General features: G+C 38.5%; 5 protein-coding genes and 1 pseudogene across 7 annotated transcripts; 2 read left to right on the forward strand and 4 right to left on the reverse strand.

The window, feature by feature from the left end:
• Nucleotides 1-10,340: 10,340 nt before the first annotated feature.
• On the reverse strand, nt 10,341-18,446 carry LOC127640059 (annexin A1-like). Its single transcript, XM_052122436.1, has 13 exons — nt 18,345-18,446; nt 17,834-17,932; nt 17,491-17,575; nt 17,291-17,385; nt 17,085-17,198; nt 15,392-15,482; nt 15,208-15,287; nt 14,896-14,952; nt 14,723-14,816; nt 14,512-14,607; nt 14,209-14,267; nt 13,928-14,050; nt 10,341-13,690 (listed from the first exon to the last, which is right to left on the reverse strand). The coding sequence occupies exons 2-13, from the start codon at nt 17,900-17,902 to the stop codon at nt 13,637-13,639; spliced, it is 1,017 nt and encodes a 338-aa protein (XP_051978396.1). The 5' UTR covers nt 17,903-17,932; nt 18,345-18,446; the 3' UTR covers nt 10,341-13,636.
• A 27,130-nt stretch (nt 18,447-45,576) lies between these two features.
• LOC127637319 (uncharacterized) lies at nt 45,577-54,964 on the forward strand (annotated as a pseudogene).
• Nucleotides 54,965-63,992: 9,028 nt separating this feature from the next.
• On the reverse strand, nt 63,993-73,769 carry LOC127641024 (cytochrome P450 1A1-like). Its single transcript, XM_052123765.1, has 7 exons — nt 73,664-73,769; nt 71,656-72,494; nt 69,952-70,075; nt 69,195-69,284; nt 65,359-65,482; nt 65,169-65,255; nt 63,993-65,020 (listed from the first exon to the last, which is right to left on the reverse strand). The coding sequence occupies exons 2-7, from the start codon at nt 72,484-72,486 to the stop codon at nt 64,738-64,740; spliced, it is 1,539 nt and encodes a 512-aa protein (XP_051979725.1). The 5' UTR covers nt 72,487-72,494; nt 73,664-73,769; the 3' UTR covers nt 63,993-64,737.
• A 3,003-nt stretch (nt 73,770-76,772) lies between these two features.
• LOC127643067 (transmembrane channel-like protein 2-B) lies at nt 76,773-93,091 on the reverse strand. The gene is made up of 20 exons (XM_052125619.1): nt 93,049-93,091; nt 92,347-92,388; nt 91,481-91,895; nt 90,457-90,606; nt 87,594-87,684; nt 87,423-87,504; nt 87,225-87,331; nt 86,156-86,254; nt 85,887-86,029; nt 85,191-85,338; nt 84,476-84,670; nt 83,885-84,064; nt 83,588-83,749; nt 79,406-79,534; nt 78,864-78,931; nt 78,404-78,643; nt 78,115-78,240; nt 77,725-77,803; nt 77,508-77,628; nt 76,773-77,272 (listed from the first exon to the last, which is right to left on the reverse strand). The coding sequence occupies exons 1-20, from the start codon at nt 93,089-93,091 to the stop codon at nt 77,028-77,030; spliced, it is 2,865 nt and encodes a 954-aa protein (XP_051981579.1). The 3' UTR covers nt 76,773-77,027.
• Nucleotides 93,092-108,113: 15,022 nt separating this feature from the next.
• LOC127643175 (AN1-type zinc finger protein 5-like) lies at nt 108,114-120,001 on the forward strand. Of its 3 annotated transcripts, none has more exons than XM_052125771.1 (6): nt 108,114-108,284; nt 110,730-110,888; nt 111,319-111,418; nt 112,466-112,569; nt 116,879-117,010; nt 117,101-120,001. In XM_052125771.1, exons 2-6 carry the CDS (start codon nt 110,732-110,734, stop codon nt 117,247-117,249), a joined length of 642 nt encoding a protein of 213 aa, XP_051981731.1. In that variant the 5' UTR covers nt 108,114-108,284; nt 110,730-110,731; the 3' UTR covers nt 117,250-120,001. The 3 variants fall into 3 exon arrangements, with proteins under 3 accessions (XP_051981731.1, XP_051981733.1, XP_051981732.1); XM_052125773.1 differs by having other exon boundaries at nt 112,469-112,569; XM_052125772.1 differs by lacking the exon at nt 108,114-108,284 and adding an exon at nt 108,309-108,455.
• Nucleotides 120,002-126,894: 6,893 nt separating this feature from the next.
• On the reverse strand, nt 126,895-138,877 carry LOC127643245 (guanine deaminase-like). The gene is made up of 14 exons (XM_052125906.1): nt 138,639-138,877; nt 138,354-138,442; nt 137,727-137,898; nt 137,507-137,594; nt 137,068-137,173; nt 135,776-135,803; nt 135,240-135,347; nt 134,284-134,391; nt 130,159-130,256; nt 129,970-130,037; nt 129,702-129,848; nt 129,453-129,571; nt 127,694-127,721; nt 126,895-127,568 (listed from the first exon to the last, which is right to left on the reverse strand). Exons 1-14 carry the CDS (start codon nt 138,762-138,764, stop codon nt 127,501-127,503), a joined length of 1,353 nt encoding a protein of 450 aa, XP_051981866.1. The 5' UTR covers nt 138,765-138,877; the 3' UTR covers nt 126,895-127,500.
• Between the last annotated feature and the right edge of the window lie 5,302 nt (nt 138,878-144,179).

The raw sequence follows: 144,179 nt of genomic DNA on the forward strand, positions 1-144,179 counted from the left end.
TGTGGGAGACTTTCGATAAGCAATTATAACAACAAAAAATACATAAAACGAAATCTGAGAAGAAAAGAAAGAAGAAAAAAAAAAGGTTTAGCACTGCAAAAGACCTTAATGTATTTACAGGTAGGCCTAACGGTCTCCCACGTTTTAAAAAGTGTACATGCTTGTACAATTCGAATAGCTTTTTGTATCTTCGAGGGCAATACCCACTGATCTATATATATGTGTCGGCCATACCTGTCAACATTTGGTTTTCAAAATCCGGGAGATTTTTTTTTTGGGGGGGGGGGGGGGTTGTTATGAGCCTACCTCTTCATGCTGTAAGAGTTAGGCTCATGCTGTTAAGCGTACTGCACGTGTTAAGTGTATTATTTACATTGCAATACCCATAAATGAAAACATAACTTAATTTATTAATATTTCTTAATTTTTTTATTTGTCATTTTATTACAACAAAACATCACAGTTTTTAACACTGGTACAAACACATAACACTGTGGTACAAACTAATTTAACACATTTATTTACAGTTCATTCCTTGAGCATCAATAACTGTCTCTCTTTTGTAAACATAAGTACAGTATGTTTTGTAAACATGAATATTGTGCTCACTTTTTTTTTGAAGTGTTGTAATTGTATGTGGCAGATTTTGCTGCTCTCAGTGCCCTCTTGGACGGAGTGTATTTTGAAACCAAACCGGTGTGGTTTATTTTGCAGGATAGGAGAGAGCAAAGAGTGCTGTTATTCATGCTCATGCGATTTTCTGTAACTCTCTGTCTGTCCTTTCGTGATGAAGGATGAGATCGCCTGTGTGCCCTTACTTGCCTCTTCTGCGCGATGGTGCCGCTGTGTTTTAATGTGCTGGCTAATGTCATTTTTCCGCCGTGGCCTACATTAAAATCAATGCGACATACCTTACAAAAAGCGTGGAGGTTGTCTATATGACTGGGTAAGATGCACGTACATTGTTGCGTCCAACATTGTTGAAATTTACAATTGTACTTCAGTTTCTTTGCGGGGACACCGCCTTCACCTGCCATCATGTCTATCGGCTCGCTTTCGGGTTAAACTTTCCGCGACTGCGCAACTGGGTTATACTAGGTTGCCAGGTTGAGGTGACAAATGGGTTGAAATTGTAAATGGTGTGTGTGGATTGTGTGACTATAATGCATTTAATACAATCTGGCAACTGATCAACATTAGACAAACATATTGGTCCGATTAATAATAATAATCGGCGATTATTCATAAAGGAGTTTGGGCCATGCAAATTACGGGAGTTTCCCGGGAGAAATAACAAACCGGGAGGGGTCCGGGAGATAGGGCTAAAAAACGGGAGAAACCCGGGAAAAACGGGAGTGTTGACAGGTATGGGACTCGGCCGCGATAATCTAAAACGAGCCGCCGCGTTAGCGAACACTCTCCCCCAACAACTTTTTGACAGTTATGTCAAATCCCGGGCCGATTTCTCTTTCCAGTCCAGCCCTGAAAAGGTGCACATGGATATTGTTGAAGTTAAACAAGGTAAATTTGCCGTTTGGATTTCAATAAACATCGCACTGAATGCTAGATAAAACTGGAATTGGTTTGCAACAGGAGGAAAAGCTGTATGAGGAGTCAGCCTGGCTTCACTGAAGAGCTGTTTTAACAGAGTAAAAAATATTATACTGTCTGTTTTTATTTGCAATGAAGATACTTTTGCAACATGCAGTATAAGTCTCATAAAATTACTGTGTTTCAGATAGTTATAACATTTAATATTAATAGAAAAGTTGACCCAAATATGTAAATTCTGTCATCATATACTCAACCTCATGTCCTTCCAAATCCATGTGACTCTTTTGCAGAACCCCCAAAAATGTATTTTGTATTCCATATAATGAAAGTAAATGGTGAGCAAAATAGCTTGTTTTAGTCACCAATGGCTTTCATTATATGGACAAAAACATTTTTTTAAATGTCATCTTTTGTGTTCCACAGAAAAAGTCATACAGGTTTGGAAGGACATGAGGTTGAGTAAATAGCTGTGCGTAAGGTCTTAAGTTGGGGTATAAAGTTCAAGGCTTCAGTAACTACTAGTTAGTTTGCAACTAAGTTGGTGCTTAATTTGGTTGCTCCACCTGTTCTTTAAGTCAATTTTTTTATGTACTTGGAAGCTTTTGTTATTGAACAAATAAATATGTATGATTTCCTTGAGTGTGCATATGTCAATAAACCTATTTCTGATTATGATTTAAAATATCAGGGATTGTTGAAATAATTAAATGCTCACAAGCTGGTATGTACATGTTCCAGAAATGAATGCAAATGGATAATTCCATTAAGTAAAGGTAAATTAATGTGTGTGTGTGTGTGTGTGTGTGTATATATATATATATATATATATATATATATATATATATATATACACACACACACACATACTACATATGAACTTGTGTGTGTATACTATGCTACATTTTTATTTGGTTCTGGATTTATTCTAAGAGGTACTGTCTAGTTACAATATCAACACAAAGCTAGTCGTTTTTATTAACTTTAAAATTTGTTGATGTGCATGCACCCCCTAAATTAGTTCACATTTACTATATAATCTAGTCAAAAATGGTTAATAATGTTGGCAAATTATGCAGATGTATAATTTGTCAACATTATGAACTAATGAGCATCAACAGATTTAAACTATGAAGGCAGAGAAACATTGCATCCTGTAACAATCTGCAGATGGATAACTTTGCTTTAAAAGGGGTATTAATACACTTTGGTGTTGTATTTTTACTGTTGATTATTAAAGATTATGATCGTTATGGACACTCTACATGGGGATAACGACTAATGTGTGCTTAATATGTACATAGTCATAAATTACAACCTGTGGGCACTTTAGCCGCATCCTTAAGTGAGTGTTGTTTCGCGGTTAAACGCTGCACATGCCGCGATGCCCTCTGTCGGTAGGGAATAGTAAGATGGCCGCCAGAGCACTTCCGGTAGCTTCACCTACTGCTGGCAGTTTAGAATTCTATGAGCTATCCAGTTATATATATGGAAGCCGGTTTCCGCCACAGTTAAATAAAAAAAGGTGATTTTGTAAGTCAATAATGAGATACTAAGTCATTATTATGAGAAACTTTCTCATAATAATGACTTAGTATTTCGTAATAATGACTTAGTATCTCGTAATAATGACTTATTAGTATCTCGTAATAATGAGAAACTTTCTCATAATAATGACTTAGTATCTCATAATAATGACTTAGTATCTCGTAATAATGACTTAGTATCTCATAATAATGACTTAGTATCTCATAATAATGACTTAGTATCTCGTAATAATGACTTAGTATCTCATAATAATGACTTAGTATCTCGTAATAATGACTTAGTATCTCGTAATAATGAGAAACTTTCTCATAATAATGACTTAGTATCTCATAATAATGACTTAGTATCTCGTAATAATGACTTAGTATCTCATAATAATGACTTAGTATCTCGTAATAATGAGAAACTTTCTCATAATAATGACTTAGTATCTCATAATAATGAGAAACTTTCTCATAATAATGACTTAGTATCTCATAATAATGACTTAGTATCTCGTAATAATGACTTAGTATCTCATAATAATGACTTAGTATCTCGTAATAATGAGACACTTTCTCATAATAATGACTTACTGTGCGCATGCGCAATGTGCTCAATCAGACGAATTGTGCGTTTTAGATTGAGACGGATCACACAAATGACAACAGCACAACTCTTTTGAAATTAAGTATAGTTTTATAGCAAGAGGTTTGCAAATAACAACAATTTAGCGCGACGTAAGTGCAGGGCAAGTGTGTTGACTCATGAATCGGTTTCACACCACAAGCGAGGTGTGCATTATTAAAATACATATATAATAATCTCGTTTATAATACCACAGTTGTTACACCTCAAGATATTTTCAGGTTTTAATTCCTAAAACGCTCTTGTGAGTATAACTACGTTGTTACGCCAGGGATTCAGGGGTGAACCTCACTGTTTTTAGTTCTTCACCTAGGGTCTTGCGTACAAATTCTCCGTTACGGATTCGAAAGCGTCACTTTAGACCTACTAACGGAGGTTTATTGGAGTAACGTGTGTGTGCGTGCGTATGAGCGCTGGAAAGAAAGTGTTCAGACCTGCGTGTACCTGTGGGTTCGAGCTGTTATGAATCAACTGGGGATCATTTTAACTGTGGATGTGCGCTTGCACACTGTGGTAAAGTTAGTTTTACGTATACTGTTACAATTTGATATGTAAATAAATAATAAAACAATGTGACAAGCAATACATCTTGGAAAAATGAACCTAACATTTATATACTTGCACTGTTTTAAAAAGATGCCCATCCAAAAACGTAGGTTTACATTCCATGTTTAAAAAAAGTTACTCTGGGTGCTATTGGATGTTATTTAAATAAAATACTTGATTTTAAATTTGTTATTTAGGTGATGGCTTAAATTTCATAACTGACATATGTTTGTCTACAGGATGGAAGATCTAAAGGGATTCTTGAGACAGAGGAATGTCCCTGAGGAAACAATAGAGACACTGGAACATGAAACTGTGAAACAGATACAGATTAACACAGATAATGTTCATAAAAGTTTAAAAGTATTTTGTTAGAGATTAACATTTTAGCTCCAAACTCAAATATAAGCCGCCAAATCCATTCTTGCACTGACATTGGTAGTATTACAACATGTTGCACAAGTAATTGATTAATCGAGTACTCGTTCAGCTTTAAACATTCGACTAGAAAAACTTGATTTTCATTTGTGCCAGCTGTGGGCAACAATGAAACTGCTTTTCTCACTAAAATCTTGCAGTTACAACTAAATGTATTGGCTGGCATTGTACACTCCTGAGCACAAAAAAAACGGGTCAAGCCCAAAATGTCAAAACATTAAGTGAGGAATATTAGCAAGAATTAAACAAATGCTCTCCTGAGACCTTCTGTGCCACCATTTGCTCATTAACTGTTTGGGGGGAAAAGATGGAAATGGGGAAATTCACTTATATAGTCTTACTATAGGCAAATGTAAAACCTTGATAACATTTTCCAAAAATGTCACTTAGCCTTCACAGTGGTGCGTAATATTTGGGCACTACTCAAGAACAGCATCTCAGATGTAGATGCTCAATAGTTCGGTTCACATTCATGCATTTAGAACGGCACCAGAGGTGAATTTTAACAGAATTTGAATGATAAGATGCAAATTAAACTACTGTGAACTTGCCTACTGTGAGGGACAGAGGGTCAGAAACAAAGAACACAAGCTCTTAACTGAAAAGATTGGTCTTTATTTGAACCCAAATAAAAAAGGACTTACAAACTCATAAATTTCTTATAACATAACAAAATCCACAAACAAAAAGAAAATAAGATAACACAACATTCAATAGAAAACAACTAACAAACTAAAGCTGTCCCCTGTAATGAACAAAGCAACAGCTTATAAAGGAAAGGATGGGCCCATTACATCACAAGAAGGGAAAACAAAGTAACTTTACATTTAACAATTAACTCTACTTAAATCATGATCAAATCAACAAATACATTTATGAAATCAAAATTGAAGAAAAGCAAATTTTATAAAGATACCATAAATATAGAACTAAAGAAGTCAATTAATAAAGATATCAGTTTTTCCTCCTCCCCATGCAATCTGAGCAAAATGGTATGTAAACCAATGGTAAAAAATGGTAAACGGAACCAATAATGCTTAAATTCCTCATCCTGCCCGGACTCTAATTTTCATCACCACAATATGCTGCTTCTGCCATCCTTGTCTGAAGACCATCGCCACTCATCACCGGTAAACTTAAACTCAAATTGAAACAAATATAAATAACAGACACAACGAAACTAACTTGTGTGCACTCCAAATCAGTAACGATGTAAATAAAGTAGGGCTGTCAATTGATTAAAAATTTTTAATCTAATTAATTACATGGTGTCCCGATTAATTAATCGCATTTACAAATATTTGCTGAGAAAGCCCTCATATAACAATAATTCAATATATAATGATGAAATAATGATACATAGTTATCTTTAAATATAAAAAAATATATAAATATATATATATATATATATATATATATATATATATATATATATATATATATATATATAAAATAAACAAATATTCAGATAATTAAAATGCATTACATTCCTGTAGCAGAAGAGTTAATCATAGATAAGACCATACAAAATTTTCAATTTACACCTACATCAGATGTCTCGGGTGTGTTGCATCATAAACATAAAATGTTTAGGTCACTGTGTCAAGTTAAATATAGTTTAATACTCAATCTTTAAACACATCTTGAGATCCCTTAGATTGCATTTGCGCTCCAAGTGTTTTGAGCACTAAGAACTTAGCGATGTTGTTCTGCCTACTAAAGTGTTTTCTTCACTGTATAAACTGTGCGTTGCTCATACAGCTGAAATTTCACTTACTAGGTGGTACTACAAGCTTGCATTTCTCAGGAATCTTCCTTATTATGGTCCGTGGGCATGCGATTAATTGCATTAATTCAGTGCGATTAATTGTACAAAAATTACTTAAATTAATTGCAATTAAATGAGCATGTAAATTGAGACATTCAAAATAGTTTTTTTTATATTTCTTGTTGCAGTTAGGTAAATGCTTCAAAAAATCCCAAACTAACATTTGGGCTTTCTTTAAGATTTTCTTTTCTTTATTTCTGTATTTCATTAAATTTTTCAGGTTACATTTTTGTGAAATAAATATTGTGACGTATCTCCAGCAGGCTCTCTCGAAAGGCTATGAAATTCCTCATCCCCTTCCCTCCTCTTACTTATGTGAGTGCGGGTTTTCAGCTTTGACCCTGCTTAAAAGCAAATACAGATCAAGGCTGCAGGTGGAGGACGATTTACCTTTATTCCTTTCTACCGTTTATTTTTTTGCTTAATGTAAGCTTATACTGTGACAAAACAGCACTGTCCATCTTGCTGATGTTGTTTGATGTCTGATGTTGATGTTTTCAAAGTTGAATTGGCTTAAGTCAGTGCTTCCCAACCACTGTGCCACGTGCTGTGAAAGATTGTCAGGTGTGCCGTGGAAAATTATCAAATTCCACAAAATAAATAAATGCATGAAAATAATAATAATTTCAGGGATCTAAACTGCTCACCTTTCAGAGAAATTAGCCATTATGAAACCACAATCTGTCACTTTTGTGATTGTGAAGAACAATGATTAATGTGCAAAAGTGAGTGATATTTATACACATTAAGAATCTTTCACATGACTCGCATCAGCACTGCAGAATACATTGAAGTCTATGAAGTGACTTGACAACAAAGTGTTTTTCACACATATGTTTTTTCTTCACGATAATATTTTTGAGATACTAAGCAACAAGAAATATAATTTTTTTCCCCAAATTTGGTAAAAAAACAAGTGCATTTCCCGTTTCCAGCTTTTTCCCCAAACAGTTAATGAGCAAATGGTGGCACAGAAGGCCTCAGGAGAGCATTTGTTTAATTCTTGCTAATATTCCTCACTTAATGTTTTGACATTTTGGGCTTGACCTGTTTTTTTTGTGCTCAGGAGTGTACAATGCCAGCCAATACATTTAGTTGTAACTGCAAGATTTTAGTGAGAAAAGCAGTTTCATTGTTGCCCACAGCTGGCACAAATGAAAATCAAGTTTTTCTAGTCGAATGTTTAAAGCTGAACGAGTACTCGATTAATCAATTACTTGTGCAACATGTTGTAATACTACCAATGTCAGTGCAAGAATGGATTTGGCGGCTTATATTTGAGTTTGGAGCTAAAATGTTAATCTCTAACAAAATACTTTTAAACTTTTATGAACATTATCTGTGTTAATCTGTATCTGTTTCACCGTTTCATGTTCCAGTGTCTCTATTGTTTCCTCAGGGACATTCCTCTGTCTCAAGAATCCCTTTAGATCTTCCATCCTGTAGACAAACATATGTCAGTTATGAAATTTAAGCCATCACCTAAATAACAAATTTAAAATCAAGTATTTTATTTAAATAACATCCAATAGCACCCAGAGTAACTTTTTTTAAACATGGAATGTAAACCTACGTTTTTGGATGGGCATCTTTTTAAAACAGTGCAAGTATATAAATGTTAGGTTCATTTTTCCAAGATGTATTGCTTGTCACATTGTTTTATTATTTATTTACATATCACATTGTAACAGTATACGTAAAACTAACTTTACCACAGTGTGCAAGCGCACATCCACAGTTAAAAGCGATCCCCAGTTGATTCATAACAGCTCGAACCCACAGGTACACGCAGGTCTGAACACTTTCTTTCCAGCGCTCATACGCATGCGCACACACGCGTTACTCCAATAAACCTCCGTTAGTAGGTCTAAAGTGACGCTTTCGAATCCGTAGCGGAGACTTTGTACGCATAAGACCCTAGGTGAAGAACTAAAAACAGTGAGGTTCACCCCTGAATCCCTGGCGTAACAACGTAGTTATACTCACAAGAGCGTTTTAGGAATTAAAACCTGAAAATGTCTTGAGGTGTAACAACTGTGGTATTATAAACGAGATTATTATATATGTATTTTAATAATGCACACCTAAGCTTGCGGTGTGAAACCGATTCATGAGTCAACACACTTGCCCTGCACTTACATCACGCTAAATTGTTATTATTTGCAAACCTCTTGCTATAAAACTATACTTACTTTCAAAAGAGTTGTGCTGTTGTCATTTGTGTGATCCGTCTCAATCTGAAACGCACAATTCGTCTGACTGAGCACATTAGCATCGCTACAGTAAGTCATTATTATGAGAAAGTTTCTCATTATTACGAGATACTAAGTCATTATTATGAGAAAGTTTCTCATTATTACGAGATACTAAGTCATTATTATGAGATACTAAGTCATTATTATGAGAAAGTTTCTCATTATTATGAGATACTAAGTCATTATTACGAGATACTAAGTCATTATTATGAGATACTAAGTCATTATTACGAGATACTAAGTCATTATTACGAGATACTAAGTCATTATTACGAGATACTAAGTCATTATTATGAGATACTAAGTCATTATTATGAGAAAGTTTCTCATTATTACGAGATACTAAGTCATTATTATGAGATACTAAGTCATTATTATGAGAAAGTTTCTCATTATTACGAGATACTAAGTCATTATTATGAGATACTAAGTCATTATTATGAGAAAGTTTCTCATTATTATGAGATACTAAGTCATTATTACGAGATACTAAGTCATTATTATGAGATACTAAGTCATTATTACGAGATACTAAGTCATTATTACGAGATACTAAGTCATTATTATGAGATACTAAGTCATTATTATGAGAAAGTTTCTCATAATAATGACTTAGTATCTCATTATATTGACTTACAAAATCACCTTTTTTTATTTAACTGTGGCGGAAACCGGCTTCCATATATATATATATATAGATCAGTGGCAATACCCCTATTTTCAAATCTCAGCACTTCCGCGGGAGCTGGTTACGTAACACACCCACTCAACCAATCAGTGTCCAACTCTCTGACGGCCGCTCGTGGATTCTGAAACGCAGGATGGCATCGTTCATATTTATGAGTAAAGCGTTACTTGATTGCTAGGGTGTAGTTAGCGGTAGGGTTAGTGATGGACCGGCCAATCAGATATCACTGTACTCATGAATAAGCTAAGAAATCAACAGCGCCACCCGTCATTACAATGGTACTGCAGTGCAGACTTGGGCAGAGGCCCTATAATGAGCCAAAATGTCTTTCTTATAGGGTTGGGAGGGTTAATTATGAAATGTATTCCACTATAGATTACAGAATACACGCTGTAAAATGTAATTTGTAACGTATTTCGTTAGATTACTCAAGGTCAGTAATGTATTCTAAATTCTTTTGATTACTTCAGCACTGGGTTTTTTTCTCCATGTTTTGACTATAAAATCTCTGCCAATACAGTAAGACAAAACACACATGTTAAAAATACATTCTCTGAAAAACCTGGTTTATTTTTATTTCTTCTGCTACAAACTTACTTCAAACTTACTTCTCTGTCTGCTCGTATGAATGTAACACATCATAAGAAAGTGTTTCACTGCTGTTCAAATGCACTTTGGATTGCATCATTTATATGTTTTCCATCTAAATGGACTAAATATTAAATGAAACAGTAATCTCTTCAGTAATCAGACAATACTTTCTGAATGTAACTGTATTCTAAATGCCAATTATTTAAATTGTAACTGTAGTGGAATACAGTTACTTATATTTTGAATCATAATCCCATTACACCAGATGTTTATAATAATAACTTTTATTTTATAACAACTTTTGGCGAATTAGCATAAAGTACTTCACAAAGAATTCAATTGAAACACACACAGTAAAACACAACACATTCACATAGTAGTAAAAGCAATTCTATACAAATTACATTTTAAGCGAGACTTTAAAACAGACACAGATTCAGCAGATCTAATATCCCAGGGCATGCTGTTCCATAATCATGGGGTCTTCACAACAAAAGCGCTATCACCTTTAGTTTTGTTTCTGGAATGGATCTTGGACCAACCAAAAGTTCATGACAAGAAGATCTCTAAGATGTCTAACTATTTTGTAACCAGGGGTGTAAAGTAACAAATTACAAATACTCACGTTACTGTAAGTTTCCCCCAGGAATTTTACTTTAAGTAGTTTAAAAATTGTAAACTTTTACTCGAGTACATTTTAAGTGCTGTAACTGTACTTTTAATGCACTATTTTCACACCAGTGTGTTCGCTACTTCCCTGTCCTGATTTTATTTTTAACAATCAACATGACTGGCTCAGGAGAGTGTGACTCCCATCAAATCAATTCACACGTAATTAAAACTCAACACTAAGGAATGTAGAGATGATAAAATATTTTATAATTATGCTTAGCCTTTATCAAGTTTTTTTCTAATGCCTGATAGAAAAGTGTCAATCTTTGTAAAGTAATACTTCAGGCAGAACATTCCACCAGTCATAAACTTCAGAAAAGTATGCATTAGCACACAACTATTTCTGGGCTTAAGATACAAGAACTACATCAATGTGGAACATTGTATCTCAAAAGGAGGACAATGTGGCCCCCCATGTGCTACTTAAAGAAATAGTTCACTCAAAAATGTAAATTCTCTCATCATGTATTTACCCTCATGACATCCCAGATGTGTATGACTCTCTTCTGCAGAACACAAATTATGTTTTTTAGAAGAATATTTCAGCTCTGTTGGTCTATACAACACAAGTGAATGGATGCCAAAATTGACGCTCCATAAAAAGCACATAAATGCAGCACAAAAGTAATCCATATGACTCCAGTGGTTAAATCCATGACTTCAGAAGTTATATGATAGATGTGTGTGAGAAACAGATACATGTGTGATTTTTGGAGCTTCAAAATTTTGACACCTATTTACTTGCATTGTATGGACCAAAAGTGCTGAATTATTATTATAAAAACCTTAATTATTGATTATTCCTTTAAAGCCCAATGTGGCCCCTGTACCAAACAACTGCTGTACCGCCTCTATTGTGCTGGACATAAAGCACCAAGTGACAAAGCATTTTCTTTCTTTTCTTTTTTTTTTTTTTTTTGCATTCCTTGCATCGTTTAAAAATGTTTTAAGCGCAACAATAACTCTCTCAGTCGGCATTAAGGAAAATTTAGACCCTACACAAACTGATTTGAATGTAATTGTTTCATACATTATAATATTGAAAATAACTTTTTCATCTTTTCATTTCTGTAATCATGTCGCCCTTTTATTTATTTATTTTTTTTTTTATCAGATTCATGTAGTGTTTACAGTATCATAGTGATGTATTTTAAAAGTTGTCAATCACAAACACCTATAAAATACCTGTATTTTTTATTCAGCCATAAAAGGGAATGTAAATGATGGTATATGTGCTACATTTTTAAATTGCAGCAGAGCGTTTTTATTATAAAGGGGCATAGCTTTCGCAACTCAGTACTTCATACTCACTACTTATGAGTACTTTTAAATGAGCTACTCTTTTACGCTTCCTTGAGTAGTTTTTAGGACAAGTACATTTACTCTATTCAAACTACATTTTTAAAGAAGTAACAGTACTTTTAGTTGAGTATTATTTTTCAGTACTCTTTCCACCTGTTTGTAAGGCATTAAAAGTTCTTGGTTTTCAGGGGCCTGGGTAGCTCAGTGAGTATTGACACTGACTACCACCCCTGGAGTCACAAGTTCGAATCCAGGGAGTGCTGACTGATTCCAGCCAGGTCTTCTAAACAACCAAATTGGCCCAGTTGCTAGGATGGGTAGAGTCACGTTGGGTTAACGTCCTCATGGTCGCTATAATGTGGTTCACGCTGTTGGTGGGGCGCATGGTGAGTTGTTCGTGGATGCCGCGGAGAATAGCGTGGGCCTCCACATGCGCTACGTCTCCACAGTAACGTGCTCAACAAGCCAAGTGATAAGATGCATGGATTAACTGTTTCAGATGCATGTCAACTGCTAAATAAATAAATATCTTGTCAGGATGTATTTATTCTGAGATTTTATCTGTGGATGGCATCTATCCGGCCTAGCTCCACAGTTGGAACAGGGTGACCCTGGCAACATCCACTTCAAATGTATTACCATCCTTAAAAGTAAACATTGTTAAAGGTTTAAACTATTTTCATTACATTTATCCGTGTTCCAGGGAATCACAAACTTGATCAGCTGACAGCACATGAACTGAGAAGGCAATTACATTCAATACAATCTACAGTCAAGTGCATGACAATTTGTTTCTTGTGATTTATATTTAGATATCATACAGATGATCAGAATCGATACAAAATGTCTTTAGTATGTGCAATGGATGATTATATCATTGCACATATACAGTATATTGCATCCACTTAGATGCCTACTTTATACTACAGAAATTAAGGGTGACAGAATAAACCACATCAGGTTAGGTTACAAAATTTTGATTTGACCACAAATACATTTGTGCAGGTTTATTTCAGTTGTTGCCAATTGTTTTTGTTCCTTAAAAAAAAGACCCAGTTTTAAAGTCTCACAATGTACAATTAAGAGCACGATGAAGAATAACAACTAGCTGTAGAATAAAATGTAACATTTTTTTTTAATGTTTGCTCTGCTGATTGATAACGTAACATGCTAAGCCAATGCCTATAGTCATTAATTCAAAATAATACAAAAATGCATATTACGAACTATGAAGTGTTGCAAAAATGGGAACAATTGAGTTTAAGCTTAAATTTGTTCTACGGTGAAACTTATTTATATTTTCAAAATAATCCATTAGAAGTGCTGAGGTTTAGGAGCTTGGACTAACATTTTCAGTTTCACACGCATGTTGAGGAAACGTATTAATTTTCATATATACTCTGCACACCAGCATAATCAGGAAGCAAACTATAACATTTGACTTTGACATTTTATAGTTAAAGTAAATTAATCTTTGCCATTAAACAGAGAAGAGTTTTTATTTATCAAAATTCATTCCAATCTGTTACAGCTGTTTGGTGTATACAATTAATATACAGATAGCTGGAGAGTTCGACTTATTATTAGGAATTAATTGCCACACAAGGCTAGCAGGATCTTCTCATAGTCTCCTTTTGTGTCATCCTAAAAACAAATGAAACACACAATCTATAACATTAGGATCTTTTTCCATGTAAAGAACAACAAAATAAGAATATTATGCAGTTAAGTATTGAAAGAGTTCTGTGATGAAAGCAAAACATAAAGACCCAACATTTAAATTTGCTTTAACTGCAGTAATTTTAAATCACTTTTAATTACTTGTTTCTTTTCCTTTCCTTTTTTTAATCTGTGTTTCTTAGCTTACTGCAATTTATTTACCTGGATGTCCTGGTAGAGGCTCTTGCTGAACTTCTTCTGATACTCTTGCTTGATTTTGTCCAGGTCTACCTCAGAGCGGCTCACCAATATTCTGGTCAAGATCTTACCTTTGTAACCAGAGCCCTGTAAAAACACAAGGCATTACACAATGTGGTCCTTGCTAAAGTCAGATTCATTGGGAAAAGTTATTAGAAACTTGTAATTATAAAAAAACTTTGACATCAGTGATATAAATGGATCAACTATATGGTAATGTTTTGTGATTAAAAAGTTACACTTGCCTTCATTGCAAGATTTATTTTTTCAGCAAAGAATGCAGGTTTGCTTCCAGCACATTTCACTGTTTGAAAAAAGGTTAAATAAAATCAGTGTTATGAAAACAAATAAATTATAATATTTCATTTGGAAATTGAATGCATGAGTTTGGGACAAAACTATCCATTTGTCTGACCAATGGAAGATGAGGGGTGTGTTCAGGAAACCTTTATTTTTGCAGTTCAGTTTGGTGATGCTAGTAGCTCAGAAATGACACACTGGGGGGTTAAATTGTAGTAGTGCTATGACAACCACTTCTATAGACTTACCAACAGCAATCAAGCAGTTCTCAACATCACCTTTCATCTCCAGATCAATGGCTTTTGCAACATCCACTTTACTGTACTTTGAGTAAAGCTGGAAAACTAAATAAAAAAAAACCAAAAACAAGATACATTATGATGTATTATTGGCATAGTAGATCTGAAGAGAACTGCAGACCTATCCTGAAAATAGGGAGGCATAACAGGTAAACCAGACCTTTCCTCAGGTGAGGAGCACTCCTTGTAGTGAGAATGTCGATAAAAACAGAGCTGTCTGTGCCTTTTCTTTTCTCTCCTGCCTCATACAAGGCCTACAGAAAGATTAAGAGGTTAAGAGACATGTACATGCATGACAAACCACAAACTCACTTACTATACACACTTAATTACCCTGGCATCTTTGTCAGCCAGGTCATCTTGCACAATACGATCTTCACTCCTGGCAGCCTGTGAATAAAAGTTTAAATGCATCATTCATCAACAGTGTTTCTCAATCAGTCCTTCCTTCCATCCCGCCCTACCATCACACACTTTATTTGTCTCACAAATTCGGCACACCCAATTCATGTCATGCATGCACTCTACTAGTGAGCTAATGTGTATAATTAAGCATGTTAATATGCAGTGTTGGGCAATAAGAGTACTGTGGAGCAGGGTTGAGAAACGCTGTGAAGTTGGATCATCTATATGAGCAAAGCCAACCTTGCAGAGAGAAAGAAGGACATTGCTGAAGTCTCCACTTGTCTCAGATTTGATGTCATTCTCTAGATCATTTTTGTAGTCTATAAATTTAAAATCACACATGAAATTTCATATAATAATTATACCGAACTTGAATGCCAATACACATAAAGGATAAGTGGCAGATAATGAGCATTGAAGTTACCTTGTTTGTAAGTCTCTTTAATCTGTCTGATCTCTTTATTGGTCCTGGAAGCCAAAATCTCAGTAAGTGTATCCTCATCTGTGCCTAAACCCTGGAGAGAAAATGACAGTGTAACTGACAATTGTTTCCACACTCCAAATGATCTCAGACCCCTTTAAACCAAAATGAGACCTTCTTGGGAGGTAGTCGGTGTACAGTTTGCTTTAAGCCTGCCATTCGATTCACTAATAATGTGCATTGTAAACACAAATTGATTCAGGCTCACTTGATTTTCCTTTACATGTAAACATGTTTGGCCATGACAGGTTAACATAAACCGGTAATGATAATATGCAGAGTAGAGACACAAAAAGAGATGTGAATATATACAGTGTACAGAGTTGGGGAGTAACGAAATACATGTAGCAGGATTACGTATTTAAAATACAAAATATAAGTACCTGTATTCCACTACAGTTACAATTTAAATCATTGGCAATTAGAATTCAGTTACATTCAAAAAGTATTTTGATTAATGAAGAGATTACTTTGCATTTTATTGTCATTTGTTTTATTAAATATTTAGTCCTTTCAGATGGAAAACATTTATACATATAAATGATGCGGTCCAAAGTGCATTTGAACAGCGGTGAAACACTTTCTTATGATGTTTTAGATTCATACGAGCAGACAGAGAAGTTGAGCAGAAGAAATCAAAATAAACATTGTGTAAATTGTCAACATTACGCTAAGCTAAAATGCTATTTCTAGCCATTTTATATGCACGTTACCAGACACGATCATATTTTTTTTATCAAGAAAATTCATGTTGGATCAGAATTATTTTTTTCTAGGAAGACCTTTGATATTAGGGCAAAAATGGTATTCTTGATAATAATTTTTGTATTGTTTTCCTATAAAAAAAAAAATCAATTAGATTTATATACACACACACACACAACAGTGCATAAGATATTTAGGTTTTTCAGAGAATGTATTTTTAATGTGTATTTTGTCTTACTGTACTTGCAGAGTTTTTAGTCAAAACAAGTGAAAAAAAAAAAAAATCTACCAGTTCTGAATAAGTATTTTCAAAGTATTTAGAATACATTACTGACCTGGAGTAATCTATTGGAATACATTACAAATTACATTTTACAGCATGTATTCTGTAAGCCGTAGTGGAATACGTTTCAAAAGTAACCCTCCAAACCCTGACTGTGTGTATGTATGTATATATATATGAATGAGAGAGAGAGAATATTTTAACACACATGACAGACAGACGTTTCAATGATGCCAAAGAGCAATAACGATGTTTTATTGAACACGGACACATGCCTACTCTGTTTTTAAAGGCATTAAACATGTTTAGTACATTTCATAAGGTAATATGTAGAGCTGATTGTTCTCTTAGCATTAAATATAGCCCTAATAATAATAATAATAGTAATCAACAATATTCTAATTTAAAAAAATGGACTGGGTTCGAAAAAAACAACACTGTGTGAATGTAACACAGACCAAAAAGAGATCTGAGCTGACATTGAAGTCCACAGACAGTGTTTATAAAAATATATAACTGGATTCTTTTTCAATCTATTCAAAAGACATCACATGAACTGCCTTCTGTACAGACAGGATTTGTGCAAGATGGGTTTTTCTTTCCAAAATATCCACACTTATGGTCAGACCTTTAAAGTCTTAAAGTTACCTTCATGGCATGTTTGAGCTGAAAGGCATCATATTGAGCTGGAGGCATCAGTAGGCTCAGAACCACATCTTCCAGTTCACCTTTAAGGGCAGCTTTTATGGCTACATCCAGAGGCTACACAGAAGGCAAGAGATTGTTTAAGTGAGTGAAGATCCAGTAAGAAAAATGTTTCAAATTCAGGTCCAAAGAATGTGTGTGACTCATACCTTGCCACTGGCTTTCTGGTAGGCAGCCTTAATTTGCTGGCGCTGGGCATTACTCCTGCGGACCAGCGTTTCAATGATTGTGGCCTCATCCACACCTGAGAAAATAAAAATAGAAAACGCCGTCAACGGAGTTAAACGGATGCAAAAGTGAGGATGTGCATGTGTGCTGTCTATATCTTTGTAAACGTCTCTACATTAACCTTTTGCCTTGATAGCTTTTTCCAGGACAGCTACATCTGCAGCTGCATTGAATTGCGCAAAGGGCCTTACTGTCCCCTGTCCCTCCTAGAGACACAAGAGGCACTTATTACAATGATTTTATAAGACTAATGTAAGAGACTTATTGTTATATTCAATAACAAAAAATAATAAAAAAAAATCAAGAAGAGAATTTTAAGAAGTAAATGCAGAAACATTGATGCTCTTTCCCTTTAACAGACTGAATGAGTCAAGAAAGGGGAGTGGAATACATTCCTGTTGCTGACTCATTTTCTGGTGCTGCTTAAATTGTCCAGAAAGTTAAAAGAAACAAAGCAAACTTACTGTGACATCTTGCACATCTTGCATGCCCTGATAGGCAAGCTGCTCGAGAAAAGAACTGACGAAGGACATGTTGACACCTTGGCAACACAACAGCTAAACCTACGTGATGGCATATGTTGAGATACATATATTAAAAGGCTGAATACATAAAATATTTTAACTAGCAATTATAACTGCTCTTATAAGAAATAAATAACAAATAGAACAAAACAAAACATCAAAGATTGACATTTCAAAGACTGACAAGCGTTAGTCGACTACGCTGTTCAGGAAAACAGTTTGAGGAAGTTTAGAGCTCTGACTGTCAAGTTACAACTAGTTTTACAACATAAATGCTCTGCAAAGTTTCTAATCTCCTTGAGGAACAGAACTGCATTACTTGGAATCTTATTTTTCAAGAAAAACAATCCCGTCCAAAAATATGCAAAAGTAGGCTATATAAAAAGCTGACATTAATGTCTGGCGTGTAAAACAACGAGTAAAAAGTAGTTAAAATCTGTTCCCCACTTACCAAGACCGAACGCACACAGCAAGCGAGTAGGAGGAAAGCTTTAGTGGTATTTATACCCACAGAACCACACCTAGCAACATCAGTTGAACTGTTGCGCTGCAGTTGTGTTGATGACTGTGAGTTGAGTGGGCAGGACTGCTTGCCTCCTTCCCATCAATCACAGGCTGAAGTATAGGCGCCCGAGCAACCCAGATCAATGGAACGTTTTTTGTTTCTTTTTTATTTATTTTTACAAATTTAAAGGAATATTCCGGGTTCAATACAATTTAAGATCAATCGACATAGTTTGTGGCATAATGTGGATTAGGCCTACCACAAAAATACATTTTCACTTGCCCCTCCTTTTCTTTAAAAAAAGCTTTAGCGCATCAAAATAAAGCTGATGGAAAGGCAAATTATCGCTAAAATTTCACAAGTGTCGACATACTATTTTTCCGTTTAACACTAGCGCATAGTGCATAATTAACACTAGTTTTTTTTTTTTTTTTTTTGGGTGAGAAAATTGGATTTAACTCTAAAATGTAGACAGACATGACAGAGTTTACTCCAATCGTTAGAGGACGGTATACATCCTTGAAAGCCAATATATTGTAAGTGTTTATAGATTGATTTTAACGGCATAAAGATCCATCCGATGCTGCAAAAATGACACTTCCAGGAGTGCCAACACAAATATATTATAACATGCACATCGACAAGTGCAAGGAGAACAAATGAATGGCCAATGTTTGCGATTAATTTGATCGCGGTAGCCATCCGTTTGTTTCTTAAAGCTTTTCCTCTCCATTCAGAATAATTTACAGCAGTCATGGAATTAGCCCACAATACAAAAAACATAGAATTTCTGTGAGCAAAGAGGTTTTTAAAAAATAAATACACTTTACTAGGAAAAATGCCGGCAAAATTCCCTTTAAGTTAAATAAATTACCAAATGAAAAAAATACATGTATTTTTAGACCTATATATGCTTTTTCTTTACACAAACTTAATTTAGCCTTACCCTGTTCTGTAGACAAAAAGTCGGCCGAATGATTCTCAGAATGTTCTACAATTTTTTTTAAGGCTAAACTATCAGAACTACTTGTCCAATGCGGAGTTCACTTTCAGAAAAATAACTTTTGAACATTTTAAAACGTTTAAATATTTTAAATCTAACCGTCTTTACCTCTGATCGCATTTAGAATCACCACACACACACACTGTCAATAACTTTGGGGGGTTTCTCATTTAGAATCACATAAAGAACAAGGAATATTCTTTTAAGATTTCCTGCTCCTATAGTCATAGGCCTACTTTCCATAAAAAATAGGCCTACCTTTAATTTTCAGGTCATACTTTAAATAATTACTTTACATTATTTTTATCAGCATCATAGGCTATACATAATTTGTATTATTAGGCTCTACGTCATGATATTTAAGCAACTCAACTGCAAATGCAGTCTTCACAGTCCAGCCCTGCAGCAAACATGAATAATAAACAATAGCCTGTATGTCTTAGCAAATGCAGCAGAATCCCGTGTTTGCATCATATCATTTCCGTTCACCACCCACAATGTCAGAGCCAGCCTCAAAAGTTTTGGAAATCCAGTGAGTGCCTTTCACTTAGGAACATTTATTTTCACCATCATCATAGAGGGAGTGGTAGTATCCTGAATTAAATGTGAATTTGGATGTAATTTAAAAACCAGTCTGCATTGCGGGAACAGGCAGGACCGTCTAACAAAATAACTTTTGTTTTTCGAGGTATACAGGCAAAGGATTAACTTTTTCTCTCTTTTATCACAAACAATTGTGCAATTGTACAATTGTGCAATTTTTTAGAATCACTGTTCAGTAAACATGAATACATTTTTTGGTTGCATCAGATTAAGCCACAGATAAATTAACTGCATTCGTGAGAAAATGGCATTCCAGACCGAACAGAAACACAAAAGTAATGTTACTGCATCGAGTATCTGGTTTTCCAGCATTCCTCTATGCAAAACACAGCAAAAACGAATTGATGGCAACGAGACAGCATAGCAATTCACATTCTTAGGACAACAGATTGACACACTTTGCAGTCCATACACGTCAACTTTTTGCAGTTTTGTAAAGGCAGACCCAAACCTGTTAGCACACGCCTATGAACAGCACTGACTGCCCGAACAAATCATGTCATGTTCTCTGTGTTTTACATTGTTTTCATTATTTTCTAACACCTTCTGCTTTACCACAAACATCTCTAGCATTGTAAACTGACATTTAGTACAAATAGCTACAGTACTATATTTGTGGCGTTCATATTCAAAAATGTTTCTACCTAAAAGCAGCTAACACAACTGTGTGTGAAGTAATTTACTCGCTCAGAGTGATGTAACAATAAAACTGTTCCTCCATATTTATTGTTAGATGATTCATTTGAATGGTATCTGACATTCTGAGTTTCCCACTATTAAAGGAATAGTTTACCAGATTTAAAAATCTGTAAATGCAGTTGAACCAACTTGTGCACTATAGTCCAAGTTTTCTGAAGCCATACAATCATACAATCACTTGTAAATTTTTCATAACTCTCAAATCTTTCAAGAACAATTTTTTTTTTATCAACTCCTGTTTCCAGGGTCCTCTTGATCTTGGAAAGTCTTGCAAGAGTCGCCACGTTCACATGAAGCGACAAAGCAACATGATCTCATTCATTTTCAACTTGAGCATGTCCAGCGACATGAGCAACAGTGACAGTTGGCAAAAAGATATGGCCATGTCCAGTGACTTCAGAAAGTTGAGAAAAGTTTAACTTTATGCAAATGAGGAGCGACTTTCTATAGCGACTACAGTGTAAAGACGTGTTAGTGGACCTCACGTTATCCGTCTCCTGTGAGATTATGTCGTTAACAAGACAGAGGAGAAATTAACATTTCTGTGAGTGATTTCACTGCTCTGTATGAATTGTCTGTAACCACATACATGGTTATAATAAGAAAAATAACCATGCATGGAAAAAAAAATATTTTGCAGTCTGAGTGAATTAGATTTTGACATTGATAGATTGTTCATTTGTTAATGATATGATGCAATGAGCACTGCTGCAGTTCATATAAAAACTCAGAATGTTAATTTATAGCCACAAGAAAAATAATTCCCTGTCAAATTAGAAAGATATTTTAGTTTCATCAGCAATATGTCTCATCTGTTGTCAAGTTTAAAAAAAGAAATGACAAGATGTGCATTCCATCAGTAACGGTACAATGACAGCAGTAGGAACATCCACTAGCAACATATAGTACAGGGACTAGTGACATCAAGTGATAATGTCGCTGCATGTGAGAACCGGGCTTAAGTTTAAGGTTAGGTTTAGGGCTCTATTTTTATGACCTTGCTAAGCACAGCACAATCCGCAATGACCATGCACACCATCTTATCTAATTTTTGTAAGAGAGCTAATTTTAAGCGCAAAGCTTAAATGGGTGTGGGTGGAAGTGTTTGCGCTGTCTGTGGGTGTATGCACTGTATGTAAATGAAATAGTGCAAAGAGCAATTTTCTAATTTTTTGAGAAATTGGTTATTGCCCTGAGACGTTTCAGAACTTCATTTGTTTTCCTAACCTGAAAGGCTGATACAATCACTGTTAATACTATAGCCATGATTTGTGAATCACTTGATCAATTTGATTAATAATACCTACATTCTCTAAAATTCAACAGAGCCTACATTCCAATACTGACGAGAACAAAATTTAACATGCTTATAAAAGGAGTGTGTCACTGTCATATAAATATCCCTGGCATTCATCAATGATGCAGTTAATGGATAAAAGAAGTCCATATATCTATTACTTTAATTTATTGCAAACAGCCCATTTAGACTACCAACTTCTTATGCATGTGCTGTCTTTGTTTATATTGCTGGTGCTTGAGAGGGAATAGACTATAATAGAACTGAAGGTGCAATAACCAGAGAAGAATCTCACAATTAAATTGCACTTGACCTGGCGTGTTAGCACTTTGCATGCACATTTTCACGAAACCACTTGTGCCTTGAATTAGCGCATGCTAGCAAAACTTCACAGTCATGTCCATTGTATTTTCGCATATTAATTATCACAATGCGCTGTGCTAAGTGCTAGTGTGATGCTCACGTTCTACCTACTCTGTACGGGACTCATCTCCAGCACAGGAGGTGGGTGCGCTAACAAGGAGGCTAAGGGCTACAGCCTCTAATGTCAGTCGCTAGTGCACCTCTTGAAGTCAGGAGAGTGAGGTTTATACACATTGCACAGCTATCTATCAGCTGGCTCCCATTACACTGGCACTCTTAAAATAGGGCCCTTAAATGTACTGAAGTATCGGTGTGAATCTGATTTGGGTGCTGTGAATGAGAGTTGATCAATAATTTAATTTGAGAGTGATTAACAACTTAAACATCAGTCTGTACATCAAAATAGAAATTTGTCCTCAGAGGACTTAGAATATACTGCATAAGATGGTGTGACTGCTTTTACTGTTTTCTTTTTTTTGTTTTTTATTTGGGAGCTTGACAGCCCAGAGTCACAATTTTCCTTTCTCATATCACACAAACTGTGAAGATGCTTAAAATTTCTCCTTTTGTGATCCAGAGAAGAAAAAAATCATACAGGTTTGTAGAAAAATTAGAATGAATGAATAAATAGTTTTAATTTCCATGAACTATTCCTTAAAAGCAGATGAACCAGTTTTGATTACTTTTAACCCTTTCCTTGTCTTCATATAGTGCTGATGGCTGAATATTAGGCTCACACATACATGGTACAGAAAGTAAGCCGATCATGAGCATAAGATGTCTGTTTATGTCATTATTTTCAATTCATGAAAAACATGCAATCCTTTTTAGGCAGTAATTCACAAATCCAACGATGATCACAGTACAGGTTGCTATTAGCATTGTCCTAGAGGGATAGACCTACAGTATATGGATGTAGTTACAATCTCTATCTTACACATTGGAAACCTGATGACAGTCTGCAGCTTGTGTTGGCCAATCCGGAAAACTAATCCCACTGAAACCTCATCCACAGATGTTAATATTTAACAAGTGTTGAGAGTTTGGCACCTCACAAAAACAAGAATCTTTCTAGTTTTTTCTCTATTATGTTTGCCAGCCAGGTATTCATAAAGCTGCCTGCAGTCAAGTGTCTTTGAATAAAGGTAATCCATCGGAATTACAGATCATTCATTTTCTTTCAACTCTTTCATAAAGCAAATGTTTATAGTTTCACTGATGATGTTAACATTCATCTCTCTAATTCAATAAAAACACTCTATATATCGTCACCTTCCTAAAATAATGTCCTAAGTAATTTTTTCAGGTTTTTCAGAAATTCTACCAGAGGTGGCAAGCATCATGAGGAGATGATTTAGGCAAAAAAAAAAAAATTTTGGTGAAGAAACGACTTGGGACATTATTTTAGGAAGGTGACGATATGTGTTTTATGTAGCCAGATTTATATATGTTAATATATATATTTATATGTTATAGCATTTAATTAGGTTGTTTAGACTGCTTAGTGATAACACTGAAATAACGTTAACCTGTGGCCGTGCATTTAATCAGGCACCAGTCCAACCAGTGGTGGTAAAGCAGCATACTGTAAGTTTATAATTCTCAACATCTTATTATTGTACATTAGGTGGGGTGATTCAAGTTTTTCTTCTTTTTTTTTTTTTAATTGGACAGGGAGGGAATAGAATGTATTTGTAATAATATTTTTTGAGAAGCTAACATAGAAGTTGGCTTAAACTTGTATTTACCTAGGCTTTTACCGCATAGCTCAGTTTATATATTTGTGTGGTTAAAATATGGGTAAATACTGTGGAGGAATCTTGGTCTTATTATGTATGTACAGTACGTCAGTGTATCACTGTGACACATGTGCCTTATTTCTTGCCCATTCTCAAACAAAAACAGAGATACAGACACTCTGACATCATGTATGTTAATTCTGGAGCAGAAAATGTGTCAATGTATTTGAACTTCATGGACAGGAAGTTACGTAACCATACCGTTGCCCCAGCATCAAAACAACGTACGTAAATATCACACCTCTATCTACCTCACATCTTAATGCGTCACTTTAGGCATATCTGATCTTGTGTCATCACACAAAGAGTTTTTAGATGTTGAGCAATAAAGGTTTTCCAAGACTGTGTTCGGTAGGAAGTCGTATGTGTTCATCAGGATGTTCTGTTTTTCCCAGTAATTAAATGTATTTTGTTGAAAACTGGTTATTACATTTTACTGCAACAGAACTTTCATCTCCAAAACCACATCCTGTCGGCTATCAGCACACCTAACCAGTCTTTAAAATATATTTTAAAAGACAACCTATTATTGAAAATAATATCACCTTTTAGAAACACTTACTCTTAGATGTAATTCTCTGTGAACAGTCTAAAAACATTGTTTTCTTTCCTGGACCGACTCGATGTTGAGATCTGAGCTCTGTGGGGGCTACCTGTTGAAGGGCTCCATGTTCTCCTTCAATTACAGGTGAAACTCGAAAAATTAGAATATCGTGCAAAAGTTCATTCATTTCAGTAATTCAACTTAAAAGGTGAAACTAATATATTATATAGACTCATTACAAGCAAAGTAAGATATTTCAAGCCTTTATTTGATATAATTTTGATGATTATGGCTTACAGCTTATGAAAACCACAAATTCAGAATCTCAGAAAATTAGAATATTGTGAAAAGGTTCAGTATTGTAGGCTCAAAGTGTCACACTCTAATCAGCTAAACACCTGCAAAGGGTTCCTGAGCCTTTAAATGGTCTCTCAGTCTGGTTCAGTTGAATTCACAATCATGGGGAAGACTGCTGACCTGACCGTTGTGCAGAAAACCATCATTGACACCCTCCACAAGGAGGGAAAGCCTCAAAAGGTAATTGCAAAAGAAGTTGGATGTTCTCAAAGTGCTGTATCAAAGCACATTAATAGAAAGTTAAGTGGAAGGGAAAAGTGTGGAAGAAAAAGGTGCACAAGCAGCAGGGATGACCGTAGCCTGGAGAGGATTGTCAGGAAAAGGCCATTCAAATGTGTGGGGAGCTTCACAAGGAGTGGACTGAGGCTGGAGTTACTGCATCAAGAGCCACCACACACAGACGGGTCCTGGACATGGGCTTCAAATGTCAAACGTCTTACCTGGGCTAAAGAAAAAAAGAACTGGTCTGTTGCTCAGTGGTCCAAAGTCCTCTTTTCTGATGAGAGCAAATTTTGCATCTCATTTGGAAACCAAGGTCCCAGAGTCTGTAGGAAGAATGGAGAGGCACACAATCCAAGATGCTTGAAGTCCAGTGTGAAGTTTCCACAGTCTATGTTGGTTTGGGGAGCCATGTCATCGGCTGGTGTTGGTCCACTGTGCTTTATTAAGTCCAGAGTCAACGCAGCCGTCTACCGGGACATTTTAGAGCACTACATGCTTCCTTCAGCAGACAAGCTTTATGGAGATGCTGACTTCATTTTCCAGCAGGACTTGGCACCTGCCCACACTGCCAAAAGTACCAAAACCTGGTTCAATGACCATGGTATTACTGTGCTTGATTGGCCAGCAAACTCGCCTGACCTGAACCCCATAGAGAATCTATGGGGCATTGCCAAGAGAAAGATGAGAGACATGAGACCAAACAATGCAGAAGAGCAGAAGGCCGCTATTGAAGCATCTTGGTCTTCCATAACACCTCAGCAGTGCCACAGGCTGATAGCATCCATGCCACGCTGCATTGAGGCAGTAATTAATGCAAAAGGGGCCCAAAACAAGTACTGAGTACATATGCATGATTATACTTTTCAGAGGGCCGACATTTCTGTATTTAAAATCCTTTTTTTTAATTGATTTCATGTAATATTCTAATTTTCTGAGATTCTGAATTTGGGGTTTTCATAAGCTGTAAGCCATAATCATCAAAATTATATCAAATAAAGGCTTGAAATATCTTACTTTGCTTGTAATGAGTCTATATAATATATTAGTTTCACCTTTTAAGTTGAATTACTGAAATTAATGAACTTTTGCACGATATTCTAATTTTTCGAGTTTCACCTGTATATTTGCAAAGGGAATGATGAAATCTAAAATGTTTATTTCCTACTGATACACTAAAGCAGAATAAAAAACTTTTTATGAAAAATATAATGAACCGAACACTTTTACAGACATATATATATATATATTTGAAGCCAGAAGTTTATACACACTTAAGTTAATTTTTAACCACTCCACAGATTTAATTTTAGCAAACTATAGTTTTGGCATGTCAATTAGGACATCTACTTTGTGCATTACACAAGTAATATTTCCAACAATTGTTTCCAACAGTTCACCTTTTTGAACGGTTGCCTTCTGGCCAATGCTTCAGAGCTCTGAGCACCAGTATATATATATATATATATATATATATATATATATATATATATATATATATATATATATATTAGGTAAAGGACTTGATGTAGAGTGGGAAAGGAGGACACAGCAACTGGGTTCTTCAACTCAAAAGTATGTTTTTTAATAAAAACTCAAAAAGGCCTTTTCAGGAGTACACACTTCCCATTTAAACACAACAGTCTTTTTCACACAGGTCTCTCTCACTCTGCCTTTGGCGTGGTTGATCTTTATCGCTCTCCCAATGCTTACAGCAATTAGAAACAGGTGTTAGTCATCATTGGGCTCAGGTGTATGCACCCTTACTTCTTTCTTTCTCTCCGGACAAACGCTCGACCACGCGCCCACCACCACATATCCCCACCACCCGACTCAGGCTGGGGAGACATCCGGTCTGTCTACCACTCTACCCTACATTTCTGGAAAGGAAGTCCACGACAGCCATCTGCGCTCCCGGTCTGTGACCACCTCGAACTTAAACGGCTGAAGAGCCAGATCCCACAGGGTGATCCGCGTGTTGGTATCTTTCATGCAGTGGAGCAATTGGTGTGGGGCGTGATCCGAACAGAGGGTGAAATCCCGCCCCAGCAGGTAGTAGCAGAGAGTGAGGACTGCCCACTTGATGGCAAGTCACTCCTTCTCAATGGTGCTGTACTTAATCTCCCTCAGCAAGAGGTTGCGTCTAATGTAAAGCACCTTTCTTAAAAGGAAATATAATCCATCAATAATAGACAGTATATCCCGGATCTAGAGGGGGGATAGAACAGGCGCACACTAATCTAGGGACAGTACTCATCAAGGCTGTGTAAAATGCTCTAGACTTGATCAGAGCTTGATAAGAGAAGTGTCAAATTAACTGCATATTCATATTTGAAGTTGCAGCTAAAGGTGAGGACTCTTGGCTGAGGAAAGGTAGACTCAGATGGAACACATTCAAACACTGGATTGGCGCAGACCGGCATCATGATTCAAAATCCACTGGCAAAGATAGGCTCTGGCAAAGGTGGTTGTGTATAATTAAAGTGCAGATAGAAGTTCATTCTAAAAAAGATTTGCAATTACATTCATAGCCTCCAGTATGTCTTCTGTGAGTGCAAGAGTAAGAGAATGTGAGGTTAAGGCTCCAGTGGATGTCAAGATGTTTATCCCATATGATTCTGCCAAGCTATGCATAATCCAAATATGTAGATACCACTCCTGATGCATTCTTATAGGGACTCTTCTCGACTCTACATTGTGTAATGTGCCACATTTAAGAATAGAGCTTAATCCAGTGGACCTAAGAGCACTGTCTTATGGACAAGAACACAAAGTTGTTTGTTAGGAATGCAATTTAGCAGTAGTCACATGTCTGTCACTCCCTCTGTTGCCAGATAAAGATCTCCATTCACTTGCAGTTTAAGGACCTACTGAGCAAAGATATTTTTCTATTTTTCTTCAAATGTGTTCTAGTGAAGAAAGAAAGTCATACACACCTGGGATGTCATGAGGGTGAGTAAATCACGTGTTAACCACGGAGGTGCTAAGAAGAGACAATGCAATGCTCAGTCTATCAGTGCAAAAGAAGGAAAGAAATGTCCACACAGCTGTTGCCATCACAAGTGGCCAAAAGGCTAAACCAGAGACAGTCACATACTACAACAGAACCAAGTTCGGAGTAGATGGGCAAGATCAAATGGCAAGGAAATACTCTGTGAAAGCACCCACATGTAGATGGCCAGTGGCTGTGTTTTATAATATCCTTGACCTGGCTGTGATAAATGCTTCCATCATGTTCAAGAAATGCACAAACGAGAGAATGTCACAGAGGAACTTCATAATCCGACTGGCAAATGAACTTCGATACGGCCATATGAGAGTAAAAGCCACACAGCTGACGGTGCGAGGACCCAGGCAGGAGCAGCTGCAGATGGAGAGAGGAATGCAGCGTCAAGTGCGGATAAACTGGAAGAAAAACGTATCGGTTACCTAACGTAACCTCGGTTCTCTCTAGATGAGGGAACGAGTATTGCATAAGCTAGCTTACGCTACGGGAAAGATTAATCTTTTCTGAGATATTGAAGCCAAAAAATTATCCTTAATTTTTGTATCCATTGTCAACGCAGTGCGGCAGCTGCAGACCTTGAGCGGGCTAGCTAGCGAGCTCATAGGTTGCTCTGCGGCAACTGCTGCAGCCTATAGACGAGCTTGGGCGAACTCGCATCCAATGAGAGGCGTCCGCGCGCTCACTGCAACAAAGCCCGCCAAAATGGGCGTGACTAGAGTGCATATAAGTGTAGTTCGTAGGCCGGAACCCTGGTTTTCATTGACTGAAGCGAAAAGTCGCTCGTGGCGCGAGCACGGCCGGCTACGCAATACTCGTTCCCTCATCTAGAGAGAACCGAGGTTACGTTAGGTAACCGATACGGTGCCGGTCTGTGTGGAATGTGTCCCATCAGTGCAGCTCACCAGGGGAGCTGTAGCGTATTAAACCGCTAGTAGTTTTGCCTGCAGAGCGGGCACTTCCATATTGTAAAATCTGAAAAAGGTGGAGGGGGAAGTCCATCCCGCTGTCACACATATGTCGTGAATGGAAATCCCGCTGGACCATGCCCACGAGGATGCCATGCCTCTAGTGGAGTGAGCCCTAATGCCCAACGGGCATGGCAGGTCTTTGACGCCGTATGCAGCAGCAATAGCGTCCACTATCCATCTAGATAGTGTCTGTTTCGAGGCGGCGAGACCTTTGGTGCGCCCTCGAGCGAAACGAAAAGCTGCTCAGAGCGTCTGAAAGCGGCGGAGCACGCAGTATACAATCTCAGTGCTCTGACCGGGCAAAGGAGATTGGCGTCGCGTTCACTAACGGATGCTGGCAGCGCCGATAGGGAAATGACCTGTGCTCTGAAAGGAGTACCGATCACCTTGGGAACATAGCCGTGTCTAGGCTTTAAAATGACCTTGGAGTCACTTGGTCCAAACTCAAGACACGCAGCGCTGACAGACAGCGCGTGAAGGTCTCCCACACGTTTGACTGATGACAGGGCAGTCAGAAAAACGGTTTTGAGTGAAAGGTATTTCAAATCCACGGATTGAAGTGGTTCGAAAGGGGGCTTTCATAGTTTCGAGAACTATAGAAAGATCCCAGATAGGAACCGATGGGGGCGCGGGGGTTCATCCTTCTAGCTCCCTGAGGAAGCGGATGACCAGCTCGCTTTTACCCCATGACTGGCCGTGCAGGGGTGCAGCTGAACGCCGCAACGGCCGCCACATACACTTTGAGCGTGGATGGGGATCTGCCCTTATCCAGCAGCTCTTGTAGAAATACGAGCAGCGACGACACCCCACATGTCCGCGGGTCCAGGTCTCGGTCGGTGCACCATTTTGAGAACACAGACCATTTTGACGCATAGAGTCTTCTCGTGGAAGGGGCTCTAGCGTGTATGATGGTGTTTATTACTCCTTCTGGCAGAGCGACGGGTAGTCGTTGATCACCCACGCATGCAGCTCCCAGCGCTCTGGGTGGGGATGCCAAATTGTGCCGCGAGCTTGAGAGAGGAAATCTGCTCTCACTGGGATGGGCCACGGCGCTGTCAGTGACAGCTGCGTAAGCTCCGGGAACCATGTCTGATTCTCCCAACGCGGGCTATGAGAAGCACCGAGTGACGCTGCTTCCCTGATCCTCTGCATTACCTGTGGCAATAGCGAGACGGGAGGGAAGGCGTAAGCGGGCATCTGGGCCAGTCCTGGGCCAGCTGCGTCCTCGCTTCGAGAAAAATATTGGGCAGTGAGAGTTCTCTTTGGATGCAAAGAGGTCTATCTCCGCTCTGCCGAATAGGTGCCATAACGCCTGGACTGTTTGAGCGTGCAGGGACCATTCCCCTGGGGGAATATTGTCTCTGGACAGTCTGTCCGGGCCGTCGTTCAGGTGGCCTGGCACGTGCGTCGCCCTCAGCGGAGCGCAGGTGGCACTGGGACCAACTCAGTATGCGTTTCGTCAGATGGAAGAGGTTCCTGGATCTGACACCGCCCTGACGGTTTAGGTAGGATACCACAGATCTGTTGTCCGAACGGACCAGGACGTGGTGACCCTGAATGACCGGGAGAAAGCGCACGAGCGCGTACTCGACCGCTATCATTTCCAGACAATTTATGTGAAGGAGCTTTTCCTGAACTGACCATAGGCCGAAAACCGGAGAGCCCTCGCGAGACCGCGCCCCAACCCGTGTTGGACGCGTCTGTCGAGATGACTTTTCGGCGAGATACAGCTCCCATTGTCACTCCCCGCTGATACCATTCGGCCACTGTCCAGGGCTGCAGAGCTGAAATACAGGTCTGAGTCACCATGATGGGCTGGCGGCCTGTGGCCCAAGCCCGGCGAGACGCCGGGTGTTTAGCCAATGCTGAAGCGGGCGCATGTGCAGTAAACCCAGCTGAAGTACTGCTGCGGCTGAGGCCATGTAGCCTAGCACTCTCTGAAATTTCTTCAGAGGTGTGAGGCTGTTCATCTGAAATGACGCGGCTAGTCGCTGCACACGGCGCCGCTGTGTAGATAAGCGAGCCGTCATTGCCACTGAGTCTAGTTCTATTCCAAGGAAGGAAATTGCCTGACTGGGCTGTAGTGAGCTCTTGGTCCAATTGACTGCAAGGCCCAAACTGTTCAGATGACTGAGGAGAACTGTCCTGTGAGACAGAAGCTCCGTATGTGATTGTGCCAAAATCAGCCAATCGTCCAAATAGTTCAGAATTCGCAAACCCTGACTCCGCGAGGGGTGCGAGCGCCGCGATCCATGCACTTCGTGAAAGTACGGGTGCTAAGGACAGGCTGAACGGAAGGACGGTGTATTGATAAACCTGGCCGTCGGCGAATCTCAAGAATGGCCTGTGACGGGATTTATCTGAATCTGAAAGTATGCATTTTTCAGATCGAGAGAAATAAACCAGTCCCCTGGCGCATCATGCGCGAGGAGTTTGCTGGTTGTAAGCATTTTGAACGGTCTTTTGCAAGCGCTTTGTTCAAAACCCTGAGATCTAATATTGGTCTGAGGCCGCCGTCTTTCTTGGGGACAAGAAAATAACGGCTGTAAAACCCCGACTCGCTCAGGGAGGCGGCACTCTCTCTATGGCCCTTTTGCACAGAAGGTTTGCTATTTCTGAACGAAGCACGCACGCTGCTTCTGTGTTCAAAGTAGTTTCGAGCCGCACTCTGAAGCAAGGAGGACGGCGATCGAACTGTAGCAAATAGCCCTGTTTTATTGTGCTTAACACCCATTCGGATATCCCTGGAATATCTTCCCACGCTTTGAAGCGTAATGTTAGAGGGTGAATGGCCAAATCGCTCTGATTGCCGCACACAGCAGCTGAACAGAATGTGTGAGCGCGCTTACTGTGCTTATGCTGGACTGCTCGCAGACAGCATGGACAGGCTGTTCTGTGAGTGACTTCCCGATTGAGGTGAATGGGGAAAGAGTCACGTCTGTTAAAGGTGGGGTATGTGATTTTCTTTTTTGACCATTTTTTCAAAATAACTTGAAATCCTATTCCTAACCCACTTACTGGCTGTAAATTAGAAGCACTGAAATGAAAATTAAGCAATTTAATCATCTGTGGAACGGGCAGGACTCGAAAAACTCCAGCCAATCATTTTCAAGACCATCTAGAATCATTGGACAGAAAATGTGTCAATCAAACGGTCGTACCATGCCCCCTCCCCCACCACCCTGGCTGCGTGTCCCGTTCAGTGCGCATACTCAAAGCTCGTGACCCAGTAACAGGAAGCGATTGTATTTATGTATGGAGAATAGAGCTTTTATAGTGCTAGTGGGGTTGTTCCACATTTCTATGAATCCTGTTTTGAATAGAAGACCGCTGTACAGACGCCTAGGGCTGGCTATGTTCTTTTTTTTTACAGTTATGAGAAAATCAACTCTACACCTTTCAAGAGTGGTATGCGAACCCCTCCTCCTGCTGTGTCAACAATTTGCTCTGAAAAATTGTCTGACAGGTGAATGCACTGTTTGACTAGTGAGTCTAGAACACTGCTAGAACACTGCGCATCTGAGTTTTCGCTCGTGCATGATTGCGCGTCCATGTTTTTCGAATGGGTGGAGTCAGGGCCAGCGTTGGAGGAGAGAAGGTAGGACCTTAGAGTTGTGTATTTTCAAAATCTGCCGGCCGTTTTGCAAATCACATACCCCACCTTTAAGTGATGCGCAAGCATAGCCACGGGCACGGGACTTACATACAGAGAAGTGTTTGCTGGCCGTGTGACAGAGCGGGCAGAGAATGGGCGCGCGCACGTATTCGTGAGCGCATTTATTGACTCTAACACTCGAAGTGGTTCAGTAACCGCTTTTGAGTGTGCTCTGATGGGGACACGGAACGTGTAATGCTTGTGTGTAGAGCTGAACACTAGATTGTGGGCACATTTTCTACACATAAGGCTGGTCGTGTGACAGAGCGGCCAGAGAATGGGCGCGCGCACGGATTCGTGGGCGCGTTTATTAACCCTAACACTCGAGCGGGTCGTAACCGCTTTATGTGAGTGTGCTCTGATAGGGACACGGGACGTGTAATGCTTGTGTGTAGGGGTGAGCACTGAATCGTGGGCACATTTTCTACACATAAGGCTTTATTTTGGGTCGCCGTGGAAACGGCGTTTGAGTGCAGGCAAGCGGGTAATATCACCGGCTTGTTGGCTGCTGAATCCACCACTGCAGTAGCCTGAGAGAAGGGGACTGACAGGGGGCGTACGGGACTTACATACAGCTGGCCGTGTGACAGAGCGGGCAGAGGAGGGGCGCGCGCACGGGCTCGTGGGTGCGTTTATTAACTCTAACACTCGAGCGGGTCGTAACCGCTTGTGTGAGTGTGCTCTGATAGGGACACGGGATGTGTAATGCTTGTGTGTAGGGGTGAGCACTGGATTGTGGGCACAATTTCTACACATAAGGCATGTTTACTCTTTACAAGATTTCTTTGGGTCGCCGTGAAAACGGCGTTTGAGTGCAGGCAAACGGGTAGTATCACCGGCTTGTTGGCTGCTGAATCCACCACTGCAGTAGCCTGAGAGAAGGGGACTGACAGGGGCGAAGCTTTGACGGTGGTCCGGCCGTGGCGGGACTGAGCCGTCGTTTTCTCAACAACGCTAGGAGGACTTCGGTTGCTCAGGTTTCAGTACAATCTTAGGCCGAGGCCCGCAGGGGGGCGGCGGTCTGCGGCGGCTGTCTGAGCGCGATCGAGGGCGGCCGCCCTGTCGACGCTGAGAAGTCTGGCTTGTTGAGCTGGGCGCTGTGAAGAGGCTCGTGCAGGAGGCTGGTCACGTGGGCGGCCTGCAGAGGAGCTAGCGCGACGAGGTAGAAAGAGATTCATGGCTTGGGCTTCGAGAAACGGTCAACAATGCCACTCACCGTGGAACCGAAGAGACCGGACAGAGAGAGCGGCGCGTAGTGCGTTCAGCTTCTCCCAAGTCGGCTAGTCAGATCTGAAACAGCCTCTGTCTGTAAGACGGCCATGGAATGCAGAGCAGATGCGGCTTGGCCGGCGGCGGTATAGGCGCGGCCAACACAGGCGGAAGTAGTTCTGCAGGCCTTAGACGGGAGCACCAGCTTAGACCGCCATCTCGCGGAGGGCGGGCAAAGGTGCGGCGTGGAGTCTGTTGGGAGCCTGTTCAGGGGGCGGTGACCACTCGAGCCCGAGGCGGTCGACAACCTGTGTGAGGAGGCGCGTTAGTTCCCCTTCGACTCCGGCGCGGGTCCTGCTGGATTCCTGGGCCGAGAAGGAGGCGTGTGAGCCTGACCACTCCTCGCTGTCCGAAGCCATGATGGAACAGCCCTTATCCTCCGCTTCTTCGTCCGAGATGGCAGCAGAGCAGCCGCTCGGCGGCAACTGCGCGTCCCGAGTGGGCGGGGAGGGTGAAGGCGATGCTCGAGGGAGGGGCTCCGGCGAGGCAATCGCTTCTACCACTGGTTCCGGCAACCTTTGAGAGCAGCGCTTTTACTGCGCGGCTGAATGGAAGGCGGCGCGGCGGCTCGGTCCTGAGCGCTTCGAGTCGAGCCCGCAGGGTCGACATCGGAAGCTCCTCGCAGAGATCGCATCCGCCTTCAGCGAGGGGGAGCTCTGCATGCCCCAGTCCCAGGCAGAGAGCGCAGATGAGGTGGCGGTCTCCGGTGCTGAGAGGGGCGCGGCATGAGGCGCAAGTGGAGCGAGGCATCTTTAAAAAGACGCTCGTACTCTTTTGTGAAGTTCATAAGAACTAGCTTGCTTTAAAAAGGATACGTCGCCGGATGGCGTAGCTCGCAGGACGGCTGAAGGTGGCGAAGACGGCCGGCTTCTTCGAGCGCTGTCCATGCTTGCTTGATGCCCCTCGAACGGCGACGCGGCTTCCAGTTCAGAGATGCGAAGAGCTTCGCTGAAGAGATGAAAATCAGGGTTCCAGCCTACGAACTACGCTTATATGCACTCTAGTCACGCCCATTTTGGCGGGCTTTGTTGCAGTCATTGGATGCGAGTTCGCCCAAGCTCGTCTATAGGCTGCAGCAGTTGCCGCAGAGCAACCTATGAGCTCGCTAGCTAGCCCGCTCAAGGTCTGCAGCTGCCGCACTGCGTTGACAATGGATACAAAAATTAAGGATAATTTTTTGGCTTCAATATCTCAGAAAAGATGAATCTTTCCCGTAGCGTAAGCTAGCTTACGCAATACGAGAGAACCTCTCGTAAGAGAACTAAACTAAGGACACTTGTGACAAATGTCAAAAGGTAGTGTGTGGGAGCTGCAGATGGAAGGAGAGTAGGCCTACCTATGTTTACTGTGAGTAATCGATCCACAAGCGTCAGTGAATGATGTGCGGTGTTTGCCCCAAAACAACCAGATGCCTTGTTCAAGTGAGCCCACTTTTAGGAGAATTCGTTCATAATGATTTTACCGCATAATACTTTCATTATAGTTTTGCAGCATGATATTTTTGCTCACTGTAAAACAAATATTGCTTTCTAAATCAGTTCGTTTTCCACAGTTTAGCGAAAGTTCATATTCTTTATTAACTGTTTTGGCCATTTTGGGTTAGGCCTATATGTGTTTCATACATGTCCAAGGTTTTTACTATGCATTGAAATACACATTGGTGATGTTTTTATAAGCTATTGTATCCTAAGAATTGTCTTTATTTTACAAAGAAAATAATAGAATATAAATAATCAAATTTGTATCTGTAATTAGCTACAATAGCATGTTCTGTGGTTGTCGATGAACTAATACATTTTCACATTCATTAGAATTTAAATATTGTGTCCTGGTGTTTATTATTAATATAACAGATTCATTTAGGCCTATTCATTTTGATTCCAGTGGTGGCTGCATAGGATTGTTTCCGATTCGTGTTGTCCAAACATTTCCAATAACTCCAGAGTGTTGTAAAGTCCAAAAGTCAACATGTTTTGAAAAAGATAGATGTAATAATTTCCAAAATTCACAACATGTTTTTATCTAACGAAATATTCTGCCTCAATCCATGTTTGTTGGCATTTAGGCTTTCAAAAACATTTTAAGTGTGGAAAAAAACATTGCACCTTCCGGGGCAGTCTAGCAGCTAATAAATATATATATATATATATTCAAGGATTTTTAAATTTTTTTAGGGTGATGACATCATAAAATATGATGACAGACATTAGAAGCTTCATTCTAAAACCTCAATAGAAGCTTCGAATGTAAATATGACATGCAAAAAAATGCTTGGCCATTCTAGTAGTTATAGAATTCCGGTAGTTCTAGTGAGAGCAAAGTTTCAACGCTTGATAAACGGTAAGACCGTTTTTTCTTCTTCCTTTTCCTCTAGTGTGCAGACTTATGTACAATAATTAGACACATTCCATTTGATTTTCAAGGCGCCACAAAGAGGCTATTTAAACTCAGCAGTGTATTGTGAACCTGCACGGGCAGAGCGCATATACAGGCAGTAAGAGTTTGATCATTTTTTACATTCATTTGAAATGCATCCTTTCAAAACCTTTGTATTGTGCTATTTAAGCTTATAGTTCACTGTTATGCTATTTTGAGTTGCGTTTTAGGAAATTCCATTGCAATAAACATGTTTATTCCTGCGTACTGACTCCAGACTAAACCCGAATAACCAAACAAGTTCACTGGTGCATGCATTAAAATCTGCTTGGTGTTTGGATTGTTAAAAAAAAATGAAGATTAGAAATGAGATTTATAGATTATACATTTAGAAATGAGGCTTGCGTAATTAAACCTCAGTGCCTCTCAGAGGCGTTTCCAGCATTGAAGGACATCCGGGGCTTAGCCCAGACCATTTTATGCAAATACTGGGATCACTCGAAGAGTTTTCTTTTTTTACAGTAACACTTTACTTTAAGTCAAAGTACATATTAATTGTGTGAGACTTTAGTAGAACATAAAATGTAATATACCAATACACAACAGTTCATATTAAGTCAACAAAACAACTGTCCTAGAGAGTTCAGTCAATCTCTTTTCACCTGCTCCTGTCGCTCTCCCTTCTCATCAAGTGTTGCTGTCTTTTTCTCTCTCCTTCCACCAGAAAGCTACCACAGAGACAAAAGGTGTTTAATGTTAACATTAGTTTAACATTATGTACACACACATACACACACACACTCTCTCTCTCTCTCAACACATTCTCTTGCTGTCTGCTATCTGGTGTCCTTCTCATTACTTGTTATATTTCACTCTCTCATCACCTGCTGTTGTCTCTCATCACCTGCTGTTGTCTCTCTCATCACTTGCTGTTGTCCCTCTCATCAATTAATTTTGTCTCTCTCATCACTTGCTGTTGTTTCTCTCTCTAGTACTATCCTCGACAAACTCATCCTCTCTCCTTCCCGAATCATCTGTGATGCAAAAGAACAGATTCAGCACATAACTTATTCAGCTTCAAACAACTAATTCATCAAGTGCTACATATTTCAAATTGTACACCAATACCATTGAAGAAAATGTATTGGGAAGAGCAGATCAGTGGGATTTCCTTAAGATCTATCATGATTCTTGAATTTTCATGTACATTATCATAAAGTCATCACAAAAGTGTTATATTATAGTGAGTAAAATGAGGTAACAAAATATTTAATATAAATAATTTATATTTTTTGACATAGTCAATCTTATGTATAAGATCCTAAGTTAAAGCAATACATGAATGACTTTAGTATAAGTTCATTGACACACCATTGCATCGAACTGTATATAATTCTCAGTGTTCATCTGTCAAAATCCTTTCATTAAGATCATTAGGAGCATTGGGACAAACAATGTTTCACTTTTAACTTTCTCTAAAGTAAAGTGACTGGTTAATTGTTACCAGTTTCCATGCCTGATTCTGGCACAGCTGCTGCTGCTGGCTCCTCAGTCTGTTGCTCATCTTTGCTACCGTCTACAAAACCATTTAATCAAATCAAAGTCTACATTTACTACAAACTAATATCACAAAACAAGTCTCACATACATTTTATGTTAATGCTTATTGGTTATCCTGCAGTATGTGCAAAGCCAAAGCACAATGAAATAAGGCAACTTATGATTTCGGGGGTTTACATATGCTATTATCCGGTTTCATATTTGTCAGTCAACTTTGCTTGTGTGTGTGTGTGTGTGTGTGTGTGTGTGTGTGTGTGTGTGTGTGTGTGTGTGTGTGTATGTGTGAGCACGTATTTATCACTTTGTGGGTACCAAATGTCCCCATAAGGATAGTAAAACCCGAAATTTTTGACCTTGTGGGGACATTTTGTCGGTCCCCATGAGGAAAACAGCTTATAAATCATACTAAATTATGTTTTTTGAAAATGTAAAAATGCAGAAAGTTTTCTGTGAGGGTTAGGTTTAGGGGTAGGGTTAGGTTTAGGGGATAGAATATAAAGTTTGTACAGTATAAAAACCATTATGTCTATGGAAAGTCTGCATAAAACATGGAAACACAACATGTTTGTGTGTGTGTGTGTGTGTGTGTGTGTGTGTGTGTGTGTGTGTGTGTGTGTGTGTGTGTGTGTGTGTGTGTGTGTGTGTGTGTGTGTGTGTGTGTAATTAATGCTTTATTTAGTTTCTCATGTGGCTACGTATTTTATTTATGTTCATTCATTTTAGGACATACTCAGACCTCAGTGTTAGTTCTCAGACATCAGGCAGAATGGCACCGTTCCTCAGAATAAAAGGGTTCAGGTCTCAGGAAAAACCTTGTCATGTCTAAAGTCTCGTGCAATAAGCCCTCAGACTAAAATACATCAGACTTAAAAGCATGAGACCAAAAGTCATCAGACCAAAAGTCATCAGACTAAAATACATCAGACTTAAAAGCATGAGACCAAAAGTCATCAGACCAAAAGTCATCAGACCAAAAGGCATCAGACCAAAAGGCATCAGACCAAAAAGGAGTCAGACCAAAAGGCATCAGACCAAAAGGCATCAGACCAAAAGGCGTAAGACCAGAAGGCATCAGACCAAAAGGCATCAGACCAGAAGGCATCAGACCAAAAGGCATCAGACCAAAAGGCATCAGACCAAAATGCATCAGAATAAAAGGAATCAGACCAACAGGCATCAGACCAAAAGGCATCAGACCAAAAGGCATCAGACCAGAAGGCATCAGACCAAAAGGCATCAGACCAAAAGGCATCAGACCAAAAGGCATCAGACCAAAAGGCATCAGACCAAAAGGAATCAGACCAACAGGCATCAGACCAAAAGGCATCAGACCAAAAGGCATCAGACCAAAAGGCATCAGACCAAAAGGCATCAGACCAAAAGTCATCAGACCAAAAGGAATCAGACCAACAGGCATCAGACCAGAAGGCATCAGACCAGAAGGCATCAGACCAAAAGGCATCAGACCAAAAGGCATCAGACCAAAAGTCATCAGACCAAAAGGAATCAGACCAACAGGCATCAGACCAGAAGGCATCAGACCAAAAGGCATCAGACCAAAAGGCATCAGACCAAAAGGCATCAGACCAGAAGGCATCAGACCAAAAGGCATCAGACCAAAAGGCATCAGACCAAAAGTCATCAGACCAAAAGGCATCAGACCAAAAGGCATCAGACCAAAAGGCATCAGACCAGAAGGCATCAGACCAGAAGGCATCAGACCAAAAGGCATCAGACCAGAAGGCATCAGACCAAAAGGCATCAGACCAAAAGGCATCAGACCAAAAGGCATCAGACCAAAATGCATCAGAATAAAAGGCATCAGACCAAAGGGTATAAGACCAAAATGTATCAGAATAAAAGGCATCAGACAAAAAGACATCAGACAAAAAGGCATCAGACAAAAAGGTGTAAGACCAAAAGGCATAAGACCAAAATGCATCAGAATAAAAGGCATCAGACCAAAAGGCATCAGACCAAAATGCATCAGAATAAAAGGCATCAGACAAAAAGACATCAGACAAAAAGGCATCAGACAAAAAGGTGTAAGACCAAAAGGCATAAGACCAGAAGGTATCAGACCAAAAGGTATCAGACTAAAAGGCATCTGACCAAAAGGCATCAGACAAAAAGGCATAAGACCAAAAGGCATCAGACCAAAAGGCTTCAGAATAAAAGGCATCAGACCAAAAGGCATCAGACCAAAAGGCATCAGATCAAAAGGCATCAGAATAAAAGGCATCAGACAAAAAGACATCAGACAAAAAGACATCAGACAAAAAGGCATCAGACTAAAAGGTGTAAGACCAAAAGGCATAAGACCAAAAGGCATAAGACCAGAAGGTATCAGACAAAAAGGCATCTGACCAAAAGGCATCAGACTAAAAGGCATCAGACTAAAAGGCATCAGACCAAAAGGCATCAGACCAAAAGGCTTCAGAATAAAAGGCATCAGACCAAAAGGCATCAGACCAAAACGCATCAGACCAAAAGGCATCAGATCAAAAAGCTTCAGACTAAAAGGCATCTGACCATTCATTCTGGGGATAGGATGATGATGATGATGATGATGATGATGTTAGTAATAAAAATATTTATTTAATAATATTATGAAGTTTTTTGTGTTTGCCTTGAATGCGTGTTTAATGTTAATTTATCAAAAATAATATTGTTCATTGTTTGTTTTTTCACAATGCATTAACTAATGCTAATTAACCAATTAACATATAGGCCTATCTTGTGGAAAATGTAATATGTGTAGAAATTAACATTTATCAAGTTTAATACAGTAAATGTTCAAGAAGTATTTTCCATTATTTTGGTTAATTACTGTATTAACTAATGTTAACGAATACAACCATTTTGTAATTTCTTACTATATTTGTAATAATTTAAAATAGTGTAAGTAGATTATAATATTTATTATAATTTAATAATAAATCCATTTAGGTGTAATTTATACACATTTATATTATTTCTGTAGTCTCTTGAGGTAATTTAGCTGCTAATGATATTCAGAGTGTGATCAACTTGAATTAGAAGCCCCATCTGGAAGATCCAGATTAGTTTCATGAATTATGTTTATCTTATGTTTAAAGAGTCTGTAAATCACTATTGCTGAAGGAGACCACATAGCTCTAAACTAATTAAATACAATTACACTTATTTATTATTTGTCTTCAACATTGGTGAGCTGCCTAAAACTGATCTTTTTTCCTTCATATCTCCATTACTCACAACATTCCACCATGCACCAATAAAATATTAGGATGTTATGGACAGCTTTTTATTTATAAATTGCAGATTTTGTGTATGAAGCTAAGCTTCATGTAACAAGTTGAATTTAGTTATGACATTTTTTGCTTTGTCTTATACAGTATTTTAGTAAACCACAGGATAACTACTTCATTTGATGATTTATTTATAAAATTTGACACTTTAAATGGATAATTATGTTAAATTAATGATTCAATATCATTATCATCTAAAAAACAGAATTTGAAGATGCCTGTATGTAAACAAATATATAAACTCCATAAAATGCATAATAATAATAATTCTTAATATTGTTCTTATAATCGTCCTATCCTCAGTAGTAAAACAACAAAGTCTACACAACAGGCCTGAAAAGACAAATTCATGAAGTATAAGTCTTAAACAAAGAAAGGGGTGGCCTTGAAAGAAATTAAAGAAAGTTGCCAGTTATTATGACTTTACATCAACAACAAACAAAAATCTAAATGAGATAAAATAAAGCAGTCCCTTTAATAAAATCTAAATAATTCAGTTTTGTCAAACAGCAAAATTAAGCTCTCCCTTTGTGTAGTTCCAGGGCAACCAACAACCAATTACATCCCTTCTAACAAAAAAAACATGAGAACATACATTTACAATTATATAATTCTACATTTGTACATTACAATAGTATAGAAATATGACACCTGTGTCTGTAGACTACACAAAAAGCATAAAATATTTTTTTGAGCTGAAAATTAATGAGATTGCTTTGTCTGATGTCTTTTGGTCTGAGGCAGTTTGGTATGATGCCTTAATGTTCGAGACCTTAGGCGTGACAGTGTTTTTCCTGAGACCTGACCCCTTTCAGTCTGATGTCGGAGAAATGACACTGATGTCTGTGAATGTCCTAAAACGAACACTGTACAGTGGCGTACTCTAGTATGCAGAATGGGAAAATAATCCCTTGAACACCAAAAATGGGCAGTGCCATTTGAATTGTCATTGCCACTATATAAACTCAGCAAAAAAATAAACGTCCTCTCACTTTCAACAGCTTTTATTTTCAGCAAACTTAACATGTGTAAATATTTGTATGAACATAAAAAGATTCAACAAATGGCCCTAGCCCTCACCCTCCGATCCATCAGGTCCCAGACGTGCTCAATGGGATTGAGATCTGGGCTCATCGCTGGTCATGGCAGAAAACTGGCATTCCTGTCTTGCAGGAAATCACACACAGAACGAGCAGTATGGCTGGTGGCATTGTCATGCTGGAGGGTCATGTCAGGATGAGCCTGCAGGAAGGATACCACATGAGGGAGGAGGATGTCTTCCCTGTAATGCACAGTGTTGAGATGGCCTGCAATAAAAACAGGCTCAGTCCGATGAAGCAGTGACACACCACCCAGACCATGACGGACCCTCTACCTCCAAATCGATCCCGCTCCAGAATACCGGCCTCAGTTTAACGCTCATTCCTTCAATAAACGCAAGTCCGACCATCACCCCTGGTGAGACTAAACCACGGCTCGTCAGTGAAGAGCACTTTTTGCCAGTCCTGTCTGGTCCAGCGAAGGTGGGTTTGTGCCCATAGTCTGCATTGTTGCCAGTGATGTCTGGTAAGGACCTGCATTACAACAGGCTTACAAGCCCTCAGTCCAGCCTCTCAGCCTAATGCAGACAATCTGAGCACCGATGGAGGGATTGTGCATTCCTGGTGTAACTCGGGCAGTTGTTGTTGCCATCCTGTTCCTGTCCAGCAGCTGTGATATTTGGATGTATCGATCCTGTGCAGGTGTTGTTACACTGGATCTGCCACTTCGAGGACGATTAGCTGTCCTTCCTGTCTCCCTGTAGCGCTGTCTTAGGCATCTCAGTACGGACATTGCAATTTTATGACCTGGTCACATCTGCAGTCCTCAAGCCTCCATGCAACATGCCTTAGGCACTTTTTGTCATTGCATCACGGGAGAACCAGATGACGAAGCTGGTCAATCAGTCAAACAAGAATGTGAGGCTTTTATGGATGCTTAAGTGTATTTATGGGTGTATCTGTAAATGTGTGTTTGTGTAGGAAAGAACAGTTCTTATTAGGACGTATTACCAACATGAGCTTGACTCCCTGAAGAGGACACTGGATATTTACTAGGAAAAGGTGGCCAGAAAACATGCATACTGGGAAGAGAAGGTCTGGGTGAGTCACAGTTATCATCAACTTTGTAATACTTCCTCCTATTTCCCAAATTCTCCTCACTGTGAACACAGCACATCAAATCCCCAATTCAGGTTCAGACAGGCCTAAACCTAAATGCAACTTTAGTGACCTGTATGACCTGTTGTAAAGACAGCAAGGGATGCTTTTGTTCTGATGTTGCCTCCAAGCTACTTATCTATCATAACCAGCATGAGTATCAGCAGCTCAGCCAGCTTCACCAGAAAGACTATGCTGGTCGACAAGCTTTACCAGCTGAGTTTAACTCAGACTCCCATACACTAGCTTGTAAATTAATGCTGGTGTGGCGCTTTTGTTCTATCCGCTCCGTATGGGACTCGAACCTGACGTCTCCGGCGTGGGAGGCGGGTGCTCTAACAAGGAGGCTAAAGGTTACAGCCTCTAGCATCAGTCGCTAGTGCACCTCTTGAGGTCAGGAGAGTGAGGTTTTACACACTGCACAGCTATCTACCAGCTGGCTCCCGTTACACTGGTCAAAAGTTTCCAGCATGGTGGTCCACCACAACATGGGTTTTCTTACACTTCGCAGATGATATTTGATTATAATCTGAGTAATTTTGTCATTATGCTGTTATCTGGCTATGATTTGCTTTATTTTCTTGTGTGATATTTAATATTCCTTTGATTAGACTTTGGAGAGTCTGAATGACCGACTTCAGCAGCAACACAAAATGCTTCAGGAGAGGAATTAAGAAAACTTTGCAGCATAGGACATGGAGAAGGTATGACATTATGATAAACCAGTGTTGGGTAGTAATGGTCTACATGTAATTTGTATAATGTAATCAGATTACAAAAATGAACTAGATTGCTTTACATTTTAAATGTGCACCAAATAGCCGTTTTATTTAATTTATTATAAATTTTACTTTAACATTTAAACTTTATTTGAATAAAGGTAATACACCAGGTTAAATATAAGTAAGGCTCAATTGACATAATTTGTGACAATGTTTATCTCACAAAAATGTATTCTGATTAATCCCTCCTTTTCTTTCAAAAAAGCAAAAATCAAGGTTACAGTGAGTGTGGCACTTACAATGGAAATTAATGGGGCTGATTTTTGTAAAGGCATGAAATAGGGCTGTTAATTTTATAAAAGCACTTTCATTAATTCTTCTCTTAAAATTAGTGTAATATTTGAGCTGAGGGTTTAGGGTGGAAGGCGTTATGTCGTCATGACAGTGAAGTTGAAAATTTGGATATAAATTTACACAGAAAAGGTTAGTAAGCGATTTTATCATAATAAAATTGTTAACATGCATACCGTGTATGTCTTGTGGCTATACTTTTGCAACATTAAGTATTTTAACGTTTACAGATTAGCCCTAGTTACTTCCATTGTAAGTGCCTCACTGTAACCCAGATTTTTGGTCTTTTTTTTTTTTTTTTTTTTTTTTTTAAGAAAAGGAGAAACAGGTCAAAATAAATTTTTGTTGTAATCAACATTATGCCACAAATGCTGTTGATTGATCTTAACTTGTATTAAACCTGGAATATTCTTTTAATGAAATGGGTGCAAATTGGTGCTTAATACACTTAAAATTACATTTTCAACAAAACATGCAAAAATAAATCAAAGAGTAATCAGAAAGAGAACCTAACATGCATGATTTCTATGAGATGACGTTTTTTGAACTGTAATGTACTTCCCTTTAAAATCAGGACTGCTGTGTTTCAGATGTACCACTAGATAGCGTGCAAGCTCCTCTGGAAGCTCTGAGGATAACCTATTGAAGAGAGTGGGAGATCTCAAGGCTCATTGAAGGAAAAGAGAGGGTGTCAGATCCTTTTGAACAGTCAGCATACGCTCACCACTTCAGTGCTGTTATATAAGGTGGAGGGGGTGGGGTGGGGGGGTGCAGGAGGATGTCTCCTGAAGTCCACTGTCATCTCCACTGTTTTGCGCATGTTCAGCTCAAGGTTGTTGTGACCGCACCAGACAGCCAGCTGATCAACCTCCTATCTATATGCAGACTCATCACTGTCATGGATGACGCGGATGACCATGGTGTCATCTGTAAACTTCAGGAGCTTGAAAGTGGGGTCTTTTGCAGTGCAGCATTCGTATACAGGGAGAAGAGCAATACCAGTGCTAATAGTGAGATAGTGAGGGTCCCGGATGTGAGAAATCTGGTGATCCATCGACAGATTGGGGTGGACATGGAGAGCTGGGTCAGATTGGTTGAGAGAAGATCAGGCATGATGGTATTGAGACTGAACTGAAGTCCACAAATAGGATCCTTGCATAAGTCCCAGGTCTGTCGACATGTTGCAGGATATAATACAATCCCATTTTGACAGCATCATCCACAGACCTGTTTGCTCGGTAAGCAAACTGAAAGTGGTTCAGCAGGAGTTCAGTGATGTCCTTCAGGTAGGCCAAAACCAGTCTCTCAAACAAATTCATGACCACAGACTAGAGAGCAACAGGTCTGTAGTCATTAAGTCTGGTGATTTGGGTTTTTTTGAGGACCAGAATGATGGTGGAGGATTTTAAGCAGCTGGGAACTTCACACTGCTCCACTGATCTATTGAAGATCTGTGTAAAGATGGGGGCCAGTTGATCAGCGCAGACAGGCAGGTGAAACACCGTCTGGGCCTGGGCCTTATTGCTAGCATATTTCATATACTGAGTTTATATTAATATTCTGGTTTCTCAGCCAGTGATTCCTATGCATACAGTTGAAGTCAGAAGCCTACATACACCTTAGTCAAATACATTTAAACTCAGTTTTTCTCAATTCCTGAAAAATCATAGAAAACATACCCTGTCATTTATCAGTTAGAATCAAAACGTTATTTTAAGAATGTGAAATATCAGAATAATAGTAGAGAGAATTATTTATTTAAGCTATTATTTCTTTCATCACATTCCCAGTGGGTCAAAAGTTTACATACACTTTGTTAGTATTTGGTAGTATTGCCTTTAAATGGTTTAACTTGGGTCAAACTTTTTGGGTAGCCTTCCACAAGCTTCTCACAATAAGTTGCTGGAATTTTGGCCCATTCCTCCAGACAGAACTGGTGTAACTAAGTCAGGTATGTAGGACTCCTTGCTCGCACATGCTTTATCTGTTCTGCTCACACATGTTCTATCAGATTGAGTTCAGGGCTTTGTGATAGCCAATCCCTTGACTTTGTTGTCCTTTGTTGCCATTTTGCCATAACTTTGGAGGTATGCTTGGGGTCATTGTCCATTTGGAAGACCCATTTTCGACCAAGCTTTAACTTCATGGCTGATGTCTTGAGATGTTGCTTCAATATGTCCACATAATTTTCCTTCCTCATGATGCCATCTATTTTGTGAAGTGCACTAGTCCCTCTTGAAGCAAAGCACCCTTACAAAATTATTCTGCCACTCCCATGTTTCACAGTTGGGATGGTGTTCTTCAGCTTGCAAGCCTCACCCTTTTTCCTCCAAACAAAACGATGGTCATTATGGGCAAAAAGATTGTTTTTTGTTTCAATAGAACAGAGGCCTATCTTTGTCCCCATGTGCACTTGTAAACTGTAGTCTGCCTTTTTTATTGCGGTTTTGGAGCAGTGGCTTCTTCGTTGCTGAGCAGCATTTCAGGTAATGTCGAAATAGGACTCATTTTACTGTGGATACAGATACAGTACTGTGCAAATGTTTAGGCACTTGTGAAAAATTTTGCATAGTGAGGATGTCTTCAAATATAATTAAATTAATAGTTTTCATTTATCACTTAATTTCATACAAAGTCCAATAAACACAAAAAAGCTAAATCAATATTCGGTGTAACAGCCTGCTTTAAAACAGCACAAATTCTCCTAGGTACATCTGGGCACAGTTTTTCTTGGTTCTTGGCAGATAGGATGTTCCAAGCTTCTTGGAGAATTCACCACAGTTCTTCTATGTATTTAGGCTGTCTCAATTGCTTTTGTCTCTTTATGTAATCTCAGACAGACACAATGTTCAGTTTGGGGCTATTTATTGTTTTGAAGTTACATTAAAAATATTAATTATTATGTTTAATAATATCCAGTATAATTAGTTTAAAGGAACACATTTCTGGTTTACTATCAATGAAGAGGTGTAAGCCCTACAGTTGGGGCTGTGGTACACAAGACAAAAAAGTTGGGAAACACTATTCTAAGCCATTAATAATTTCATCTTATGGGTAATTTCTCTCAGTATTCCAAGCTCATAATGTTTTTGATGAGTTGGTTGAAGCAAAGCAGCAGTTTGAACAAATTGCAGAGGACAAACGAAAAACTCTGATAGAGATTAAATAAAGTCTAGAACAAACCGTTGAAGAATCCAACCAAAAGACTGATGAGGAGCAAGAGAATACACAACAGAAAACGTGGGATCGTGATAATTGTTTTCTAACTTAAAATACTCCACAACTCTGTAAGCAAGCATGTTCTAATTGAATGACATGTGTTAACTCAGGGTAGAGCCAAAGGTGGATGAAGGATCATAGCCCAGCTTACTCCATCATGAGGTCATACAAGTGGCTTTGGTGTGCGTTAGAGCTGGAGCTACACCCACCGTCATTGGTAAATTGGTGACTGTATAAATGATTAATAGTCTCCTTATGGATAAAAGCATAAATGTACACATAGTAGGTTTGTTTTTGTATTATTCTTAGAGTCTGACACAAATGAGACTTGCGCAGTAGAGCTTGAAGAAAGAGTCAAAGTATATGGCAAACAGACACAAACATACTAATTTTATTTTACTCACTTTCCAGGGTTATAATAGTTTAGAATTTTGAATAAAAAAAAAATGTTTTATTTTACGTGTCCATTCAATTTAGTTCAGTTGTCAAAAGGTTCACTTTTATAGTTTGGTGCTTAGTTTAAAAAAAATTATTTACATTTTATTTTAGTTTTAAGATTTTAGGGTTGCCAAAGTTAATGAACATTTTTCAATTCGTTTTTATTAAGGACAATACCACTGCTTGATACTCACTTTTTTCTCTCTTTTTAGAAGTTTGAGGTGAAATTTGGACCAAATGGATACTTAAATGCTGAAACTGAGAAGAGTTTAGGGCAGCAGCTGTTGTTGCTGCAAGCTGAGGTGACAAAAGCACATAAAAAATATTTTTTTAATGTATAAACTAAACTGAACTAACTCAATAATCATAAACTTCATTATTAATCCTGAATATTAGACTCTCTAAATGCCACAGTAATGGTCTCAATTGAAGTCAGTCAGTTTGCTATTCATCTGACCTCATATTCCTCCTTGCAACTCAAAGGAGAAAATAAGAAGATTATTGACAACTACAAAGAACCATGATAAAGAAGTACTAAAACAATGTGGAGGATATGAAAGGCATAATATATCACCCTCATATAGCTTGACCAAAGACATAAATCAGTTAGTATACTATACGTAGTACTGTTGCCAGACACAACATGAACTGTTATAGCCCGTTTATGGGTATCCACAATTTAATCTGAGGCTTTGGACCAAATAGCTCCAAGACTCTTGAATGGTTTCCCAGATATTCTTCTTTTTTTTTTTTTTTAACAGTTGTTTTTAAATCCAAAAGTAATACAGATGAATGCCAAAAGAAGGAAAATCAGCTTTTAAAATCAGGGCATTTAAGGTTCATTTAGGGTTTTTATTTATTTTGCCAGGCTAAACATGAGAAACAGTTTTTTTTTAATGTATATGTGTATAGACTGTCCACAGAGCCGGCATAAGCGAACTAAGCGGCTGCTTAGGGCCCCGGTGGCCACCAGGGGGCCCCCAAGAGCACATATTTTTTTTTTTATTTTTTTTTTTTGTGTGATTATACTGTCAATGGACAATGGTAATTATACAAAAACGCAATATTAAATGCAATATTATGTTAACGGGCTGCAGGATGCAAGCACATTCAGACAGCAAAACAGCAATGTCACAAAAAATGTCATATCCTCTGGTGCAAAGAAAAGGAAAAAGAAGAAAACAGAGGAAGAGAAAAAACAGCACGATAAAGGTATGTTAAGTAGCTAGGCTAAGTTATGAGCTAACATTAGCTGGCTAGTTAGTTAACATAGCCTATGTAGCATATCAACTTTTTTAGGAAAGTTTGATTAATCATCCGTAAATAGCCTTGACATCTTAATATATTATTAGTACAACATATTACTTTGCTAGTTTTAGATTAAAGTTTTTGTCTTCTGTGTAAAAATAACTTTCATGGGTGTATATTTTTGTAATAAAAATAAGCTTCTGTTCCATAAACTTTGTACTGATAACTGACAACTTAACATTATTTACATTAGTCTACCATTTTGGGGTCTTTGCTATTATATTCCAATATCATTATGCCTCAATTAGCTAGTTATAGATTAAGAGTTGTTGTTTTAGGAGTACAGATGGCTTGCTGCTGTGTATAATAATTTGTGTTGAGAAAATAACATATTTTGTCAAATATTCTGTCAAATATGTACTCTTATGAAACTTCCCTAGGAGCACTGTTGAAATATTTTGGACGTGGGGCACAACCAACTCCACCTGCCCCAAGTTCCAGTGCTACAGCTGATGATGATTTTTCAACAATCCCAGATCAATATATTTATATGGAAAAACCATGCCTTTGTTTTTGACAGACAGTTGCATTACCTTCTAATATGACATCTAACATGGCTAGCTATTATTATTTTTTTCATCTTTCATCAGGTCCATCCTCTGCATGCGAGGAGCACTTCCCAGCACGTGCATCCACTGATGTTGTCATCTATCCTGTCCGACTCAGAAAGGACTGATCTGGTAAGCAGAGGGCCACTGCCTATAAAGGAAAACTTCACATTCCCTGAAAAACCTGATGGCCGAATAGTTCGCTTATGCCTTGGGCCGGCTCTGCCGAGGGGCCCCCAAATCAAATTCTGCTTAGGGCCCCATAAAGGCTTGGGCCGTCCCTGACTGTCCACAATACATGACATTGTGGTGGGACACTTAGCAAATAGTTGTATATCCATTAGACATTTTGACCTGTAAATAAGACGTCCCTGACTTTATGTTTGAATATGTACAGGTAAAATCAGTGTGTTCTGTCGAATAAGACTGCAGACTTGAGTAGAGCAGACAAGAAGAGGTCACATTATAGTCACTTGTCTTGACGTGTACTCCTGATGTGATCCTGGAGACTCCTTGAGGACCTAGCGAGTTTCACTTTGACAAGATCTTTGACTCAGACTGTTCACAGGAGGAGATCGTCCTGGAGTCCAGTGGGTATGTGTGATATTACTGTAATACATCAATAGTTGATATGTACTCAATCTAAAATTATGTTAAACAGTATTATTTAACACTATTACGCATGCAGCTTTTATGACCTCATATTTATTAAAAACTTAAAACAAAAAAATACTTCAGAGAAATGTTTGCCAGTAATAGGACTGAATTCTCTCTGATAAAAAAAGTTACTGTTTAAGATACAAGTACTGTCACTGGGGTGGTACCCTACAGGGGACCTTTTCCATACTTCTAGTAAAAGGAATATTCCAGGTTCAATACAAGTTAAGCTCAATCGATTTTAGCATTATATTGACTACAACAAAAATTAATTTAGACTCGTCCTGCCTTTTCTTTAAAAAAAAAAAAAAAAGCAAATATACCAGTGAGGCACTTACAATGTATGTGAATGGGGACTTTTTAAAAATACTCACTGTTTCAAAAGTTTAGCCACAACACGTTAACAATTTTACATCTTGGTTGCCATGATGATGTAATGTCTATACAATCTAAAATCCTAAAATGACTTTAAAAAAAGACAATTTTACAGCTTAAATAATACAGTTTTAAAAGTAGAAGAATTCTTGAATTAATGTAACTTTTAAACCCTCCAAAAATTGGCCCCCACTTCCATTGTAAGTGCCTTGCTGTACCTTTCACTTTTTTTTAATAAAAGGAGGGAAGAGTCTAAATACATTTTTGTTGTAATCAACATTTTGCCATAAATGCTGGCGATTGAGCTTAACTTGTATTGAAGCTGGAACGTTCCTTTAAAATGTTTAACTCATTTTGGGTACATAATTGTACCCTGGACCTGTTGTGTACATTTAAAGGTGAAGCCCTTGTTCCTTAAACAGTACCTTTTTCTTGAGAGTAAAGATTCCCTATACAAACTTTCCCTATACATTCAAATCAATTTAACACTAAAATCTTGATGTCCATAAAAAGTCTATGGGCATGTTATACATCATCCCACATACAGTACATTTCTTTACAAATATTTTAGAGAAAAATGAATGGTGCCAGACATGGATATTAAGAAAATTAAAGGCATAGTTCATTACAACAATAACAAATCTGTCATAATTTATTCACCCTCATGTTGTTTCAAACCCATATTTCTATCTTTCGTGGAACACAACAGATGCTAGGCAGAATGACAGCCTCAGTCTAGACGACTGCACGGGCCTTAAAATGAATCCTGAAACCGACCTGTACCCAAGACCGTGTGGCATGACCCTACCCAGCCTGAACATGGGATTTTAAGCCTGAACCTGACCCGAACACGAAAACGCACACTCACTTTATAATTTCTGCTCCTGGCAAGTCCAGTTGCAATAGGGTGTATTTTATGTAAGCATTGTAGGCAACATTCGTCACAGTATTGTAACAGTAAACATACACATTTATAACGAGGCGCTAGACAAGATACTAGAACAGAAGGGAAAAAAAAACATTGGCTTACCATTTATCAAGTGCCAAAACCTTTTATTTTTACATGGTGCAAAAGAATCTGGAATAATGTGAAAAAATTTAACAGACACCTCTTTGCAGGCTGAACTTGTTCAGAACATTGAATCTTTGTGAAAACTACACTAAAAACAAACTAGATGCAGTGTAATGAATCGGAATACAGGTGTCTCAACATTTGTTTTTAAAAAAAAGTTCTTCTTTACTTAACACTGTGTCAAAAACAATTTGCCTGTCTTGTGCGAGATGCTGAAGAAACAGCGAGACGAGGTGCAACAGTCAAATATGTCTGTCCAGCATGTGTTTATAAAGGAAAACAAAGCAGACACACAAACAAATACTTTTGGTATGAACGGCCCTCAACTCATCCGTTCATGCTTGTCTGTGAGTGAGAGCGTGTGTGAAAGTAGCTACATTGTCCTGTTTAATTTTTCAGTTTTCGGGTTGCAGACCTCTACCTCAGTCACCATTCACTTTAATTGTATGTGAAAAAAGTCGTAATAAAAGTGAATGATGACAGAGACTAACTATACTGCCTAAAAATCTCCTTTTGTGTTCCACATAATAAAAAAAATTCATACGGGTATGGAACAACAAGAGGATGAGTAAATGAGGACAGAAATTCAATTATCAGGTTACCTATACCTTTAAAGAAATACTTCTCTCATGATTTACTCACCATCCTGGCATCCCAGATGTGAATGACTTTCTTTTTTCTGCAGAATACCAATTAAGATTTTTAAAAGAATATTTCAGCTCTGTTGATCCATACAATACAAGTGAATGGGTGCCAACATTTTGAAGCTACAAAATCCACATATAGGCAGCATAAAAGTAATCCATATGACTCCAGTGGTTAGATCCATAACTTCTAAAGCAATATGATAGGTGTATGTGAGAAACAGATAAAAATGTAATTCATTTTTTATTATAAATTCTGCCCAGTAGGGTCAGATTCACACTAAGAATGTGAATCACCAAAAACAGAAGAAGAAAGTGAAAGTTGTCACATATTCCCTAGTTTTGCCTTGACATTTATGTTGTAATTCTTGTTTAGTTCCCTGTTCCTGTTAGTTTTGTAGGCCTTTGAAGTTTCTTTTTACGACTGGTTTTCCCCTGTTTCCCCAGCTGTTCCTCGTTCCCTTGTTTGCCCTTGTATATTTAAGCCCTTGTTTCCCCTTGTTTCCCTTGGTTTCTTTGTCAGTCTTCACATGTGTTGTCATGTTCTGTGCCTGGTTCCCTGTGTTTTGTTTCCTTTTATTCAGGTTTATCTTTTGTTTCATTAAAAGCTGCGTTTAGATCCTCATTCCTCGTCTGCCTTGTCACAGAGATATGGATTTAACCACCAAAGTCATCTGGAGTACTTCTATGTTGCCCTTATGTGAATTTTGGAGCTTCAAAATGTTGGCACCCATTAACTTACATTGTATGGACCTATAGAGCTGAGATATTCTTCTAAATATCTTAATTTATGTTTAGCAGATAAAAGAAAGTAATACACATCTGGGATGGTATGAGGGTGAGTAAATAAAGAGAATTTTCATTTTTGGGTGAACTTGCTCAAGCTCTTTGATTTGAGCAGATTGGAAGAGATGAAGAATGCTAAATAGATGCAAATTTCTCCAAGGCTAATTCAGAGTGCGATTTGATGGCTTTAACGTATGCATATTTGCGGATGTCCATAACCTTCACTATGGTTGGACATAGAGATCAGAAGAACCCAGGAATCATCCAGATAACCTTCACCAAGATCTTTGAAATCATCTAGAAGAATGAGTCTAATTTTGAGTTTAATGTGTGGTATACTTTACATGTTTAATTAACTGATGTTTGGTAGTCTTTACCTCTCCACTCATTCCTCTCTTCTCTCCTCTCACCTTTCTTTGTCCATCCTCAGGTTTCAGCCTACATGTTGGAGCTGTACAACAACCGTCTACAGGATCTTTTTGTAAGCCCCACTGAAGCATTCTCCAAGCGAATCGAAATTAAGAGGGACAGAAAAGGGCTTGTGTTTACGCAGGGAGCAGAGACAAAGGAGGCAACAAGCGCCGGTGAACTCTTTTCATTATTCGAGAAGGGCTGTGCAATCCATTAAATTGCAGCCGCAAGTATGTGCTTAATGAAACTTCAGAGGAGTCCAGTTAAATGGTTTGGATTAATTGCTTTAGTTGCAGTCAGGATGAATGCATGCTAGGTACATGATGACCTGGCAGAACTGCTTTTGTAGTGACTGTTGCCAAATGTACTAACAAAGGAGATGGTCCTTGAATTTAACTGTGTAATGTGTCTGAGAACAGGCATAATGAGTAATTTAGGGTTATAATGAGCATGAACATTATACAAAAGAGTCAAGTGTGGCTTCCATGAACAAATGTAGATTTAAAATGGTCTCTGTAAGTCATCCATCCAATACCTAATTGAAAATTAAAATACTTTTTTTAATCGAAACATGTCAGTTTTCCCCATAAAATAACTTCAAATTATGACCCACATGAATAACATTTCCCTAGTACATGTATTCATCTATTTACTAATAATAAAAACAAAAATGATTTTCATTTTTGTTAGATATTAATGTAGAGTTCACACTCTCACCTGATCATTGGCATCATGGTTGAGAGCCGGAGTCTGACCAATGGGAGTGTGCGTTTTGGAAATCTCAGTCTGGTGGACCTAGCAGGAAGTGAACTTGTTTTTAAGCCTTGAAATTCAAATATATGATTAAAATATATAATTGACATCAAATACCTCTGTTCAAATACCTCTGTTTGTACATTTAAAACGGAAGTGCGTCATTTCTTTGCTTTCAAATAGCCTTCTGAATATGTCCCCTGACTGCAGTTGATCACACAAACATATAGTCCCACCCCAAACTCACATAATTGGAGACAATGTTGTTGTTTTGAGCTGGATGGGTTGCTTGAAGAAAAATAAACAGAACAGTGTTTATAGTTTTCGAGAAAATGTATTTATGAATGTCTTTTAGTTGTCTTTGCATATTAAGATGGTACGAGGGTATTTTTAACACCCAAACAGTTACACACTTCAGCATTAAGACTCAATATGAGGACCTATTTATTTAAAGTACGTCATTAATCCTAATCTGGATTCCCTTTGGATTTATAATAGAAATATTAAAATATTTAATTGAAGTACTTTCTTACAGATGAACATGTTGGGGGTTTGAAATTGCAGTCATAGCCTCTTTTGTGTGTGTAATGTGTTGGTTTGTTGTATAATGTCTGAGAGGATGAGTTTGTACCCAGAATTCAGTGCGTGTCCCTCTTCACCCCTTCTAAATGTGCGTGTCAGGCCAATGGCAAGGGCAAATATGGGCCAGGGCATCGCATGCAAACCTGTAAAGGCACATTCAGGGGCACCGAGGAGAGACTGGAGGAGCCAGGGCCAATTATGAAGTCACTTGGCTAGTTTATGCTGCTATTGTGCTAAAAGGAATTGAGCGTGAATAAAGCTTAATTTGGCAAATACAGCAGGTGAATGAGAACGAGGGAACCCTGCTGATTGGCACTGTCACGCACTCTATCATTGCAATAGACAATAGAAAGGCCCGTGTTGTTATGCTTTTGAGGACAATGGGGAGTTCCCTAAATTTGAGTACCGTTTTATTTCCTGCATGTAAGAAATAAAGCAATTTGTGTACACACAGGGCAATAAAATATAAAGAAGCATTATAAGAGATTGGCTAGATAGAATTTTATGAGGGTTATTTTTTCCTGTAAAATAAGAAATTAAATCCCATGCGGTGTTGTGTGTAATCCAGTGGCAGGCTGTGAATCAAATGTCTATTTTAAGTGTAATTCATGCCATTAGGGAAACACAGTTTCACAGTGAATAAGACCTTTGATCATCAGACATTATGTCGCTGCTAACTAGTAATTGACATTTTAAAAACACATCCACACACAAAATCCAGAACTTGAAAGACATTTAATGATCAAGCCTAACGTCTCCCAAACAGACCATCTTAATTTTTCAGATTAATATAGCAAGGAGGTCTTTGATACCTGGAAAAATATATCTAATACATTTTCGCAATTTAAATGTTGCTTGCAATAAATTTCTTTTCATCAGGGTACACAGTTATGCTGCGTTCCATTGAAGTTGAATGTGGGATATTCCTACTTGATATCTCCGACCATAAATGCATTTCATTCCACGATATTTGGAAGATGACATTTAAGGAAACAAAACTGCAATGCTCCCGTTAGCTTAGCAGGGGTTTGACTCTCATTAGAGATGTCTCCTAGCAACACAACTGACAAACAATGCTGCAGCACTAGCATTTGTGCTTCAGTTGTACAATTATCAAAAGAGATTATAATGTTTTATACACCTGTTTCTTCAGGCAATTATTAAACAAAGCAAACTCATTTATCAATGTTACTTGATTAATAAAGTAATCAAGCAGCCTAATATACACTTAGAAATTGTGTTGCTATAGCAATGCAAAAAGCACTTTCCAATTTACTTGAATAAAAATACAGTCCTCCTTTCCTGATTAATATATTAAGCAATCACATGGTCATGCAGAACATCTCAGGTTTGTACATCCATAAGGAATCCCTTTCTCAATGGCGATAGCAGCAGTAATGACTGGTCAGCAAATCTCACGCTCATCGCTTTCAAATTACGTCACTTAAAGCATTGTTGCGTCACTCAAGGCCAACTAGAAGGCCTCAACCGGGACATATCCTAAAGATCACGCCCATCAAGAAAAAAGAAATAAATCTGATTGGCTGATGAATCTGACAATCTGTGCATTAGATGCGCATTCATTTGCACTCTTGAGGGAATCAGTGGAATTCTTAAGGCCTGAGCTCAAAATCACGCGCTGCTTCGGGCATGTGATTTGTGAAACAGTTGTTATACTTGTAAGCATCAAGGAAAACATTCTGACTGATTAAGAGTAGAAAGCGATTAAAATATGTAGGCAAAAAGGTGATTGAGACTGAAAGGATGAAAAATATTTATTTATTTGGCATGAGAAGTTCCCTATCGAGAGGTCTCTCCTATTGCGTAAGTAGCTTACGCTATGGGAAAACTCCGTTTCTCGAGAAATATTGAATTCTTTATGTAAAACGCATTGCAGCTGCACAGCAGACAGTAATGAACGAGGCAGCTCGGTCATTGGCTGTGCTGCGGCAACTGCTCGAACCAATGACAGGGCGACTCTGAACGCGTTCGCGCGCTCAGAGCCCACCGAAATTAGCATAGCCAGGCTATATAATGGGCACCCCGTCATACGAGTTCCTTTAGATTTAATCTCCTTCAGCGAAGACCTTCAGTCCCCGCGTGCTTCACCACCACCCGAGAACTCCCCGCTGCCAGTCCAATTCACACAACAGAGCGGTGGGTCTCATCTCGTTCGGCGCACCAGGGGACGACAGTGAAAAGGATGACAGCCTTTCCAATTGGTGCTGCATCCGACGACTGGCCGGGCTCGGCCTTCGACCCCGCGCCGTCGACATTAGCGGACACGAGCACGGGCACCAGCACGGTAAGAGAGTTCGCTGAACGCTTCACTGCAGCGAGCAAAACGTGTAAAACATTACCCAGTCCCCTTACAGGTGGCTGGAAATGTCTGTACAGCAGTCAATGGGCCAGTCACAGAACTCGCTCACCTGCAATCAAACGCCGTTTTCACGGCAACACACAGAAATCACAAAAAGAGTCATTTTCTGCCTGTGTCACTAAGGGGTCACGTGTCCACACTAAAGTGCGCACTCCCACATATCAATACTGTCCAAACAGTGCCGAATACTTTACCAGCTCGAGCTGGACGCCACATAAATGTAGATCGTGTGCCTATTGTCATGTATGCACCACTACACACAAGCACTGTTCCCACAGTTATAAACACTTCCCCAGTAAAAGCGGGAAATACTATAAATGTAGCGCGCGTGCCTGCTGTCCTGCACGCACCCCTACACACAAACACTGTATGCATGGCCAAAAACCCCGCCGCTAGCGGGAGGCTTTATGAAAGTGGCGCGCGTGCCTACCACAGTAGATGCACCCCCACCCATAAGCGCTGCCCATACAGTTCCAAACAGATCTCTGGCTCACGCCGCGAGCATCACAGATGCGACGCGCGAGCCAAGAAACTCCCCACTAAGAGCGGGAAGCTTTATGGAAGTGGCGCGCGTGCCTATTACAATGTATGCACCCCCACCCGTAAACACTGTCGTTTCAAACATTTCTCCGGCTCTTGCTGAGAGCATTACGGAGATAGCGCGCGTGCCTGTAATCTCACACGCACCCCTGCACTCAACAAAGCTGCTCAGCGCACGCCCGCGCCTCTGAGAGCTGTAAGCTCAGTGTTAGCACATTTTCTGCCTGTGTCACTAAGGGGTCACGTGTCCACACTAAAGTGCGCACTCCCACAGTTACAAACACTGTATGCATGACCAAAAACACCCGCCGCATGAGCGGGAGGCTTTATGTAAGTGGCACGTGTGCCTACTACAGTATATGCACCCCCACCCATAAGCGCTGCCCATACAGTTTCAAACAATTCTCTGGCTCATGTCGCAAGCATCACAGATGTGACGCGCGAGCCAAGAAACTCCCCGCTAAGAGCGGGAAGCTTTATGAAAGTGGCGCGCGTGCCTATTACAATGTATGCACCCCCACCTGTAAACACTGTCTATACAGTTTCAAACATTTCTCCAGCTCACGATGCGAGCATTACGGAGATAGCGTGCGTGCCTGTAAGCTCACACGCACCCCTGCACTCGGCACTCAACACTCGCCTCCAGGGAAAACGCGCAATGCCCCCTTTTTCTTCTCAAAGAGCACGGACGCGCTTGCCCAAGTCTGGCCGAGCCGCCCCTTGTATGCTTTTCCCCTGATCATGATGCTACCTCAGGTCATCAGTCGGATCAGGGAAGTGAGATGTGCAGTGCTCCTGGTAGCCCCACTCTGGAACAACCAAACGTGGTTTCCAGAACTGATGCAGATGATGCAATCTGCCCCATGGCCGATTCTGTTGAGGCTAGACCTCCTCAGGCAGGCCAGCGGGATGATTCTTCATCCCGCCCGATCTGTGGGCCCTCCATGCATGGCCCCTCAATGGGTTCCCGAGAACCTCCCCAGTGGAGTTTTGAGAACCATCACTGAGGCGCGAGCACCCTCTACGAGGCTTATATGCCCAAAAGTGGAAAGTGTTCAGTGACTGGTGTGATACCAAGAGCTTGAACCCCAAATCGTGTGAGATACCATGTGTACTCGCCTTTTGCAAGAGCTGCTGGAGGCGGGCCACACACCCTCCACGCTCAAAGTCTATGTGGCTGCCATAGCGCGTCACACAATCCTGATAAAGGGCGTTCATTAGGGAAAAACGACCTAATCATTCGTTTCCTAAGAGGCTAGGAGGATGAACCCTCCTCGCCCCCCCTCGGTGCCGATCTGGGACCTGGCCACGGTCTCTGGACGCACTCAAGAGTGCCCCGTTCGAACCTCTCCAAACCGTGCACCTTAAACAGCTCTTGCTGGCGCTCGCCTCAGTCAAGAGAGTGGGCGACCTGCACGCGCTGTCATCAAGCGCTGCTTGCCTGGAATTTGGACCTAACGACTGCAGAGTTGTCCTTAGGCAAAGCACGGGTATATTCCTAAAGTGCTCTCCACACCCTTCAGAGCACAGGTGATATCTCTGGCAGCGTTATCGTCCCCAGCAGATGAAAGTGACGCTAATTTACTCTGCCCGGTCAGGGCGCTCAGAGTATATTTGGAACGTTCTGCCCTGTTCAGACAAACGGAACAATTATTCGTATGCTTTGGCGGCCGCACTAAAGGTCTCACAGTCTCAAAGCAAAGAATATCGCGCTGGATAGTGGATGCTATAGCGCTAACTTATGAAGCCAAGGGCCTTCAATGCCCTTTAGGCGTCAGAGCTCACTCTACGAGGAGCATGGCCTCCTCGTGGGCTTGGTCGAGTGGGATACCCATTGAAGATATTTGTGCGTCGGCGGGCTGGGCCTCGCCTTCGACATTTATCAGGTTTTATAACCTACAGGTCCCCTCATTGCATTCCAACATTCTATCAGCCTGACTGTAGAATGGACTGGAGTATGTATATGCTGAGCATTATCTCCTCCCTTATAAGGTCCGTCTCTGACCGACTTAGAGGATTTTTTTATGCATATCAGTACATAGAAAAAATGCATTCCAACATTCTATCAGCCTGACTGTAGAATGGACTGGAGAATGTATATGCTGAGCATTATATCCTCCCTTATAAGGTCCGTCTCTGACTGAGAGGATTTTTTATGCATATCAGTACATAGAAAACTCAGTACATAAGATATGTGCTTGTGTTTGTACTATGAGCGCCCCACCATGGACCACCTTGGAGGGGCGCTCTATAATATCCCATTATGTAGCTCGCCGTTGGCCGGCTTGTGGAATAATCACTTTGCTTTAAGGTTCAGGCATCTGCCTCTGGCTTTATAGAGCGAAGTCAGCACGCACAGCGTTTTACATGGTGTTCCCATAGCGTAAGCTACTTACGCAATAGGAGAGACCTCTCGATAGGGAACGACTTGGTTACTAACGTAACCTCGGTTCCCTGAGAGGAGGGAACGAGTATTGCGTAAGCTGCCGTGCTTGTGCTTGGTCAGTTCGCTTCAGTCGATTGAACCTAAAGGAACTCGTATGACGGGGTGCCCATTATATAGCCTGGCTATGCTAATTTCGGCGGGCTCTGAGCCATTGGTCGCGCGTTCAGAGTCGCCCCATCATTGGTTCGAGCAGTTGCCGCAGCACAGCCAATGACCGAGCTGCCTCGCTCATTACTGTCTGCTGTGCAGCTGCAATGCGTTTTACATAAAGACTTCAATATTTCTCGAGAAACAGAGTTTTCCCATAGCATAAGCTACTTACGCAATACTCGTTCCCTCCTCTCAGGGAAACGAGGTTACGTTAGTAACCGAGTCGGCTTTGAAGACCCTGAGAATTCGCCACTGGTGTAATCTAACTACAAAAATATTTACTGTAATCTAATACATTTTAGTCAAGTAGTGTAAACCTTTACATATGAAATTCTGACAGTTACTGACTTTTAATTAAGTTAATTACTTTGAATTACAGTACATTACTTTGATTACACATACTTCATAAATTATGTATTTAAAAATGAAATACATTTAAAATACTAATTATGTTTATATGTTCTTCTATTTGAATATATGTGAGAGCTGAAGGGCCTGCACCCCTTACTATGGTGTGGTGCTGAGTTTATGACTTGTGCAACAGTGAACAACATTAACATAACTTTTAATTACTTCTTCAGCACTGGCATATTTTTTTCACTTGTTTTGACTGTAAACAAGGTAATAACAAGTGAAAATCGGCCAGTACAGTAAGACAAAATGCTCTTATATTAAAAATATTTTAAAAAAAAAGCCTAAATATCTTGTGCAGAGTAAATGTATCTTAATTTTTTTTTATTTTTTTTTAAGTAATCGTGCCTGGTAACAGGTGCATGTAAAATGGCTAGAAATGGCATTTTAGCATAGCATACAGCTAAATATTCACATGAAAATATACACAAGGTTAACACTTTCTGCTGCTCCAAAATTACTTCAAAACCCCACAGAGTGTACAAAACACATCCTTTTCTGATTTAATTGAGGCCATATCCACCTTTTCATTGAAAACCATTTAAGAGCACCCTCTGTCTGATCGTGTGATTGTAACAAATCACAAGAAAATGTTTCATCTCTGGTCAAACATTTCTTGGATTGTTATGTATATAAATGTATAAAAATAAAATTTTGTATTTGAAATATGTAATCCCATTTCTTGTATTCCATTACCCCACAGCTCTGTTAGAAAGTAAAGTAATGAGTAATGTGATAACTTTTTCAAATAAGTAATCAATACATTTATCTGATTACAATTTTAGAGAAGTAATTGTAGGTACTGAGTACTTTTCCTGTGGTAATATGTTGTTTTTGTCATTTTTGGCAGTTCAGTTTGGCATTCTTGACCGTTTCGAGCAGGTGTGGACTCTATAGGGAGAACCTGTCACAAAGCAAGAGCAAGTCATAGACCCAAGAGCAAAATGATGATTTAGTTACAATAAATCATCATTTTAATTGTGCTGGCGAAGACTGGAGATCCTGGCACCGGCTGCAGTTAAGAGGAATCCTCTGTTGAAGCTTTGTGAGCGAAGAGAACAAGTGTACAGCATATTGGAAGGCAATCATGGCGGTACTTCACACCCAGACCTCTGCGCTCAACATAAAGACAGGACACGAAACACAAGACAGAACATGGGGCAATAATGTCATGGTCCTGTCAGACAAAAACACAACCTGGCAAGGTGACAGGACAGTGACATGACTGTGAGCATTGGCAGATGCAACTAGGAACCCCCTCCATGGTTGAGGGCAGAGACTGGGGAACGGCCTCCTTGCCCGTGAGCATCAGCAGAGACTGGGGAACAGCCTCCGTGGCCGAGAGCACTGAAAGAAATGGGGAAACAGCCTCCGTTGCTGTGGGCACCGGTAGTGACGGGAACAGTCTCCGTGGCTGTAGGCACTGGCAGTGACAGGGGAACAGCCTCTGTGGCTGTGAGCACTGGCAGTGACAGGGGAACAGCCTCTGTGGCTGTGAAGACTGACACGGACTGGAGAACAGTCTCTGTGGCTGTGGGGACAGGAAGTGACAGGGGAGTAACCTCCATGGCTGTGAGCACATGCAGTGACTGGGGAACAGCTTCCACAGATGGGAGCACTGGAAGTGACAGGGGAACAGCCTCCATTGCTGTGAAGACTGACATGGACTGGGGAACAGCCTCCATTGCTGTGAGCACAGGCAGTGAACGGGGAATGACCTCCATGGTCGTGGGCAGTGGCAGGGGCAGGGAAACGACCTCTAAGGTTGTGGGCACTGAAAGGGACAGGTCAACAGCCTCCATGGCTGTGAGCACAGGCAGTGACTGGAGAACAGCTTCAACAGCAGTGAGCACAGGCAGTGAGTGGGAAAGGACATCTGTGGCCATGAGCGCTGACAGTGGAAGAAGAACGGCTTCCATGGCCGTGGGACCTGGTACTGTTAGGGAAATGGCCTTCGTGGCCATAGACACTGGCAGCGGCAGTGGACTGGCCTCCATAACCATGGACGCTGTCAGCGGCAGGGGAACGGCTTCCGTTGCTGTGAACGCTAGCAGGGAAGAGGGAATGGTCTCCATGGCTATGGCTGCTGGCAGCAGTAGAGAAACAGCCTCCGTGGATGCTGGCAGCAGCAGGGGAACGGCCTCTGTGGTGCCCAGCTCCTCCTCCTCCCCCTCAGGCGGTGACAGGTTCATCAAACTGGACCATCAGGACTTGGCACTTGGAAGCCATATCAACGTCCATAACGTTCCCTTTGGCTCCGCAATCTTTCTTACAACTCACAACTGGACCCGTGTGCTCAACACAAAGAGTGTTGAAATAAGAAGTAAATGCTGAATTAAATAAAAAACTTAAATAAGCAGTAAATGCACATTTTAAGAGTTAATTAGGTAATTTATTCAGTTACATTCTATGCTGTTAAAGGAAAAACATGAGTTTAGCTGTATTGTAGAGACGTCACAACTTTAAAAGATTTAAACTTGATGTTATTTAAAACTACAACTTGATAGTCAATGCTATATTAAAGTGTATTATTTTTATCATTAAAATGTATTCGTTAATACAATGCCATTTATACAATTATATTCGTATACAGTATATATAAAACAAGCTCTATCTCTCTCTGTCTCTTGCACTTTTAAAAGGCATACTTATTTTCTAACACAAAAGCAGCTATTCAACAGGCAGAACTTCAAGTTCAAAGCTTGAAAAAGTTCAAGCTAAGATGACTTAAACTCTCCTTACATTTGTTGTGCCTGCATTAGCACTAATTTTGCATAGACATACTGAAAAATATGTGCAACAGCATACATTCAAGTATATAAATATGTTACAATTATGTTATAACATGCTGATACACTCTCAGCTCACATGCACTCTGTGTCAAGGAACAGGTAATAAGCTGCAAGGATAATGTTGTATACATTTTTAACACTTATCACATAAAAATGTGTAGAAAATGAGATTTCTGATTATAACCATATGTCTGTTTTTTTTATTATTATTATATAATTAATTAGACTGCATGTGAGACTGGGAGTGCATGTCTGCAGCCAGAATGCTCTACAACAAGACTGATTTAACAAAAAGTTGTGACAACAGAACTCTTGCATGATTCAAGGCATGTACAGTATTTACTGCAGCAAACTTTAATCAATTTATTATAGTAAAATAGAGGTAGAGATAAGATCCCATGAGAAATTATTACTGTCGAGGGGCTAATTAGCTTATCAGTCCAGCGATTCCCATCATTAGCTTTGTGCTAGGACTTCAGCAAAGACTCTGTGGTATTGTGTAATATGCGCTTGCTTTGTGGCCATATAATGTAACAGTCGGAAATGTTTAGTTACGAGGTGAGATTTTTATTCGGAACAATTTGGGCTTCATGGTGAGCCCGAATGTGGAGCTCAGATCAAGCTCCTGCCCCGGAACATTCTCTATGTGCAGACAGTGGAGCAGAGTGGTTAGGAACACAAACATCTCCAGTCGGGCGAAGCTGTCACCAAGGCAACGGCGTATTCCCATTCCAAATATCATTACCTTCTCAGTTAGGTTTTTATTTAGGTGACCAGACTGAGTGAGGAACCGCTCTGGTCTGAAGGACTCTGCATCACCCCAAATCTCCCTTTTGGGCAAATTCAGACAAAAATGTATATATTTAGTTATTTGTACAGCTAATGTTAACTATTACAAAGCAAAACGCAAATGAAAAAGCCTTAGGAGACATGCATACACATATGAAGAAAACATAGGGAGAATCTGATGATAATTACATGTCGTGATTGACTTGATATTGGTTGATGAACACACATGTGTCTTTGGGAATGAAGTATCCATTGAGTGTAATGTTTTCAGTTGTGCTATAACATGTTGGAGGCAAAAGAAGAATGTGAGTTTCTGTTTAATTAGATTAAGCCAATCTTATGGCTATAGCGTTACATTAGAAAGCTTAGAAACACTTACCAGTGAGGTATAGTGAAAGGCATGTAGGATGCATGGCGGAACACCTCATATATGAATGCTTCAGTGTATGGCATATTTGGCTTGTCTTTAAACTGCGGTAGTCTGTTCATCCCAACCTGGTAATCTAGGTGAGAACATGCAACAAATAATAAACTACCATTTTAATTTAATCTTGATTTAGCAAACATGAACAGCCACACAGCTAGTTTTAACAATGGATACGTTTTTTTTTTTTTTTTTTTTTTAAAGCAAACAACTACAGCATAATGCTGGATGCTTTCATGACATACCTCTTTGGTTTCTAGATCAACTTCTGAGGAAGTCTGGTGTCAACAACTTTGTGTGATCAATTATGTGAGACCGAGTGGTTTAAACTCTCGAAGTTGAGGGAATTAGGCCCACAGAAGACTATGAAAGAACTTATTTTGAGTAGTTGACCTCAGAAATATGAGATGTGCATTGTGGGAAATAGTTGTATACTAAAAATGTTATCTAACATGCCATTTGGGTTGAAAATGCAGACAGAAATTGCAAATACTAGCATAATTTGTCTTCTTAATACTGAATTTCTACATACAAGAATGTTGTGATTTTATGCTACACATGTCTGTGCTGTACAATTATAATAATTTGCACTGTTTGCAGTCACTTCTGTGCGAAGTGTTTCAGTACCACAATAAAAATAAAAATGTGTTGAGAATTAAGTCATAACGTTACGAAAATAAAAGTAATTATAATCTATAGAATTAGAATAATCTAATAAAAGAGAATAAACTCATCAAGTTTCGTGAATAAAGTTGAAATTTACGAGATTAAAGTTAGAGTTGGGGTACTTAAGTTCGTAGTCAGAGTCATGAGTCCAATTTGAATGGACTTGGACTTGACGCAGATGCATTTTTACTCTGACTCGAGCCTTTGGGATTTTGGGAGCCCATGACATTTGATTTGTGATGCAATGAACAACATAAATAAATAAAAATAACAAAACAGAAATAAATGGGCAGTCTGTCTGCAAGCAGTTGTAGACGTAGCCAGAGTTTGTTTCACCGTAATGAACGAACAGACCTGCAGAGCTTATTCACTTATACACTTATTCAACTACTACGCTCAAATGTTACTATGGAGACTGCTGTATTACATCGATTACCGAGGTGGCTCTCATGACAAAAACAAAGACAGGTATGTAGCAATGCACTAGAAACTACAAGGCCATTTCGCACAGCGCGGGACCTAACAAATGGTAAAATCACACGCAACATTTTTGCAGCCAAGACGGTGCTCACATAGCAGTTTTGTCATGATTAAGAACTACATTAAGTCAAGTCAGCCACATCATGTCTCTCACAGTTAACTAAAACAACTTATCAAAATAAAATTTAGAAAAATATTATTAATATTGGGCTATCAAGTCTTTTTAGGTGTAATGTATCCACACTTACAGGCATCTGTATTCTCTTGTGGTCCACGCAGTGTTGTTAACTTTAACTGGTCCTTGATTAATAAACTGTAACTTTTTAAATAGTCTGGGAAAATGTTTTATTTCTAAAGCAGACTGCAGGGGGCCTGGGTTGCTCAGCAAGTAAAGAAGCTGACTACCACACCTGGAGTCGCAAGTGCGAATCCAGGGCGTGCTGAGTGAATCCAGTCAGGCTTCCTAAGCAACCTGTTTGCCTGGTTGCTAGGGTGGGTAGTGTCTCATTGAGTTAATCTCGTCGTGGTCGCTATAATGTGGTTCTCGCTCTCGGTGGGGCACATTGCGAGTTGTGCGTGGATGCTGCGGAGAATAGAGTGAAGGCTCCACACACGCCATGTCTCCGCAGTAATACTCAACAAGACACGTGATAAGATGCGTGGATTGATGGTCTCAGATGCGGAGGAACTGCGATTCGTCCTCCGCCACCCGGATTGAGGCGAGTCACTACAAGAGGACCTAGAGCGCATTGGGAATTGGGCATGCCAAATTGGGGAGAAAAGGGGAGGAAAAAAAAAGCAACTCTTAAAAACATATAAACGGCTCCTATTTAGTGTTTTTCTATTTTAAAAGCATCCATGAGTTGCTTAAAATATGTTTTTTTACATTTGAAATATGAAGTTATTTTTGGGCAGCGAAATGTTGTTTTTATAATTTAATTATAGATTGCGTGATCAGAGGTCCCCGTTTATTACACAGAGCAGTCACAGGATTTGGTAGGGTCACTGATTTTTTTCCCCCCTTAAATTTAATCTCCTCATTGTCCTTCTCGTTATTGTCTCTGGTATTGTTTGCAGAGAAGAACATTTATTTTGTTGTGTCGCATGTTGATTTGACGATGCATTCATTCTAGTCTTCAGCAAATCAGCGTGTGTATGGAGAGTCAAAACAGCACTGTTTCTTTACAATTAATATTATTATTAATATATTAGGATCATCTTCTCTACCATCTTCTCTCATATTGGCTGTTGCTCCCGGAAGTCGCTCTTCATTTGCATAAAGTAAAAAATTGCATCGCTGAAGACACCCACATCCGGTGGCTAATTCGCCATCGCTCGTGTTGCCGTAAGTCGCCAGCTCTCATTGAAAATGAATGAGATGAGGTCATTTTGTCACTGCGTGTTGCTGGTAGTGTGAACGCAGCTTAACTTCTCAGCGAGTGCTAATTACTACTATGTTGACTCATTATTTTCCCAAACCAGTTGGCAGATAGAGACAAAAAATACATTTCTGTATATGTATTAGTTTTTAGATAGGGTTAATTTTAGATCAAACTAAACTAAATTGAAAGGCCAAATTGAAAATGAAGTAGAAATAAAAAACATTACAATTCGAAACAATAATAACTCTGGTTTTAATGACTAATGCAGCTTTCACTTTCTTTAGTCTATGTTTGAGTGGCGGGGAAAAAGCAACAAATAACTGAAATGTCAACAGAACATAATAAGAATTGTGTTGAAGGACAGTTTTGTCTTCATACACCTAAATAAGGTGCTTCCTTTGTGAAACCACTTTGAAGTTTGTTCAGCAGGAAACTAATCATAAAATATAGAGGTGTTTTTGTAACATTTATATTGACAATTTTGTTTTCTTAGTTGTCAAAGTTAAAATAAGCTTAAAATATTGATGTTTGAGTTTACGGTTACAATTTGAATTCAGATTATAAACAGATTAATTTGGCCCCTTTTGGACTCGACTCGGAATCTGCCTTTTATGGACTCAGTCTTGAGTCTGACTCGGTCTTGGACTTGTCGATTATTTAAAGACTCAGACTCAACTAAGGTGGACTTGAACCCAACACTAATTAAAGTATCAATATTTTAAGGATAAAGTCAAGAATAAAGTTGAAGTAGTAATATTTTGCAAATAAAGTCAAAATTATGAGAATTCAGTTGGAATATTAGGAGAATAAAATCATAGCAATTTTTTATTAAAATAGTTATGTTTTGAGAATTAAGTGGTAAAGTTATAATAAAGTAATAAAATTAGAGGTACTTCTGGCCCTGTAGATCTGATAATTTTTTTTATTATTGAAATCTCATTTAACTAAATAAGTTCCTGTCTGTGGCAAATTCCTAATTTTCCTAAAGACCAAAACAAGCGTGGCCGAAAAGGAGAAAGTTGAGTTCTATTGCATTCAGACTTTATAAGCTTTAAATATCTCGTACGCATTGCTTTCAAAATAGTGGATTTGATTTTACATTGTTTTTGGTTTCCTGTGTCTGTCATAGCAAACCACGGCCAATTGAGATCCAGTTTCCCCAAGATGCAGAAGGATAGCTGAAGAAATGGATATGCATGAGGGAAAAATGCATTGTTTCCAATAAACAGAATGTTGTTTTCATTGGCCCTTTTGGTTCTTTACCAATCTCCCTGAAGAGTTTAGCCTGAATGTCTGGAAACTTGATTAGATATAAAAGGCTCCAGTGTAAACCTGTGATGATAGTGTCAAAACCTAAGAAGAAGAAGAAAAAAGAGGCATTGATTATGATTATAATCTGTAAATGGCCTCAGAAAACAAAGGGCAACCAAATCGGCAATAGACATAATTGCGAAAGATTAAACATTCTTGGTTTAAGATTCTCAGGCTCCTCACAGGGGTCTGCTAAACACTCTTTAATGGTCTAGAACTAAGATGCATAAATTGATACAAGAATGAATGATGTAAGCAAAGACCACATGAAAAAAAAAATACATCTAAAGCAAATTCTCAGAAGAACTCAAATTCTGATACTGGTAGATCAGTCTGCAGTGCCTCCCCTGTGACAAGAGCACAGAGCAAGGAAAAACATCTGGTTCTGGATACAAATGTATGTCTTTAACTAGCGAAGCTATTAGTGTAATAACATCCCATGGAGGAGGACTGCAATCCTGAAAGGCATGTGTTTATATCTGGCAATGTCTAAAAGTGTGATGAAACATCTCATGTAATCACTGCATAGATGTTTTAATAAATGCTTCAGTTAATGAATTGTTACCTAACAATCTCCACAATGTTTCTAGATCTCTGCACACATGCTCATAATTTTGATTCACGGTTCTGTTCTACTTCTAATAGAATAACAGTATTGTTGAATACAATGGTGTTCACATTCTCTCATTTAGTCTCTCTGGTTTCTCACCAGCTCCAAAGATGTCAATGACACTGTGCACGATCTGTGAGTTGCTGAGCATGGCTTTTTCCCCGTCCTCCTGTCTGTCCTCACTCATCGCAATCAGAGCATCAGTGATGTCCCGGATACAGTTCTGCACAAAATCAAAATCAATGTCAAGATAATCAGACTTTCACTGTCTAAAAAAAGTGTAAGAAAATTAAATATATATACTGTGATATCTATTAAAAGCACTATTTCTCATATCACATTTTCTTCCTAGCAATGTATACATGTGTGCTTTTCCCTGGATTATTAATGCCAAATTAAAAATTCAAATGTGCATAGGAGCCAAGGGCGGACTTGGAAGAGAAATGGGTCCTGGATTGCAAATATCTGGTGCAAAAGTTGTTGAGTTGGTGTTCCGGTTCTCCCTATGGCCAGTCTGCCCCTGATGGGAGCATTTTAGGATGTGAAACAAAACAGAAACAAAGGCTCACTTCACAGATGCTCCAAAGAATAAATTCAAGTCTCGTAGCAGCACAGTCTTTACATTTTAGAGTACACCTTAGGTTCTAGTAAGAGCCATATATTTTATAGCTAGCAACAACAATGTAAGGAACATAAGCAGAAACTTACATGGTAAAGTCAACATTATAAAAATACAATAATATAATTAAATAATTTTATTAAAAAAGGACATACAGTGGACAATTACTGTCAAAAGTTCTTCCGATTAAATCTAGCAATAAATGAGAATAGTATATGGAATTGAAGTCTAATTACAATTCTTTCCATTTTTCCTTGGAAACTCATACACTCAACTCTAGAAACAATCCCCAACCCCCCTAATACTAATTATGTGACTTCAAATGTCATCCTTAATAATGTTGATAACCATAAAAATACATTTCGACTTGTCCCTCATTTTCTTTGCAAAAGTAAAATCGAGGCAATTCCAATGAAAGTGAATGGGGCCCATTTTTTGAGGGTTTAAAGGCAGAAATGTGAAGTTTATAATTTTATAAAAGTGCTTACATTAATTCTTTTGTTAAAACTCATGTGTTATTTCAGCTGTAAAGTTATTTAAATCATTGTACAGGATTACAGGGTTTTCTGTGTTAGATCGTCATATAACTTTACACAGAAAAGTTAAATGAGTGATTTCATCACACTAAAATCATGGTAACATGCATATTGTTTTGTGGTTTTACAGTACTTCTGAAACAGTGAGTATTTTAACATTTATGGATTGGCCTCATTCACTTCCATTCTGGTGCCTAACACAGATTTTTTTTAAAGAAATGAAGGGACGTTGAAATTAAGTTTTGTGGGAATCAACAATATGCCACAAATGCTGTCGATTGAGCTTAACTTGTATTGCACTAGGAAAAATACTTAAAGTTCTTCAAATGAAGTGCAAACATATAAGCTATATTAATGGATTTTTTTGATAGTGAACTTTGAGACAGTGGAGCTGTCAAGCTTCATAATCCATAAAACCTGTCAAACTTCACCATCTGTCTGTCCACTCATCTGATCTCACCTCCACTTTATGAGAAGAGATGCAATGTGATCCTCCTGACACTAACAATATGCCAATAATCTTTGTGTTCAGTCTCAGTACAAATAAGCATTTTCCTGCAGGAATGTTTTGTCTACTCATCACTTTATTCTGATATGCAGCTCTGACAGAATAGCATACTAGAGGTTATTGTAAATTCTCTTCAATACCCTATCAAAAGTGATGAGATGTTCCTTGATGTTGCGCTCCATAAAGTTGTTCATCCTGTCAATGTATTGGACCATCTTTCTGAGAGATGGACTGGGCAGGTAGCGGAAGATGGGGAAAAAGTCTGCCAGATTTCCAGCAGCAAAGATGCGCAGCACTTCGTTATTGATGTGGACGATGGTGAGGAACTCTTTATCATTATGTGCATATCGCTTCCCAAAGCACAGTGTGCAAACCACATTGGCAACCGAGGTCACCAGCAGCTTGACAGGGTCGAGCCCTCCATCTCCAGCCTCATCTCCCTGAACCTTCAGAGCCTCGACCATCTCCACCGCCTCTGTACATATACACTGCTCCAGGAGACAAGATGCACTTGAGTCCCGGGCTTCAGCTTGAGAGAAGTTCCTCAGGGCATTTCTGCAGATCTTTTTGTGAAGTAACCAAGCTTCACCATACTTCTCACTAAACGTCATACTGGTGCCATTAGCAACTGCAGAGAAGGTGAAAAGATCAGGCCGCCCAGCAAACGCCTCTCCTTGCCGTACCAGAGCCTCCTTGATTGTGGAATAGCCACTCAAAACCACCACTACAAGAGAACCCATCTTCATCTGGAACACATCTCCGTACTGAGACCTCAGGTTGGTTAGGGACAAATGGATCTGTTCTCCCAGCTGGAGAAGGTTGCCTATTAGAGGCCAGGGTCTGGGACCCGGGGGCAAGGAGCAGCTTGGTCCTCTCCGCCAACTATGGAGAGCCAGCAAGAGCAGAGTGAAGCAACAGAGGACTACAGTCACTCCAGATGCCATCATGCGGTAGACCTCCTCAAGAAACATGGCATATGCTGCAAAAAATATGGAACTATATTTAGACAATGACTAAGCTATTTAAAGCTCAATAGAATTTATTTTAAAGCATCAAGTTGTAGAGCTATTACATTCATCATTTGTAATATGCAATTGATTTAAAATAACACCCAATTGATTAGTTCCTCAAGTGTCTTAAGTGTCCAATTTTACCAGCTGTCCCATTTACCTAGATTCACCCTAAAACACAAAAATATGCATGGAGGGACTAGTTGCTCTCGGTGTAAAGAGCACTTATCACACAGTCAACATTTGCACTCAAATAATCTGGTGGAAACAGATATTGAAGATAAACTGCGCCTTGAAGTTTTGCTGCAGTGGTGTAGTGTGTAAAGATAGAATGTGCATTTTTCGTGCGGAAGGACATGTGTTCAATTTCCTCTTTTGTCCAACTTTTACCCATACCCTTTCTTTAATAGGCTACTACATTTAATAATAAATACAAATTAACACAAAGTTTGATTACCTCGCAGTGATTTGATCTGGGTAAATATACGTTTTTTTGGCACAGAAGCCACAGTTTTATTGCAATTAACCATAGTGTTACTACAGTAATATGGTGTTAATATAGTAACTATGCTTAATTTAGTGGTTACTATGATTTTACTGCAAAATGTCATAGTGATACTATGGTTACTGTAGTAAAACCATGGTCAATTTTGTAAAGTAAGGTTAGGGTTAGGTTTAGGGGTAGGGGTAAGGTGTAGGGTGTCTGTGGGACTCTAAATAAACTCAATAAGCACAATGCTTTTTAAATAGGAGTGCAAATATCTGCCACAAATAGCATCTAACACTATTTGCACGTAGAATATGCTTTTTGTTGCTATTTAGACGATGTAAATAGCATCTATTGTTTTTTGCACTTAGAATACTGAGCAAATAACATCTAATAGCCTCTGACAAAATATGCAGGACTATTTTAAACATTCAATCTGTCAATAAAAAGAAGAAGGGGCGTTACAGAAAGAAAAAGGTTTAAGGAAAAGAAGAAACTTGACAATATCCGTTACTGCATGGATGTATACAATTAAACCTAAAGTATTAAATGCACCCAGAATAAGAATAGATTGAACTGAACAGAAAGAGAAAAAAGGGACATTTTCATAATGCAAATGAAACCATCTAGGTATACATATTACTATCTTACCTTTGCGTCTTCTATTGGCGAATTCCGTGATTGCCGTAAAATACTTAAAAAAAAGTTTCACTCGCAGAAAAATTGCATCGTTAAAAATCGCTCTGCGTAAGTAAGAGTCTTGTACTCAAAAGAACATGAGAACTCAGGAGGGGCGTAGGGGAAGATCTGATCTCCTATTGACCTATTGTAATCAGTTGACAAGCATGAATGTATTACATGTCTGTGAGCCAAATAAATAAAAACAGATATACTAATGAATGAAGAAATGTTAAATATAGTAAGGAAAATGTTATAGTTAAAAAAAAAAAAATCGTGTGCTTATTTCCGTAGTATGGTAGTGTCCTAAAACTACATTTTCCTAAAAACCCACAGTGCATTTAAAATCGAGGAATCAATAGCAAGCAGATTCGATTAAATCAGAATCAGAATGAGCTTTATTACCAAGTATGCTTAAACACACCCAAGGAAATTGTCGTTGCTTCCAGTGCAACGAAAATAAAAATATACATATACAATATATGCATACATACATTTTAAATATACATCTAAACATATAGGCTACGTAACAGTTAAATAAGAATAAAAGATACAACAGATTAATATGTAGGGGAGAGCGGGGCACAAACTTTTGGTTTTCTTACGTTTGTGTAGGCCTAAACGTTTGTGGTTCGATGTATTTGCATTTTTTCACATTAGTATCACACGTACCTATCTATTACACACATGTTGTCTTGTTGCATGAAAACAGCGTCTACTTTTTCGCAATCTAACTCGAAAAAGAAAGTGTAATGTTAAAACGTTACCCATAGGCGGGCACGTTGTTACGGGTGATGGGTACAATCACTGACGTGCGGTCTGGGTAGGCAAACTAGGCACTGCCTACCCTGCCAAAATTCAAAAATAAAATGTTTATTAAATAATAAACTTGTATTTGTATTTTTACTTTTTATTCTTGTGATTTATATATCCAATATGTGTGTTATTCCAATTGTTTAGACGTTATGATGACAAATGTAGCAGTTACGTATAATCAACTAAAAACAAATGGTAGAAGAAGCAGCGCTTTTACGGTCCATTCATTGCAGACGACAAGCGGAAAACCCATGTTGCGCATGCGCACTTCGATCCTGTATTCTTTAACATGTACGGCAAAAAGCACAAATCTGCTGTGCCTTTTGACGTAAATATGTTATGCCCGTAATCATCTCCGTTAAGTATCAGACATGGACCAATTAAAATCGAGATATTCCTTGACATTTGCGTAGCTAACGGCATTACACCACAGCTAGCGTACATGCCTAATCCCCGCCAAATTCAAAATCAAAATGACAGCACCGGCCGTAATCACGGAATTAAGAATTTTTTCCAACTTCCAAGCTCGATTTTAATTCCAAATATGAGTTAATTGCAAGAGGGAGGTCTACGCCAGCCTTAGATGGACTAGTACAGCAAAAGGGCCCAAAAATTATCCGATCATTTCAAACTGATTGGTATGTAAGAAAAGATTGGCTATGTGGCTGTGCTAACAATCAGCGGCTGTACTGCTATCCCTGCCTGCTTTTTTCAACCAGTCAGACTGTTTTGACTTCAGCGGGATATTGTGATTTAACAACCTGCCCGCAGCTTTAACCAAGCATGAAAAGTCGTCAGCTCACATCCAGTGTCAAATTACACTGAAAATCTTTGGAAAATCTCGGTTCGACCTGGCACTTGACGAGCAAAGGAAGCTTTATATAACCTACCACAATGAAAAGGTAAAGGATTGTTGTATTGTATCTTCTGTTATAAAGATGAAGATTGCACATAAAAAAATAAGCACATAATGTTGTAAAAAATAAACAACTTATGTTCTGTTATATGTTCTGTGTTTTGACTATTTTGTATAATAATATCTAATGAAGATATATTAACAAAATCGTATATATTATATATAAAACATATATAAAATACATATACATTTCTTGATATGCCGCGCTTGTGCGTAACGTTCACTGTTATTACGTATTATTAGCTTAAACAATAAATCAGGTAATCTGGCTTTCATAACTCAGTGCCTAGCCTCTTTAAGACATCACCGCACGTCACTGGGTACAATGTAGCATGATCTGCAGCAGATGTCATTTTATGTCAATAAGAAGCCACAGCATTGACCGAAATAATGCATGGATTGATCGATGACAAAACACACGCACACTCCCGCACGCACGCGCGCATTAAGGGGACTTGTGTAAATTATATATCTGCCTGCATGGAATTTCGTAGTTTTTTTTTTAATTGGTGCACACTTGTAACGTGCCCCGTCGCCGCAACTGGGATTTTAACCTGATCACTTCTGCTGGCTATCTGAGAATTAAAAGACTATGTAACATGCTAGCTAAAAGATTGGACATTAAAATGATTAAAATTGGTGTTTTAAATAAACAATAAAAGCAGAGATGAAAATTTACTTTCATGTGAATTTTTACTTTTGCTACTTTTAAATGAACTTTTGGCGATATATTTGAACGTTTTTTTAATTTTCCGCAATTGTTTTTAATCTCAGCGTTGATATGGCAACAAGTAAACAGATGTTTAGTCTCACCAGTGTGTGTGGAAACGTTTAAACCACGTGTGGTACAACTAGCCCCGCGTTAGTTTGTGCCCCTTCAGCCCTGTGCCCTGTGATAACTTAAGCATGCAAGTGTCAAGGAGGGAAGAATCCTAAAATAAATAAAAATAAATACAAATAAAAACCTGTTACTTTTAATTGCCCAGTAGAAACTGAAAGTACATTTTGTGTGTCAGAATATTACTGGGCTTTGTGACTTATGGGTTTCTTCTGGCGTCTGTTATCTGTTAATAACAGACGCCCGAGTCTGTTATTTAGGGTGACATGTGTTAAGGAATTAACCACTACATATATGTTCAACTAAAATCATTTTATTCCAGTAATATAAAGAAACATATAAATACATTTTACATTTACATTTTATGCAAGATTATTTACAAGTAAGGGGCCTCCTCACACTATAAAGAATCATTTTTTTGACAAGAATCTTTTGAAAAAAATTGCTTTATGTGGAGACATCTAAATTAACTGGTTATTTTCAAGTAAAAAATATTATTTAATGTGACCGAATCAAGATGACTTCAAAACAATGAAAATAATTTGTAAGGGTTAGATCAAGTTAAAAGTTCTTAACTGAACATATAGTATACTTCTTTTTTTTTTACAGAGTACAATGTAATTTGGTTTGGGTTCCATATTTAATGTAAAAAAATAAATTAAAAAATTAAAAATAATTGACTGATAAATGTGGATGATTGTGATTGGTGTGCATATCAAGTGAGTGGCTTCTTTTTTTTTAGGTGTGTGTGTGTCTATAAACATTCTTCAGTATCTTCGTGGCGGTGGTGGTCCACCTCTTCCTCTTCCTGTCCCTTGACCTGGTGGAGGTCCAAGGCCATTACCTGGGAGATGCCCGGGTGCCCTGGGACCAGGCGGGCGAGTCACTGGTGCCCGGGGATTTGCTGCAGCCAAAGACACTTCCTTCTGAACACGTACCCCTTTCCCACTGGCTGCAGCACCTGGTTTTCCTGTCACCTTTAGTGATTTGCTGAGCTGTTCTGATGGTTTCTCTGCAATGAAAATGCAGAGTTCATCCAAGGAACATCCAACAACCAAGACAGTTGCACACTCTTATCAAGTTTAAAAATGAAAAATGTGTTTCAAGAGTTCAGAGGTGCTTTTTACAAAAAGACTTGTAGTAGGATCACCAGTAGGGGAAGCTATTACAATTTTCTTCAAGTATACAAGAACAGCAGAGACACAACAAAGTCATGGATAGTTAAACTAGATATTTAGCCCACTAACCAATCTCCTCAGTCGATGGAGGTGGAATCAGAGACTTGTTGGGCAGAAGATCTTCCAGGTCTTTCATCACCTGATTGGTGCTGTCCTTGTTGTTCCTCCTGTTCTTTTCCTCATCTCTTTGCTAAATGATACAGCAGGTAAAAAGAAACAAATAGCTGATGCTGTTGATGTTGATGTCAAACCACTTTATCAGAATTTACTTAAAAAGTTTACCAACCATTTGCATTTTCCGCTTTAAGTCCATGTTAGCTTTCTGATAAGCTTTGGACACAGCATTCAGGTAATAAATAGCCAACCTATCAGGGAGCAGATGCATACAGTACATAAGACAGGCAGGCAGGCAGGCAGGCAGGCAGGCAGGCAGGCAGGCAGGCAGGCAGGCAGGCAGGCAGGCAGACAGACAGACAGACAGACAGACAGACAGACAGACAGACAGACAGACAGACAGACAGATAGATAGATAGATAGATAGATAGATAGATAGATAGATAGATAGATAGATAGATAGATAGATAGATAGATAGATAGATAGATAGATAGATAGATAGATAGATCGGCTAGTCATGTGATGAGGAAAAAAATACTGAGCCTTTAAGTGACAACTCACACCATGAGCAGGACTGCAGAAATTATGAGGCCTGGATTGGAAGCATAACTGAAGATGTCTCCCATAAAGGCAGGCAAGTCTTTCTCTATAGTATCCGTGATCACATCATACATCATTTCTTTACCACTGTTGACATAAATGGTTCATTTACAAAGGGTCATGTTTTTTCTCATTCCAAATTTCTCAGGGAATTGGTGATATAAAGGAAAAATAAGAGTGACCAATGCAATGTCTGAGTTTACAGTGTTCATTGTGAGAACATATGTGTGTTTGCGGGTTGAAGTGTTACCTGAATGGTCCGCAGTCAAAGGAAGGTGACAGAGTCATAATAGAGTAAACCACAGGCATGAGACTCATGAAGAGGACAAGGAGGAGCAGTCCCATGTAGAAGTTATTAGAACGCGAGGCTTTGAACACTCTCGCATGTGGAACATTACAGGCCATCACTGCCCAACATTGGTAATACATAGAGCTTAGCAAACGCAACACATTTATACCCACCAGACCAGGGGCATAGAACGCACCCATCCTGAAACACATACACATTTCTATCATGTTGGATATTTTCCATTCTATTGTTTTCATGCTGAGCCATTGATGTTTTCTATTCCCTAACTCTTAACATAACCCAAACACAAAACCTTGTGCATTTTTATTTTTATTATGTCACACACACATTACTGCACCACCGACATCTTTAAACAGTCAATGGCATAGATGCTGCCTTTTCACTCCCCTAATTTTCTTACCAGATCATTCCCTGGTTGAAAATGAGTCCAAGTACATTACCACTGATGTCAAACTCTGCATAAGATGGCTGCAGAAACACAAACACGCGCACACACATGTGGATAAGTATCTGTTTGCTCTGAGGACAACACAACAAAAGATGTCACTCTCTCTATCTCTGTAATTAAGTGCCCTGAATGGTGTACTGTGTCTCTCTGTGAAGCTGCCCTATCGCCTATCCTGCCACCTCACGTGGTGTTCAGTTGACCTCGGATGAGTGAGTAGTATGCTACAGATATCTAGTGACAGGAAAATGAGGGCGAGAGGTCATAGCTATATGGAGCACAGTCATTTCTTGGCACAAAACATCTCTTATTGTAAATACTGTAGACCATACTGTTTCCATATTACAAGTTCCTGATCTCTACCCTGTTCTTGATGTGAACTTTTAGCATTGCTAAACTAAAATGTGTGATTAGATGAGGTTATCCTGTTCTAGAGATCTAGTGTTTCTACAGTGATCTTAAACATGAGTAATAGCAGGGTTTGATGATGAACGTACAAAGCCAGCTTCCAGGTCCCAACACCAGCAATAGTTGAGGAATCGCACTATCATGGCCCGTAAGAAGTCCCCAATCAGAATGGTCAGATATGACACCTGAATATCTGATACAGTGAGCTTCACAAACTCCTATAAGAAAAATAAACAGCAGGAAATAAAAAGTGAGACAATTAAATTTTAAGTACATGAATGAAAATAATTGGCTGTTGTTGACAGTTCTCAAAGATTTTTATGACGCTATGAAATTGATACCCGCTTGGCCAAATGCGGGTACTTTTACGCAGTGGCAGATTTTGTGGCAGGTGACCTGTACTGTATGAGGCCGTTCACATTGAAAACGTTATGTCCATCTGTGCTGTTTTTTAATTATTTTCTTTGTAACATGTACTGTGGCCCAGGGGTGCACACCACAACAAAATTAGCAAAGCAAATTAAAGCTGAAAACACAAATGAAATAAAACACAGCAGAATGAAATTAAGCCACAACCAAAGTCATTTTTTAAGGCAATTCTGTACATTCTGTGACCATCTTTGGAATGCTCCCGGGCAGGCAGAGCAGCTATTTTCAATGTAAACAACCAGCATAAAAGTACAGCTCTTATGTACTTGAATAATAATAACTTTATAACAAAAAAATTATTTTTATAGCACCTTTTAGCAATTTAGCAGTGCTTCACTAAACACAGTAAAGTGGTAAAAAATTACATTCATAAAGTTGTAAAAGTAAGGTTACAAAGTTTCACAAACAGACACAGATTCAGCAGATCTAATATCCCAGGGCAGGCTGTTCCATAATCGTGTGGGCTTTACTACAAAAGCTCTATCACTTTTGTTTTGCATCTTGATCTTGGAAACGCCAACAGTTCATGACAAGATCTAAAAGGTCTAACTGTTTTGTAAGGTCTTTAAAGTTCTGCTAAATATTCTGCCGCTACACCATGTAGTGAATTATTTGTGCTTAATAAAATCTTAAAATCAACCCTAATATGAATTAGCAGCCAATGCAAGGTAGCCAAAACTGGTGTTTTTAGTCGTGCAAAAGTACATTGATTTAAAGTTGAAAACAGGGCATTTCATTAATCAAGACGAGATGAAATAAAAGCATGGTCTCATCCTTAACTGATAAAAACAAGACTGAACTAACATCTTAACCTGATATACAAATTTTAATTAGTATCAAAATAGACACCCAAATTTCTCACCACCTGCTGAATATTTGGGACCACCTTATTAAGTGCTGACTCAATCTGACTTTCAAAAACACGACCAATTATAACAACCTCTGTTTTATCAGTATTTAACTGAAGAAAATTACATGACATCCAATTTTTTATATCTGCTATGCAAGCTTGAAAAACAATTAAATTTGTGAGATCATTAGGATTCAACAACAAATACAACTGTAGGTCATCTGCATACCAATGAACATTTATATTTTCGAATCAAAGAACAAAGCGGTAACATACAATATATAGAGAAAACAAGATTGGCCCTAACAAGGATCCTTGCGGAACACCACAATTTATTGTTGAAGAGGAGGACATCTCATAAAAAATGCCCTATTCCACAAATAGGAAACAAACCAATCTAAAACTTGAATGGGAAAAGACTGAAATCTCCAAAACGGTTGGTTAAGATTACGATTAAAGAAAATATTTAAAATAAGCAGGTTCAACTAATGCGCATGTGCATTCTTAAGTTGACTGACAGGCCATGTCTATATCTAGAAGGTGATTGGCTCTTTTACCTGTAAGACAGTGGCGGCTGCTGGTCTTTCAAAGAGGGGAAGCTCATTTTCGGCCTACATTATAAACTTATTTAAAAGTAAATTCTGCCCTATGAATGAACGAACGAACGAACGCTCTAAAACAAAATATATTAAACTTGGTAAAACTGAAACAAGGAATGTGGTGTATAATTGTGTGAAATGTATTATGCAAATTGACTAGCAATTTCGGCAAACAAATATAAAGAAATAGGTTGCAGCAGTTTGTCTTTCGACTACACTTGAGAAATCCGCGATGGGACTGAGCGCGAAATAGCTTCAGTGACTTCTTATAGTACAGATTCGCTGTCAATCAAAAGGAGATGCAGTCTTTCGACAGATCCTCCAATCATCACGCGGAAGCCCGGAGTCCGGGCCAGCCCACTCCTCATTCACCCCCAGAGACGCTGAGCGTCCGTGGGCGGGACATAATCGCAGCATTTATCCAATGACCGTCTATTTTCGGAGCACTGAAAAAAACTGTTCAGAGCAGCCCCGTTGAAGTCAATGGACGCTCGGCTTCAACAGGGAAATGCACTGACGCTACGGGAATGTATGAGAAGTAAATCGAGTCAACCGACCTGCTATATGTAATGAAGCTGATTCTGAACGAACTCGTCTTCGAGATGAACGTGTTCTAACGCATTTTTAGTCAATAAATTGTTTACACAATAGTACATATTTGACCATTATTTTTTTGACATTATAGGGGAAGCTGAGCTTCCCTTGCAGTCTTAAAGAAATCCCCACTGCTGTAAGACGGGACTGCCATTTCTACATCTTCCCAATGAAATTAAGCATCAACACAGCGAAAAAACTGTAATAAAGCCACAACACAGCGAAAAAGCTACAATACAATGCAAAAGGCACAGCACAACAATATTAAGCCTTATATTATAAATATTAAGATTTAGAAGTGAGCAGTTTTTCAAGATTTACGATTATACTGTAAATCACTTTCACGAATCAGCCCCCAAATGTACTCATCATAATTAAAGGTGTCTAGCAAGGTATTGATGCTGTTGTAATCCTCTTTGAGGTGCACCATGTGAGCCTGGGAAGAGACAGGTACTTGTTAACATTATGGAGCAGCACAGCTTTGAGGCTCCTGGATGAGTTGTCAATGAAGAGCTGTTCTGGTTCCAGGAGATTCCGATTGCCTCGAACAGAATCGTAACATTGTGGCAGGAGCAGAGCACATCTTGATGGGTAAAGAAGCTGGAAAAAGGAAGTTGACACTTCCTCTGATCTGCGACTTGCACACTTTCATCCAACAAGTTCCACTGCTTGAGCCTAGACGTCAAAAGCTCAGCATTGCACTTGGTGAGACCAAGATCTCTAATCAAGTCATTGTGGTCTTTTTGGTTGGGGTAGTATGGGTTTCTTTCCTCAGCTCCACCTCTGAAATTGTTATCTGGATCTACAACATCTTCCTCACTCTCTGACTTGCTGCTCTCTTCTACTCTCTCTCCGGAGGAGGAGACAGGGAGCTCATGGCAGTGTGGCACTGGGGCGATGGATGAAGGAAGGTCCGGAAACGTGATAACAGGTGCATTCTTGCCAGGCCGAAGTTTGGAAAGGTCCACTGTGCAGAAGTAGGAATTGCTTGAGTGGTCAGTGGGTTCCCACTAAATTCTTGGGATAGCGAACTTCATGGCACGCTTTACCCCTCTATACCATCCTACAAAAATACATTTATTTCACTCATGACTAATGTGTAAGATATTCTCGCAACATTTTTCATATATTATATATTTTTTCAATAACATTGTAAGTTGTAAAACATTTTAAAATTAAAAACTTTTAACATTTTAACAATTTCAAAATTTTATAACATAAAATTCAGAGCAACAATTGTCCATCTTACCTTCCAGATATTTTTTGTAGTGCTCGCAGGTGAAATTAGGTGCCCAGGGTTTATCTTGATCCCCGACAGGCATGCCGAAATATGCCTTGTAGGTCTCACACATCTTAGAAGATGATTCCACGGAGTACATTTTCGCTCTTGTCTTGATAAATTGGCCGCAGACATAGCAAAATGCATCTGCCGGATGCTTGCAGCCTCTTGATGCCATCTCAGAAAAATGCAAATATGTATCCACTTAGGCAGCTGGAACTAACTGAACTGGTTGTCTTAAGGCCCCTGTATTTATACTACTATTAATATTACTGGAAAGTTCTAGAAAGGTCTAGAAGTTACTCCAAGTTTACTCAGCACTGAATCTATCTGTAATGTTCTGGAAAATTTCACACAATCACTGTCCTGGTCACAAAAGCAAAGCTTGTGGGGAATAATAGCCATTTTCTACACTTTTGAGGCAAAAACAATTTGGAAATAACACACTACCCAGGAACCAAAAAAATTATAATAATTTGTTACACGGTGTAATGACAGTGGTGGTGATGACGGTACCTACAATGCCAACTTCTGTCTCCCAGCAGGGACCCCTGATGACATCAGCAGGGGCAATGTCTGGAGGGGGAATGTTTTCCGTAACATTGTGTTGTAAGGTGTAGTTGGTGTAGTATTCATTAAGAGCCCAGATGGTTTCATTTTTTATAAATTTCTCATTTTCAAGCTGTGAACATATAATACAAGAGAAATTATTCACACAAAATGTACCAGCATAGGTAGCGAACCTATAAAGATGCATCCCATTCAAGTAATATCACCTCTTTCTTATATTCATGAACACAGAAAAATCTAGTCATACCTTAGTATTGACCTCATCAAACAGCGCAAACAGGAAAGTGTAGAGGTTGCCCAGAAAGAGTGCAAAGATTCTAGCCAGCTGCCATTTCAGTGCAATTCGAGGGTGATATTCTTCGAGCTCCGATATAACCTCAAACAGAGGTGGACACACCAAGCCCAACAGTGACATGACAATTTCAACCTGATCGATGGAGAAAACATGGTTTCAGATCTCTGATAACTTTAAAACATAAGCTTCAACTTATTCTACCTTCATGAGGACATCTCAATATATGAAAAATATGAGATATTACTATTGCTCAAATTTAAAGGGTTAAAACATCCTTTACTTCTGTGGAAAACAAAAGGAGATGTTAAGCAGAATGTTTGTGGCTGACAGCCTCAGTTCCCTTTCCTTTTCATTGTATGGAAAAAAGAGCAGTATTAACTTTCTCCAGAACTTCTCTTCCTGTGTTCTACAGAAGAAATAAAGTCATTGGGGTTTGGAACAACATGAGGGTGTGTATTTGACAACAGACAACTATCCCCTAAAATAAAAAACAGTCACAATTTAAAGGGACAATTTAAAATGTAAATAATTATTAACGGGTACCTCATTTTTTTGAAGCCATGTCAATTCATTCCTGTCCTTTTTGGAAAAATCTTGAGATCTTTTGACCACAAAATAGATGAGGTATCCACTTCCACCCAAGCAGCACAGGATGAGAGTGTTGGCTATGATACGTAGAAACCTGCGTAGGTGAATATTCTCATCCTTCAGGTTTTCCTGCTCATCCACTATAGATTCCTGAGCGAAGAAAAAGAGAACATTCTGATCTTTTTCAACTTTTTTTAAGGTCCACCAACAAACCTTATTCACAGTAGTGCCATTTTTTTAAAGGGATTGACAATGAAGCTATGAGGGATAGACCTACCATCTCTTCAATGGCAATCACATGGTATGAAGCTGTAAAAAGCTCCAAGATCACATCTGATTTTCCACAACTAATGATGTCAGGAGTTTTTTTTTTTTTTTTTTGTCTAATGAATGTTCTTGGAAAGATGTTTTTTCAATGTTTTGTCTGTGGAATGATCCAAAAACAATTTAAACTGCAGTACAAACCATTGAACAGACTCTATGTCTATCCCTCACAGCCTCATTGTCATTCTCATCAAAAAACAAAGATGGAGCTGCTGTGAATTAGTTCTATAAGACTCAACTTGATCAAGCAAGTATAGATGTGATCAGTCTGGAGGTGCAGACTAGATCACTCTTTGATTCTGTTATATGGTACACTATAGGCAGAATCCATGATGTTGTCTTTAACCTTGAAGCTTGTGGTGATGGAGGCAAACTTGTTGTCAGCTGTCTCTGGGTTTCCTATAAGGTAATCCCAGCTAGTGAACAGCTTCCAGGAAAAGGTGAAGGAACCTTCCTCTGCTCCATCTCCTCCCTCATTGGCATTTCTTGCCATTCTAAGAGAAGAAAGCATGTGATTTGTTAAAGGGATAGTTCAACCAAAAATGTTATTTGCCTGATCAATGGACACTGAACAAACTTCCCTCATGGACATGACATCCTCAGACGTCAAGATCTTCAATGAAATATGTGCTGATTAATTTCAGGTTGTTTCTCACGTTAATCTATCGTATGCCCTCAGAAGACTTGCAATATGACGTACAAGCTGCATGGACTACTTTTATGAAGCTTTTGTTTTGTTTTTAAGCTTTTAAATACTGTATATCACTATCTACAACTATTGTATTGAGAACACAGACCGGGATATTCATGATTTATTTTGCATTTGTGCTCCCTATAAGAAAGAAAGTCATGTGGATTTGGAATGACATGATGAGTGTGAGAAAATTATGACATTGTGGGGTGAATTATTCCTTTAAGAAAAGGAAATAAGTCATTAAGTCCACACCATCAACAGCAAGAGCTCTGTCATTTGGAAAACATCATCATATAGGGTTACCTTTTTTGCTGCATTATGAGGTTTTCCTATAGTAGTTAGACTCACGTTCTAATAACCACCATCAGACTGTAGCCAAATATCCCAACACCAACCAACAAATATGATAGGGGTAGCCGGAACTGCAGGAATCCAATGGTTCGTTGATTATTGTAGTAACCATAAAACAGAATAGAGTACTTGCAATAACCCTGAAAAAACAAATAATAACAAAAACAATTTTAAAAGAGCAGTCTACATCAAAAGTAACCTCACAGATGATTTCAACATAGAAGCCAATAGGCTGCTATGAGATTAATAGTAAATAAAATCCTTACTCCAAACTCAAATAAGACAGAGAAGTCCATGGCACTGTCATGTTCATCTCTGGGGACCGTTTTTCTGGGAAGGGAGCCATAAGGCATGCCCATCAGAACCTCCAGTGATAGAAAGAATATGTTAAAAATTATGTACTCTAACATGAGATTGACTCAAGTCAAGTGGATTAGACAAATCTATTTTATTCTATGTAAGGTGGCACTCTCTCATAGTGGTTGCCATGTTGAGATCACATTACCAGTTGAATGCAATTCACTTTACCTTAGAACCCCACCTTACCCCCACCACCCCACATAATCAGACAATTTCTAATGCAAAATAAATGTATGTGGGTGTCAAACATATCTACGAATAGAGTATTTAACCAATGGCAAACATTGCTTCTGCGTGTTCCTGTAACCATTCCAACAGATGTCAGTATGAAGTCCAATGCAATTGTTGTATCATCAAGCAAAACATAAAAAAATATTTAGAGCCCCTTTAAGTCAATGTTGATCTTTCTTTATATGATCAATGTCTTAATGGAAATATATATTGTTGAAACAAAAGTACCTATTAAAGGAATTTTCCGGGTTCAGTACAAGTTTAGCTTAATCAGCAGCATTTGGGGCATAATGCTGATTAACACACACACACACACACACACACACACACACACACACATTTGACTCGTGGCTCCTTTTCCTTGTTAAAAGGAAATAGAGGTTACAGTGAGGCACTCACAAACTAATTTACTAATTAAATTTGTAAAATTTGACAACTTTACACAGAAAATGTAAGAAAGCAATATTTTCACTCTAAAATCATGCTAACATGCATATTGTGTATGTCGTGTGGATATACTTTTAAAATAAAAGTGAGAATTTTAATGTTTACGGACTGACCCATTCACTTTCATTGTAAGTGCCTCAGCATTACCCAGATTTTCTTTCTTTTTTAAAGAAGTCAAAACCAATTTTTGTTGTAATCAACATAATGCCATAAATGCTGTCGATTGAGCTTATCGTGCATTAAACCTGTAATATACCTTTAAGGATTTTAAGCATAGACCTTAGCATCACATCTTACCTCGGGAATAACAACAAGTCCAAACACAAATCCAAAGAGTACAAGATTTAGTCCATACATCCACCGAAGGAAAATGAAATAGGAGGCAACAGATGACCCAAAGTGACCTGTGAGAACGAAACAGATGAGAGGACTGTCCTACATCTATGTATAGTCAAATGTTGATAAACAGATAATTAAACAAAGAGATGAACAGACTTTCTACTTCTTTTATCCTGCTCTCCCAGGGAATGCAGGCTGTCTTGAAGTTTTCAAAGTCTCTGTTGAACTTAATTAATTTCTGGAAAACAACGAAGGAATTATGAAGTTAGGTAACTGAGTTTATTTAATGGTCATAAACATATCAATATGAGACATGTAGGGTTGTACCTTGGTCATCATGACTTTGAATGCATAGAGTCTCCTCCCTTTTCCTTTTCCCAAGGCCCCTTCAAACTTCTCCACAAACTCTTGAGCTTCTCTAACAGTTAATACAAATTGAGAATTGTATCAAAGGGATAGTTCACCTATAAATGAAAACTAATCCCTCATTTTTTTCCAAACTTGTATGACTCTCTTTCTTCCGTGGAACACAAAAGGAGCTGTTAGCCAAATATTAAACTCACCATCCATTTTCACTGAATGGAAAAAAGAAGCAATTCATGTGAATGGTTACCGTGGCTAACACTCTGCCTAACATCTTTTGTGTTACGTGGAAGAAAGAGAGTCATACAAGTTTGGAACAATATGAAGGAGAGTAAATGATCAGTTTAGATTTGTGGTTGAATTATACCTTTAACACAGAAATAAACTCTTAAATTAAATTTAATTCAGAGTGACTCTGAATTCTCACTTGTATGACACAGTATCTAAACAAATGTGCAAGCATTCACATTTCTGTACATGTGTTCTGCATACATGTAGAACAGGGAAAGACCAATCCATTGAGATATTTGTTGACTGTGCTTGTATTACGAAGTTAAACAGTATGACCATTCAGCATTGTGCAGTAAGCACCAGAGACGACACCAAGGAAAATATAATCTTTCACTTACAACCTTCAAACACTGTAACTTGATCCTACAGCCAATTAATTAATTCATTGATGCATAATGAATGTGAATAGTGCAGATGGGATGGAGACTGAAAGTGGTTTGTGAGAGCTATGAGAGGGCAAGCACACATTAATTAATGTTTTATGTGGGGTGAGGATGGAAAAGCATGGACATTGAATAACTTAGGAGATCTCAACATTACTGCTGGTGAACTACTGTATCCCTTTAAATCCATACAGAGGGAATTACAGCAATTAAACTGCAGTGTAATCTATGATAACCCCCAAAGCATCTCTTTTCTCACCAATTTGGCATGCCCAATTCCCACTGCTTAGTCCTCATGGTGGTGCAGTTACTCAACTCAATCCGGGTGGGGGAGGACATGTCTCAGTCAATCCGGGCATTTTATCACGTGACTCGCTGTGCGTGACACCGCGGAGACTTGCAGGATGTGGAGGCTCATGCTATTCTCCGCGATCCATGTACAACTTACCACGCATCCCATTGAGAGCGAGAACTACTAATCATGACCACGAGGAGGTTACCCCATGTGACTCTACCTTCCCTAGCAACCGGGACAATTTGGTTGCTTGGGAGACCTGGCTCATAAAATTGTAGCATACCTCTACAAGAGGTAACCTCGACTGTACTCCCTTAGAAGCTTTGCCAATTGAAAGTGATCTTTGTCTGGGGCCAAAGTTTCTTTCCCTACAACTCCAGTGCCCAGACTACTGTTGCTTTCTTGGGCAGAGTGTCTGTCTCTACTATCTTCGGAGGGCACTTGTCCAAACTCTCACTTGTCACCCACACAGGTCAATTCCACTGGGCAGTCTGAGGTAAAGGTTCAGGCAGAGGCCACTGAGTAATGAATGCATTGGCATAGTATCAATGTCAAGTGTTTTATCTCAAAGTACAAATACATTTTGGATAATGTTGATTCCTGAATCTTCTTACCGAGTAAGGATTTTTGAGTAAAAATTCTGTCATCATTTAATCTGTTTCATATCTGTATGACTTCATGGAACACAAAAAGAAAAGTGTGTTGTGCAGAATTTTAGGGACCGACAGCCTCAGTCACCATTTACTTTTACTGCATTTTTTTTCCCCATAAAATTAAAAGTAGTGACTGAGGCTGACAGTCCATAAAATTCTGCATTTTCTCAAATTCCTATTTGAGTATCATGAAAGAAGTGCCACCTACATTAGCATATTTCCCTTTAGTGCTACTAATAGTGTGTTTTGCGAGCAACTTCCAAGACCGGGGATCTGGTCCCATAGTAACCAGGAATCAATCGTTTTTTTATAAACAATATTGAGCACAATTCAAAGGTTGCATTTTTGCTTTAAAATGACATTTTTATGGCTCTGATAATTACGTTTAGGCTTGGGGTTGGTGCTAGGGGTAGAGTTAATAAAATATATCATTTACTCTGTGAACATTTTACATGGAAATTGGAGCTCTTCCATCTTAAGCCACTGGAGGAAGTGTATTAAAATTTAAAGGTGCACTCAATAACTTTTTGCTTGTGTTATCTTGGATTTAAAGTGAAACTTAGTGGTGTGGATGCAGCGTCATTCAAAATCAATAGTTTTCAGTTACAGATGCCATTGTAGAAATTCACTATTCACAATCAGCCATGATTAATTTAATCCATGAGGGAAAGTGTCCAATAACATAATGGTTATTGAGATTAAGCGAGTAGTGTTCAGCTGGTCATGTGATTCTAATATGGCAGCCCCCATGAGGGCGCCCCTGCCCCATGCAGAATAAAACAGCTTTTATAAGAATACTGATAAGACTAGAGTCCTCATCTCATGTGAGTGGTCATGTCAAAATTACAATTCATTTCTTTAGGAGTAAAACATTTTTAAAGGGAAAAAAATTACTGAGTGCACCTGTAAGCACAGACTGATTTTGGCAGCAAAACTCTCCAAACATTTGTGATTTTGAATATCCCCCATACCAGTTTTCATAATAAGGAATATGTAGCCAGTAAGAGCACCTTTAAACCCCAGCTTAAAGTGCACCAAGAGTTCAGAAGATTTAAGAAAGCAGCAGCACAGCAACTTGTAAGCTTTAAAGAAGCAAATAAACATGAAACTCATGCTAAACAACTAAACATCAAAAGAGGTAGTGGTTGCCAACTCAAGAGGCGATAGTATCATTAACATAGATTGAGGAGGGAAATCCATATTACTTTAGGTACTTGAGTCTCTTCTTCATGCGCCAGGGTTTGTTCCGAAGAGTCACTATCAGCTTTTTCTTCTCCTCCACCTCTTCTTTTAGTCGTGCCATCTCTCCCTCAGACATAGACTCATCATCTGAATTGCTGTCGTTGGATGAACTGCTGTAGAACAAAGCCGTCAGAGACCCCAGGGTCAGCAGTCTATACAGTCCAGTTTAACAGCATTGTCCACAAGGATACTGGTGTTGTTTTGGTGCATAAAATTAATTCTTGTCAGCAAGACGATAATGAACAGCATTTCCAGATCATCAGTTGGAAGGCAAAGAATAATCATTTAAAAATAAAATGTTGCATTTGCAAAATACTATATTGCATTGTTGGTTGAAGTGACAAAAATGTCTGGCTATAAGAAATGTAATCAATTTGTTAATCAATCAATCTATCAATAATATATACAATATATGGCCAATATGTGGACACCCAAACACCACACCCATATGTGATTATTGAGCATTTATTTTCAAAATACTTAGCATTAATAGGACGTTGATCCTCCAAAAGAGCTTTCACTCTTCTGGAAAGGTTTTCCACTAGATGTTGGAACATGGCTGTGGGGATTTGCTCCCATTCAGACAATTGAACATTAGGTCATGCACAGATGTTGTGCAGTGGGTTCTGTCTGGCTCTCAGTCGGAATTCCAATTCATCCTAAAGTAGGGGTATAGGGTTCAGGTCTGGGCATTTTGCAGGCCAGTCAAGTTCTCTCATGCTAGACTTAGTAATTCATTTCTTTGGCCCAAACTGTTTCCTCAAAGTTGTAAATGCACAAATCTCTAGAATGTCATTGCGTAACATAGCATCATGGCCTGTGAAAACCTGATAATTAGAAGGGGGTGTCCACATAATTTTGGTCACATAATGAATATATTAGTAACATGCACTGTATATCACTTACATAATGGCAATCACAATAATAAAAAAATATTAGGAAAACAGATATATTTATGCAGACGCTTAGACCTAAAGAATACTGCACCTGCTGTGTTTGCCTTTATTCTTTTTCTTATCCTTGTCATCCTTTTCCTTATCTTTCCCTCCTTTGCCAGCAGCTTTGCCATTTCCTTTCTTCTCCTTACTATTCTCCTCTTTCTCCTTCTTACTTGCTCCTTTTCTTCCTCCTTTTCTTGTATTTCCCTTCTCCTCTTCACTCTCATCCTCCGAGTCATTTTTCTTAGCAGCCCTCTTTTTCGCACTCACTGCTTTCTTTCTTCTCTGTTTCTCCTCTTCCTCACTCTCCTCCTCGCTTTCCTCCTTCTTTCTGCTTTTCCTCTTCCGCGGAGCCTCCTCCTCCTCCTCGTCCTCACTCTCCTCACTTTCTGCCGGCTTGGATTTCTTTCCCCGAGCTACAGGCTTTGGTTTCCTCCTGCCTTTTGCTCTTTTATTTGAATCCACTGGAAAGATATAGGAAACATCTGTGTATTTATATTGACAAAATCCTTGAAGGGATAGTATACCCAAAAATGTAACCTCTGTTGTCATTTACTCACCCGCAGATTGTGCAAACCTGCATGATAGTCTTTCTTCCATAGAACATAAAGGGAGATGTTAGGAAGAATGTTAGGAACTGACAGCCTTGCAAGCCATCATTTACTTTAATTATATGAAAAAATATTAAATAAAAGTGACAGGCAGTTGTCAGTCTCTTAATATTATGCCTTACATCTCCCTTTGCGTTCCACAGAAGTAAAACATAAATAAATAAATGGAACAACATAATGGTGAGTAAATGATGACAACATTTTTATTTTTGTGAGAACTATCTCTAAAGAATAATTTAAAGGATTATGTAAAACTGAGTACAAATCTTCTTAAATTTTAACACACTTCTTCTTCAAGACTTACCCTCACTTCCACTATCAAATTCTGCATCACATTCCATTCCAACTGTAAAACAGACATAAACATTCACTTTATTAATAATCCCATGTTTCACATTAACCCGTTTGTTGTATAGTAGCTTCTTATGTCTATTTCTTTACAGTACATTATAAACATCCTGACAACTACACTCAAAAAAATTGCCTAATCTTTAACAAAATAAAATGTATAAATCTTACAAAATGCAAGTTTTATTAATTACATGTTCTTCAAGACTATTCAATTCAATTAGATGGAAATTTGTTATTCAATTGAAATGGATACTCTTAAAAATAGGCTAAAATATTTTTTTGAGTGTAGTTGTATTTATGCATATATTTCACACACTTTGGTTGCTGTGTTCATTGAAAAATTAAAATATACAGCGTAATACATATAATTGTTTCACTTAAGTGCCATTAATGAAATACTGACGTGACAAAGCCAATGGTACACAATAGCAAACATGTGATTTTCAGTATTAAAATCATAAGAGACATCAACTGGCATAATATAGGTAATGGTAAATAACATAACCAGCAACTCCACATGTACATCTGACACTGCTTGGCAAAGTTTACTAATCCACTTGAAATACTCCCAAAAACACACAACTTGAATTAAAATGCATCAGAATTATGCATTTTAATTATGCATCATTATTGCTTGACATTCAAATTTACTTACCATTATCTATGGTTATTTTAATTTGATTTGTTCTGCGTGGCATTTTCTTGGTTTGAGTTGTCCTGTTATTCAGACTTGTGAGGCATCTAGAGCTGATGATGATACACCCTGACTGTCAGGTTGGTCTCTGTTAACAGGTGCTCCATTCCTAAAAAAAAAACAAAGGCATCAGATGTCTCCTTGACAACAGTGAATGGTAGTCAAGATCTAAAGCCATGCTGTAAGAGCCAGTAAACAAATCACCAGTAAATGGGGCAGATAAAAGGTTAAAATAACCAGAGAACAATCAAAGTACTTTCCAACAGTACATAACCCCAAAACCAATAAGCCAATAATATGATGGGAACATCCTGTATATGCCAAATAACATGTCAATACTATAAAGTTGATTTAAGGAAAGTGAGCTGAACTAACTCAAAATGCTTTAATTATAACTTCATGACGAATCCCTGCAAAAAACAATGTTCAATAGCAGAACAGAAAAAAATTCAGAACATTTAACAGAAAAAAATATGAAATGAAATAAATGCAGGACTAATTCTCTAGTTCTAATTATATGTGTGTATAACATCTGAATGATAATGTTTTTTGAAATAGGTGTAGGGTTATATTTAAACTTAAATGTGGATACAGCATAACTCCACCTAGTAATGCAGAAAGAATTAGACTGTGAAATAATGTGTAATGCTGATTAAATCATTCTTTCTTGAAGTGTAGTCACAGTTTTTCCATAGTTGGCAATCATGTAATGTTCATTAACACAGTCTTGGAACTTAGTAGAAGAGCTAATCTGTTTAGTAAGCATATAGGATTAAGCAAGATGTCATCAGAACATTCTGGCACATCGTAGGAAACTAACCTTCTTGTTCTGACACAGCACCTGAATGCCATTAATTGTGTTGGGTTAATTATGTACAAGAGGTCTACTACTATATCATCCGGTAACAGAACAACATTCACACAGATCAGATGACCATCACATTTGTCTGTGGCAGCAGCAGGTAAGCTATATAATGTTGTAAAGTCCTTATCCACGTTCATAAGTAGGTTAACAATAAACACAAGATTTTAAAGTTATTAAAAGTATTGATCTAATTAATTAAATGATTAATAAATACTGTTTTATTTTATCATCAATTAATGCTATCCTTATTCTTGATGTTTTGGCAGAATCAGGCCATGAAAAGTGAATTCAAACAGAGCAGTAGTTTCAATTAACTATGGCTCCCTAAATGAACAAATAAACAAAATCTCAAATGTCTCCTATAAATACTTAATGAAGTCTGCCCATAAATTATGGATGACATTTTGCAATGTTAATGAAACTGATGTGCCAATTCTCTACTAAATAATCCTTAAGATTTTGTGTAACTGAAACCAGGATGCTATAATATTCTTAGAATTGTAAGACCTCCATCCTAAAAGGAGACACTCAAATGATATTTTTTTATGTTGTGGGTCTGAAGGCCCTTACATAAAAGGGTACATGGAGTAACCCCAAAACAGAACTGTGTGTGTTGTGGAATGACATGTGGCCACATGCAACTTTACTGCCAAATCTGTGGCCGTTGGAAAAGAATCCTTCATCAGGACACTAGACACCCCTAGAGCTGAGAGCAGATTTGAAAATACAGTACGGTGTATGGAAATGTTGTGGGCCACCTGACAGGCTGATCAAGATCAAGCATGCATGGATTTGGAAATGGGTAAACAATGAAATGGAGAGGCGAGGTATAACAGTGGGCTAAGCCAAGTCGTCAATCTACAACAGACGATTTCATTTCATGATCTATGGGGGCTGATGGTGTATTTTGCAGCTTCTTATCCTTTCTTATTGGGCTTAGGTCATACTATATTTCAGAAACTTTCTGTATAAAGGGGTTATTTCACCTATAAATGAAAATCATTTGCTCACCCTAATATTGTTCCAAACCTGTAAAACTTCTTCAGTGGAACACAAAATGCTGGTCAGAACACTAGCCCAAGTCACCATTAATTTCAAAGAGATGTAATGAAAGTGAATGGTGACTGAGGTTAACATTCTGCCTAACATCTCCTTTTGTGTCAAATGGGTTTAGAATAAAACATAAGGGAAATTATGACAGAATTTTCATTTTTGGGTGAACTATTCCTGAAACCACCATGGTTACTCAGAGTGAGCCCCTCAGAATGCAGTGTCGGCTGCATGGAGTGTGCAAGCGTTCTGCTAGTGAAAGAATGCAAGAGCTTGAATCTCAGAAAGACTTTTAATTTCTAAAAGTTACATTTGGCAAATCGATCAATCAAACATTTATAAAACTACACATATATAAAACACACCTCAATATATGAAACAAATGATGCAAATTAAGAAACAATGTGGCACTAGATTGGCCCATTTGTAACAAGAGCAGTCATTTCTCTTTCACAGAGATAAGAGTTCTATCAATCTAGAGTTACATAGCCACTGAGCCTTTGAGCCTCAGTGAGACATGTATGACATGCAGAGCCATGTGGACCTGGGCACAGGATTTTCTCTATATTGTATCACAATATCAGCAAGAAATAAAAATGGTCATATAAGTGCCAAATGTTGTGTAAAGCAGGAGGCTTTAATATTTACATCAACTGTTGTAGCCTTACACAAAGACAACTATCTACAGAGAATCTGAAAGGATATTGCATTTAAGCTATGGTATTTATCTTCAGATTGAGTTAATCCGTGGTTGCTGTGGGTGTCCTGGAATATGTCCAGATAATGTGTGGCCCCGGGACACAGGAGTTCTGGTATTTGTGTTGGTAGAGGAGATGTCTTGAAAATGCAGAGTGCGGACCCTGTGATGGGTGAATAAAGTGACCATTCTGTCCAGCCTGTCTGTGATGCCCTGTTTAATTTAAGCTACTGTTCTCTTCATTCATTCCCGAGAAAAGGGGACGTGTAGAGAAAGACAGAGACAGAGAGTGAGAGAGGCGGTAACACTTTAGAATACTGTATCTTACTTAATGCATAACTAATAAGGAATTACTGCAGAACTAATAGGTCATTCTTCATTAACACTTAAGTCACTACTATTAACTACTAAGGATGATGTGTTAACTAATCAGTATGTAATAGCATTTTATAGTTGTGTTAAGTAACAATTCGCTAGTGACCCGTTCTCTGTGCTCTCACCCAAATTGAACGTGGTGTTGCTGTGTTGTTCTCCTCCATTTCTCGCCTGCTCCTGCCTTTAAGACTGCAAGTTTATTCTTATTCTTGTTTTCCTCGTTTTGCTATAAATACACAATTAGATCGTTCAGAAAGTACGATTATGAATTAACCATATACTGTATAACCATATATAATATCACTAAGCAGATCTTAAATCAAGTGATATTTGACAAAATGTCACGAATAAGATTAAGATTTGTCAAAAGTGGTAACACTTTACAATAAGGTTCCTTTTGTTAACATTAGTTAATGCATTGGGTTTTGTGAATAATCAGTCAATCAGCATTGATTAATATTAGTTAATAAAAATACAATTTCTCATTGTTAGTTCTTGTTAGTTTAGGAACTATGGTGCATTAACAACTTTTGATTAACATTATAATAGATTAATATATTAACAAATGGAACATTATTGCAAAGTGTTAACTCACTTTTATATACTTTCATTCATATATATATATATATAGCAACATAGAACCTTTAAAAAAACCTTTTAAACATATTTAGATTTGTTTTTAGGCCAAGGTTACTGCTTCCACCTAGTGGAGAGTTTATATAATACCATCTGCTCATAGCCTTTTTTGAAGATATTCACCTTAGAATCTTCAACATTTACTCACCCTCATGTTGTTCCTAACCTGTGCATTACTATATTTCTTCATGGAACATAAAAGGAGATGCTAGGCAGAACTTTAACCTCAGTTGCCATTAATATTCTGGGTATGGAAAAAAGAAAGTGAATGGTAACCGAGGCTATAATTCTGCAATTCCATATGTGTCCCGGGGAAGAAAGTCATACAGTTTGCATGACATGCTGAGCAATGTAGACCTAGGCACAGGATTTACTGTATACTGTATCACAATATCGGCAAGAAATTTAGATACAAATTTGATCCAGCAATTTCAATAAATAAACTTCAATTGGTTTAAAATGCAGCAGCCAGAGGGCTGACAAGAACTAAGAAATAATATCATATTAGACGCATTTTATCATCATTACATTGGCTACCTGTTCAATTTTGTATTCATTTCAAAATTTTGTTAACTATGTATAAAGCTTTGAATGGTCTATCTGCTCAGAACTTAAGTGACCTTCTACCACGCTATATTCCATCACGTTCATTACAATCGCAAATTTCTGGCATGTTAATAGTTCCTATAACAAAAGGAGGTAGATCCTTTTCCTATTTTGCTCCTAATTGCTACACTGATTGGGACAAAGACACACTCACTCAGTTTAAGTTTAGAATAAAGACACATCTATTTATCCAGGCATACACCTAATTTATCATTCAACTCTCAGTTAGGCTGCTTTAGTTAGGTTTGCCAGAACCAGAAACAGTGATCATGATCTATAACTCTGCAAAAAATGTAATGCATCTACGCTAATATTATTCTATTCTATTACAGTATATTCATATCTCGAGTTTACCAAAGCCAGCCAGATCCAGCTCCATTCCTGGTTGCTGTCAGACTCCAATGCTATGTGTCACTGAGTGATGATGACTAAATGCAACCGGTGCCAACCAGACATTATTTCAGTCTATTACGATGGACTTCAGTGGATGAATTGATGTCAACTCCAACCATAAGACACTTCCTTAGTTTAATCATTTTAATCCATGACTTGCACTATACATAATTAATATTGGGATTATATTCATGATGTTAGCCAGAGGGGAACTGGCCCTCACAGTGAGTCTGGTTTCTCCCACGGTAATTTTTCTCCCATTAACAAACATTTTTATGTAACTAACATTTTTATTTTACGAGTTTTGTGTTCCTTGCCACAATCACCTTCAGCTTGTTCACTGTCTTATTTTCATGGTGTCATGGCTTATTTCTGTTGTGCTGTGGCTCAGTTTTGTTGTTTTGTGGTTTATTTCCATTGTGTTGTGTATTTTCTGTTGTGCTATGGCTTATTTTCATCGTGTTGTGGCTTTAATTTCGTTGTGCTGTGGTTTATTCCATTGTGTTTTCAGTTTTATTTGCTAGCTTTGGACTTTGTTGCATTGTGCACCCCTGGGCCACCATACTGATCTCTTTTCACCATGCTTCTCCTTAATTCAGAAACATGATCTCAGAACCTGAAGGGTCTACAGTCAAAGGAGGGGGTAATGGAGACAATGATATATATCTCTGGCAGGGTAGAGAGGAAGAGGATGATCAGCAGCATGGCCATGTAGAAGTTATTGGAGCCTGAAGCTTTGAAGACCTGTTCCTGTGGTACATTACAGCACATCACATTACCGCCCAGCACTGCAGATACATGGAAACGTCCAGCCCTAGCAGATTTAATGCTGGAAGACACAGAGTTTAGAATGCTCCCATCCTAATACACACACACCCACGCAACTTTATGAGAGAATTGTCCATGAGATCTTTATTGCTGACTTAAAATAGGCATTTAACTTCAAACTCCAGGGATTTATCAATTGACATTCTCTTTGCAATATAATTGAGATGTTCTAACACTCTCAGTTCCTCCAGTCATGAGTCTAATTAATAAATACATACAAAGCCTAAATCTAGCAGATAAACTACTGAAGCTTTTAATAAAAAAAAAAAAAATGAAGAAGGTTATTGAACAAAAATGTAATTAAATTAAAGCTGAATAATATTTCTCACTTTTGAAAACAATTTTATAAATAAAATTGAATTGAATTGAAAAGGAGATATGGAAATAGCTTTTAATTAAATATCTGCATGTTGTTTAATTTTGGACCTCAATATTTACCGTGTACGATAGCCAACAAAGCAGTAAGGTCAATATATTTCCAGATTACTGAATTCAACTGCCGTGGAGGCCCAGGGAATTCCCTCAGTGCAATCAAGTGTCCTTGCGCATCCTCACCACTTGATGTCACTAAAGAGCGACTTTTGAGGCTGTTCTGAAATTAGTAGTCCAGGGAAATTCAGATGACGTGTTCAGGCTACAATGAATTTACAGTGTTTGATCCATTTCTGTAGTCTGCTGTTCTTGACAGCACATTTTGCAGTGTGCTTATGTGAGGATGTGTGGTCCCATGGGCTTGAAAGTCTATATTTGTATTTCCACACTGATGTGCTCACCCTGCATAGAGCTAGATTGTTTTCCAGGGCTAAATTTAGTAGCACCGTTTGGGGATTCCATCTTCGGAGAATTGAGATGGGCCGTAACTGTATTCTAAGGATGCCTCCTTTTCCCTCCCTCATTCTCAAACTGAGACCCATTGTAAAAAGGGGTCTCAGTTTGTTCCTGGGAGACAGCAGATTATCCTAACCCCGCCCCCACCCTAATCCTAACCAAAGGCTGTAAGGCTGAGTGCCCTCCCACGAACAAACTGAGGCACATTTCTCCCATAACATCCTCATTCTCTCACACACTGGCACACCTTTGATCAGCTGAAAGGACAACATTAACTGAAAAAGTTCAGTTTTAGTTCCTCTTTTCTATTTTTCATCAGGTGTTATACAGTAATTGATCCCAAAAATTAAAATCTGAGCTGTGAGACACTTTCCATTACTCTAAAAAATCCTATAGTCAGGATATTTATAGAAGGGCTGGTGCCATATTACGCTCACGTTTTCATTCAGGCTGTATTCTCAGTACTGCCCATGCAGGAAAAGTGGGACGGTTGACTGAAGGCATTTTAGTATGATTTATTGCCATTTTGCACTATTCTACAGTGCTGTTTGTTTGTTCTTTGCTCATGGCAGGGATATAACATAAAACTGATCTGTGATTAAATCGACATGAGTTGACTGATCTAGACAAACTTGGGTGAACTGAAAATAACTTTCTGGTGTCACAGTTCATGTTTATCTACACTGTGATAAAGGACTATCTTCACCCTCAGTCCCCCTGATCGAACTTTACTGCAATAAGCCACTTTTCTGTTTTCTGCTTATAACAAATATGTTTTGATTTTACACAATGTCTTGGGGTGTATATATATACACACATATAGTATACAGTGTCAAACCAAAATCCTTGTTAAAAAATTATGAGAATACTGAACTGTTGGGCAATTGAACAAAATATCTCATAAGTATGATGAGAGTAGGCTGAAGTAGGGAGGGTGCTTTCATAAATTAAAACATGCTTAAAACAACAACAAGTGCAGGAAGAAGTTGTCAAAATAAAACGGGGGAACAGATGGGTGGATGAGAGCAAGTCACATGGCCAGACCTTTGAAAACATGTGATCCTAGAAACTTTGGTAATCTTGTTTGAACAGTTCATCATACATATTTGAATATACTTGGAACTCACACCATGTTGTGTTGTTTTTCCATCACTTCAGATTACAGTGGTATACCTCACTCATTACCAAAGCATTTTGATTAACAAATGACTGTATTGAGTAGCCTAACAGGTTTCACTTATGTTGTTTTGAACAATAAGTAGCTCTTGACATGCAGAGAGATTGTGAACAGGTTTTGCTATAGAGATGAAACCATATGTATTCTCATTAGATCACCGCTGCCTTAATGTCAAGATACAGTGAGTGTTTATGCTTTTGGGGGTTGTATTTTCAGTCTATTTATCTGAATCTGACATTCAGTGATATGGATCAACACATTTACAGTATGGCAGAACTGTAAACACAAATGTTGTCATAACTGGAGAAAATTAAGTTGTCTTAATTAAATGTGACTTAAAATTAAAAGTTTGGGACTCAAAACTCAAATATTTAATTTCCTTGAGTTCTCTTAAAAACGTATAGACTTCCGATTTTAAGTGCACTGCAAAAAATTATTTTCAAGAAAATAATTTTTGTCTTGTTTTCCTGTAAAATGATCTAAACATTCTTATGTGATTTATTTACTTGACAAGCAAAATAGGATAAGCTATCAAGTCTTGTTTTAAGATAAATCTGACAAAATCTTGTGAACTTTAGACTTAAAACTTAAAACTAGAAGGAATATACAAACTTGGGTGATGACAAAACACAGAACACTTGGGAACAAAGATGGGGAACAGATGAGCAATCAGCAGGTGCATTATGGGAAGTGTAGTTTGTGGCCAACAAATGACAGAAGACAAAAACCATATGAAAATAAGAGTCCTAAGAACAGAAAGGCGACAAAACAGTGACATCCACGTTAGCAATAGCATTTTCTCAAAAAATACAGAATCAAAACAATTGCCCATACAGTGCATAGTAAATAAGACATTTATTCATAGTACACGTGAAGTGCTTTTACTTTGAAGTCACAAGTTCAAATCCAGGGCATACTGAGTGACTCCAGCCAGGTCTCCGAAGCAACCAAATTGGCCCGGTTGCTAGGGAGGAAACTTTTGTTCCTGACACTGATGGAATATGCACTTCAGAGAAAGATATTAGATGAGCACTCGACGGAAAGAAAACGCTGGATTTTCGTGAGGTTCGTGAATTAAATTTTTTGAAACGGGATATCTGCATATTTGCAGATATTATATAATAGAAGTTTTATTGATAGTTGCCTTTTATCATTAGAAAAGTTACTGGAAACTGTTGTGGAGAGACTGTTAGAATACGTGCTTCAGAGGAATATATAATAGCATTGCATAGGATATTGGATCTGCTGAAGTTGTGTGAGGTTGGTTTATTACATCTCTATTAAATGAGATATGTGCATATTTGCAGATGGTATATGATATTAGTTTTATTGATATTTGCCTTTTTACCATTAGGCAAGACAGTTAATAGTTACAGGGAACTGTTGAGGAGAGAGAGGGAGATTTAAACAGGCGAGCACTTTAAAATTATGAGCTCAAACATGTCTGCCGTGGCTCTGATGTGTGGACCATTTAAATGACACTGTGTTGACACTGTATTATTGTTGTAACACAATGGCATGTAACAACAAAACTGGTCATTTACAAGTCACAGTCGCTTCACAAATCGGCCAAAGGGGAAAATGTATCTGTCAATGCCGATAATGAAAAAATTCTGAATATTGGCCGATTTATCTGCCTCTGCGTTATATCGGTCAACCACTATTTTTTATGTTGTTTTTTTGCAAATAGATGTTTCTTGTGATCTCTTCATAGGGTGATCTGTAACCCTTTGGTTAAGTTGGACCCAGTTAATGACAGCTGTGTCTGAAACGAGGGAAATGCTGCCTCCGGAGCCTGTATACAGTAGGAAGGGATGAAAGAATGTCCAAATTTAATGTTCACGTCACATCCTGTCTACTGAGATCATATCCTGTGTACTGAGATACCTTTATCTGATCAATTTTTTAAGGCAGCATAGATGTATCCTTTGCTGCCTATCAAATTCCACAATCCTGTGCGTGCAAATCCAGAGCTGTTAAAATCAATAAAGATAATGCGGCTAAAGTGGCAGTTGATAGCCAGTTTGTGTATAAAATATAGAAAACTTTTGATTCCATTTCTAACAAGAAAGTAGTACTGTTATGATTAAATATATGCTTGGTTATCGCCAAAACTCTCTTGATTTTGTTCTACATTAACAGCCCTTTGTGGTTCGGTTGGACTAAATAAATGCTGGTTTCCTAGCAACGATATGACATAGTGCTGCCTCGGAAGCCTGTCCAAAACCAGTTTCCGTATGTACCTTCTTACGCAAATGCTGTCTGTGAAGTCACTGACTGATAGATCAGCGAGGCAACAAGGCAGCTACCTTAGGATTCAGACCCTGGCACTATCTGTGTTGCGCTTGTGCATGTACAACTGAAGCACAGGCATATATGCTTTTCTGTGAAGAAAAAAGTTTAGTTGATGATTGATGACCAAGAATCAGTTATAATCTTAATTTTTTTAAGATGTGTTATTGTATGACCTGAATTTGAGTCCACTTAATAAAAATTTGAAACAACATTTAAATAGAAAATCTGAGTTAAGTCTTCTTGCATCTAGTTAACTTAAATAGTTAAGTTAATTCTATATGAACACCAAGTTTTGGAGATGCCATTACTCAAATAAATTGCGGGAATAAGTTTACTCAATCAATTGAGTAGAGTCAAGTGACTAGGGGTTTCAGCGAGCCTAACAAACACTTTGTGGCATAGAAGGCGATGTGATAAGGATATGACCGATAACTTTGGCTTATTGCCTGGTAACAAGCACTCCTATGTAAAAAATGTGGGAGTCATTTTTGACTCTGAGCTTAAATGTGATCTGCAGATAAAAGCTGTTGTGAAAAACAGTTTATTTCAGTTAAGATCTATTTCAAAGCTAAAATCTCTAAATTATTTTAAAGATTTGAAAAACGTTCTGCATGCTTTTATCTCTACCCAATTGAACCACTGTTATGTCCTGCATTTAGGTATAAGTCAGTCCTCTGTTTCTCGCCTGCAGCTTGTGCAAAATGCTGCAGCAAGGCTTTTAATAATTACCAAAAAAGGGATCAAATTTGTTTTGGCATCATTACTTTGGCTGCTGGTAAAATTTGGAATCCAATATAAGGTGCTACTATTTGTATTTAAAGCCTTACATGAATTGGCGCAAGTGTACATTAAAGATTTAAACAACCTTCACCAATCCCAAAAATCTTTGAATTCTACTGACCAGCTGTGCCTCACTGTTCCTCTGTCTTGCCTGCAGTGCAAAAGTGACCGTGCTTTTCCGTTGAGCCCCTAGATTGTGGAAAGGTTTGCCTCTGTCTTTTAAATCTGTTACCTGCATTGATGCTTTTAAAAGTGGCCTTTGGCACATTGGCTTTTGAATAAGTATTTTAATATTGTTAACCCATCTGTGCCCAAATTTTTCTGAATGGTTTCATGCATATAGTCATGTTAATAGTGTCCTATATGAACACGTTCTGCATTTATTTTCCCAAGTTTTTTTTCTTCTTCTTGAAAATCATATTTGAATGTGCGGTGGGCAAATATGTTTTGTATGCATGCCTTCAAAGTCAAATTTGTATAGGAGGAGAACATTTGGCATATTTCTCAAAATAACTGCTTACAACAGATCAATATTTATTCATAAACAAATTTATTATGTGTAGAAGTATAAAGACAAACCCAAAAAAGCTGCTTCTAGCTTATAATCTCTTGAAATTGAAAATAAATTATTAAAATGTCATAATTATCTTGAATAAATGGGGATTTAAACCATCATCAACAAACCCATTTACTTAAAGTGGTGGAACATAGAGCAGAACAAAGTGCAGACATTAAGTTGCCCTAACAGGGCATTGTGTATTACATTTACATTTATGCATTTGGCAGACACTTTTATCCAAAGCGACTTACAGTGCACTTATTACAGGGACAATTCCCCCCAGAGTAACCTGGAGTTAAGTTCCTTGCTCAAGGGCCCAACAGTGGCATCTTGGTGGTGCTGCGGCTTGAATCCCCAACCTTCTGGTTAGTAACCCTGAGCCTCAACCACTGAGCCACCACTGCTCCAATATCAAAAAGTTAAATAAAAATAAATATAATTAATGCATTAACTCCCATGGCGCTGGAGAAAACTCTGGGCAACCAGCCTTTGGAAGGAGAGGATATCTCTGTCTCCCTCTTTACATGACTGGTATGAATGAAAGAATGAATTTTCAATGGGTGGGTTTTGAATGAATGAAATAATTAATAAATACATGTTTTATTTTTGTGTCATGCCACCTAACATAGACCTCATCCTTCCAACCTGAGACCCCGCAGCCTCACCTCCCACTTCCCCTTACACCTTCATGTACCTCTAATAAACCAGGCATTGACCATAGCACTGTTGAGTGCCCAGCTGTAACATGGCCAACACCACTTCTTTGATCAGTTGCCAATCTGGTAACGGTTTACACATTGGTCATGCAGGTCAACACCTCCCATATGTGCATTTCAGTCTTTATACTGTAGGTGATTTCATAAAATAATGTAAATGTAAACTCTTTACATGTCTGAATTTCAACTTTATAATGGAATCATAAGCTACTAGTCATAAAAAGTATTAGGATCCTTCACCGATTAGAATGAAACGCATCCAAACTGGATGAAGGGGTCTCAATATTTTGCCCCTTACAGGACATAATATCATAAAATATTGAAAAAGATAAACTATAGCAATTAATCCCATGCTTAAAGTTATGTTTAGGTGGAATATTATAAAAGTAAAAAGCACTAAAGACCAATAACCTTGATTTATTAACCTATTAACACAGTATACCCCATTTTCCAATGATATATGTACTTACAAGGTATTTGCCCGCCGGCAACTATTGTATACAAGACACTATAGATCTCTTGTAATATTTGTTTTGTTTGGGTGATTCTAGAGACCTTCATGATTATGTAGATTTATATATGTAAAAAAAAAAAATACTTAGTAGTAACATGAAAATGACCTTTTATTGGGAGGGTTTGACTTTGCCATGCTTCCTGGAAAAAGGGGTAGGAAGTTGACAGCATTATGTGACAGGAAGGAAGTGAAAACCATTTTTTTTTTTCTTGAAATCTTTTATTTGGTTGTTTTCTTGCAAGTCATTGAGATATAAAACATGGATAGCACCTACAAAAATACTTACAAAAGGAAAATGACAACTATACACTGCGGCAACTATAGTTGCCGGTGGGCTTAAATGGGTTGGTAATTATTGTGGTAATTGTTTTAATTGTATATCTCTGTTCAGCACTTTGGTCTACTCTTGTGGTTTTGAAAGTGCTTTATAAGTAAAGTTGAGTTGAATTTAGTTGAGTATACTGCAAACACTAAAAGAAAAATAGTTATTGAAAATGTGTGGTTTTTTTTTTTTGCACAATAGCATTGTGCTGAACAACTCTGTATATAGTAAAGTAAATAGAGATACATTGGGGGCTATCAGACTACTATCTTCCCTGTTCATTAACACTTAAATTACTATAAAGGAAAAAATTGAGGAAAAATCAATCTGAAGTCCTGAAAGGGACATTTCACCTAAAAATTTTAATTCTTCATTCTTCATTTATGTAAAAGATTTAAATAATTGTTCTACACTAATGTTATTCTAAACCCATATGACTTTCTTTTTCCATGGAATACCAAAGGACATGACAGCCTGAATGACAGGTAAAATAACAGTCTCAGTCACCATTCACTTCCATTGCATGGAAGAAGTAGTAAAAAGATGCATCGAAAGTGAAAAGTGACTGGAAGAAACGGCCTAATATCTCGTTTTGTGTTTCATGGAATAAATGTAGTTTTATGGGTTTGGAACAACACATGGGTAAAAGATTTTTAAAAAAAATGGTTTGATTGAACTATCCCTTTAGATAAAGATCAATTAAGACGCTAAAACTTAGCCATCTTTCTTGTTATGCAATACCAGTGGCGGATTTAGGCATGGGCGAAATGGGCAGTTGCCCAGGGCGGCATCTTGCGGGGAGCGGCACAAAGCGGTGCGGCACAACAACTTCTCATTTTGAATCACAAAATGAACAGAACATAGCACTCACCGAGTAAAGACGCTGACTACCACCCCTGGAGTCACAAGTTCAAATCCAGGGCATACTGAGTGACTCCAGCCAGGTCTCCTAAGCAACCAAATTGGCCCGATTGCTAGGGAGGGTAGAGTCACATTGGGTAACCTCCTCATGGTTGCTATAATGTGTTGTTCTCACTCTCGGTGGAGCACATGGTGAGTTGTGCATGGATGCTGTGGAGAATAGCGTTGGCCTCCACATGCGTTAGGTCTTCGCAGTAATGCACTCAACAAGCTACGTGTTAAGATGCACAGATTGAAGGTCTCAGACGCGAAAGCAACTGAGATTCATCCTCCACCACCCGGATTGAGGCGAGTCTACGCCTATGCCACCATGAGGACTTAGAGCACATTGGCTATTGGGCATTCCAAATTGGTGAGAAATGGAGGGAAGAAAAGTTTCAGAATGGGCAATGTCTGTGCCCATTCTGGATAGTGGAGAGAGTCAGCAGCTTCAAGTTCCTCTGTGTCCAATTCACTGAGGACCTCACATGGTCCATCCACATAGGCCACTGTGAAGAAGGCTCACCAGCACCTCTTCTTCCTGAGATGGCTGAGGAATTTGGAATGAACCACCACATCCTCACACGGTTCTACACCACCACTGCAGAGAGCATCCTACCTGGCTAGATCACCGCCTGGTATGGCAGCAGCACCGCCCTCAACCGCAAAGCCCTGCAAAGGGTGGTGTGAATTGTCAGACACATCATCGGAGGTGATCTTCCCTCCCTCCAGGACATATATACTAGGCGGTATGTGACAAAAGCTTGGAGGATCATCAGAAACTTCAGCCATTTGAGCCATGAGCTGCTCTCACTGCTACCATCAAGCAGGTGGTATCGCAGAATCAGGACCCACACCAGCCGACTTCATGACAGCTTCTTCCCCCAAGCAATCAGACATTTGAACTCTCCCTCACAATCAATCATATACATATGTATATATATATTGTGTGTTGTATACTGTACATTGTATATTATTATTTGTATATTGTGTTGTGTGTAACTGTGTGTCTATTAGATATGTAAATTAAGTTGTATAAATCTGATGTTTGTTGTAAATTGGTATATGTCTCGTCACTGTCATGACTGCTATGTTGCTCGGAACTGCGCACAAGACTTTCACCCACTGTTGCACTTGTGAATATGAGTGACAATAAAGTTATTTGATTTGATTTTTATTTATTTTTTGGCAACAGGCAAAGGCACAGATAGGATGGGTGGATGTTTTGAGTGACAAAAGGTTTTAGTGATCATAACAAAAAGTGCAGTGAGTAGCATAAACTGGTACATTTTAAAGGTAGTCAACGAAACTGTTAAATTCCTAGTTGAAACAATTCTTAATGACTGTGTTGTTGTACAAACCTGGGCAGACTTGTATTAGGCGGTATGGTTGCGTCATAAGTGTACGTCCCGCCCCTAGTATAGAAAGGCCAATGAATACCTGTCTCTCAGCAATGACGCAATCGGCCACTCACCTTACTAAAGAAGGAAACAGACAGGGGGTAAGAGAGAGGGCGAGAGCTCGGGTCTGGAAGAGACGGGGGAGGAATTCCCTTATTTACATCACGGACACAAAGCCTTGGAAGGAATACAAACAACTTTTCGCAAGAGTTCCTGTTCTTTAACCTAGATTAATCGCTCGTTTATATTTGAAAAGGTAAGCGTTTACACGAACGTTTTATTTCAATTTTCTCCCGACGATTATCTCGAGAGCTTTGACGCTATGGTCATGGAAAGACTGAATGACCCCGAAAAAATGGAACGATTACCGATGCAGGATGTGTATTACACCCGGTTAAAGCGTTCGCTTGGATCTGTAACCTTCTAGGTATGAGCGTTATTCGATCGTTTAGTGCTTTGTTCGACGGGTGGGTCCCTCAAAAAAAAAAAAATCAAAGTGGCCCAAGTTGTCAGCGGTACCTTCATGAACATCACAAGCTCCAGAACGTGAGTCGCTGGGTCACCAAAGAAACGACAGGGAGGCACGGTCGACGCCAACTTTCTCTTTTTATAACATCGATTAAAAGTCGCATAGCCTTTACATATCAAACGATATTTGTTTTATTTTTAGTTTTTTAAATCCATTTTCCATTTGTGGCTTTTGAAACCAGTATCGTTATTGTGTAGCTGGTTGTTTATTGTTATGTCCGTACCGTGTTAACTCAAGGAAATGCTGTTTAGCCGTTCGCTTTTTTTTTTCTTACGAAATGGCTGGCAAGCAACTGACAAACAGCTGGTTAGCCATGTTAGCTTTTTGTTTCGAGCTTGTTCAAAGGGTATATTGTCTGTCTGGGGAGGAAATCCTGGAGCAAATGGACAAAGAAGGAAGAGTAAACCAAGCCATTGCTGCTCTGTTGGCTACGTTTGCGTTTGGACACGTTATGATGCTTAATTTCTTTGGATATTTGTGGCCTTTTACCAACTGTTCTGGTTTATTCTGTTCTCTAAGAACCAAAACAGGTTAGTTTGTGACATTGGCTGTTCAACCTAGTTTGTTGCCTACCTAGGCAGCATTTTGGGGAAGCGTTGTCTTGTGATGCCCCAAAATGTTGTCTAGGTGGACGGCTCACCAGGTTTTGAGCCACTTCATCTGGTAGAGGGTGAATGACCCAGATTGTGCGTTTGAATGCAGGTTTTACATTGTTTCATGGCTGGAAGCATTCACTAGCACATGAGTGTTGGTGTGTCCATAGTGGCTATTTGTCCGTATGTGTCTGTCAGCTGGTGTACCTATGTGCCTTCACTGGCATGGGCGAACACCTGAAATATCAGAGACAATCCTAAGTTTTTTTTTTTTGGTACTATTTTTTTTTTTTTCTTTGTTACTTGGGCTCATAGGATGAATAACAAAACTTCCTTGCTGCCTTATTTTAAAGGGGTTTTGGGGCATTTTTTTTGGTCCCACCGGAAGACCAGCTAGCCTCCTAGGCCAGCTAAAAAAGCTGAGCACTTGCTTGGCCAAACAGGGTGACCATACAAACAGCTCTGGCTTGTTTTAGTTTTTTCAGTAGGGCTAAAGGAATAGTTCAACCAAAATGAAAATATCTCCCATAATTTACCTCATGCCATCCCAGATGTGTAGGACATTCTTCAGCAAAACTCAATTTATTTTTTGAAGATTATCTCTGCTCTGTAGGTCCATACAATGCAAGTGAGATGTTACCATAACTTTGACACTCCTTAAAGCCCATAAAAGCAACATAAAAGTAATACATGTAACTCCAGTGGTTTAATCTATGTCTTCAGAAGCAATCAAATCTATTATTGGTGAGAACAGGCCAAAATACAACTTTTTCTTTTTCTCACTGTACATTTTGCCATTGCAGTCTCTTGGCGCAATCATGACTTCTAGCTCAATTACACTTCCTAGTGCTTGATGCATGTACAGAGCACTAGATGGTGCTAAGATGTTCAATCATGCTTTAAATCATCACCAAGGACACTGTTAATGTCAAGATTTATTGTGAAAAAGGAGCTGTATTTTGGTCCATTCTCATTCAAAACCGATTGGATCACTTAAGACGACATTGATTAAACCTCCTAGAGTCGTATGGATTACTTTTATGCTGCATTTGAAGCTCCAAAATACACAACATTTTGAAAGGAAGTGACACTTAAGGCAGAGCTTCCAGAAAGATCTCGCCATATTTTTTTCTTTAAATCATGTCTGAAATCCCACTTGTTTTGCTAGACATTTAATTGGGAAATCTTAGGTTTTGCTGTCTTAAAGATATCCTTCTTTTAATTTCATTTGTGTCGTGTAGTCAAGGGAAATCCAGGCAGACAAATTAGAAGCCAATTCAGTTCAACATGGATAATAGATCCAGCAGAACTCTTATCAGTTCGGTCAGTCGGTTGACTTCATTGAAATTACACTGTCCAGATGAGGGTGGTTGAGGTTGTCTCTCTTTGTTTGAGATAAATCAGGGTCTTTTAATTACAAGGGTATTTCTGGTGTACCCATGCTTTGGGACTAGAAAAGTTTAAAACCTTGAGATTTCCACTAATCTTTGCCTGTGTGCATACACGGCCTATGAGCCACAACAATGCTGTCATTGATAACCAAACCACTCTTGTTTCCATTTTCTTTGTGATATATCAGCGATGGCCCAAGAGACGAACCAGAGCCCCATGCCTATACTGTGTACCACAGGCTGTGGTTTCTATGGCAACCCTAGGACAAATGGCATGTGCTCAGTGTGCTATAAGGAACACCTGAACAGACAGCAGAGCAGTGATCGTAGTCCCATGAGCCCTCTTGGTAAGTCGAACTGAAGCATTAATGTGTTTGTCTAACCTGCTGTGTAGAGCTCTCTATGGTTGCAGGCCACACAAACAACATGGTTATGCTATGGCTTAAGGGCTCTCATTCATAGCACCTCTTGTAGATGGTGACACTATAGTTTCGACCAAAATATAAAACCATGGTTCCTGCTTATGAGGCCTGTCATATCGATCAACACATTGATCTGTTATTCAGATTTTTTTTTTTTTTAGAGGGAATTCTTTTCTTGATCCTGTCTCTAAAGACTAGGTTGGATCTTTTTAATATCAACCCTGAGAAATCCTAGTTTCCTACTTGTTTTGTTGACTGATCTGTTTTTGTTTTATTTCTGGGTCTTTTTTTATACTGTAGCACAACTGCACCTGTGCACTGTTTGTGACTGTTTCTTTGTGTTCTGTTGGACCAGCTGGCAGCTCCTCAGCAGAGGCCTCGGCTATACAGAGACTAGAAGCCAGCATAAACAAAGCAGAGCCCTCACCTGTACCCAGCACAGATAGCATGAGAAAGTGAGTACTTTAATGTGTTTGTTGTGGAACCTTATGGGGCTTTTCCATTGCACAGTACACCTAGACTATGCTCTCTTTTTGGGGGTTTTCCATTGTGGATAGTACCTGGTACTTTTTTAGTACCACCTCGGTCGAGGTTCCAAGCGAGCCGATACTAAATGTGACGTCAAAACCCGGCAGATCACTGATTGGTCGGAGAGAATCGTCACTGGATTTGCGACACGGGACATCCACCCGCTAGTTTTAAAGTTAGCTACAGCGATAGTAGTATAATTTGTTCACGCGACTTTCGAATTGTAAAAAGAAATTGTTGTGCATATAACAACACCGTGGTCAATAAACGAGGTGAAGACATTCCTCTCATTAGCGGGAAGTGTCTTCCAGGTAGAGTGTCAGGCACACGGCTACCACCTGACCTACCAACAGTGTAGGGAAAAGTAAAAAAAAGTACATAATAAGTGACTACAGAACCATCAAGGAGAAGTGGTTCGACCAAATGGACGCCATCTAGACCGTCGAGCAATAGTAGGAAGAGTGCCCTGGACTCAGCCACGGCTGGAGTCCACGATGGAGGATGGTATGTTAACTCTATACTCTTGAAAGCTTTACTTTATTTAGTTGACCAGCTACTGGAAAGCTTGCTTCTAAAACAACAAGGCCAATTTAACTGTTACACTTGTGTAACATCTCCATGCAACAACTGCTTTATGCAGCACAATGAGCTAGAAGCTAACAGTTAGCGGTTGCGTTATTGTTTTTGTCACATTTAAGATGATGTCACGACAGAAGAGGCGGCGCAATTATGACGATCAGCCTATAATCCCACCCACGTTAATTCCACAGTAAACATTAGTTGAAAAGCAAGCTCAGAAAAGTAAAGCGAGCAGAGTCGAACCGTAACGTGCAGTGGAAATGTGCCATTAGAATGGGATGGAATACATTTTATATTGAGATGCATGAAGTTTGAATGGTCTCCTGTATTTAAAGAAGGTGTGTGCGTGTGTGTGTGTTACTTTGGCTGAAACCCTATCTGTCCCCACCCCCCAGAAGTATTCCTTCAACTCCCTTACCAGTAACGCAACAAATGACAGAAATGAGTATTTCTAAAGAGGAGAAGGCCCTGTCTCCGAAAGCTGAAGCTGTTGAACCAGGTAACTAGTGTTCTTTTAACTCAACTGGTAGAGAATGGCACCAGTAATGCCAAGGTCATTGGTTTGATTACCAGAGAACACCATACTCCGAAATGTATAGTTTTGAAATTCACCTTAGATAACATGTCTGCCAAAAGTGCAAATGCAATTACTGTACTTTATCAACATAATTCAGTATGATATAATACAATGTCTGAACTAGGGCTGCAAATAACAATTATTTTGATAGTCAATTATCATTTGATTTATATATTTGATCAACCGTTTAATCAGATAAAATGGACAAATGTTATTTATTTCAATTATTAAAGCGCACCTATTATGGTTTTTAGGTCATACAACATTCAAGGTCTCATACAATAGATGTACATGCATCCAATGTCAAAAAACACTTTAATTTGCTCATAATTTAAATTGCAGCATTACCTTTTTTTCCCCCAGTGTCAAAAATGACTCGTTCAGTGATTTGTTCTTAGCATTCATTCTAAACTTCTTACTCTGAACCTACTCTGCTCTGATTGGTCAGATGTACCAGTCTGGTTAGATAGGTGTAGTGTTTGAGGGCGGGTCAAAGCTGTTCGCGAGCAGCCAATGCAGACCAGAGGTCGGTTTTTTGTTAACAAATTACGTAGGTTGGTACAGGAAGTAAGTCTGGAATAACTAACGACTCGTTTCAGGTGTTCAGAATCTGTTCTTTCTTTTGGGAGTTAATAATTCCATTTGTCGTGCAGGGTTTTTTTTTTATTTATTTTTTTTAACATTCACAAACCGTTATATAACACACTACATGAAATGTAATAATTGAAAAACCATAATAGTTGCTCTTTAAAAAACACAAGTTATACTATATGTTGTGTACAAAAATGTTTCAAATATAAATGTTACTGTATACTGTTTGGAAGCAGCGGGACAATATAAACCACACTTATCAGTGAAGATAAGAGTCAAAACCTCAATGTAAAGGCTCAAGTATTCTTCGTTTTTCTGCGTTCTGAATTTCCTCGCACAAGGTCGAGCTCTCAGCCTTTCATAGAATACTCTTTTGAATGCGAGCAAATGTTAACGTGTTGTTTTTGACCTTTGCACAGTGACTGCTTTGTGATAGTTTTTTAGTATAATCAACGGCAGGCACATGCGCTGACAATGCACGTAAACGAGGACTAACCACATGTTGAGATAAATCTGGGCTGCGTGTGAACCGTCTGTGCTGAAGACTTCATGTCAATTTGTGCTCGTTCCGATACGTTTTACTCACCCTCATGCCATCCCAGATGTGCATGCCTTCTGCTGAACACAAATAAAGATTTTTATAAGAATTTCTCAGGTCTTTTGGTCCATACAAAATGACCAACATTTTGAGGCCCCAAAAATCACATAAGTCAGCATAAAAGTAATCTATATGACTCCAGTGTTTAAATCAATGTCTTCAGAAGTGATCTTCATTCAATCTCTACTGTAAACTTTCACATTCTTGTGTGTTGTGTGAATTCCATTCTGCATGCATATAGCCACGTACTGGGCAGGGGAAATTATTTCTGCCAAAAAAAGGTCTTAAATCTTGATCTGTTTCTCACCCACACCTATCATATCACTTCTGAAGATATGATGAAAACACTGGAGTTGTATGGATTACTTGTATGATGCCTTTATGTGCTTTTTACAGCGTCAATTTTGGCACCCATTCACTTGCTTTTATGCACCTACAGAGCTGAGATATTCTTCTAAAAATCGTCAGTTGTGTTCTGCAGAAGAAAGCAAGTACTACACATCTGAGATGGCATGAGGGTGAGTAAATTATGACCGTTTTAATTTTGAGTGAACTGTATGTAAGTGTTTACTGGTAGGAAGGTCGAGTTCTGCGGAAACACATTCCCTCCTGAACATTGTACACATTACTGTAATGTATTCTATAAGTATAAGGGACTCTGTACAGGTAGTGTTCTTTTTGTAGAGAAATTATTTCATGCATTTTATGTTGAAATGGAGCTTGGTATTGTAAATTTGATTGGTATGTGTTTAAATATGCCTTTTGAAATTAATTTAAAAAAAGTGTGTGTGTGTGTGCGCGTGTTATTAAGATAATTAAAATGCATTGCGTTCTTGTAGCAGAAGAGTTAATCATTGATAAGACAATACAAAAAGCGGCTTTAGAATACAAGATATTGTTTACTACCATATTATTGATCATAAGTCGATCATTGGGATACAGTTCACAGCAATCCATTTCACAAGTGAATTTGTCAATCAGTTGGAGATTTATTATGAGGGCTTGTTTAAGAGCCCGTCAATTTACACCTGCGTCAGACATGCTTGTGTAGCGTCTCTGGTGCGTTGCATCATAAACATTTTTAGTTCACGGTTTCAAGTTAAATATAGTTTAATACTCAATCTTTAAACACATCTTGAGATCCCTTAGTTCGCATATGCGCTCCAAGTGTTTTGAACGCAAGAATGTAACGTATGTTTGCGCTGTTCTTCCTACTGAAGTGTTTTCTTCACTGTATAAACTGTGCTATAAACTGTTATTTTTTTTGGTCAAATTAATCACACCGAATTAATGCGCTAAATCAACAGCCCTAATATATATATATAGATAATTATGTATTTGCTCTTAAATGGCTCAAAAGTGCCAAAAAACCCAAAACTTTTCATCCGAAAAGCCATTTAAATGTACTAGGCTACAATATGTTAAAGACAAAAATGAAAATCTATTAAAAAATAATTGGTATCTAACTAAAACAAAAGGTGAAAATTCAATCCTTTTCATTGATATGCACTTTTTATTTTTCACATACAATGATTCATAGTAGCTTAATAAAAAGCATAACTTGCCTTAATATTTTTTTACTAATACATTTTTGTGAATGAACAAGGTGTGCAAATCTACTTCACTGACTTATTTTTGAAACCCAGTTGAACATTGCATAATACTATTTTATTACTGTGGCACATCAGGCTGATTATTATAATATAATGCTGATTTATTCTGATTATTAGATTTGCATTATAGACAGACACTGAGGAAGGTTGTGATGCCAAAACAGCTGTGTTCTTGTGAAATATAAAATAAAATGCAAAGAAATTGAGAAAAAGGAGCGCTGATTTGTTTTGTTTTTTTATACTGTTTAAGGTTAATGGATCTACGCATTCTGAACTAGTTGAGTGCAGTGATTCCATTTCTTTGATTAAATTTGCGTTATTCAAAAGCAAAGTCTTTCTAGCAAGTCAGTCTCTGTCGGCCGTCTTTGGAATGCTCTCGGGAGGCTATTTCCTGTCATGACAGTGCAGCTCCTATCTATTTGAATTGGGGAAAGACCGAAATCTCAAAAATGGTTGGTCAAGATTAAGATCAAACATATTTCAAATCCGCAATAAAATTAGATAAAATTGGAATCACAAATTGTTTCTTTACCTCATTATGCTAAAACATGCAATTTTCCCAGTTTGTATTGCTAATGCGTGTTGGCGACTTGATTGACAGGTGATGTATGTATCTAAAAGTAGATTGACCGTTTTACCTGTTATGCTGGACTTCCTTTCTACATCCATTGACCACTGGGCATTAGAGCTTCTTGGTTGGGTGTTCAATTTATCACATTCAATTAAATAGAAGTGGCCCATCACTGCTAAATAGTCTCTGTTCAAAAGTAATATATTTCTGTCCTGTTTACTTGACCTTTACATGGAGCTTTTTATTTTGGCACAGATAAGGCAATGTGTATTTGACCGTTTAGGGGTAGGGTAACGTTTGTAATTCTGTATAATATCTTGTAGCAGTTACAACTTTTGAATTGCGCAAATGCTTGAACCTGCATTACTTTGATTTCAAAATGCATGTGAACTGATCTGAGAGCTTTGCCACGCATGTGCACACAGGTCAGCGAGTCACTGGTTTTTTTCTGAAGTGCACACAGACCATGTTTATCTCTCTTTAAATCACAACCTTTTGTCGATTTAATAATCCCATAAAACCAACTTTTATTTGGATTAATTGTGCAGCCCTGAAGGATCGTGAAATTAGTTTACTGTGGCACTCTTTATGAAACTTAATGGCCAAATAAAAGCTCATTAACTCATCACGATATTGATTCATTTTACATTGTCATCAAAATTATTGCTATTGATATTGTATTCCATATATCGCCCAGCCCTACTGTAAACCCATAAATCAGTCTGCATCAAACTGCTTCCAGAATCTACCCAGTAACCCCACTCTACCAAACATTGAAGCAGTTACCTAAACCATATTGCAAACAACTGTTGTTCTTTATTAGTATTATTTTCCTCTCCATTTTTTTTTTTTCTAAAGTTGTATCACAGCCCACCTCGTCCTACTCTCCTGTCCCTGTTACCCAGGGCATCGATGAGGGCAAGAGCCCAGACTCTTCCAAACCTAAGAAACACAGATGCTTTACCTGCCGTAAGAGAGTAGGCCTAACAGGTGAGACTGAAATATTGTCATACTGGTCATTCTGTGATCCATTTGTGTGTCTAAGTAGGCTAGAGTCTTATCTTCTCTGTTGTTTTACAGGTTTTGATTGTCGATGTGGTAATCTATTCTGTGGAATTCACCGGTACTCAGACAAGCACAATTGCACATATGATTACAAGGCAGAGGCTGCTGCGAAGATCCGCAAGGAGAACCCTGTAGTGGTGGCGGATAAGATCCAGAGAATATAAGCTTTTCCCTCCATCTGCGAGAGGGACTGATCAGAACACTGATGGTTAAAATGAATGATTTGATAAACGGACTTGTGTTTTTCTATCACCTTGACAAGAAGAAAAAAGAGCTACACCATCTGAGGCTCATGCATGAACGATCTTGCAGATTTGTTTTTGTAATGGGTATTTCTTTCCATTTTGATTTCCCTCCTCTTTATTTTATTTTATTCTAGTTATTCTTCTATATTCTTTAGTTTCCTGAAGTGTAGGACACCTTTCAGGAAATTTGATTTTTGTTTTGCCTGGTCCTACCCTCACACAATGGGTGTGGTGGCTACTCTGTGCCAAAATGTGGCATTGTAGTTTCTGAGGCAGCATTGTGTAAGTAGTGTTCAGCCTTTGACTTGTTATCATGAATGACATTGGATATTCAAGAGGTGTGTCAAAGCTTGACCTGACTACCTGATGTCTGTTGCATGTGTTGGTCTGTCTAACTGCAAAAACTTTTTTTCTTATTTTTTGAAAGAGTTTGTCATTACAGCCTTCAAATAAATCTGTAGGATTACACAAAGTTGAAAATTAGGGCTGAAACAATTTTTCAACATTGACAACGCTGACAAAAAAAAAAAGTTAACTTGTCATTGTCGAATAGTCGTTTGATCTAATTTAACGTAGAGATCATAGGAAACTAATGATGGCGTGAGGGGAGCACTGAGGCGTGGAAGAAAACACCGCTCGCAGTCTAGATGCACTCTAAACTTTCCAAACAGCTTCAGGTGATGTAGATCACAAAATATGGGGGTAATTATACAATAAGTAAATACAGAAGCACTCTCGTTGTGGAATATGTAGAGCCAGAGCTGCCGCTCCGCTGAAGCAAAACTTGCGTGTCGAGAGTTGTGAAAGGAAACACCCTTGTGTTACATCTTACAATGTAGTTATATTTAATGTGTTATAGCTTTATTAAAGTTCAAGTAATAAGAAAGCAGGTCATGTAAATAACAACAAACTTCGAAACTGGCATTTCTGTGCGGTCAGTGTCTCTTCTATCAGTTGCGTGAATGTCCCGATCTAAGGGGGAGAGATTGAAACTGCACCTGGCTTATGCACACTGTCGCAGGGACGCTCATCCCTCGAGCGCGCACGCTTGCTGCAGTTAGATTATAATGTGATGGCTTGCAATTTATTGAATCATATGTCACTGTGCATTTCTTATCGAGAAGGAAATTGGCAATACACAGCTTTATTAATATGAGAAAGTTCGTTTTTTTTGGTGAGTTAAAGATGGATTGAAGTAAAAGAAAACGTGAGAGAGGGTAGTCTTCACCCCATTATACACTGCAACAAAATACATTTTTGTTTTGGCTTGTTTTCCAATATAAATATCCAAAACTCCTTTTAAAACAACGTACATTTTCTTTAGTAGCTATACTACAGAAGTGTTTTTTTAAATGATAGTCTAATTCACCTGAGAAGCAGCATATAAGCCATTTAGACTTTCTTTTAGAGAATAGATCTAATATATATATATATTTTGTCTTTACTGCACTCACAGAAATATATAAGTGAAAAAATACACTTGTATACAAAATACACTTTTGCTTTAAGAGAATGTATCTGAAATATATCTAAATATCTTGTATTTTGCTTCTCAAGTAAATGTATTTTATTTTTTTTAATTTGTATGGATTTTTAGACCATTTTAAATGGTAAATAAGACAAACACTTGATGACAATAGGAATTTTTTGCAGTGAATTTTTACTGAAACTGAATAGTGTTTTTTCCTTTAATTCAGTGAATGTCATTTAGGGGGTATTTTTAAAAGATGATTTTGTCCTCTTTATTGTTATCAAGCATGTTTAATGCAACCTTTAAGTCTGGTACGAGCTGAATATTCTGTTAAGAGCTAATGATTAATTGTTGAAATTGCCGAATAATCGTTAGTTTCAGCACTAATGAAAATTAGAATTTGCGGTCGCCCAGTTATCAGTACTGTTAAGCATTATTTTAAATTGTGAACGTTCTACTGTGATGTCACACTTTTTTGTTAAATGAAAGTTTGAGATTAATTTGTTTTATTCCTCTGTAATGGGCTATTCTGTTCCCACATTCTATAACTATTATTCTGTTCCTATGTTTTAGAGCTTTGATAACGTCTACAGTTGCAGGGCTTGTGCTCATTGTCTTCAGTACCAGCACCAATGCATTTTTTATATATATATATATATATATATATATATATATATATATATATATATATATATATATATTGTGTGGACCTGTAAACATTTATTGGAATGTGAGATGGTACAGTCTGAGTGTATTAGTGTGCAATGGGGAATTCTGCATACAGCCCTTCTTCCTGCTGTCAAAGTGAGATGTGCAAGTCCTCCTTAGACAGTGCATTTGCAGCACCAATATAGTGTAAGCATTGTCAGATCTGAGTCTGTGAAATGTTATGTTTTTTTTATAAACGCGCCCACAATGCACCTGTCTTTGTGTGTGTGTGTGTGTGTGTGTGTGTCTGAAATGTGAGCGATTCTGAGTGCATGTATTTTGTGTGTATATGTCTTTCTCTACAGGGAGTGCGGTTTTCCTTAAAAGACATGTATCTGTTGAGAGTATGTACCTGTGAGTTTTAATTTCAACTATTATATGCAAATTTGTATGGGGGAAAAACACCTTACTAATGTTCATATTTACGTATTGCATTTAATACTTTTACCTGGCATTAAAGAAGAATTGTATTGTAAATAAAAATGTACAGAGAGAAAGTATACAACCATGCTGTTCTGTTCATTTCTGTTGTCTTTAGGGCAAATGTCACAACACGTGGCTATAAATGCCATGCAGATGTCACATAGTAGAGTAAGTGCTATTCAGTGAGCATGACTTGCATAGTTATAGGAGTGAGGTCCAAACTACATTCCTTCACAGTGACTGGCTGCCCCCGAATTATTTTTCAGATGTCGCTTGTTTTGCACACCTGTCCCGGCTGCTGACGCATATGAAGACACCCTGTCTTTGCAGAAGCAGCTGTCTTGACAACCTTTGCATCCTCTGTGCTTCCAACAAAGCCAGATTTGACAATCCCTGCCTGACCTAGTAACAGCTGGAGGAGTGTGTGCGTGTCTTTAAGGAGTGAAAACAGGTGCTGTAGTCACAGTGTCACCCCTGTCACTCATTCAAACCCACAGGAAAGCACTTTTATCTAAATATACTCTTCTGGTTCGGTTCATGGTTCGTATAAGTTTGTGTCTGTACCTATGAAGAAAATCTAGTTGTTTCATTGTCTGGTACTGTCTGTTAATTTTGTGTTCTTGTCAGACTCCGACTAGTCAGCGTCTACGGCTCACTCTTATTGTTTGTTCTGAGGGGACAAGCTGATGCGGGTGGATGCTGTCACAATGACGGGTGGTGACAGTGACATAGTCATCTGCTCTAAGCATCTATGTAGACATAGGTGTCAAGGGAGGAGGGGTTAACCGAGGGTACTAAGAGGTTATATTAGGGAATTCTGAGTGTACTTTTAGGCACGGTTGAGCAGGAAGGTGAGAAATTATCAGAAGAAAAAGGCAATGACATAGTTTAGAACATTGTGCAAAAGTACATGATACAAGCCAATGACTTGTAGCTGAAACATGGCTGGTGGCAGAATTAAAGAGAATGTAAGACTCGTTCCGTGGGGGAGAAGATGGGTTCTCACACAGTGTTTTACATGCACTGCCCACATTGTGCAAGTCAGAGACTGTAAATTGGCTTCTCGTCTGTAGTTCAGCTGAGAAGAGGGCAAGATTTGTAACTGGGAGACAGAGGAGCTAATGAGAGAAAGTTTCATATGAAATCAAACATGGGGCTTGTGCTGAAAAGAACATGATGTGAATGGGCATCATTGTCTTGCATGTCTATATTGTACAAGAAAGTTTAGAAAACGGGAAAAATTGGGGGAGGTTAAAGGATACTTATATTTGGTTTGTTGGCAAAATGTCCACAGACTTTTAATTAACGTCAAGATTAATTGTTAAAGAATAGTTTACCAAAATGTTTAATTTCTATCTTAATTTTCTCACCCTCATGTCCTTCCAAACTTGTATGACTTCCTTTCTTCTGCAGAACACAAAAGGAGACATTTTAATAGATGGACTGAGTTGATGGTATCTAAAAGGTAGTCCATCTGACTCGTGTGTCATATTCCAAGTCTTACGAAGACATACAGCTATGTAATATTTCCATGAAAAATCTTGATGTGCATTCATGAGTGCATGAGAGAAGCTAATTTGCAGTGGAATTAATATAAACAATGCAAGTTCAATGCAGCTAAACTTTTAAAATGTATATACACTGATTGGCCACAACATTAAAACCACTGGCAGGTGAAGTGAATAATATTGATTATCTCATTACAATGGCTCTTGTCAAGGGGTGGGATATATTAGGTAGCAAGTGAACACAGTTCTTCCATTTTATGTGTTGGAAGCAGGACAAATGGGCAAGCGTAAGGATCTGAGTGACTTTGACAAGGGCCGAATTGTGATGGCTAGACGACTGGGTCGGAGTATCTCCAAAACAGCAGGTCTGCTAGAAATGAATGAGGATGTAAGGAACAGAGATGTCTAGTGTAGAACGTACTAGAGGAGAATCACTGGCCTGTCACAAAACCTAACCAGATTATAACTGAATGCACTGAACTAGGCAAGTGACTTCCACCTGTGATGTCACACAATCCCTCTCGACCTGACAATTCCACACACAAGCAAACACTCCAATCCAGTATACTGTACGTAATTCTCAGTACAGGGGATTCACAGAACATTCCAAACTTGCAAGTTTCTTCTCACTTTCTCAACATTTTGTCGAGAAAATGTGCTGTTCCGGCTGGATCCAGCTCCATTCCTGCTTCGTGTTGGACTCCACTGCTACGTGTCGCTGTGTGGTGATGACTAAATGCAGCCGGTGCCAGCCAAACATCAATTCAATCTATTACGATGGACTTCAGAGGATGAACTGATGCCAACTCGCACCATAATTCATGGTTTGAGTATGCCATTGTCTGAACCTTGCATTTAGGATGGACCCCACCGAAATTACCGGCCAGGTTGAACTGCGATGCACCTCACTGATCTCTGCCTGCATCACAATGGTCTAATGATGGACTACACTCTTGAAATGGAAAAAATAGACTATCAATTGCCAACAAAAGCCTTCATCAGCCAATTAACAAGGACAATTGCATCTATGTGAACTTCTGCAGTTAATCCAGGGTGAACTTCAAAGACATTATTCATTAATCTTACAGTTCATACAAAATCTTTGTTTAAACACCGACCCTTAACACTTACTTAGTTTAATAATTTTAAACCATGACTTGCACTATAACATAATTAATATTTACATTACATTCATAATGTTAGCCAGAGGGGAACTGGCCCCCACAGTGAGTCTGGTTTCTCCCAAGGTTATTTTTCTCCACTAACCAACATCTTATGGAGTTTTGTGTTCCTTGCCACAGTCGCCTTCGGCTTGCTCACTGGGGTTATAAATACAATTATTATTTAATTACTTATTTTTAAACACAATTTGCAATTGTATTTTATCTAATTACACAATGATAATTATAGACATTACAGTTTTATCTTCTGTTAATGCATGATCTTCTGTAAAGCTGCTTTGAAACTATGTTTGTTGTGAAAGGTGCTCCACAAATAAAAATGACTTCAATGCTGTGTTTTTGTGTGTACTAAGCTTTTGTCCCTTGAGGCGTACTGCGGAAGATAGTATTAGTAAACAGTAGCGTAAAACCATGCTGGAACTTGTTTAAGAAATGGGTGTGTCTAAGTGGCTCACAAAGCTGCTCGTGTTCCTCAAGGTAGATCAGGAAATTCACTGCGATTATTAGATATGGAAACCTTGTTGAGACTGAATGTCACTCAAAGAATTCAAAATTCTGTTTTTGATTGTATTCCAGTAAATCTGTGTTTTTAACTGTTTGTGCGGTCATCATAAATATTTATTTGTGTGTGTTTGTGCCTTTTTCAGTCTAGCCAAGAAACTCCCAGCCAGACTAATTTAGCTCTGACTGATTCAGCAGTTCTAGAGGAGCAAGAGAGAGAGAGAAAAGGAAGAGGAATGGCAGGAAGGGGTGGGATTCAAAGGGGCATTATGATGTCACAACTTTGAGACTTGATCAGTTCCAGGCTCGCCTCATTCACATGCTCCCACCACCTCTGTGTGTTAGACTCCACCCCCTCACATGTGCTTTACTCATGTCTCTTTCTCAGGGCATTTGTCTCTCTCCCAGCTTGGTGCCTCATTGTCTTTCACTCCCATGTTTGTACACTCTCCCTCAATGCTGCCTTTTCTCTCTCTCTCTCTCCCTCTCTATGGCACTTATTCTATATTTGCTTGCTCTCTGTTTCCAGCCCTTCGGCTAACAGCAAGAGCAGACAGTTTCCCTTGTCACTGCAGTTTCATTGTATTGAAGGTACTTCCAGCAGTATTACTAGATACTGCCATTAAACAGAACCAGCGCACACAGTTGACGTAGAAAAAGGCATACTGACATCTTTAGGGATAGTAACGTGAATTAAAACAAAAACTGTTTAGTTGCATTTTCTGTGAAACAGCAATAGAGATAAGTGGATGCTGTAATTATGAAAAACATAGTGACAAACTGAAAACAGTGTACAGGCAAGGAATATGTCTGTTATAGGGTATTTTCTCCTCTGAAAATAAAGTTGTTAAACAATATTTTTGTAAACAGCCCATATCCTCTTCTCTCACATTTAAATACAAGGCACATGACTTTGATTCTTGATTAGGCCTGATCATTGTAGAGCATAGGTCTGAGGCATAGTGTGACTTGCTTGCTCAATTTGGTGAGCAATGGCTCAGATGACACTTTCCAAATATACATGATAGACCTGAAAAAGTGTGCACAGTGTGGTTTGTGTGTACGTATTTAGACCTCATCTGGAAAAGTAAAAACTATTCCTATATCTCACACTATATATATATATATATATATATATATATATATATATATATATATATATATGTGTGTGTGTGTATACACAGGGAGGGTTGAGAGGGTTACTTTTTAAATGTATTCCACTACGGATAACAGAATACATGCTTTAAAATGTAATTTTTAATTTCTAAATCCATTAGATTACTCGAGGTCAGTAATGTATTCTAAATACTCTGGATTACTTCAGCACTGGAAGATTTGTTCACTTGTTTTGACAATAAAAACTCTGCCAGTACAGTAAGACAAAATACACATGTTAAAAATACATTCTCTGAAAAACCTAAATATCTTATGCAGTGTTGTTTCTAAAACCAGATAAATCAAATTGATCTTGTTTTAAGGATTTTTAGATATTTTGACAGGAAAACAATACACATTTTATTTTATTTTTTCAGAAGAATATGATTTTTGCCCTAATATAAAAGATCTTACTAGAAAAAATTAATTATGATCCAATGTGAATTTTCTTGATAAATAAATATGATCGTGTCTGGTAACATGTGCAGGTAAAATGGCTAGAAATAGCAGTTTAGCTTTGTGTAAAGCTGACAATCTACACAAGGTTTATTTATATTTCTTCTGCTCCAAACTTACTTCAAACCAACTTCTCTGTCTGCTCTGTATATACTGAATATGATCTTTTTTAAAATATGAGTAAAATATGACACAGGCTAATCAGATTAATTTTTTATTTTTTTTACTAAAGTCATCAGTGTGATTACTGATTATCATAACCATGAGTTGTCAGGCAATAGACAGGAGCCAGTGCCAAGAGTACACTAACAGTCTTTTATCGCCCCCATGTGGATATTAATAGTTATTCTAATATCTGGAGCCGAACCAGCAACTTGGTACGACAAATAACATGGACATGAACTTTTCAAGATTCTGTTAGATTTTATGTAGAGAAAGTGTACATTTTAGATACTGTAAACTTATTCATTTTAACCATTTATTTAAAATGTTCACTAGTTTTCTCCAATTTTGCTTTTCAAAAGTATTCCTTCAGTAGGCTATGACATTTGTAGCCTAATTACAGTAATATAAAGTCATGAAAACTAAATAGCCCTATATAAGAGCTGCACGATTAATCGTTAAAAGATCGCGATCTCGACACCCATGCGATCTCATTTCTAAATGACAACGATTCTGCATTGCATATTAACGTTCCCGTGGCATGTTTTGGAGTTCAATTTTAAATTCAAAATTCATTTCAAGACGCGTATTTAATTGTTAATAAACTTTATATGCATCTACAAAACACAGCGCTCCTGCACAAGACGCTGAATAAGGGGGCTTTCACACTAGCACTTTTGGCGCGCACCCCGGTTCGAATGACGTCAGAGTTCGGTTCGTTTGGATGATGTGAACGCTGTCTTCCGAACTCGGGTGCGCTTAAAAAGGTGGTCTGGGGTACGGTTCGCTGCTGATATGAACGCAATCGAACCAAACCGCGGAAGTGAACCGCTATTGATGACGTATAATGTGGTCGTCAGTCTCACACGCGTCACTTTCAAAATGAGCGGAAAGGGTTTACTTTCGTGCGTGTATACACTTACCTTGACGAAAAGCGGGATTGACGCACACGCACTGCAAGCAGAGAGATGATTTCTGCTTGCCTTCGCAAAAATTGTCTTCGGAGGACAGCCCGCTGTCTTTTGAATGATTTCAGTATTTTTGCGGCAGACAGACGCAAGTGTGTTTCTGTATCTTGATGTTGAAAACAAAACCAAAGGTTCAAAAAAAGAAGAACAAATGTAAACCGAGCAAGTCTATTCATTGAATTTTGACGCCTTTTCATTTCGCGGTTATCAAGCAACACGATTACGCAGCTGCAGCTTGATGACGCAAGCGTACCGCGGTTCGGATACAAATATATAATGTGAACACAGTCCATGGGGGGCAGGGGGGAGCAATCGAACTCGGTTCGGAACAGGCAATCGAACCAAGTGTGAAAGCCCCCTAAAATGCAGCAGTGATTTACAAACTGCAGGGTGCAGCCACGATTAGCTATGAGTGTGACGGAATCTCAGTTCAGTTCCATATTTTAATTTCATTAAAGTTTGATTACAGCCGGCTGCTTTCCAACATTCACGTGTGTGTCTGCCCATGCACTTGTGTTGTGTGATGAATGCAGCGCTCCTGCAGGAGACTCTGCTCTGTTTTTAATCAAAATACCAATTTTTAGGTGATATTAATGTAAACACAGCTGTTAATGAATTACCAGTGTAAACAGACTAATTGTAAATGTAAACAGGGATTAAATCTGCACCACCGTTAATGTATAAGCAGACCTGACAAATTCTTCAAACTGTTAGATCTGTGTGATGCCTAAATATATATAAGATGAATGCTGTCTGTTATAGGCATTCAGGCATTCTTACTGCATCAGAAGACATGGATTTAACCACTGTAGTAGTATGGATGAACTTTATGCTCCCTTAATGTGCTTTTTGTAGCTTGAAATATCTGGCCACCATTCACTTGCATAGAATTGACCTATAGAGCTGAAATATTTTAGAAAGATCTTCTAAAAATATGTGTATGTGTTCTGCAGATGAAAGAAATTCACACACATTTGGGATGGCATGAGGGTGAGTAAATGATGAGCACCACCAATCATATAAGTTGCCATGAGTTTAATATCAGTTACATTCTCGAGAGATACTTTACCTTTTGTCATACTTTACCAATTGACTTGAGTCAATTTCCATGAAGGTAACTTTACTTTTACTTAAGTATGACAAGTGGACACTTTATACAACACTGACTGACTGACTGACTGACTGATTGACTGACTGATTGACTGACTGATTGACTGATTGATTGACTGATTGATTGACTGATTGATTGACTGATTGATTGACTGATTGATTGACTGATTGATTGACTGATTGATTGATTGATTGATTGATTGATTGATTGATTGATTGATTGATTGATTGATTGATTGATAGATAGATAGATAGATTGATTGATAGATAGATAGATAGATAATCTGAATACGATCTGAGTATGACTGAGTATAAAGCAAGATTTTTACCAAAGCAAAACCTTTGCCAAGATGATAACTAAATAATACAAATCTATAAGTGTCATTAATATCTCCATTTTCCTTTTCTAAATACATACAATCCTGAGCAGAAGCCTAAACATCAATCTAAACACCAGCCTTCAATTTTATATTTTTGGTGACAATATCATCCAGGATAGATCCAAGAAAGACTCCATGCATCCAAAACTATGTATCCAAAAATGGAACCACCTGTCTTCCAGCCACATAGACTTCAGTAATATTTCGATCGTCACCTATTCAAAATAAATGTTGACAGGGCTTTAGATTAAAGGTGAACAAAGGACTAGTAAATGGACAGATGAGAAGTATCTGAATGAAAAGGGCATTATGTACTGGTTAATTAAAAAAAGCAACATACCCAAATTTAAAAACTTCTCCAAAATGACCTGGTAGAAAGGAAAAAAAAAAACATGAAACAACACATTAGTTGTGCTTTTCTTCAACATTTCTTTTTTCTTTTCTTTATCACTGACATGCGGTCTGGGTAGGCAAACTAGGCACTGCCTACCCTGCCAAAATTCAAAAATAAAATGTTTATTAAATAATAAACTTGTATTTGTATTTTTATTTTTTATTCTTGTGATTTATATATGCAATATGTGTTATTCCAATTGTTTAGACTTTATGATGACAAATGTAGCAGTTACGCATAATCAACTAAAAACAAATTGTAGAATAAGCAGCGCTTTTACGGTCCATTCATTGCAGACGACAAGCGGAAAACCCATGTTGCACATGCGCACTTAGATCCTGTATTCTTTAACATGTACGGCAAAAAGCACAAATCTGCTGTGGCTTTTGATGTAAATATGTTATGCCTGTAATCATCTCCGTTACGTATCAGACATGGACCAATTAAAATCGAGATATTCCTGGACATTTGCGTAGCTAACACCACAGCTAGCGTACATGCCTAATCCCCGCCAAATTCAAAATCAAAATGACAGCACTGGCCGTAATCACGGAATTAAGAAATTTTTCCAAGCTCGATTTTAATTCCAAATATGAGTTAATTGCAAGAGGGAGGTCTACGCCAGCCTTAGATGGACTAGTACAGCAAAAGGGCCCAAAAATTGTCCGATCATTTCAAACTGATTGGTATGTAAGAAAAGATTGGCTATGTGGCTGCGCTAACAATCAGCGGCTGTACTGCTATCCCTGCCTGCTTTTTTCAACCAGTCAGACTGTTTGGACTTCAGCGGGATATTGTGATTTAAACAACCTGCGTTTCTTGATATGTACACGATATACATCCTGATTTGTACATTTCTTGATATGCCGCACTTGTGCGTAACGTTCACTGTTTACGCGCTTGTGTGTGTGAGAGAGAGAGAGAGAGAGAGTACACAACATACATCCTGATTTGTACATTGCTTGATATGCTGTGCTTGTGCGTAACGTTCACTGTTATTACAGATTATTAGCTTAAACAATAAATCAGGTAATCTGGCTTTCATAACTCAGTGCCTAGACTCTTTAAGACATCACCGCACGTCACTGTTCTTCATCCCCTTTTCTCCCCAATTTTTGGAATGCCCAATTCCCACTACTTACTAGGTCCTCGTGGTGGTGCAGTTACTCACCTCAATCCGGGTGGCAGAGGACAATTCTCAGTTGCCTCCACTTCTTATCTTTATCTTGTGGCTTGCTGTGCATGACACCGTGGAGACTCACAACATGTGGAGGCTCATGCTACTCTCCGCAATCCACGCACAACTTACCACGTGCCCCATTGAGAGCGAGAACCACTTAATCGTGACCATGAGGAGGTTAACCCATGTGACACTACCCTCCCTAGCAACCTGGCCAATTTGGTTGCTTAGGGGACCTGGCTGGAGTCACTCAGCACAATCTGAATCGAACTCATGACTCCAGGGGTGGTAGTCAACATCAATACTCGCTGAGCTACCCAGGCCCCCTTCTTCGACATTTCTAAACAACAAAGTTAAATTATTTGTTTACTCTTTATTAAATATTTTTTCTCTAAATATATGAAACCAATAACTTTTCTCCCTCTTGAAATGTTTCTAATTAATCATTTACATACCAGTCCTGGTCTCTGAATTCAAGTGATTTCATTGGGGAAAAAAGATCAGTATAGGAGTATAAGATCAAACCTTGGGGCCATCTCCAGGAAACAAATCGATCGGTCCATCAGGAACGCAAACATTCACTCTCAGGGCATCAAAGTCCTTCCCCACAACAAAGTTTCCAATCTGATCATCCAATGAAAGAGCTACAGGCAGTGGACAAAAACAAAAAACAAAAAAACAATCAGGTTAAAGTAGCTTAGGTTTTTGATAACATAAGAAAATATGGTTGTAAATTGGACTGACTGAATTTCAGATATATCAAATGCATCCTACCCTCACTACCACCAAGTGTAGCCAGTCTAAAAACCTCTTCAAAGGTTAGAGTCTGATGCTGAGAGTCCTGGATAGTCAGGGCTTTAGATGTGTCCAGAGTTCTTCGCATTGCATCCAGTATGGATGGAGAGTATCCTCCTGCAATGTCTACAAATGGCCCGGACAATACACACAGGATTAGCTGATGTCAATTTTAAATGTTTGAATCCAGTTACTCTGGTGAGTAACAGTAATGTACCTATGATTCAGTTATGGAGAAAAAACTTACCTGTCCCTAAACCTAATTTCACTTTGTGGTTTAAAACATTGCGCACATTCAGCAAACCACTACAAATGCTGAGAGAGAATAAGAGATGACAAAAAAAGAAATATATTTTTAATATATGCTTTAGAGTGCATTAAAGGACTATGAAAATTAATACTTATACTAATAGGTAATTAAGATAGAGGTGCTCACGAGATGTTACTGTTAGGACAGTGAGAGATCGCGGATCCTCTTTCATGGAAGATCTTTAGTTCTTCATCAGTTAGATGACAGCCATGGGCCATTACAGTCTACAACAGTCCCACAACTATTGTTACCATCATCATCATCATCATAATCATCATCATCCTCATTGCCGATGTCATCAGTTGTCTTGATAATTTTACATGCTTTTAAAAGGTGATTTAGGTGCATAAAATCTCAATCTAACAAAGTCTGATTTTTTAAAAGATTCAATATAACAATTAGAATAGCTCTAAAAGGAGCAAAATAATTCAGAGAGACTTTAAGTGATAATAAGTAATAGACTATTATTTTTTTCCAAAATAGCAAGTTGTAAGTTTTTTCCCACTTCTTCTGTAGCAGAGTACAAAAAAAAGATTCAACATAGGAATGTTGATAAATTTCTCTCAATAAGGTACGAGAAGCTGTGCTATCCACAGTTATCCTGAACAAACTGGCATGAAGATTCTGATTGTCGCTGGACTATTTTCTGGTTCTGGTCTCCATAAGACGGAATGTTAAAATTAATGAGCGATCCAGATGGAGAACAACAACCATTTTAAAGCTAAAGTATGGAATGTTTTCAGTGTTTGTTTGGAGCGACCCACTTAGACCTGCCCCAACAACATTATTCAACCAATGGTGTGAGTTGGGGGTAGGAATATCTGACAGTTCGAACAACAGCAGACGAAGGCTGTATTCAGAAGGCTTTTTTGAAATCATTGTTTATTTGAGCAATTTCGTTCGTTAGTGCAAGTGTTTTAGAAATTACATCAGCTTTAAGTGTTAGTTGTAGTTAAAATTATTTCAGGCTTAACTTGTGTAGTGTTGGGTTTCATTACTACTCAAAGTAGTTAATGATATGATCGTGACTAACCTCGGGCCATTGCTTCATGTCCCTTGGCCACTCCTTAAACTTTGAACTTCTTTAGAATCAGCACTATGAAGCTACGTATTTTTTTATTTGGCAATATTTACAAATGTATTATGTTAAACATCACTGTGACAGGGCAGAGGGCGGGGCTGGGTCGTGATTCTACACACCCGGTCCCTTATCAGTCTAATCAAGCTTCCGAGAGGGATAAAGGCTGACTGCGGTGATGGTGCGACAGAGAGAGAGAGAGAGAGAGAGAGTGTTTATGGGCAGCTTTCTGTCATATGTGTGTGTTTGTGTCTTTTGGTTTCAGTCTTACATTAAAATGTCATTTATATTGTCAAGCTGGTTCTCACCTCCTCCTTTCCATTAATCCCTTTACAAGCCGGTTCTCGTCTCCTCCTTGCCATTAATCCCTTTACAAGCTGGTTCTCGTCTCCTCCTTGCCATTAATCCCTTTACAAGCCGGTTCTCGCCTCCTCCTTTCCATTAATCACTTTACAAGCCGGTTCTCGCCTCCTCCTTTCCATTAATCACTTTACAAGCCGGTTCTCGCCTCCTCCTTTCCATTAATCACTTTACAAGCCGGTTCTCGCCTCCTCCTTTCTATTAATCCCTATACACTGGGGATACCGTCCACAGTTGGCCTTTATCCCTTTCGGAGGCTTGATTAGTCTGATAGGGGACCGGGTGTGTAGAATCACGACCCAGCCCCGCCCTCCGCCCTGTCACAATCACATTATCTGCTAAAAACATACGCAATGCGCGTGAAAACACTGGAGACCATAAAGCGAAAACTGCCCACCATTTTGAATCGTAGAACACATCTGCTTTCAGGAAAAGGATGGATATTGTGAATATAGTCATGGGTGAAATGCATTGTTATGCACGATGCAAATTGTCACAATGTGGCACAGCCTCGAGCTCCTTATTACTTTTATAAAATGGTTACCACATAACAAAATTATTAAGTGCACAAATGTTAATTAAAATATTTTATTCATTTAAATGTTTAATAAAATTATTAATTGTCATCCTTCTGCAAGAATATATCCAATATATCCACAGTATTCATGACTAACCACTGGAAAGTACCATGATGATTCCGATTGCTGCTGGACTGTTTTTTAGTTCCAGTCGCCATTAGGCTCAACTTGTGCAGTATTTGGCTGTCATAAAAACTTGTAGTTAATGGTATCAGTCTTACTGTACTAACCTCGGTTCATAGCTTTACATCATTCACATAATTCTTAAACTTCTGTTCTTAAACTGTCAAATAAGCTAATCATGACTCTCTAAATGGAGTAACTATGGAACAACATGTTCAAAATTTAATACGCCAAACAGCACATTATCCACTAAGAACACACGCCAATGCAAGTGAAAACAGAAAATTAAAACAGGTGTCCGTTATGATTTGTGGAACACTTCTGTGTTCAGGAAAAAGGTGGATGGTCCCTAATAGTTAACAGAATGTTATACGCAACAAGAAAACCGGTCAGCTATAGGTGCTGTGAAGTGATGCAAAACATATCAGTGAAGAGGTCATGGCTGTGCTTTACCATGAATAAAGAATGGCTATTGACCAAACCGCATCCAGGACCGGAACTATCCATTTTATATTTTTATAGAGTTATAGACATGGGATAGTAGTGTGTCGAGGCACGTGTCTGTGAGTAAGTAGGTCCTCTTTTTCTGTTGACCTGAAATCTGCTATAAATTATGTCATAAATCAGGGAGAAATTGCAGTTAGGATTTGCATTTGTTCCTAGTTTAGTGAGGAAGAGCATCATCTGCAGAGACAGCCAGTGCAGTGCATGCATTTGCTGCTAACAAATAACAATGCCCAAAATTGTACTGATTGAACTCTTGATCACAAACTCACATTATAAAGCACATGACTTAAAACTTCTCAATGAAGCTCTCTGCATCCACAGGACTATTGACACCAAACAAAAATAGTGAGAATTTCAATATCATTTTTGTGGATGCAACTTTGTCAGAACATGTTCCACATTTATTCACACAAATGTTCTTTATTGACAACCAACTGTATATACTTTTGTTTCTATCATGCTCAGCACTCAAAGCCTTCCTCCACTAGGTCTCCTTCCATATTTCCTCATTAGTTCAAACCACAAAAGAAATATAGCCAAACTAAATATAGTCTGCAGGTGTCGGGAAGGTCAAAATAAACAGCAATAATAAAATATTTCACCCATCCCATTACACAACCACAGCATTATCAGGCAATTATTTCTCCAGTAATTAATGTATTTGTAAAGGGATTATAGAAGAAACTGCTAAAACAAACTAATTTGTTTACATGATGTCATTCATGGACTTTAGACCCTGACATGGACTCTTTGTTAAGGCTATAGACATGATGTAACTTAACTCATAACAGTTCAAAGGCTGCATTACTTCTCTTTTACATACATTCGATGATACAGTGACCACGTTTCCACCTGGTATTAAGATGGGTCTCAGGTGATCCAATCACATGTGTTAAGGCATGACACATTGCTGTATACACCTGGTCATTTAAATGCGTCTCATGTGACCACTTGCGATCGGATTTGGATGGGAGGGACATATTTTATCACTATGTCAGTGTTACTGCATGATATTAAAGCGCAAACAAAGTCTAAAAAGACAAAGAAAGCGTGAAAAAATTATAAAAATGATATTTCTTCCAGATGCAGCTGAAAATTAACCTTAGCACAAAGGCAACATTTCGAGCAGAATAGTCCATTATTTTAGTGGATTAGTTGTATTAACCTGAGCTGCAGATGTTCATGCTTCTCAGAAGAGTCCCTGTATGTTGGTATCAAACATACTGAAGAAGATCCACAAAGTTCTCATGCTTGTGTGTGTATCCACTTTTTTAAATTTCCGATCAGACATTTGTTTCCTTTTAAAGCTGCTCGAAACCGGCATAACACAGCAGTTGATTGACAGTAGAGGGGTGGTGCATCGCTGCTGCCTGGACTCATACAGGACAGTTTCATGTGTGTTTTTTGTGATACGATCACAAAATGTTTATACAGGTCCGTATAGACCTGTATTTATTGCTGACCACATGTGATTGCTGATCGGATCACCAAAAACGCATCTTAATACCAGGTGGAAATGGGGTCAGTGATAAAGTGATCTGTTTTTCTAACACAGTTGTATGTGTCTTTATGCAAATAAAAAGGCCAGTTCCAAGTACCACTCACCTTATCCGTGAGCAGGTTATGCTTGAGGTAAACATCAGTATAGGATTTGCAATCTGGGAACAATGTCTTCACAAGCTCCACTTCCTTTTTGTTCTCACTGATGTGACTCTATAGGTTTGATAGCAGAAAACAAGCTATTTTCAGTTCTTTTTTTGTATGTTCAGGTGACAAAATCTTGTGAACAACTGTTCATGTCAGTATTCATCATATGAGTTATGGTAGAGTAGAGATTTAAAGGTATAGTTCACCCAAAACCCTCATGTTGTTTTATAAACAGATGACTTTCTTTCCTCCATGGAACACAAAATGTGATGTTAGGCAGAATGTTAGTATTACTCACCATTCACTTCTATGGAAAAAGATGGAATGAAAGTGGATGGTGACTGAGGCAATCATTCTGCTTAACATAATTTGAGGGAAAAAGTCACATGGGTTTGGATCAACCTGAGGGTGAATAAACGATGATAGAATTGCCATTTTTGGGTGAACTATCCCTTTAACAACTACCATTCAATGGGATCTACTATAAAACTTTTGAATTTCAATTTATAATACAATTATTTTCACAAAGGGGTAATAAATAATCTATTATAAATGCACTTGCTTTTCTGACATACAATATAAGTAAAGCATAGATATTTGCTAATATACAAAGCAGAATATAAACTTCAATTTTAAGGCCAATAACAAATACACAAAGCTGAACACACCTGTATTACCAGTTCATTGTATTACAGCTTATGAGAATCACAATATAGATAATTCTTAACATAGAGAACTGAAATTCCTTACTATGACCATGTGACAATCAAGAACAATTGGTCATACCAGGTTTCTATCTTCTGTACTGAGAACAATGCCATAATCCACTTGAATGTTCATTGAATGTTCTTCAAATCTTTGTTAATCACACTGTATTAAGCTGACTTTAATGTATGCTCAGAAAGAGGACAAACCTGAATGTGAAGCTTGCTGTTATTGGCAATTGCACCCAGTTCGCTGAGCAATGAAGCAGAGCACGTCAGAGCAAATCGAGGAGTGACCACAGGCTTAACATTCGGGTACTATGAGAAATATTACACAATTATTCTTATTACAAATGCTTAGAGCTTGAAAGAGTTTAAATTTACTCAGCACCAACCTAGATCTGCATATAAAAAAATAAAACAATTAAAAAAAACATTAGTTATTACAAAATGCTATGTTCAAAATAAGCCATATTAAATGTTTTCCAGACAGTCACTTATCTCACTTCTCTACATTGATTTTACATAATAATACAATAAAATCCAGCTTTTGGTGAGACCAAAGTGAGAAGTTGCCCTTTTTAATAAGCAATTTATGGTTGTGGAAAGAGCAAAAACTAAGTGTATTGGTGTAAACTCTGTAAAAGACAGTCAATTACTGACAGGAAAGATTCTTAGTGAAGTCACAAACAGAGAGGAACCATGCCGCTTTACTGTTTCTGAGGGACAAAAGTGTATTTATTTACCTCCTTTTTGAGAAGCTCTATGATGAAACTGCAAAAGACACGAAGCAGACATTTTTTTTTAAGGTAACCAAAAAAAAATTTGCTTAATGTAGTAACATTTAATAACTGGTTTTATTCTAGACTAAAATGTATTTTAATCTGACTACATCAACCTGACATATTAGGTTGATATACCAACAAAACAATAATAATAGAATAATTCTTTCTTCTGCAGAACACAAATTAAGATTTTTAGAATAATTGATCAGCTCTGTAGGTCCATACAATGCAAGTGAATGGTGGACAGAACTCTGAAGGTCCAAATTTCACATAAAGGCATTATAAAAGTAATCTAAAGGACACCAGTGGTTTAATTCATCTTCTGAAGCAATCCAATCAGTTTTGGGTGAGAACAGACTGAGAACAAACTGTAATCTTATACAGTAATATACTGTAATCATGCACTCTTGACACTATTCTATTTTTCAATCATGATTTCAAGCTCGATTGCACGTTCTATAGCCCCATCTATTGCTCTAAACTTGCATCAAGCACAAGAAAGTGTAATCCAATCAGTTTTGGGTGATAACAGACCAAAATGTAACTGTAATCTTGTAAAGCAAAATAATGTAATCATGCACTCTTGACACTATTCTATTTTGCAATCATGATTTCAAGCTTGATTACACTTTCTATAGCTCCATCTAGTGCTAAATGCATGCATCAAGCACAAGGAAGTGTAATTGAGCTTGAAATCATGATCGTGCCTAGAGACTGCAATGGCAAGATGTACAATGAAAAAGGAGTTGATATGTGATATTTGGACCTTCAGATTTCTGGTCACCATTCACTTGCATTGTATGGACCTACAGAGCTGAGATATTCTTCTATAAATCTTCATTTGTGTTCTGCAGAACATAAAAAGTCATACATATCTGGGATGACAAGAGGGTGAGTAAATGATAAGACATTTGACATTTGTCAAGATTTTCATTTAAATATTCCTTTAAGGTAACAAATGCAGGTAATCACGTTTACAGTGTGTACTGAACAAATAAAATAAAAAAAATGTGCTTCATGTGGTAACATCTAAATTAACTGGATTGATTCAAATAAAAAATATTTTTTAATATCAACAAAAAAAAAAAAACCCTGTCACTAAATCAATCTAAATACATTAAACCAAAAAATAACCAAAAAATAAATCAATCCATTTTAAGGGTTAGATCAGGTATTCTATTCTCTTTAAAGTAACAGTAATATAACATTATTAAATATTGCACTGTTTTCCACATCCAAGGTATTAAACTCACCGATCTGTCTCCTCTTTACATTCATTTGAGCTTTCTTTATACTGCGGAACTGCAGAATTGCAGTCCATGCAAACTTTGCCCACTAAAGCTCTCTGTCCAAACTTATCTGATGTAAAGAGAGAGAGCAAAATCCTGTGAATAACAATTTCAGAAGTCAAAAATTAATGATTGACGTATACACTGGTATCATAAGAGATAATGATTATGAAAAACAGTGAATACTGTAATAATAAAGTTGAGTAAATCAGTGTAGTTTATAACATAAACACATACAGTTACTCAGCAGAAACTAGAGCCAGACAAGCAAAAAGTGAGACAAACTCCAAAGGTTAACAGAAGGATGCTGAGTTGGATTTTCTTGTGCTTGCCACTCCAGTAACTAATCAAACAGGGGAATCTTGACAGTGTGTGTGTTTGCTTGAATGTGTGTATGCTTTACCTGCAAGCTCTCCAAGCAGAAGGGTAGCATCAGTGTGTATTGTGGCAAAGTAACAAGCAGTAGTGGTGCCATTCTTTAAAGTTCTTCTCTATAGCGCCACAAAGTCCACCAAAAAAGAAAAGAGTACTTATACACTTTAGCAAGTTTATGACCAATTTCCATTTCTTAACTAGGCAATACTGTATGTGAAATTTAAAGTTGTCTATCCCATTCAACTCACCACAACTTTAGTGTAGACATTGTTGGCAAAGTCCAGGTCTTTATACTTGGCTTCTACAGGGAAAGTGTAAGTGCTAAGCCACTCTAGTAAAGGCAGATCTAAGGCAGTGCCAGAGTAGCTATACTGAGATGCATGGATGTGTGTATCAATCATTCCTGGCATAAGGAACTCACTGTGCAGAAAAATAAAAGAAGCTGAGAGTAATGCATATGGACAGAATCCAAGTTCTCACATGCTTACTTTTGTACTAGTGTTGGCATGCTGACAAAGACAAACAGAGATGGGTTTCAAAGGATAAACATCAGCTTAGTCCTTGGCTCTGTATAGTTACTACCCTCTCTCTGAAAAAAGTCAGACTGTACCTTTTAAGGTACAAGTCAAGGGCCATCACTGGGGTGTTTACCCCAAGGTGACCTTTTTGTGCTTCTAGTTAGAATATAATTCATTTATAAACATATTTATAACTCGTTTAGAGTACATAATTGGACCCTAAGTACTCATTGTCTGTGAACAAATATGTACCTGCACAGGGCTGAATGGTTCTTCTGAATGTAAAGCAACTGTATCTACCCTGATCAGACTTGTGTTACACTACAGTATAATGCTGAGAAATCTATAGCAACTCACTGTTGTTCAAGCACTTTAATTTCTGCATTTTCAAACCCCCATATTTTTGAGAGGCTGACCACATCTGGCTCTTTTTCAAAAAAGGCAATCTGCACACAGAGATCAAAAGTTTAAATGTTAGCCTATAAACAATTTTTTAGAGAAGTAATCAAATGAAAAAAAAAATTAGAGGTGCATAATTTAAAAATGTTGACCAATTTGAGACTGTAATTAAATGATATGCTGGTGCAATGCACCATGAATCGAAAGCGAAATAAATAAATAAATTACAATAATCAAACAAACCTTCCCCTCATCGTCGACTCCTAAGACACAGTCCTGTAGTATTTCTACAGCTGCGCTTGGTGTGGAGTGCACAAATGTTCCACTGAAGACGTGCGCAATGCGCGTAGTTGTATCGTTCCGGCTCATAATTGGTACAGAATTTCGAACGCGAGTTCTCTGATATGCCACGTATGCTTTTATATATGCCACAAGCAGGTCATTGCTGCAATGCTGGGTGGTGTACAGTCATAAACCAGAAATCATTACAACAGCTCTTCCAGCGTCACAGCGGTTGTCCAATCAAACTCTCTTGCGCATTCGGGACATTCTCGTAACTTATGCTCACAAATCACAGCCTGTTTATTTTATCGTATCCATTGCTCATTTTGTTGTCACTACGGTACTACGGCAAATCATAATAATGTAAATAAGAAAATGTATTGATTGTTGTTTTCTCACACACTTCCATAGGGTGCGTGGTCATGGAGATGTGTCAGTAGCAGCAGGTTTCTTTCATTGGTGAATAAAAGTCAGTATCATGAGATGACTCTGTATTTATAGAATAACATAAAAATATAATTAATTATAAACATAATAGTTTTTACAAAAACAAAAAAACTTGGTAGAGGTGGTTGCCAGAATAAATATGTAAAAAATACAGTAAAATGTAAACAACTTTACAGAAAGTTTTTACGTTACATTTACAGTGAAGTGCTGTCGTTTATGTAATTAAATGATAAACTTAATATATTAAACTTTTGAAACTGTAAAAATCTGCTTTTCACTTTATAATGTATTGTTAATCACTGTAGTAATTACAGAAGGGAACATGATGACATGAAGTTCATCTATAGTGCCCCTTTCATTAGCAATGACCAGTAAACATTTAGAGACAGTGCTCATTGTCACTCACACAAACACACAACACCATCAACAACACATGTGAAATTAAAATTATACAATAAACATTAACTAAACTACATATCTCAAATATAACACAGATCACCCCACAACTTATATTAAAAATAAGAAGAAACTTATCTATTCCAATAAAATACAATGAAATGTAATGGGTCACTCAGGGAATTTTGGGAACACCCAATTACTTTACCTTAATATTAACAGTAATTTACCATAAAAGTACATTAATTATGCAGGAAAATCATATTTTTAAAATCTAAATGTTGTCATTTTTACAACAATTTACCATAAAAATACATGTATTATCTTTTTAAATATATTTTAAAAAAATAAGTATATTTTACAGTAACTTCGCTAACCAATTTCCATTTCTTTTTACTGTAGACTTTTTACAATATTTTACCATTAGGATTACATACAGTTTTTACAGTGTTGCTATGATAATGTTTGTTGGCTGTTGCATGGTTTTTATTGTTTGAATGATAGAAAGCAGAAGTTATTATATGTTTATCAAGACTTTGAAACAGCATTCAGAACATTTCCTTTTTATAACAGTAGGCTACATCTCATGAAAAACAGTATACCGCATAATGGAAAGTGACCTCAGTTAGAATGGTTTTCTCTTGGAATGGTTTTCCATTACACATCATTGCAGTCCATATTGCCAATAGAGCACTGGAATCTGTCATTACTAAAATAAATAAATAATCCACTGAAGTTGGTTTGCTGAATGGATATTAGAAATCAAGGGCAAATGAATGAACACGATGAAATGCCATAGTAGAATTGAGACTGATTGTTTCTTGGAAATAACAGCCAAATGTTTCTAGATAAGCATGCCAGTATCGTTTTAACATACATTTACATTTATTCATTTGGCAGACACTTTTATCCAAAGCGAATCAAAGTGCCATGTTACAAAGTTTCACTAGCATCAGAATAGTTTTCAAAACAGATTAAAGTGCAACAAGATTATATTTGATTTTTTTTAAGTGTAAGAGAAAGGACAGTAAAACTGGTGCATAGTCCATTTAAAAGCAACTGCTTATAGAGCTAACTTCAAAGTGACACTCCATCCTCAAACTAAGTACGACAACATTCTTCACCACAATGGTAAAACTCCAGAAATGATCAAGGCATAGATCTTACTCACAGCAGCGCCATCTTTAATTTTGTATGGGAATGAAAACAAGGCTGGGAGGGATAGACATCTAGTCTTTTCAATGGCACACACAGTATAAAGCTGTATTAAGCTCCTAGAGCCAATCTGATATTCCACAACTCATGCTGTCTGGAGATTTTTCTCAATGTTTTGTCCGTGAATGTTACAGAAACACTATCCCTCACAGATCAAAAGATCATCAAAGATGGCGCTGCTGTGAATAAGGTCTATTGTAGTGCTGTGGAGAAAAAAGGTGAACATTGCACAATACACCTGAGACATACACTGGAATTGCATTTTCGGTTACATATAACTGACTTCCAAATACCAATTGACCTGCACATAGCTGAAATTTGAAATACAAAAACAGTCAGTTCATTCACAGAGAGCTGCTTTTGAGAAGATAAGTGTCGAAAATGCTTTCAATGGCTGCTTTTAACACTAAATGCTTTACTTTTGGCACACCCCAATCACAAATGAATGAAACAAAGAAATCTGTAGGCACTCCTTCATGTCTCAGAAAGGCTAATGTAAAGGGATCAATGGAAAGGAGGAGGCGAGAACCGGCTTGACAATATAAATAATATTTTTAATGATAAACTTAAAAGACAAACACACACATGACGGATATGTCCGTAAACTATCTCTCTCTCTCGTCGCACCACCGTCTGTCATTGGCCTTTATCCCTCTCGGAGGCTTGATTAGCCTGATAAGGGACCGAGTGTGTATAATCACAACCCGGCCCCGCCCTCCGCCCTGCCACATTCCTCCCTCGTTCTCTCAGGCTGGGGAGCTTCCTGTAACAGTGTAGTACCCCCCAAAAAACCACTAAAATTTAAACAAGAGGGAAAAGGCCAACACAGAGCGGCAGTGAGAGAGAGAGAGAGAGAGAGAGAGAGAAATTAAAGAAAAAAAAACCTACTCGCCGGTTCTCCGATACACAGTCGCATGGTCCTCGAACACTCCTCCACCCTCTCAGGCGGACGACAGCCACTTCTCCCCAGGCGGACCGGAGTCAGACTCACGACCCCGGCGGTCAGAATGCCCCTCCGTGTTCTCGGCGACTCATGGGAACACTCCTCCGTCCCTGGCAGCGGCCCTACTGCTCCAGGCGGTCGGGGAACACTTCCCTCCTCCCCTCGTGGACGGCGGTCTTCCTCCGACCCCTCCGCGTTTCTGGGGGATGGCAGGGCTCTCCTCCGCCCCTGGTAGTGGCTCCATCGCTCCAGGCGGTCGGGGAGTCCAGTCCCCACTCGCCTTGCGGACGACGGCCATTCACCGCATCAGGGCGGTCGGTCTACTCCCTCCCCCGGTGGATGGCAGCGGCACCTGGGTGGACGGCAGTGTCGAGGACTCCGCGACAGGCATGCCTCCTCCTTCCTGGGCTTCGGCACCAGTGTAAAGGGATTTATGGAAATGAGGAGGTGAGAACCGGCTTGAAAATATAAATAATAGTTTTAATGATAAACTTAAAAGACAAACACACACATGACGGACATGTACATAAACTATCTCTCTCTCTCGTCGCACCACCGTCTGTCATCGGCATTTATCCCTCTCGGAGGCTTGATTAGCCTGATAAGGGACCGGGTGTGTATAATCACATCCCAGCCCCGCCCTCCGCCCTGCCACAGCTACCTACATTCTTTATCATTTGCAGGACAGAAAAACAGATGATACAAAAATAAAATGTGTAATAGACCATCTGAAAATGCAGAACTGGTTTCAAATCTTTTAAAAACTTTCAAATACTTCTCTTTTTGTTGTGTACAGGGTTAAGAATGCATTATTTTGCAAATGCTTGCAATTCTGTGGTGTAAAGTAGAAATGTGTTACATTGGTGAGACATGTGATGATGGTCTTTCATAACTGTGGCTAAACTGCAATGCTTAAATTAAGGGTTAAACGTCACATTTCTTTAAAAATTCCCTAAAATAGACAACATGTGGCTTCTGTGCCAATAATTATGTTGAACCTTATTGTGGCATTCCCTGGAGGGAAACTTAAATCAAAATTAAATGAAACATGACTACCCTGGGGGAGAGCCAGGGAAATACTCCCAATAAAGGGCACACAGGTAAGTTGTACCAATTGAAGGCAAAGAAATAAGCAAAAGGGAGATGTGAGTATCAATACAAAAAAATATAGCTTTTATTGACACTTCAGTATTACTAAAAAAAACATACAATTATAGGTTCTCTCTCCTTTGAAGCACAATAAATATTTAAAACAACTAACAATTCTCCAGGGCCAGGCGTAGCAGGAGCAAGGCAGGCCAGCCGACTCGGGAGATAATCCAAACCCACCTCAAATTTACGCCAACTCGTCAAACACCACACACACCATAAAGTTGTGTCGGCACACTTAGCAGACTTGTGAAGCACACCACTGAATAAAGACAGCTAGCCTCCCCTGCTCCCCACAAAGACCTCACTGGCTCCTGGAGAAAAGAGAAACACAAATTAGACCAAGATTTCACAGAAATACCAATATACAACAACACAACATACACCACATCAGGTATAATGTGACAGTCTGGGAAATACCAACCTTTAACAAACCGCCTCCCACACTATATGTGGTCACAAAACAAATTTACTCAAATCATACAATAGCCACAAGATAACATAACACTATAACAACCATTAAAGAAGACAAAAAGACAAAACATAGCACAAAGGGGGAAACGAATTACACGAATAGGAGCTGATATGCAGCACAGCAAACGCGAGGCACTTAACCGGAGAGCCCAAGCTAGCCGCAACGCATAACAGCAACACAATTGCCGGTGAGCAAGCAGCAGAATCAAATGCCTGTAAGCGAAACAAAAGAGGCAAAATTAAAGAGGCAAAACAAAAGAGACAAAATGCCAGTAGCGTCACATATAGCGTCTTTGTTTTAGGGTTAGAGGTTCAACTCCCAACGCTTACCTTAACAAAAAGGAACAATCACTACAGCAAACATCAAAACACCTCCTAGGATTCTTTTCCCAAATTACAGCAAGAGACCAGGTGAATGCATGTCCAAATGCCAGCCTTAGGGTACATTAGATGCAGTGATGAGTTTATTTGAGTTTAGTTGTTTCCAATAACACACACAGAAGACTGAAAGTGTTACTTTCCTTCAGGATCTGAATCACTATCACAGTCATCATTGCTGGAGCCCATGACATCAAAATCTTCATCTGCCTCATCTTCACAATCATTCATCAATCCTTGATCTCTTTTTTTATGCTCATTTCCTTTATTTTGCCCACTGATGCCATCCAAATCTTCCTGCTTCTGGTCAAGCCTAAGCAACGAAAAAGCAGTCAGATGTATCATAAACGTTCAAAAATAACTGTGACCTATAGATTTACAAGTTTTGGTCACAGATCATAGTCAAAGTAACCCTTTACATTTCAACACAATAGATTTTTATTGGCCAGGTAAGATCTTATAAGGAATTTTACATAGTGGTTACTATGCTTGGGATCTAT

Source organism: Xyrauchen texanus, chromosome 4, assembly GCF_025860055.1.
Source record: "Xyrauchen texanus isolate HMW12.3.18 chromosome 4, RBS_HiC_50CHRs, whole genome shotgun sequence".
NCBI classification, from domain to species: Eukaryota; Metazoa; Chordata; class Actinopteri; order Cypriniformes; family Catostomidae; genus Xyrauchen; species Xyrauchen texanus.

Excerpts from the sequence above, each read along its gene's own strand:
- LOC127640059 (XM_052122436.1), bottom strand. The coding sequence starts at position 17,902 with ATGTCCTTCGTCAGTTCTTTTCTCGAGCAGCTTGCCTATCAGGGCATG. Across the intron at positions 17,386-17,490 it reads AAAAGCTATCAAGGCAAAAG|GTGTGGATGAGGCCACAATC; the intron begins GTTAATGTAGAG and ends TTATTTTCTCAG. Across the intron at positions 13,691-13,927 it reads GCCTCTACCAGGACATCCAG|GATGACACAAAAGGAGACTA; the intron begins GTAAATAAATTG and ends ATTTGTTTTTAG.
- LOC127641024 (XM_052123765.1), bottom strand. The coding sequence starts at position 72,486 with ATGTTTCTTGAGGAGGTCTACCGCATGATGGCATCTGGAGTGACTGTA. Across the intron at positions 70,076-71,655 it reads ATCTCATCACTTTTGATAGG|AACTGTATCCGGGACATCAC; the intron begins GTATTGAAGAGA and ends GATTTTGTGCAG. Across the intron at positions 65,483-69,194 it reads TAAACTCTTCAGGGAGATTG|ATTACCAGGTTGGGATGAAC; the intron begins GTAAAGAACCAA and ends GTTCTCACCTAG.
- LOC127643067 (XM_052125619.1), bottom strand. The coding sequence starts at position 93,091 with ATGCCACGCAGAACAAATCAAATTAAAATAACCATAGATAATG. Across the intron at positions 87,505-87,593 it reads TCAAAGTCATGATGACCAAG|AAATTAATTAAGTTCAACAG; the intron begins GTACAACCCTAC and ends GTTGTTTTCCAG. Across the intron at positions 77,629-77,724 it reads TAAAGCGGAAAATGCAAATG|CAAAGAGATGAGGAAAAGAA; the intron begins GTTGGTAAACTT and ends TGTATCATTTAG.
- LOC127643175 (XM_052125771.1), top strand. The coding sequence starts at position 110,732 with ATGGCCCAAGAGACGAACCAGAGCCCCATGCCTATACTGTGTACCACA. Across the intron at positions 110,889-111,318 it reads TAGTCCCATGAGCCCTCTTG|CTGGCAGCTCCTCAGCAGAG; the intron begins GTAAGTCGAACT and ends CTGTTGGACCAG. Across the intron at positions 117,011-117,100 it reads TAAGAGAGTAGGCCTAACAG|GTTTTGATTGTCGATGTGGT; the intron begins GTGAGACTGAAA and ends GTTGTTTTACAG.
- LOC127643245 (XM_052125906.1), bottom strand. The coding sequence starts at position 138,764 with ATGAGCCGGAACGATACAACTACGCGCATTGCGCACGTCTTCAGTGGA. Across the intron at positions 138,443-138,638 it reads GAGTCGACGATGAGGGGAAG|ATTGCCTTTTTTGAAAAAGA; the intron begins GTTTGTTTGATT and ends CTCTGTGTGCAG. Across the intron at positions 130,038-130,158 it reads TGTCCTAACAGTAACATCTC|CATTTGTAGTGGTTTGCTGA; the intron begins GTGAGCACCTCT and ends ATTCTCTCTCAG.